The following is a 144179-nucleotide window of genomic DNA, read 5'->3' on the forward strand; positions in this document are numbered from 1 at the left end:
GGCTAGGATTTTCGAAAATTATGAGTGGAATGAATGAATTAACCCTAAACCTAATACAAATAAGAGTACATCAATATGGAGGAGGCCCAGAAACAGAAGAGGGAAACTGTGAGAAAGGAGAGAGGAGACCGGGTGTCTAAGCCCGAGGAGAGGGGACAGAATAGGGGCAATACATGGCACTTTTCTCATCACGTGCCTTTGAAAATTGCCCAGGAAAGGGAAGTGCAGGAATGCAGCAGAGATTTGGCTCCAGATCATCAGTTATCCCGGCCAGAGAAGAAATGATTTTGCTCTCTTCGCAAAGTGTGCTACCATAACACTGAAGACTGCAAAACACTGAAGGGGAATTATGTCTCACCTTCCATCCCAAGACCCAACAACAATAGCCAGAGGCTGAGAGTGCCACCTTGGACATCTCGGCAACCAGGATCTAGCGCCCGAAAAGGAAGTATGAGGAATATCCCGAGGATTGAGCCCAGTAGAAGAAGGGAGCTTGAGCCCGAGAGAAGAAAGAATTCGCCCCCTGCCACGGGATTGAATAAAATGATATTAGGAGGCTCTACTGATGGAGACTCCAACCGGGCAAGGAAGTCGAGAAGTATGAGGGAGTGTTTGGAGGTGGAGGGAGCGAGAAGGAGTGAGACCGTCATCAGTTTTGGCCCGGAAGATTTGAAAGGGGTGAATCTGCCCCACAACGATGCCTTGGTGATCCAAGCCCGAGTGGCAAATTATGATATTCTATGAGTCTTCGTGGAATCAGGCAGCTCTGTAAAAGTAATTTTTAAAGATGCCTTTATGCAGATGGATTTGCAGGCCTATCACTTGGAGGCTGTGGAAACTGCCCTCTTTGGTTTTGCTGGCCATGTGGTATACTCGGAGGGGGAGATTGTTTTGCCATTAACTCTGGGTTCCCAGGATCTTAAAAGGACGGTGATGACTTCATTTACCGTGGTGGATTCCCCATCATCATACAATATGTCCAAATTTCATGTCATGTTCGTGTTTAGGGGCTGCCATGTTTAGGGTAAGGTTAAGGAAGGTTTTTGAAACATTTTTGAGTCCCACAAACCACACATAAATCGACTAAAACAAAGAAAGAAAAAGAAATAAGAACATGCAAGAACCCGTGAACCGGCTGTCAAAGATTTGGGGCGAGCGGTTCATGGTTAAGGGGTCTAGTGTGGGGCCCTTAGCTCCTAATCGTTATTACAATGCAATCTGATTAGGGTTAATTAATCACAGCGGAAAACGAGTTTAAATTTTCTTTACAATGAGCCCAAGTCATTTTATTTGAATACTAAAAATAGTATCTCATCTCGCGTCATAATCATGCCCACACGTAATCACAATCAATCACATACAAACATCTCATATCCTCGGGACATGCCCCGGTATATAGATACATATACATATATACTGGGAACAAGACATAAACATAAACCTCAGCCCAAGCTGTGGCTCCCACCAGAAGTACCCTCTCCGGTCTCCTGATATCCTGGAGTACCTGCCATTGTCCACACACAAAGACAACAACAGCCCCCCTTGGGGGTGAGCAAAGCTCCGTATGGAACAACCAATCATATATACCACAGATATCTAAACAATGATATATGGTATGCAATGCATGTATGTCGTGGGGGTATCAGGTCAAATGCCCATCCACTGAGCACATGTCAGAATCAATCGAATCGCTATCAAATCAAATCAATGCTCGAGCTGGCACACCGGCCGATATGGGAATACAGGTATGATAGCGTCGGCAAAGCGCCATCAAATCCCACATCTCATATACAATCATATGGGGCCACAATTGTCCTTGCTTTACGGGTCATATAATTTCGGCATAGCGATTGTGTTCACAAACCCCGGAATCCAATCCAATCATATCAAGGTATCCAAGGATCATAGCTCAACGTGCATGTCATGTATCGATGTATGCATAAAATGATGTGTGTTAACAAAACATTTATTTTATACATCGATATTCAAATCATAATGTCATGTATGCCACATCAAATCAACAAATAGGCATATAGACACGTATTCCAATCCAATCAATCCAATCATATATCATAAAATACAAATACCTGTCGTATGTTACCCGGTCGCAACATACCTCAATTCTTCGTTCCAGTCGATGTAGCTTGAAGATATCAGTATAATACTTTATCTACATCAATAACATACTCATTCCAATCAATAACATTCTCCAAAATTATTAATATGAGTTTCAAATATCATTTGAAACTTCAAAAATTCATATCAAATCATAATCATATCATAATTCAATTCCGACTTCGAATACGAGTTTATTGTCGGTTATTCTACTACATATCAGAATTTTAACTTCAAATACATGCTATTCCAGCACTTTGACATTTCAAGCTGCTGGAACTAGAAGAAAATTACCTCAGTCAGAAGCCCTCAACGCGCAGATCACAAATATATAATTTATTTCGCGTTTAGACAGTGTTTCGAAGTCGATTTGGACGGAAGAAATTCGAATTTCTCGTGTCTCTCGTATTTTCTAAAACGTAAACTGAAGAAAGAAAGAGAAGAAATCTCATTCTTATCACCACCGCTCTCGCGCTCGGGCGGTAGAATTCTCGCGCCCGAGCGCGAGACATTCTGTCCCCGAGTCACAAATGCACCGCGCTCGGGCGGTCAAACATTACCGCTCGGGCGCGGCAGGTTCTGCCCCAAACATACATAATTTCTACTTGGCGTGCGGGCGGTCATTTTCTACCGCCCGGGTGGCACTTGTTCTGTACAAATTTTTAAGTTTGTACTAAATTGGCGTCCGGCCTCTCCACTCGAGCTCTGACAACGTCAATTCATATTCAATATTCATTTCTCAATTTCATTATCATAATATGCATCAAATGTATAATCACATATCAAATTCATAAATTATCGATAATCATATAAGATTTACGATAATACGATACACGGTCCTTACATTTCTCCCCCACTTAAAAGATTTCGTCCTCGAAATCTCAAACATTTCTATATACATAATATTGGTAAACATACATATGTCACCCGTTATAGTACATATAAAACTAAAATCAGTAAATGGATCATTATACATTGAATACAATGGAACAGATGACATAGAATTAAACAAATGCGGATATGAATCTCGCATTTTGCTTTCTAATTCCCACGTCGACTTTTCAACACCATGTCGTGTCCATTGCACTCGAACTAGAGGAATCGATTTATTTCGCAATATCTTTTCCTTTCGATCCATAATGCGAACAGGTTGTTCAACATAGGAAAGAGAAGGATCCAGTTCAACCTCATCAGGCGCAAGTACATGTGATGGATCTGGTTCATATTTCCTCAGCATAGAAACATGAAACACATCGTGAATGGCAGATAGAGCTGGTGGCAATGCCAATCGATATGCAAGATCACCAACTCGATCAAGAATCTCGTATGGACCAACATATCGAGGAGATAATTTCCCTCGCATGCCGAATCGAACAGTGCCTCTAAAGGGAGATATTTTCAAGAACACTCTGTCACCTTTCTGGAATTCCAAGGGTCGTCTTCGCTTGTTCGCATAACTCGTTTGACGATTCTGAGCAGCTTTCATCCACTGCCGTATCAACTGAACCTTATCATTCATTTCCTATATCATTTTAGGTCCAGTCAATTGTCTCTCGCCAATCTCATCCCAAAATAACGGTGATCTACATCGTCTCCCGTATAGAGCTTCAAACGGTGTCATACTGATACTCGCCTGAAAGCTATTATTATAAGAAAATTCAACCAATGGTAAGGCATCTTGCCATCCCATTCTGAAATCCATCACAACAGCATGCAACATATCCTCCAACGTTTGAATCGTACGCTCGGTCTGGCCATCAGTTTGAAGATGATATGCTGTACTCATAGCCAAACGCGTACCCATCGCTTCTTGAAAACTACCCAGAATTTAGAAGCAAATCTGGGATCACGATCAGATACAATTGATACTGGCACACCATGCAGTCTCACAACAATCTCAACGTATAAACGGGCTATTCTCTTATAAGGATAAGTCCGCTCATACGGAATAAAATGTGCAGATTTCAAAAGCCGATCAATAATTACCCAAATAGCATCACAGCCCTTGGGCGAACGAGGTAAATGAGTCACAAAATCCATAGCAATATGCTCCCAATTCCATTTCGGGATTTCAAGACTATGGAGCAATCCCCCTGGTTTCATTCTCTCGGCTTTCACTTGCTGGCAAACAAGACATTTAGAAATAAACTCAGCAATGTCCTTTTTCATACGTCTCCACCAGAATTGAGGTCTCAGTGTCAAATACATCTTTCGACCTCCAGGGTGAATACTGTATTTGCTACAATGTGCTTCTCGAAGAAGGGCAGATTTCAAATCAGAGTCGTTAGGAACTACCAGCCGACCATTAAGTCGTAAAGAACCATCAGAAGAAATCTGGAATCCAGACTGATGTCCAGCAGATACAAGTGCTTTCGACTTTTGGATCTGAGCATCGCTTCGTTGGGCCTTTCTTATTTTCGATATCAAATTCGGCTCAATTTTCAATGCTGAGACAGTGACAGAATTCCAATTCGAGTGAAAAGTCCACCCAGAAGTACATATATCCTCGTGTACTTTGGCGACATTGACAGAAGCTAGAACAGAATCATGAAATTTACGGCTCAGGGCATCCGCAGTAATATTCACCGATCCAGGGTGATATTGAATCTCACAATCAAAATCTTTCAAGAGATCCATCCACCTGCGTTGCCTCATATTCAGATCAGATTGAGAAAAGAGATATTTCATGACTCTTATGGTCCGAATAGATAACAAACTTTTCTCCGTACAAGTAATGGCGCCAAATCTTCAAAGAAAATACAATGGCGGCCAATTCAAGATCATGAACAGGATAACGTGTTTCATGAGATTTCAATTGACGAGACGCATAAGCAACCATTTTTCCATGTTGCATCAGAACACAGCCCAAACCTTTACCCGACGCATCTGTACACACCACAAATCCTCCGGTACCTGAGGGAATAGTAAGCACAGGTGCTGTGGTTAATCTCGTCTTCAATTCAAGAAAACTAGCTTCACATTCATGTGACCAAATGAATCTCTAATTCTTCTGTGTCAGTTGAGTAATAGGTTTAGCTATCTTCGAAAATCCTTCAATAAAACGACGATAATATCCAGCTAAACCCATGAAGCTACGGATCTCAGGAACATTCGTAGGTCTCGGCCAATTCAATACAGCTTCGACCTTCGCAGGATCAACAGATATGTCATGTCTCGAAATGACGTGGCCCAGAAATACCACTTTGTCCATCCAGAATTCGCATTTGGACAATTTGGCATACAAATGACTAGTACGAAGAGTTTGAAGTACCAGTCTCAAATGTCCAGCATGCTCTTTTTTCGATTTCGAATAAACAAGAATATCATCAATAAACACAATAACGAATCGGTCCAGATAATCTCGAAAGACACGATTCATTAAGTCCATAAAAATAGCAGGAGCATTCGTGAGACCAAAAGGCATAACCAAGAATTTATAGTGGCCATACCTCGTAGGAAAAGCAGTTTTGGGCACATCTTCGTTTCGAACTCGTACTTGATGATACCCAGAACGAAGATCAATCTTCGAATATACAGAAGTACCCTGAAGCTGATCAAATAAGTCATCAATACGAGGAAGTGGGTACTTATTTTTCACATTAGCTCGATTCAATTGCCTATAATCGATACACATTCGCATAGTACCATCTTTCTTTCGAACAAATAAAACTGGAGCTCCCCAAGGTGATACACTCGGTCGAATATATCCCTTATCAAGAACATCCTGTAATTTTTCTTTCAATTCTTTCAATTCCATGGGTGCCATGCGATAAGGAGCTTTAGAAATAGGCGCAGTCCCCGGCACAAGATCAATACTAAACTCAACTTCTCGATGAGGAGGAAAATCAGGAATCTCATCGGGAAATACATCCGGGAATTCTTTCGCAACTGGAATCTCAGATAAAGAAGACTCCTTCTTCGAAATATCAATAGCGTAGATAAGATAACCCTCATCTCCGCTAGTCAACAATCGAGACATTTCCAAGGAAGATACCAATGGAATTTTGGCTTGGGAACCCTTGCCATAAAAATTCCACTTGGGTCCATCAATCGGTCGAAATCGAACCACTCCATGACAACAATCAACAGTAGCTCGATTTGTCGTCAAGATATCCATGCCAACAATACAATCAAAGTCGTGCATAGGGAGGACAATCAAATTCAGAAATACCACATTATCCTCGTAGATCAGTACACAATTATGCACAACTTTCTCAGACAAAATAATCTTCCCTGCTAGCGTGGCTATCGACAAAGTATCATACAACGGGGTACACTCAATATCGTGAGATGCAACAAATGCATGAGATATGAATGAATGATATGCTCATGTATCAAATAAAACACGTGCAGGATAATCGCAAAGCGTGCAAATACTTGCAATCACACCACCAGGAGCTTCTCTCGCCTGATCCTCAGTCATGACGTACACTATCACTTGAGGAGGAACTTGGGCACTCTGACCACCCGGTCCTCGATATCGTGGCACACTTGACTGCTGAAAAGATGGAACAGGAACAGCAGGTCTCATCATACTAGGGCCACCTCTAAATCTTGGCTGGGGTTGAGCAGAAGTCGTACCCCTGTTCAGACATACTCGAGAGAAATGGCCTTCCTGCCCACACTGATAACAAGTACCAAACATACCTCGACATTGCTCGATAGTATGTTTACCCCCACAATGGATACAGTAAGGAGCAATCACAGAACCAGTCTTCTTAAACTCGAAGAAGACGAAGAAACAGAACCAGTCTTCTTAGTGATCCACTCGAACTCGAAGAAGACGAAGAAACAGAACCAGTCTTCTTAAACTTCTTACCCCTCGGCCGCAAAGTAGGCTGCTGAGCTGACACCGGAGGTGGAGGAGTATACTGTGGACCTCCCCGCCTGAGTCCAGCCTCGGCGGCCTTGGCTCGTTCAACTGCCTCTGCGTAGCTGGTAGGCAATCCAGAAACAACATATGTATACAAAGCAGGATGTAAACCATTTACAAACCTGTTATATTTTGGCCTCGCATTTCCAGCTACGTGAGGTGCATACTTCAGTAACATAGCAAATTTCGAAGCATACTCTGCAACAGACATCCCATGTGACTTCAGTCCCGGCCTCTTTCAATTCAATCTCAGCGGCTTCCCACCAAGATTTATCTCGGTCTTTCAGCTGATACAAATCAAGTTTCAGTCTCCGAGCCTTAGAATACTCAACAATATTAAACAAGTGCTCGATATCCTTCAGCCAGGCCTCAGCTCTTTCAGCACTCTCAGTGCCAAAGAACCTCGGTGGTTTCAGATCCTGGAATCGAGCCATCACAATATTCATGGACAACCCTTCAAATTGCCCAACAATCCTCTCAGTACTGCTACTCGCAGTTTTATTCGTGTGATCCATCTACAAATCAAAAGATGAATATCACAATTCCATATCAATTTCATAATCTCATCATCTCATATCATCAATCTAATCAGATACTTACTCAAATCAAATCACATAAGAGCAAGTAATACAAATAAGTCAAACACATACGCACAATTCGTTTGTGCCTATTCAAGTGTACACAAGACTCAATAGAGCATTCTCAGTTATGCTATGATACCATCTAGTGTGGGGCCCTTAGCTCCTAATCGTTATTACAATGCAATCTGATTAGAGTTAATTAATCACAGCGGAAAACGAGTTTAAATTTTCTTTACAATGAGCCCAAGTCATTTTATTTGAATACTAAAAATAGTATCTCATCTCACGTCATAATCATGCCCACACGTAATCACAATCAATCACATACAAACATCTCATATCCTCGGGACATGCCCCGGTATATAGATACATATACATATATACTGGGAACAAGACATAAACATAAACCTCAGCCCAAGCTGTGGCTCCCACCAGAAGTACCCTCTCCGGTCTCCTGATATCCTGGAGTACCTGCCATTGTCCACACACAAAGACAACAACAGCCCCCCTTGGGGGTGAGCAAAGCTCCGTATGGAACAACCAATCATATATACCACAGATATCTAAACAATGATATATGGTATGCAATGCATGTATGTCGTGGAGGTATCAGGTCAAATGCCCATCCACTGAGCACATGTCAGAATCAATCGAATCGCTATCAAATCAAATCAATGCTCAAGCTGGCACACCGGCCGATATGGGAATACAGGTATGATAGCGTCGGCAAAGCGCCATCAAATCCCACATCTCATATACAATCATATGGGGCCACAATTGTCTATGCTTTAGGGGTTATATAATACCGGCATAGCGATTGTGTTCACAAACCCCGGAATCCAATCCAATCATATCAAGGTATCCAAGGATCATAGCGCAACGTGCATGTCATGTATCGATGTATGCATAAAATGATGTGTGTTAACAAAACATTTATTTTATACATCGATATTCAAATCATAATGTCATGTATGCCACATCAAATCAAAAAATAGGCATATAGACACGTATTCCAATCCAATCATATATCGTATAATACATATACATGTCGTATGTTACCCGGTCGCAACATACCTCAATTCTTCGTTCCAGTCGATGTAGCTTGAAGATATCAGTATAATACTTTATCTACATCAATAACATACTCATTCCAATCAATAACATTCTCCAAAATTATTAATATGAGTTTCAAATATCATTTGAAACTTCAAAAATTCATATCAAATCATAATCATATCATAATTCAATTCCGACTTCGAATACGAGTTTATTGTCGGTTATTCTACTACATATCAGAATTTTAACTTCAAATACATGATATTCCAGCACTTTGACATTTCAAGTTGCTGGAACTAGAAGAAAATTACCTCAGTCAGAAGCCCTCAACGCGCAGATCACAAATATATAATTTGTTTCGCGTTTAGACAGTGTTTCGAAGTCAATTTGGACGGAAGAAATTCGAATTTCTCGTGTCTCTCGTATTTTCTAAAACGTAAACTGAAGAAAGAAAGAGAAGAAATCTCATTCTTATCACCACCGCTGTCGCGCTCGGGCGGTAGAATTCTCGCGCCCGAGCGCGAGACATTCTGTCCCAGAGTCACAAATGCACCGCGCTCGGGCGGTCAAACATTACCGCTCGGGCGCGGCAGGTTCTGCCCCAAACATACATAATTTATACGTTTGCGCTCTGGCGGTCATTTTCTACCACCCGGGCGCCACTTGTTCTGTACAAATTTTTATGTTTGTACTAAATTGGCGTCCGGCCTCTCCACTCGAGCTCTTACAACGTCAATTCATATTCGATATTCATTTCTCAATTTCATTATCATAATATACATCAAATGTATAATCACATATCAAATTCATAAATTATCGAAAATCATATAAGATTTACGATAATACGATACACGGTCCTTACAGTTTGGTTCGGCCTTGGCTTGGGCTAGGGCTCGACCAGGGTCTATCTTGGGTCAGGGGAGAGTCCTATCCATGCTAGGACTCGGTCTGGAAGTGCAGGGAAGAGTCCTTGCAAGCAAGGACTCTCACCTGAGAACGCGCAGCACATGTGCAGGGTGTGGTATGCTTCCAGGGGCTCGGGGCGCGGTCTGTGGTTCAAAGGCCGGGCTAGGGTACTTCTTTAGGGTCTTACGCAAGTGCAATGGGGGTTGGTTCAGGTGCTAGGGCGTCGGCTAGGTCCTTAGGTGCATGAATCGAGAGTCCATGCAATCTGCAACTCTCGGCCAGAGTATGATGTTGTGTAGGGGTCCTCGTTTTTGCGGTCGGGTTCTTAGTGGTCTAAGGGTCCAGGGGGTTAGTTTAGGATGTTGGGCAAGTTTTGGTCCAACATGGCTCGGAAGTAACCCGTGAAAATCGGAAGTTGGCTCGGGGTCGAAGTTTAGGTGTCAAATAGGGTTTTAAAAATAAATAAAAATTGGAAAAAATGGCTCACGGGGGTCGAGTCATGGCCCATAAGGGCTAAAATAATATAAAAAGACTAAATTTAGAATTTAGAAATTTTATATTGAATTTTGGGATTTTTCGGGATTTAAAACACCGTTAACACAATTAATTGAAGATAAATGAAAAAGTATAATATTTAAGCAAAATAAAAATACGAGAAAATTTATATAGGCTTAAATAATTATATGGGACATGTTGTTGTCAATTAGATTAAGAAAAAAGTCAAATTCGAGGAATTTTATGTCTAGGGGTAAAACGGTCTTTTTACACCTTTAAATTAGTAAAGGTCATGGCAGTGCCCTAAATACTGTTTTTATGGTATTATGATTATTTTAAATTTTTATGAAATGTTTCTGATTAAATTATGATTTTTAACTGTCTAAGGGATTTTTATGATTTAAGGTTGACATTTAAAAGACGTGTTGCATGTTTGGTTTCAAAATGAAAAATGGAAATATTATTCATGATTTTTCTAAAGTGATGTAAATGAAAAATGTTGAAGGAAGTGAAGTGATTGTGACTAATTCGTTAATGATGGTGATGTCGTGAGGGTGATGGTCCCAGCGGAAGCCCGACGATCGTGTTCCCTTTATTGCGAATATGAGGTTATGAGGATATGAGGTTTGAGGTAAGAATGGGAATATCGTGAGGGGAGAAGGCCCCAGAGGGAGCCTATTTATGGGAGAAGGCCCCAGAGGGAGCCCCGACGATCGTATTTCTATTCGATCATGATAGGTCAGGGCCCAGTTGACCGGTGAGAGTGTCGCTGGTGTCCCCCGCCGTCCAGTACTGTGGTTACATGTAGATGGATCCATCGACTTTTGAGGTTTGAGGAAAGACACAATTAACGATCTGAATTCAACAAAGGAAAAAGGAAAAATGTTTATGATCATGAAAAATGTTTTATGTCATGTCAAATTGAGGAAAAAGGAAAAAGGTTAAGGTTTATGAAATGCATGTCATGAAAATGTTTATGTTTAAGTTTATGCATCATGAAAATATTTATGAAAATGGTCATGTTTGAGGTTTATGCATCTTCATGAAAACGATATTTTAAGTACAAATATTTTTCACTGTTATATGTTGACTGTATTACTTATTATTTGTTATAAAGATTATGGTGTGTTGAGTCTTTAGACTCATTAAGTGTGATGGATGCAGGTGGGTATGAGGGAGGTCTTGACGGGTGATTCTACTGGATTGTCTGTGCACACAACCCGAGGACCAGCGCTACTCTTTCTGCATTATGTTTTATGATTACTGATTTTAGATAAAGATTTTTAAGACTATTTATTTATGCTTTTGAGAGATTTTTGAGATGTTTAGTATGAGCTTCACTTTTCAAACTTATTGCTTTTTAGGTTTGGTAACAGTAGACGATTTCAGTTTTATGACTATTGCACTTGATTTTAAAATGCTAGTTGGTTGGTATTTTATTTTAAAGGAGAAAATATTTTATAAAAATATTTTTATGTGATTATAAAAAAAAAAGCAAAAAATTTTCTAGTACTTTTAAAGCAATAAAAAGGGGCAGGACGTATCAGAGGCCTCGACATCTTATTGGAAAGCCCGGGAGGTTTTAGGCCACGGCATTTATTAAAGCCCGGGAGGTTTTAGGCCCCGACATTTATTAACGCCCGGGAGGTTTCAGGCTCTGGTATCTTATTTAAAAAACCCGGGGGATTGGAGGTCCCAGTATTTGATTTTGAGCTCGGGGAACATTAAATCATGGCATTTCGGTTGATTAATCATCGGTTATTCATCTTCAAATGATTTCATTGGGTCATTTATCAAGAAATAAAATACAGAAATAAACCAAAGTAACTTTTCATTCATTTGAGGGAATTTTTGCGGATTACATTGAAATACTCTTCCTCTACAGAAGCCATCCACTTGATCATCAAGCTCTTTACAGAGCTGCCAGTGAACGCCTTGAGAAAGCTAGCAGAATCGGCAATGTTCTGCAGCGTCTTCCTCTCCTTATAAAGCATTAGCTGGAGGACATAGTCGTCCTCAAAATGATTTACCGTATCGGAAATGTGCAAGCATTCCCGATATTTCTCAAGCCTTGCCACCAGCTGAGGAGTGGTAGCTTCTCCACAATCATAGAGAAATTGAAGTCCTTGCAACTCTTCCCAGTAGCGAAGGACCATCTGGAAGGCTTCATCTTCCAGTTCAGATTTCCGTTGCTCAAAAGTTGCTTTCATGAACTCTTCTGCCATATCGGGAGCCTTCGAACTACTTGAACCTGCCATAGTACTTCTTAGATTATAATTTGCTGGTATGATGGAAAAATAGGTGGCCTACTATATATAGGAGGAGAGAGCTAATCACAGCCGTTGATCTGTGAACACATGAACGTCTAGGATGAACTTTGGAAATTGTATTGGGCAGTTGAGAAGACGTGCACGGCTACCAATATGTCAGTCTTATCCATCTCGGAAAGTCTTTCGGCGGGAATTAATGCTAAGGCATACGTCATTATAACACTGTTTTAATTGCCCGAGGATGCTAAGCATCATCTTGCTCTAAGCCCAGGAAGAATGAGGTCCTGGAATCTCATCCTATTTGTGGGATGTTTGAAATCCCAATGTTCTTATTCACTCTAAAGATATGCTTCAACCAAGTTACAAATACAATTGATCGGGACAGCGAGTTAAACTCTAGCCCGACTATTTTAGGGATGGGTGGTGATACCCTTGTCAGTGTCCGGGTCAATGATGACCTGGGTTGTCAATTGGATAGCCCCTATCCAAGGCCAGCTTCCCGGGCAGTCGTCGTAGCACGGGCTCTCATGTAAAAGACCCGGGTAACTTACCACTCGGGCTACCTCGAGAATCGCACCACACTCGAGTATGATTGATACAGGTAGTCCAATCTGTGAGAACAAATTGGGCTTGTAGTGTCCTAGAAGTCATCAGAAGCTCTAGTATTGGCAGCCGACTTACCATACCTAGTAGGTGGCATGAAAATCGAGGTAACTACCCATTCCTCTACTATAAATAGCAGATATTAATGCCATTAAATGATTCTGAAATCTTTGAACTCTAAGCATTATAAATATTTTCTCTCAAATATTGCTTGTGTTCATCCTCAACCTGCTGACTTTAGCATCGGAGTGGCCACGCCGGACATCCCTCCGGCGCCCATTCACGAGTTCTTTGCATTATTTGCAGGTGTTATTCAAGCCATTACCGTTACTCAAATTCCCAAACATTATAAATTGTTGATCCGATCCGTTGGAGCTCTTTACCCGGCTCACCCGTTTCAGCGAGATCGCATCAATGGATTTTCTATAGAATTTAAAATTTCACCATCATTTATTTTTGGGTGCAAATAATCACTAGTGCCTTTTCACCAGTTTCGGTTCCAATCACAAAGATTCACGTGCCATTCATGTGCAATTAAGAAAATGGGGGGCTTCTTCGACCCTACATACACGGGCACTGCCTGGATCCATTCAGGCAGTGCCACGTGTATTTTAAAATAATTTTTTTAAAACAAATTTTAAAGTAAAAAGACGGACAAAATCCCAAATCTCAACCATTTCCCCCAAAATTTTCGAAAATCAAAGCTTCCGCCTAATCGCCTAATCTCCTTTTCCAGTGCTCCAAATTTCCCACTCCGACTCTGACTCCGACTCTGTAGTAACCCGATTCCTAATTTGAGTTAATTATTGGATTAATTATATTTTCGGTAGGATCGGAAGGACCGAACAAGTTCGGATCGTCCGATGAGTTCGGATCGTCCGATGAGTTCGGATCGTCCGAGCCAGGTGTCGGACCGTCCGAGACAGGTGGCTGGACACGTGGAAGGGTTCTGGACACGTGGTAAGGTTCGGATCATCCGATTGGGGTTCGGATCGTCCGAGACAGGTGGCTGTACTCGTGGAAGTCATGCAAGGATCGGATCGTCCGATCAGGATTCGGACCCTCCGAAGGGTGCTGGATCGGAGCTTCCGAAATGGTTCGGATCGTCCGAACATTGGCTATAAATAGAGGCGCGAGGCTTCATTTGTGACTCGCCAATTCAAAGAGTTCCATAGCATTTCAGACGTTTCTGTGAGATTCTAGTCTTTTTCCGAGTTTCGGGCACTAGCGGGGAGCTGCTGGTCTTGTAGCGGAGCTGTGCTCTAGTTGGGAGCTAGCGGCATCAGTGGGCTAGCGACGGACGAAGGTTTGGAATTGTATCAGTATTATCTCAGGATTATCTAGTTAAGTCTGGTAGATAAGTTTTAGTGATGGTTTTCACTTGATGAATAGGCTTGGACTAGACCGGTTGTCTGGTTATTCCAGTGGATTAGGATTGCTGTGATAGAGGTACGAAAGTACTATCCGAGATATCCTGGTTGAGTATACATTCATATATGTGTTGCATGATTATGTGGTGCATTGATATATGTCATATGATGCATGCTATTATGTCACGTTTATTATTGCACGTTGCATTTCATGTTGAGCCGTATCTCCTTCGAGATAGCCTTTACTGTTGAGCTGTATCTCTTTCGAGATAAGCTATATCTTGTGGGGCCGCTCATCCCTGTCGTGTCTTGTGGACGCATGGACACCGAGAGTACACAGTGGCCGACGGGTCGGGAGGGCTTCGGTGATCCGGGACATTTTAGGTCCACGTCTGTTCTTGTAGTGGATGCAGTGACCCAGAGGTAGGACCGCGCGGCACTATCCACTTGGCGCCTCTAGACTGAGCATTTTGAGTTCCTTTGTGACTCCTGTTTCTTGACTACCCTGGTATCATATCATAGCATGTGCATTTCATATAGGTTTGTATACTCATGCTTTTGTACTGGGCGTTCTTATCGCTCACGTCCTCGGTTTTGTTTATCTTGGACACCCCATTCCCACGGGGCAGGCCTCAGGTTGGATGGCTCAGGAGGAGCAGGAGGAGGACATTGAGTAGCTGGTTGGTTTAGTTTTCAGTGTTTTCCATTTGATTTGATATGATTGTAGCAGATACTTTCAGTTAGTTGAGTATTCTGGATTTCGATTGGGTTGTATAACTATTGTTGTTAACCATATTTTCCGCTGTTATCTCTGATTTTTATTAATTAGGTTAATTGCATGCTTAGTTCTTGCTTAGTAGGTGATTCTGGAACGGGTCACTACATTTATGGTATCAGAGCATGCTTACGATTTTGGGATATAGATTTCTGTTTTGGGATTTTTCATTGACCATTTTACCATTTTTCCCCATTCTATCTTGTAGCGATGGCTGACCACTTTGATGACGAGAGTAGTCAGGGGAGTGTAGGTCGTTGGGGCGACCAGGATAATCATAGGCGTCATCGTGAGCATCGTCATCGTCGGGATGGTCCTAGGCGTTTTGAGTTGCATCGTTTTATTCAGATGGGGCCTAAGCCTCTAGTCGGTGGAGAGACTCCCGATGATGCTGAGGACTGGTTAGAGCGCATGGAGAGTTGTTTCCGTGCATTTCAGTGCACCGAGGAGCAGAAGATAGAGACCCTTAGTTTTCTTCTCGAGGGCCGTGCGCGCAAGTGGTGGCGATCGACTTCTGCGCCGATAGCCCAGTCCCAGGGTAGGGTGACTTGGGCCGATTTCCGTGCAGCTTTCATGCAGCTGTATTTTCCTCCAGCCCTTCGCCAGGCGAAGACGATTGAGCTCCTGAACCTTAAGCAGGGGAGTATGTCTGTTGATGAGTATCAGCAGAAATTCTTCGAGTTGTTACCCTTTGCTCCTCATATCAGTGGCAGTTCTGAAGCCAAGTATGATCATTTCCTCCAGGGTCTTAACCAGGAGATCTTTGACCGAGTCACTGTCTGTGATAATCCTACTTCTTATGATGGGTTAGTGAACCGGTGTCGCCAGGCAGAGATCAGTCTCCAGCGTGGTAGGGCTATTCTTTCTTCTAGACCTCCGAGTACTTTGAGTCCTCGATCTCAGTCGTTCAAGAAATCTGGTTCTTCTTCTTCTTCTGGATCTAGATCACGGTCTAGCGGTGTTTTTCGCTTTGGTGAGAAGAAGGATGCTTGTGTGCATTGCGGGAAGAACCATCCATCGGAGCAGTGCCGATCAGTCGCGGGAGCTTGTTTTCAGTGCGGAGAGATGGGGCATATCAAGAAGAATTGTCCTCAGTTGCGAGGTGGAGCAGGATCTGGTTCCGGATCTCAGGCGACTGTTCAGCAGAGGAGGCAGGGTCAGGCAGTGGGTAGTTCGAATCTTCGACCTCGTGCCCAAGGTCAGGTTTTTGCGCTGAACCAGGATCAGGCTGCAGATGAGACCGGGAGAGTCATAGCAGGTACTTTTTGTTTATGCGGTATTCCTGCTTTTGTTCTTATAGATACCGGAGCATCTCATTCATTCATTTCTGCACGATTCGTTAAGCGTCATAAGTTACCGTATGTTTCTCTAGACGTCATTCTTTCTGTTTCTACCCCGATGGGTCATTCGGTTTTAGCCAAGCGTCAGGTGATGGGTTGTCCTTTAGATTTTGAGGGTAACGAGTTGACTGCGAATCTTATGATTCTGGGGATGGAAGATTTTGATTGTATTTTAGGTATAGACATTTTGACTACCTACCGAGCTACTGTGGATTGTTACCAGAAGCTTGTTCAGTTCCGTACGACTGAGAGCTCTAGTTGGTTTTTCTATGGTGAGGGAGCGCGACCTCCGATGCCAGTGGTATCTGCTCTGAAAGCCTGTCGTGCTTTAGAGGCGGGCGGGGAAGGCTACCTCATCTATGCAATTGATACGTCCACAGGTAGTGTTGGTATAGAGGATATTCCAGTGGTTTGTGAATTTTCTGATGTTTTCCCAGATGAGATTCCTGGTTTTCCTCCGGTTAGAGAGGTGGAGTTTGGCATTGAGTTAATGCCAGGGACTGCACCGATTTCTCGTGCCCCCTATCGTCTTGCGCCGTCAGAGATGAGGGAACTGAAGCAGCAATTGCAGGATCTTCTTGATAAAGGTTATATTCGCCCGAGTGTTTCACCTTGGGGAGCCCCAGTCTTGTTTGTCAAGAAGAAGGATGGATCGATGCGATTGTGTATTGACTATCGCCAGCTGAATCGTGTGACGATCAAAAACAAGTATCCATTACCTCGTATCGATGACTTGTTCGATCAGCTTCAGGGTACCTCTGTTTACTCCAAGATTGACTTGCGATCGGGTTATCATCAGATGAGAGTCAGAGATGATGATATTTCCAAGACTGCATTTCGTACTCGTTACGGGCATTACGAGTTTCTAGTTATGCCATTCGGATTGACGAATGCGCCAGCAGTGTTCATGGATCTGATGAACCGAGTCTTTCGTGATTTTCTAGATCAGTTCGTTGTGGTTTTCATCGACGATATTTTGATTTATTCTCACAGTGTAGAGGAGCATGTCCAGCACTTGAGGATTGTGTTGCAGATTCTTCGCGAGAAGCAATTGTATGCTAAGCTGAGTAAGTGCGAGTTCTGGATTGATCGTGTAGTATTCCTTGGTCATGTGATTTCCAAGGAAGGAATTTCTGTGGATCCCAGCAAGATTGAAGCAGTGCTAAATTGGTCACGTCCTACGACGGTGGCCGAGATCCGTAGTTTTCTAGGTCTGGCAGGGTATTATCGTCGCTTCATCGTGAATTTCTCCCAGGTAGCTAGACCTTTGACGCAACTTACTCGGAAGGATGTTCCATTTGAGTGGTCATCTGAGTGCGAAGATAGTTTCAGAGAGATTCGTCGACTTCTGACTTCTGCACCTGTTTTGGCGTTACCGTCAGGATCTGATGGTTTCAGTGTTTACACCGATGCCTCTTTTCAAGGCTTAGGGTGTGTGTTGACGCAGAATGGTCATGTGATCGCTTACGCTTCCAGGCAGCTGAAATCTCACGAGGAGAAGTACCCTATTCATGATCTAGAGTTGGCAGCTATTGTATTCGCACTGAAGATCTGGCGTCATTACCTGTACGGGGTTAAGTTTGAAATCTTTACTGATCACAAGAGTCTGAAGTATCTGTTCACTCAGGCTGAGTTGAACATGAGACAACGTCGTTGGATGGATCTACTGAAAGATTATGACTGCGAGATCAAGTACCATCCAGGCTCTGCAAATCTCACAGCCGATGCTCTTAGTCGTAAGGTGAGAGCCTCTGCACTTCAGACCAGTGCTATGATTAATACTATTCAGGATTGTTGTTCGTTGGGATTTAACTTCAAACATCGGAAAGGTATGGAGAGCATTCGTGTTGCTACCATTTTATCTGAGCCAACTTTGTTCGCTCGGATTCGAGATGCTCAGATGTCTGATCTGAAGACTCAGAGATTAGCTCGGTTAGCGGGTGGAGATAGCGGTTTCCATTATCAGTCTAATGGTCTTCTGTGTTTGTCTAATCGGGTTGTAGTACCAGAGGATGATAATTTAAGGGAAGAGATCTTGTCTCAGGCTCATCGAAGCAAGCTGAGTGTCCATCCAGGAAGCAATAAGATGTATAAAGACTTGAGGACACGATTTTGGTGGAAAGGGATGAAGCGCAGTGTTTATCAGTTTGTTTCCAAGTGTCTTGTTTGTCAGCAGGTTAAGGCAGAGCACCGTCGACCTGGAGGATTATTGTTGAATCTACCTATTCCTGAGTGGAAGTGGGAGCATATCACGATGGATTTCATTACTCACTTGCCATTATCGTCGAGGAATAGTGATGCTATTTGGGTAGTGGTGGATCGACTCACCAAGTCTGAGCATATGCTCGATTGTACATTCAAGAGATTGTACGTTTGCATGGAGTGCCAGTCAGTATTGTCAGTGACAGAGATCCTCGTTTTACCTCACGGTTTTGGGGTAGTTTCCAGTCAGCTTTGGGTACTACACTGAGTCTGAGTACTGCTTATCATCCGGAGACTGACGGTCAGTCAGAGAGGACTATCCGTACGCTTGAGGATATGTTGCGAGCCTGTGTTATGGACTTCGGACCCGCCTGGAAAGATCATTTGCCTTTGATTGAGTTCGCGTACAACAACAGCTACCATCGTAGTATTGGTATAGCACCATTTGAGGCGTTGTATGGGCGACGTTGTCGTACTCCATTATTCTGGGATGAAGTTGGGGAACGACATGTTGAGGGACCGGAGTTAGTCCAGCAGGCTATTGATAAAGTTGCAGTAATCAAGAAGCGGATTAAGATTGCCCAGGATCGACAGTCTAGTTATGCGAACACCAAGCGGCGACCTCTTTATTTTCAGCCAGGTGAGAAAGTGTTTCTCCGAGTTTCGCCTTTTCGCAGGATTTTGAGATTTGGTCTCAAGGGTAAGCTATCTCCGAGATTTATTGGTCCTTTTGAGATTCTGGAATGTGTGGGAGATTTGGCTTACAGGTTAGCATTACCTCCGTATCTGTCTGGAATTCATGACGTGTTTCACGTATCCCTTTTGCGACGATATGTGGCAGATGAATCACACATTTTACATCCATCTGAAGTTCAACTTGAATCGGATTTGTCTTACGTGGAGCGACCAGTTCAGATTCTCGATCGCAAAAATAAGGTGTTGCGGAATAAGATCATTCCTCTTGTATTAGTTCAGTGGCAGCGTAGAGGCACTGAAGAAGCCACTTGGGAACTAGAAAGTCGTATGCGTTCGGAGCATCCAGAGCTCTTTTGAGTTGTACTGTAGTTGTACTATGGATGTATGTATGTTTTCCGTTGTAATCCAAATATCAGTTGTGTTTGGCAACAATTGAGATGTAATAACAATGTTGTTATTTCAGTTTTGTTCATCCTATAAACTTGATTTCGAGGACGAAATCTTTTAAGGGGGGGAGAATGTAGTAACCCGATTCCTAATTTGAGTTAATTATTGGATTAATTATATTTTCGGTAGGATCGGAAGGACCGAACAAGTTCGGATCGTCCGATGAGTTCGGATCGTCCGATGAGTTCGGATCGTCCGAGCCAGGTGTCGGACCGTCCGAGACAGGTGGCTGGACACGTGGAAGGGTTCTGGACACGTGGTAAGGTTCGGATCATCCGATTGGGGTTCGGATCGTCCGAGACAGGTGGCTGTACTCGTGGAAGTCATGCAAGGATCGGATCGTCCGATCAGGGTTCGGACCCTCCGAAGGGTGCTGGATCGGAGCTTCCGAAATGGTTCGGATCGTCCGAACATTGGCTATAAATAGAGGCGCGAGGCTTCATTTGTGACTCGCCAATTCAAAGAGTTCCATAGCATTTCAGACGTTTCTGTGAGATTCTAGTCTTTTTCCGAGGTTCGGGCACTAGCGGGGAGCTGCTGGTCTTGTAGCGGAGCTGTGCTCTAGTTGGGAGCTAGCGGCATCAGTGGGCTAGCGACGGACGAAGGTTTGGAATTGTATCAGTATTATCTCAGGATTATCTAGTTAAGTCTGGTAGATAAGTTTTAGTGATGGTTTTCACTTGATGAATAGGCTTGGACTAGACCGGTTGTCTGGTTATTCCAGTGGATTAGGATTGCTGTGATAGAGGTACGAAAGTACTATCCGAGATATCCTGGTTGAGTATACATTCATATATGTGTTGCATGATTATGTGGTACATTGATATATGTCATATGATGCATGCTATTATGTCACGTTTATTATTGCACGTTGCATTTCATGTTGAGCCGTATCTCCTTCGAGATAGCCTTTACTGTTGAGCTGTATCTCTTTCGAGATAAGCTATATCTTGTGGGGCCGCTCAGCCCTGTCGTGTCTTGTGGACGCATGGACACCGAGAGTACACAGTGGCCGACGGGTCGGGAAGGGCTTCGGTGATCCGGGACATTTTAGGTCCACGTCTGTTCTTGTAGTGGATGCAGTGACCCAGAGGTAGGACCGCGCGGCACTATCCACTTGGCGCCTCTAGACTGAGCATTTTGAGTTCCTTTGTGACTCCTGTTTCTTGACTACCCTGGTATCATATCATAGCATGTGCATTTCATATAGGTTTGTATACTCATGCTTTTGTACTGGGCGTTCTTATCGCTCACGTCCTCGGTTTTGTTTATCTTGGACACCCCATTCCCACGGGGCAGGCCTCAGGTTGGATGGCTCAGGAGGAGCAGGAGGAGGACATTGAGTAGCTGGTTGGTTTAGTTTTCAGTGTTTTCCATTTGATTTGATATGATTGTAGCAGATACTTTCAGTTAGTTGAGTATTCTGGATTTCGATTGGGTTGTATAACTATTGTTGTTAACCATATTTTCCGCTGTTATCTCTGATTTTTATTAATTAGGTTAATTGCATGCTTAGTTCTTGCTTAGTAGGTGATTCTGGAACGGGTCACTACAGACTCCGACTCCGACTCCGACTCCGACTCCGTCTCTGTTCCAGTCCGACTCCGTCTGTATCTACTCCGTCGACCACTGTATTGCTGGAGGTTTATATGCATATACGATCACAATACTCACCTGAGGCGCCAATCTTACCATTGTGTCCGTCTAATCTCCAAGCAAGTAAGAGCTTCAGTGAGTCAAGCTTTTGTAGATGCTACAAATTAATTTTTTACACCAATTGCTGCATCTTTATCTAATTTTTCAATTTTATTTTGCATCTCTGATACACTCCATCGGTTGCAGATCTCTGGCCACCACCGAATCTCGTGAAGATCTCTGCCTCCAACTACGACTTCGAGTTAAATGGTTTGAGTTCTCTAGTGATTCTTGCGTATTTTCATGTTTGTGTCTTGCTTCACATGCCCAAGTAGAGTTCGTACATATATCACATGTGCTTGCTTCAGCAATGTATTTTTATAAACATTTGTAGGGTATTTCAGCAACTACCAGCTTCTGAATAATTATGGTTTACTTGAGCTCAAACTAATTGTAATGTATACATATTGTTGAAATATAAACTATCAATTGTGTGCTTTCTTGAGCTTGAGATTTTGATACAATATCAGAGCTATGTTTTGTTTAGTTGGTCGTGTTGGTATTCCTAATATCACTTGTATGTTTTGTTTAGTTGGTCGTGGTGGTATTCCTAATATTCGACCAACTTACACTTGTAACTCGCCCCACCCTATATAAGTTGAAAGCAAGCCGATCAAATTACTGTCTGATTTTTTATAAACCGAGCATGCATGTGTTATAGCCTATATACCCATTCTATTATGATTTTAGGAAGTAGCCTGCCTGTGTTTGTTTGAGTTTTGAAAGTTTTTTATGTTTATTCCCTCGACTTCGATAATTTTCTAATGCAGAGCAAAATATATGTCGTGTTTGTTGGACGGAAACCTGGCGTTTACGATAGTTGGACTGAAGCACATGCCCAAGTTAATAAATTTAGTGGCGCTTCTCACAAATCATATCATAACAGGTGAGAGGCTGTGGAAGCTTTTGATGCATTTATGCATAAAGAAGGTGCAGCTGCCGCCTCTTCTACCGCTACTAAAGAGAATTGTTCAAGCTCAACATCAAGAGAAGATGAAAAAGTAGTTCAACTAAGAAATGTTCAACTGGAATTAGACGTTGAGAATCAGAGACATACTTCGAGAATTTTAGAGATATCTGAAAAAATGCGTAATATATTGAAATCATTGTAGTTCATTTATAATGATTTAAGTATTTGTATTTAGTTTTAGTCGCATGTAGTTATTTTCAGTTGGAATCTATCTACATATATATTATTTCATTCTGATTTTTGCCTTTTGGAAGAGCTAAAACATATTTTATCTATGTAGATATTTTTATTACAATCTGATTCTACATCTATATTATTACAAATGATATCTACATCTTTATTTTATGTTTTATGGTTATCATTCTACCGAGGAGCTATTTGTGAAGACTTATCTGTATCCTAACATCAGATTTGTGCTTTTAGGCTGGCTTAGATACTGCTTATCACTATTATTTATAGGAAAAGTGCATTTGGTTTTTAAAAATTAATGAGTTTGGTATGAGGGGGCTGGGTTTATAGCTCAATGGAGGGATGAAGACCGAGGAATCTACAGATTGTCTCCCAATTCCAAATATGGCAATTTATCTTTCTCATGGAAATATTAATTTATCTTAATTTCTTAAGTACATATTCAATATATGTACGCCATTAGTTCTTGTATCAGTTATCAAATGTTTGGGGGGGGGGGGGGTTACCAATGCAAAAATGAACAACGCAATAGCTGCTTTACCCGTTACTGTGGTAATGACTTATACGTTGGTAAAACTTACCTTACATGCTCAACAATTGTTTAAAAAGATAAACACACAACATGAACAATCCAACACAGCAACACTTTGTTTGTCTAAACATTTCAGTTGTCCAAAATATTGATAATACATCAAATAAAGTCGAATATTAGAATAATAAAGAACACAAAGTATAGTTTCCTTGGATCATCTTGGATAAATGAGAGAGACCATAATCTGGTGGAATTGGAACAGCCAAATGCAATTAATCTTTCTCTGCAGAAATAACCTCCAAACCTGTAGTTATATATCAGTATAAGCTGCTACAGAAAATTAAACGGTGTGCAACAATAGTACTGTCTAACCTTTAAAAAATATAAACTTACCTTCTTCTTATATTTCTATTCTCAGAATCACATGTCATATGCAAGAGAATGGATGGTTAGTAGAATAATTTGTTTAACTTTAAGTTAAAAACAGAACACTTACTGAGAAAACGTCAAGCATAAATCTTGAGAAATTACCTTTTTATTTATCTTGATCATGTCCCTAAATAAGATAAAGTTTATATAGAAAGTGACAAATTAAGTTGGGGAAAAACTAAAAAAATGTAATGAAAAAACTGGCAAAAATTTCTTACTTGTGATGATTGAGAAGTCCCATATGGATACGGTAATACATTCATCTGCCCACTTAAATATAAGTTTGTATTTCCTTCCTGCATGATAACAAACTTATAATTAAATATAAGATGTAATACATATTTTGTTGTTTTTGACTTAGTACATTATATACAAGTCACTTACCATTGCAAATTGAGGTGGAACTTGAGGATAAGCAAATGTATATCGCGATGGGACACGAGGATATGCAAAAGAATATTGCATTGGAACTTGAGGATATGTAAATGGATATTGCGATGGTGTGACATTTTGTTGTTCTTGTGAACTTTGCCCTTTTAATTTGGATCCTTTTGTACCTACCAAGCACGATAAAATTACAAATATGTGAAATATATAACAATTACCTAAACTTTCAGTTTTTTAGCTTTAGAATGAATGAAAACTTACTTGATCTTTCAGTTTTTCGCTTTCCTTTTTCCTTTTTGCTCTTAGTATCCCAGTGTCGTGTAATATTTGTATTTGTTACTCCTTTGGCTTTAGCAGTAAGTGGATCACGTACGCGTGTTTCATCTATGTGACCATCATTTGTCATAGCATCACAAGGTGTATCATCATCTACACTCAGATTCTGTAGAAGGTTGGAGATCTCCTCTTTTGCAATGTCAACAATTGTATTATAATATTTTTCTCGCATCCTCATGTGGTTTGCTTTGTTGACTTAGATCATACATCAATCTCATTATTTGATTGACAAACACCATCTCAGAAACATGACCACCATTGCCATTTTCTTCAAAATCGGAGCTAACTCTGTTTCTTACATTTTTCATCCATCTATTCAAAATGTAACATTTGGGCAAAACAGTGACATCCATACAATTAAATACCAGCAAAGCATGCTTACACAAAATCCCCATTGTCTCGAACTTGTGACAATTGCATCCTATTTCATGATTCTGCTTATTGAACACCACATGTCTAACCCTTGCATATTCATCATGAGATTTTACGTTCACCTCAATCAAATTCCAATCATTGCCAAAACAAGTCGGTGGTTCCACAAATTTGCAATTCAAGGAATTAACCAATTCAATTTCAAATAACTGATATATGGTCATCGTATAAACATCAGCAGCATGAATCAACAATGGATGATTTTTCAAAATCTGTGCAGGCTTACCATGTCGACAACGTGTATCCTCAGCTTTCTCTTTTATTCGCCAATTATTTTGAATCTTTTCGTAATTCATCACAAATTCATACAAAGAACTCATTTTGTTGCCTGATTTTTTTAAAGTCAAATTTGTGGCCTCACTCCTCGAAGTGGCCAAAAGTCCTGCACTAAACTTTGCATCACTGAAAGCAGTCACCCATTTGTCCCTAAGTTTGTACATTCCATTAAACCATCTATGACCATCCAAATGATATGTTTCAATCATATATTTCCACGTCGCCTCAAATTCATCTACAGATTCACAATAATTCATGCATTTATACCACAATTTTTTGAAAGTTGGGTCGCCATTTAAACTACCAAAGTGAGAAGGCGCGTTTTGATTTATATGCCATTGACATAAACGATGATGTGAACGTGGAAAAACAGTCCCAATGGCATTCATCATGGATTGGCATTGGTCTGAAAAAATAGTTTGAGGTTGTTTTCCATTCATCGAATAAAGAAACGTCGTGAACAACCATTCAAAAGAACTTTCTGTTTCATCTGACATAAATGCTAAGCCAAACATAACATTCTGCATATGATGATTTATACCAACAAATGGAGCACATATCAAATTGTACTTATTTGTTCGATATGTTGTATCAATGGATAGGACATCACCAAAATATTCATAATCAACAGCACATCTGTAGTCCTTGAAGAAAAAGTTCATCACCCTATTATCATCATCCAATTGCATGTTCCAATAAAAATAATTTTCCTTATTCGCCTTGTTCATAAAATATTGAATCAGTGAAGTGGCATTACCATTCTCAACTTTGGTATGTTTTCTCATCCGACTCATGTGGTCATATGCATCTTTTCTACTAAATCCTAAGTTTTCTGGTCCACATGCTTCATTTTCCATAAAAGAAACAACATTAGAGACACAGATTCCAGCATTTACCATAGCTTCTAGAGTAGATTTTTTGGCATGTGAGATATTGCGTGCAGATATTAACAAATGAGTTTGATCAGGTGCAAACATCTCATGGTTATGATCTTGAAAAAATCTAATCACTCGCCATTCACCCCCTTTCTCCCTTGAAATCTTCAATTTAGCTTTACATTGAGTTCTAATTACTGGCTTTTGATAGACAGGAATCCTTTTACTAGAAGACTTTTCATCTTTCAAACCTTCACATGAACAATTAAATTCTTTTGATTGAATTTCATTTGTACGTGCAAAACATCGTTGATCACCTTTTCTCACACTAAATCCCTTAGCATGTGCATATTGACAATACAGTAAATATGCATCTTCGATACTGTTCACAATTGTACCCACTTCAAGTTTACTTTCCAAAATGTCAACGAAAGATTTTTCAGTTTGTACCTCAATATTTTCTTGCATTGAGAAATCAGAAATTCCACATTGCGTTTTTGAACTAGGATGAATTTCGGCTTCTTGATCGTAGTCTCCCTCCAACTCTTCGAGTGCTATTGAGTTGTCATCTTCCATTGTAAGCAACAAAAGCTGGAACAAATATTACATGAATGTATTATCTTATAAAATACACTGAAAATAAAATAAAATTAAATAAAGATGCAGCAATTGGTGTAAAAAAATGATCTGTAAAATCTACAAAAGCACGATCAAAGATACAATTAGACCATCAAAGATGCAAAATAAAATTGGTGTAAAAAAATGATCTGTCATCTTCCATTTACTCATATACAATTAGACCATCAAAGATGCAAAATAAAATTGAAAAATTAGATAAAGATGCAGCAAATGGTGTAAGAAATTAATCTGTAACATCTACAAAAGCTTGACTCACTGAAGCTCTTACTTGCTTGGAGATTAGACGGACACAATGGTAAGATTGGCGCCTCAGGTGAGTATTGTGAGCGTATATGCATATAAACCTCCAGCAATACAGTGGTCGATGGAGTAGATACGGACGGAGTCGGACTGGAACAGAGACGGAGTCGGAGTCGGAGTGGGAAATTTGGAGCACGGGAAAAGGAGATTAGGCGGAAGCTTTGATTTTCGAAAATTTTGTCGATTAGACGGAGGGGAAATGGTTGAGATTTGGGATTTTGTCCATCTTTTTACTTTAAAATTAGTTTTAAAAAAAATTATTTTAAAATACACGTGGCACCGTGTATGTAGGGTCGAAGAAGCCAAAATGCGGCAATATTGTGGAGTTGATTTGGATTTTATGGCAATTTTCTCATCTCAAAAAAGCAGGCTATTAACAATCGTTTATATATATTTTTTTAATTTAATAATAAAAAGGTAATAATTTTATTTGTTTTTGTCATCCGAAGACGAAGCGGCAGTATCCAAATTCGGAGAGAAGAAGAGGGCAACAATGGAGGAGGAGGAGGAGGAGGCAATGCTCAACAAGGAGGAAGAAGAAGACGACGACGAAGAAGATTACAATATTGTCAAATTCCAGAATTCGCCGCTCAGAAATCGGGCGATTATGGTGGACGAGGTTGCTTGGAGGCTCAAGAATGGAGATCTGATGATGAGAATCGAGGCCGCCAAAGAAGTCAGGAAGATGGTGAGAAAGTCCTCCAATTCCAACTCCAAGTCCGCTGTGCGCTGTCGCTTCGCCGCTTCTGGGGCGATTGAGCCGCTCGTCTCTATGCTCAACAATTGGTTCCCTCTATCCGCTCGCGAGGCTGCTCTGCTCGCGCTTCTCAATCTCGCCGCTCGTAATTTGAGGTTTCTGCTCCCTCCCTTTTCGTGCTTTGAATTTGATATATTTCTTGCTTGAGAAGGGTTTCTGCAGCTTAGATTGAAAATATCTGAAATTGAATAATTGCTTCGAGATGTGATGTGCAGAGGTTCTTTCTTGTGGAATTAATTTTCCTTTTGCTTTTATAAATCGGACGGAGACTTCAATATTTGATTGTGCATGATTAGAGAGCGAGTACATATGCTATCCAGTTTCCTGATGTTGATGTTTTGAAATGTTTTAGCTGAGAAAAAATCAAAGATGTCATTGGTGATAATTCCTTTGATGTTCTGTGGTATCTTTAATGGACGAGTGCAAGAGTTAGTTTGTCATTTTAGTGTGATTAATTAAGCCAGAAAGATTAGAATGCCTCTGATTTTCTTTTGGATGAGATTGTCTTTGTTGATTTCGAGTGTGTGAATGCAAACAAACAGTTTTAAAAACGAAAGAACTTTTTCTTGGTATGCTGAAGATATTGAGTTGTGTAGACGAGAGTTTACGGATTATTTTGAGTAGAGGACTAGTCAAAGGTTTTAATTTCATCCGTAGGTGCTAAATATATAACTTCTTACCACTTCATAGGTTTCAAAGACTTCTCATATTGTGGAGATTGAGGACTTTGTAATTATGAACGCATCTCAGTTGTCAAAATACTGGCTACGCTGGCCTTGGTTGTTTTATTGCATTAGGTCAACCTACCGATGCAACAAGCCATGTTCATTTGCAGTTTAGGCTTTCCAAGTTTACAGGATTTTTTTATCTGTTACTATGTCGTGGGATTCTTCTTGACAAGTTTGGCAGTTAAACTTGCTACTTGAAATTTCCTTTGTTTTTCAGAAAATTTTCATTTATATTGTAGTGTCAGCTGCTACAGAGCAATGATGAGATTTATTATGGAACTGTTCGGAGAACTCCTTCGGATTGTTGAACCTGATTTTCTTATTCTGGATCACTTCATTGAGAAGAGAGTTATTCCCGCTTTTTTACTTTAATTAAACCTTTTGTGAGGCATAAAATGCCCCTTGAGTAATGTATGGTGAAGTGAACTTTGCAGATCATTCTCGATTCCAGAAACCAAATAGGATGGACTTGATGTAGCACAAACTGCATATGGTATTTCAACTGAGAAAAGCATACATCAACTGACAAAATAGAGCTGCTATTTTGCATTTAGCTGAATCAGCTAGTGGGGTAAAATAATTATTTATCACTACACTAGGTTGCCTAGAGAACCCACAGCGCTCTCTACTCCAACTATTATTTTAAAATCTATTAATCACTGAGTAGGAAAACTTGGCTTTTTCTATTTCATCTTTCTTGATTTCCTCATCCTCGGCTTTTCCTGAAAGTAAATTAGGACAAATACAACAAATAACTGAGAAAGAGATGACCTTAATATAGTAAAGTGCACTCAATGAATGCGAGGTTCTAGTACAAATTTGATGGATATAGATTACATGTGGTTGTATACTGAAGAGGATTCAAACTTGAATTTTTTTTTTCATGGCTCTAATATTTGAAAGAAGTTAGTTAAATGTCAGTTGAAGATAGATTGCAAAACTTTAGGAGCTGAAAGTAAATGAGTTTTTCGTTGCAATGGATGTTTGTGGTGGGCTCAATTAGTCTCATCGAGTCCAACCATGATCACATAGAGGCTAGCTTGCATTTTATTCTATTGAATTCACAAACATGTTTTGTTAAAAGAAATAATTCAGAAGGTGATGAAGGGTAATTCGTTCATTTATGTCCTGTGTTAGCATCTTTGGATGTTTAAATTAAAAAGGGAATGAATTGTTTTCCCAAGCAACAAAAACAACAGAATGAATAACGACTCGTTTCCCCCTCCTATTTTATTTTTCTCCTTCTTTCTAGACTTCCCAGACGACTTCTGGGCTTGTTTGGATCTAGGCCCAATAATAATTGGGTCCGAAAGTGGTATATGGGTACATCTAATGGAGATTTCCTTTCAATTAATTGTGCTGCTTTATGATGTGAATTTTTTGTCATATATCATGATTCGTGGGTGATTTTTCTTCTGTTTCTTCAATTTAATGTTTGCTTTTCAATCTGGCGACTTTTACCCTTTGTGCTTTACTTATATATGTTTATTTTCTGCAGAAACAAGACCAGAATAGTTTCGTTGGGTGCTGTTCCACCTCTTGTGGAGCTCCTCAAATGTCAAACTGGCAATTTGAGAGAATTAGCAGGTGCGGCTATTCTGGCGCTGTCATCTGCTGCATCAAATAAACCAACAATAGCTGCTTCTGGGGCTGCTTCTTTGCTTGTGGAAGTCCTTTGCTCTGGAAGTGTGCAAGGAAAAGTTGATGCAGTCACGGCCCTGTACAATCTTTCAATCTCCGAAGAGGGGCCAAAGCTGATTGTTGATGTTAAAGCAGTTCCCCCTCTGATACACCTACTAAAGGAGTGCAAGAAGTACTTCAAGTTCGCGGAGAAAACTACTTTCCTACTTGAGATCTTCTCTAGTTCCGAGGAGGGAAGAATGGCAATTACCAATGTAGATGGTGGGATTTTAACTTTAGTCGAAACTGTCGAAGATGGATCCTCTATTAGCATGGAACACGCAGTTGGAGTTTTACTATCCTTGTGCCGAAGCTGCCGTGATAAATATAGGGAGCTTATTCTAAATGAAGGTGCTATACCCGGTCTTCTACGTTTAACAGCAGAGGGGACTTCAGTAGCTCAAGAGAGAGCTCGAACTCTTTTGGATTTGCTTAGGTATTCACCTCCCGAAAGTAGATTGACCTCCTCTGAGTTGGAGAGGATTGTTTACGACTTCACTGTGCATGTTGATGGAACAGATAAAGCCGTCGAGACTGCCAAGAGACTATTACAAGGCATAGTTCGAAAGAGCATGGAGCTCAGCTTCAGCCGTGTAAAGATCCGCGCTTCATCTTGCACCCCATCAAAGATTCAATCTACTTGAGAAATCACGTGTTACCAAGATCCACGTGTTGTGGAAACGAAAAACAGGCAAGAGTGTTTTGATGCCCAACTTCATAATCCAAAAACGATGGTTCAAAGAGTTCATACGGATATTCATACTAAAGTTGGTGTATACTTCTACGTCTTCTAGAGGTAATTTTTAACGACCTCATCAAGCGTTGAATATCAGTGATGCATTTGTGACAGTTTATTCTGTATTACTTACGATTTTTGTTGAAAGAAATAGTATATATTGCCAATTTTGGGTATTACATTAAATCTGAGTGGAGTCGAAATACAAAAATCGACGATTCGACTGTGGATAATTTGTCAATAGCTGAACGAAAAAAGCAAATATAGTTGAAAAACTAACATTTTTCATCGGCCTTAATGTTTCGAAGGTTGGTTTTCATTGCCTTTGAGACTCATTGTTAACTAAATTATGGTGCAGTGCCTGTATGTTGATCTATCAGTGGCCGTATGAATGATTTAGGAAATGTTTGCAAAATATTTTGCGTTATTAGATTTATAGATCTTTATAGATCTATGAAAAAGTAGGAAAAAATCATAAGATAGCTGTGTGTGAAAATGAAAGTAAAAAATTTAAACAAGAAGTCTACCAAAATCATTTTTGTAGACAGGTTGCGTCTATAATGACAACCTGGTCAATTTGTGATCAACCATAAAACGCATGCCGAGTGTAATGCCCGAGATTTAATTACGGTAATAAGACGTTGATTATTGACATGATTGGGGTTATAAGAACTCAAATGACGAGGTCGAGCGTCGGTGCAAGAAAAACAAGATTTGTACAGAACTCGTGGCGCCCGAGCGCCAATACACCATAAATGGGAGAGTTTGACAGAAAGTCTGGCGCCCGAGCGGTAGAAAGTTACCGCCCGAGCGCCAGTGTTCTCCGAGATGATAATCAAACAGAAGAGGTGGAGCCCGAGCGGTAGAAAAGTACCGCTCGAGCGCCAATGGAATAAGGAGCCACGCACAGAACAGAAAGTGTCGCGCCCGAGCGGTACTTTCTTACCGCTCGAGCGCGAGACGTGGAATAGGCGGAATGAGCCACTTGCTTCAGTGCATGTTACGGATGTATATATATATATATATACACATGCAAATCTTCAGAATTTCTTAAGCAACTCATTTCTCAGAATTGAAAAAAGGGCCGAGGAAGATAGCAGAAAATCCTTACGCCTTTTGTCTCGTAGATTTGTGAGTTACGAGAAATCCGCCCGTCTGATTTTGAAACCGAACACAGTACTGAGTTCCTGTCAGAGCAGGCTTCAACTGGACGTAAGTTTTGTTACGTTTAGACATGTTTTGAATTTATGATATTGTCAGAATAGAATATGAATCAGATATGATATTTCTACTACCGTAGATATCGTATAATTGAAGTCAGATTGAAGAACAGATTGTTTATGTATTTGTTATGATTTTTGAAAGATATCGATTGAGATTCTATATCAGAATTGTGTTAATATTCAGAGTATGAATTATGTTGACACAGATTATGAGTTCTAGTATTATATTTGTGATATTCAGATTGACGGGGTTATTCAGACTGTATTGTTATGCCGTCAAAACATCAGTTGATTTAGATTGATCAGATTCAGATATGATTCAGATTGTATTGTGATATCGATGATATGAATTGAATTGTATCTTGTTCAGATATTGATCAGATTATGTACTGAGTTGAGTATTGATCAGAACAGATTGTGTATTGAGTTATTCACTGATACAGCGTATTCAATATTGTCATTTCAGATTCGAGATGGACAGATTTGAATACAGGACTTCGTCTTCGTCAGACAGGGACGACAAAGGTATAATTCATGTGATGTTCGGGAAGACATAACTCAAATCAGATCTCATTTGAGTTTCCCAATAAAATCACATACTAGATTGATGTTTATGTTTGATATGATTATGCTTTGTTTATAGATTTATATGCATTGCATTTCATATAGGAGAGTCTTGACAGACAGTCATACCTCTAGACGTTCGGTGTATCGTTACATAGGAGCAGACACCCTCCGATTGTAGATTATTCGATACAGATATGACCGAAGTCTAGGAATAAGACGTACGTTACCCCGATTGGGAGAGTAGGTAACAGACAGTGACGTCTTATTCACACCGGGATCCCTAGAGTCAGCATGGAGTCGAGTCTAGACATGATTTGACTAGAACTGCATGTGTTTATGAATGTGGTTTCATAGACTATGAAACCAATGTTTATTGCTTTCAGTTATGATATAGCATGTTATATGATTTGATTTAAATTGCATGTTATCTGAATTGAATTGCATGCTTATTTTGAATTGATTTCATAGATTATGAAATCTATTATCTTTGAATATGTTTATGATAGCATGTTTTACGATTTAGATTGTGTCTATACATGCTTACCATGTTTTATACTGGGATTTATTCTCACCGGAGTTATCCGGCTGTTGTCTTGTTTTGTATGTGTGCATGACAACAGGTGGGACAAGATCAGGGTCGAGAAGATGATAAGAGAAGAAGAGTTTAGCGTGGTGATTCCGGACTTGGATAGATTTGGTTTTATTACTTGAACTTTAGTAGTGAACCTTAGATTAGTTAAAAGATTGTTGTATCTTTATACTGGATTGTAGTTTTATACAGATATGTATAATATTGAGACTCCATTACCTTCCGCACTTTATTTTAAAAAGAAAAATTTTTAGACCCTGTTTATCAGAACTGATAATTAAATCCCAACGATGATTAGGAAGATGATTAGCGTCCGGGTCCCCACACCGAGCCTCCTCCCTATCCCTCGAAATCTTTGTTCGGTTTAGTGGGATCGTTTCTCTTGGAAAGCTGAGTGACAAGACATTTGCTAAGTACTCTCTTACGTCTAGGGGTGAGCAAGATTTCGGTTAAACCGAATTAACCGACCGAACCGAGCTATTTCGGAAATTCGGTTCGGTTATTTCGGAAATTCGGTTTTCAAATTAAAAAAAATCGGTTATATCGGTTAATTCGGTTTGGTTACGGTTTTCAAAATTTTGAAATCGGTTAACCGAATTAACCGATATAATAAATATTATTATTTAATAAAAAAAATTATTTATCAATTTTTATAAATATTTTAATTTTTATTTTAAAATCGATACAATATGTATTAATTGTATTCCAATAAAACTTATACATTTGTGATGTGTATGATTTTATGTTTTTATGCATTTGTGTAAAGTGTAGCGTTAAAAAAAATTACATATATTTTTAAAGTTAAATCACAATTTTTTTTATAAACTAATCGGTTAATTCGGTCACCGACCGAATTAACCGATTTTAATTCGGTTCGGTTTTCATCGGTTATGAAAAATAATTCGGTCGGTTCGGTTATGGCTAAATATTTCGGTTCGGTTCGGTTATGGCTAATTCGGTTCGATCGGTAACCGAATTAACTGAATGCTCACCCCTACCTACGTCATATATAACCTTACAAAAATTATTGCACGAGCCAAGTGATGTGATCTCGATGAAATGGATGAGCATGGTAAAGGGCTTCATCGGGTCAAATCAATAATTTAGTGTTTAGGAATTTGAGTGAAGATAATGGCTTCGATAACACCTGCAAACAAGAAAGTAACTCGTGAATAGGCGCCGGAGAAGTGTCCGGCATAGCCACTTCGATACTTAAGTCAGCAGGTTGAAGATGAACACAAGTGATATATGTGAAGATATATGTGAGTGCTTGAGAGTTCAAAGATTTCAGAATAATTAAATGAGAAGTATACCTGCTAATTATAGGGGAGAAGGGGGTAGGTACCTCATTTCTCGTACCACCTACTAAGTATGGCAAGTAGGCTGCCTACATTATAGCTTCTGATGACTTTTGGAACACTCTAAACCCAAGTGGTTCTGACAGATTAGACAGTATATATCAATCATACTCGAGTGTGGTGCAATTCTCGAGGTGGCCCGGGTGGTAAGGTACCTGGATGCTTGTATGAGGGCCTGGGCAATTGATCACCCGGGAAGAGCAGAAATGCCTGGTTTAATGAGGAAAGTACCCGACATATTGGCTCTGATCCGGACTATCCAATGAATAAGTCGGTTTAATAATGACCCAGATCCTTATGGGGGTATCACCACCCATCCCTAAAATATTCGTGCTAGAGTCTTACTCGCTGTCCCGATCAGTCATACTCGTAATTTCGCAGAAAAATAATTCAGAATGTGTAAGAGCGTCAGGGGCTTCAAATATCCCATAGATGGGATGAGGTGTCGGGGTCTGATACCACCCGGGCTTAAGATAATATGTCGGGGCCTCATATCTCCCGGGATTAAGATAATAAGCACGGGCCTCATATCTCCCGGGTTTTGAATAAGATGCCGGGACCTCATGTCTCCGGGCTTTGAACTCGAGCAGTCAAAAAGATGTCATTATGACGCATGCCTTGGCATTTAAACCACCGAAAAATCGTTTCGTATTCTGAGATAATAATGAGCCTGCCTCCTCGATATCTGTACGCATCTTTCACCTGCCTGCACACTTTCCTAGATCCATCTTGATCGTCCGATCTGATCTAGATCAACGGTGGGGATTAACTCCCTCCCATTATATGTAGTACTTCACTAGTTTTTCAAAAATCATTTGCAAATTCAAACTTCTAGCGAAGCTCTTGCAAATTTTTTCCTCGAAGTTCCGTCGCGCAAAATCATCCACCGACCGGCGATCTTCCACCACTTTCCTTCCCCGAAACTTGTAAGTTTTCTATTCTTTTCCCACAAAAATGTCAAATTCTACCTCATCTACTTCAGGAGCAAATGCGCGAGGCTCACCTAGTGACGAGTCTACCGTGATGCGCTCTGATTCCTCTCCATCTCCCCTTCCCTGTCGCATTACCACCCAAGTTCCCAATGAGCAGCACTTTGTGCTCGGTGCTGGACAAAGAGCTCCGAGTCTTGGGCTCTATCCCCTCCCATCTTTCCATTCCGATTCCCGGCCCCTCAGATAGGACATACAACCCTCCTCACGCCTACACCACCTTCTTCAGGGACTAACTTAGAAATGGTCTCCGATTTCCTATCCCTTCTTTCTATATCGAGGTCGCCAAGTTCTTTGGCATGCCTATTAACCAACTTCACCCCAATTCTTTTTGGATTATGGCATCGGCCTATGTCTTTTTTAAAATGAACAATCTTGCCATCACCCCGCTCATCCTCCATTACTTCTTTTCTTGCAGAATCGGGGATAACGCCTTCTCCCTGACTGCCCAGTTAAATGACTGGTTCCTTGATGACATCCCTTCCTCCCTAAAGGGTTGAAAAGGAAGATACTTCTTTATTCAACTCCCGGGTCCCCTCCCTTGTCTTACCGGGTTCATTCTCTCTTTACCTCCAAAACCTACCCTCCCAAAAACTTACAAATTCGAAGAGCCTTTCCTTATAAGCCAAACCTTGGTGGAGGGGCGTAAATATTCCTCCTCCACCCTTATATCCAACGAGAACCTGAATGCTTATAGGTTGAGTGCCCGGGTTGAGGACCCCTTGGACTGGGTAATTGATGTCGTGGTTGGCTCGGGCTCTCAACCCAATAAATCTTCTGTCTTCCCTTCTCTTTTATACTTCTAGTCTGTACATTTAACTTTCATATAACCCTGTTATTCTCTTGTGCAGAAAATCCCGAGATGCAAGCAGCATTTGCTAGGAAGCGGGCAGCTGAGAAAGCAACTCAGGAGAAGAAAATGGCAGCTCGCCGAGCACCTGTCGAAGAGAAGAAAAGGCGGGCCGATGAGGAGGTGATCCTAAGCACTGAACCCACTCTAGAAAGCACTCCGCCCGAGACCATGGAGGAGGCTGAAGATCATATTCCTCTTAGGCAGAGGAAACGAAAGGCTGCCACAGACCCGGAGTTGATCGTTCTCGAGGCATTCCCCGAGGGTGGTCAGGGTGTTAGAGTAGATGACCTGCAAGCCAACGGTTGGCTAGGGAATTTATTGACTCAAGTGAAATAAACAGTCTTTATTTTAATTTAATTTAACTTTTTATGGTCTTGTTATACTTTATCTGTATACCCTTGCAAACATCATAGATAAAGTCCTTGATTATGCTTTAATACAAATGAATCGTAATTCGATGTTGAAACTCATTTATAACACTGCATATTCTAAATTCGTTCCTAGTCGATTCAGCCGCCTAAAACAGGGATAAAGGCCGCTTGAGCTCGAGACTAGCATCTGTGACGTTGTGTACTGCGTTTCTTGGTAAGGGCATAGAGATGTCCAAACATGCAGATGGGTAGTCATATGATGATTATACCGAACAACCCTCCCTCGGACTTTCCAAGTGGTTGTCATTCATCGAGAGGATAAGTTTGTGATTATGATTGTACACCATTAGTCCTTACTACCCGGGACAACACTGAGGCTCTATATGCTAGGGCTGTGCTTTGACTCGTTTACCGGCTCCAGGAGAGTCATCAGGTGGTGAGGTTGGGTACAATTGCGACACATATATGAGCCAGTGCATTGTAGTCGGGGATTCACCGCTCACCCGCGGGTGTGGATAGCCTATGTGATCTGATATAATAATAGTGCATGGAATCTCTGGCCAGAGTACGAGATGTTCGTTGGAGAAGGAGTTCTCCATTAATACACGCGATGACACTATTATAGTTATCACATAGTTATCGAATTAATATGCAACCCTCGAAGAACCAATGGTTGCAGATTCGATCGGGATATATGAGCTGAAGGGACTGTACTGTACGCTAATCATAATCGACTGGTTCTTGCAGGCACTATCAGTGATACCTAGTGGATCATGGGCGATGCTACTAGAAGCTCTTACCATGATCCGATGTGTGAAATCAGAAATGAGTTCTGACATTCTTAATCAAGGTGTTGATAAAAAGAATGGGGCTAACTAGGGTAAGCCCGAATAAGAATAAATATTATTCTGAATCACAAAGAGTTGTGAACCCACGGCTAGCTGTATCCCTGAACTATTGATGGTCACACAAGCACTGGATCGTTTGTTCCCGTTGAGATAATAAATTCAAGGAGTTGAATTTATATTATGATATAGTAAATTCAAAGAGTTGAATTTATGATAATAAAATTTTGAGAAAATAAATTCAAGGAGTTGAATTTGTGAGATAGTAAATTCAAGAAATTGAATTTATGAAATTTGGAGAGAATGAATTCAAGGAGTTGAATTTATAAAATTTTATAATTTAATTTATTAAACTCAAAAGTTGGGTTTATTAAATATTAAATTTTGGAGGTGATAACTTCAAAAATTTGAATTTATAATTTAAATAATAAATTCAAATGTTGAAATTTATAATTAATTTAATTTATTAAGCTCAAACGTTGATTTTATTAAATATTAAATTAAATATAAAGAGAACTATGTTTAATGGGCTTGTAGGAGTACAAGTTCAACATACTAAGTGATTAAAGTTTTTAATGGACTTTAGGTCATCACTTGATTAAAATATGTAGTAGATGAGCTAAACTGTAATGCCCGAGATTTTTTTACCGTAATCTGAAATTAATCTAAAATGATTTAGTGATTAATTGATGTGTTTATAGACGAAAAGGATCAGATCGGGAAAGACGAGAAAAGATGCGAGATATGTGCGAGGGAGACGCCATTCGCGCACATGCGCGATCTGGTGCGCACACATGCGCGGATTTGGCAGAAAACCCCGATCATATGCGCGGCGTGAGGGCGCGCATATGCGCGAGGTGTCCAGTAGCCAAAGTTAATGTCCAGAGGACCTCGCGCATATGCGCCGAGCTGGGGCGCGCATATGCGCGAGTGGTAGAATGCGGAGACAGTAGGTCTCGCGCATATGCGCGGCGATGACGGCAGCTCGCGCACAGACTTTGTGTCTCGCGCATATACGCTGCTGCTGGTCGCGCATATGTGCGAGACGTGCAGAACATGCAACAAGCTACCTAGCCTTCTCATGCACCGTGTATCTGTGTCTATATATATATATATATATACACACAACTTGATTTCATTATTCAGAAAAAAAGATGGAACCGAGGGAAACTTCAGATTCTGATTTTGAAATTTGACCTGGTGACGATTCGCCCGTCTGATTTTGAATCTGAGTACAGCACCGTGTTTCTATCGACAACAGCTACAACGGGACGTAAGTTTTATTGAATTCTGATATCGTTTGAAATTATGATATTGTCAGAATTGAGTATGAATCATATATGGTGTCTCTGATATAGTAGACATTGTATAATCAAAGTCGGATCGAAGAACAAACTGTGTATGCAATTGTTATGATTTTCTGAAGTGATATGACTGAGATTGTACCGATTTGAGATTATGATCTGTTATCGCTGGGGTTATGAATTGTAGTGATACTGATTATGTCTCGTGATAGTATGTCTGTGATGTTGAGATTGACGGGGTTATCAAGACTGTATTATTATACCATCGAAGCATCAGTAGATTGGTGTTAATCAGATACACTATTGATTATGATTGTAGCGTTCTGTCGTGACATTGATCAGATTATGTTTGATTTGAGTACTGATCAGAATAAGTTCCGAATTGAGTTGTATATTGATACGATATATTCGATATGTTATTGCCAGATTGATATTGACAAGCAGTGGGTTCGAGACTTCGACAGAGTTAGAGCAACAGAACGAAAGGTATAAATTGATGTTGATGCGGGATCGCACAACTCAAGTTGGATTCGACTTGATTTTCCCAAAATCACATACTTTATGTTATTGCATTGTTATTTGCAATTGAGTGTGATTGATATCTGTGGTCTATGTGTTTATAGACAATGTATGTATTGAGTTATAGGCGGATGTGCCTAGTCGTATACATTTGATCTCGTGACACGGGTGCCTGATTGTGATGGAATCTTCACTGGCCCATTGCACATTGTCACTGAGGTTTGGCTATATCGAAGTGGATAAAATTGGAGTTTCTTCTATTACTTATGTTCGATATAGACTCCAGGGTCGATAGGCCCAGTCTGTGGCTGAGTCGCCAAGACACCGGACGTTTGGCTATATCGGAGTGGATAGAATTGGAGTTTCTTCTATTACTGGTGTTCGATATAGAAAGAGCTAAAGTCCGTGAATAATAACGTGCCACCACCCCGATCGTAAGTGTAGTTGGGTGTATGTTCTTATTCCGATCGGGATCCCTAGATTAGGATTGAGTCGAGTCAGAGTCGAAGAGTCACGGAGTGTGATTCGGAGTTTGTATTGAGTCATTTTCTGATTTGATACATATTAAGAGTATGATTTACAGTTTGATATTAATTCATGTTACTGAATTTGATACATGTTCTGAATATCTTTTTCATGCTTTATATTGTTTATATGATATTCATGTATACATGATTTATATTGGGAATGTAACTCTCACCGGAGTTATCCGGCTGTTGTCTTGTTTGTATGTGTGCTTGACAACAGGTGGGACATGATCAAGAAGAGGATGAGAGATTATAGTTAACGTGGAGATCCGGGCCCAGAAGCAGAGTAGGATTCAGCACTTGATGTATAGATGTTGAACCTAGTTGAGATAGATACATGTAGTACATGTGTTGTACTTTTATACTACATGTATATTAGATAGATGACATTACGTTTCCGCATTTATAATTATAATTTAAAAAGAAAATTTTGAGTCCCGCTTTTTCTTAATTGTTATTTGACGTGAATAATGATTAAAACATGAATTAGCGTCCGGGTCCCCACAACAGGTGGTATCAGAGCGATAGATCCATTAGAATGAGATTGAGATAGAATCTAATGAGCGGGGTAGAATGAGTTTTCTTTCCTTGCATGTGATTGCTAGCATGTGATTTATTATAATGTTGAATTACATTGTATATGCTAATATTGCGATATGTGGTTACTGTTTTGAAGATACATGTTACCTGAATATCTGAGTTGATTTGGTAATGTGTATTATTTGAGAATTAATTAGAACCCATTCCTGATCAGAGGTAAGCTGATCAGAAAGGGACTGAGACGGATTTGTCTCATATGATTGCTGGCTCTTGTAATCATCAGATATTCCTCCTCGAAGAATCCCAGAGTCAGGGAAGTATCTTAATTGATCAGATGGATGTGTCAGAAACTCCGATGGAAATACAGTTGAGTAGGTTTCAGTCATTCCAACCGTCGATTCTGAAGGGTACTGAGACGATTGTTGATTGTGAGAATTGGCTGGATGATATAGAGATACTGTTTGATTCACTTGAGTACCCAGATGACCGTAGAGTTAAATTGATTGGACATCAGTTACAGGAAGTTGCAAGGAGTTGGTGGATTGCAACCAAAGAAGCCTTAGAGCAGCGTGGTACGGTGATTACGTGGAAGATCTTCAAAATTGAGTTCTATCTAAGATTTTTCCCAAGTTCGTACCGAGAGGATAAGAAAACGGAGTTTGAAAATTTGAAACAGGGTCAGCTAAGTATTGAAGAATATGTTGCTCAATTTTCTACCTTGCTACGTTTTGCTCCTCACGTGGCTGGATATGATGAAGCTGTGACTGATTAGTTTGTGTAGGGGTTGAATCCTGAGATATTGACATTAGTAAATACATGCCGACCCTATAGTCTTGTTGATGCTCTGAGTAGGGCCAAGAGAGCCGAAGCCAGTCTGACAAGACAGAAAAGGAGATTCATTTGCGCCTCTAGCATCGAGACCACAGCAACCACCTCTCGGACCTGAGACTGGTAGTAGTAGTGGTGAAAAGAAAGACTATTTGAAAGCTCGAAAGAAGCAGTTTAAGAAGTTAGGCAGCAGTCTTTCTAGCTCCAGTAGTTCGAGTCAGAGTTATACCGGAGTGTATTGCAACGCCTGCGGAGGGATACATCTCACTGAGCAATGCCAAGTAGTATTTGGTAGTTGCCGTATCTGCCGACAGTCAGGACATTTTGCGAGAGTATGTCCACAGCGAGGTTCCCGAAGATTCCAGAGAGCAGAGGCATCTGGTGATAGTGACCGAGGAACAGATCCAGGATGCACTTGATGATGTAGTGACATGAATCTGTTCTTTTATGATTTTGTTCCATATGTATTGGAAGATTCTCGCACATCTCATACATGATTTCTGAATGAATTGCATTGATGCCTGCTTTATCTGTTGAGTCTGTATCTGCGGTAGTTGTTATCTCTTTACCTTTTTGGGAAGAGTTTTTATATCAGTGAATTCTGTGAGACATTGTATACTGCAGTAAGATAAGAATGAAATTGAATTAGCTGATGTGTACTTGTATTGTCTAATTGTGACTACATTTTGAATAATGATATGCTGACAAAGTACAGAGCTATTACAGACCGATCCCAGAAGATTGTAAGATTTGGACCTGACATGGCCCAAGGATGAACATTATACGGTAAGGATTTTGAATTCCTTTGATACCCGTATTTTATATGATTCGATGATTATCGAAGGAGCGGAGGGACTCCTTAGGTATTCAGTTGATTTACTGAAATCGAGTCTATTCTTGTCTAATTTACCAATGGCATGAGTGTTGCTATTGTTTCCAAATGATATTCTGGGTTTGCCTTCAGTCGGGAAGATTGATGTCCGCCTTGACTTGATACCAGGTAAAGTTTATTTTCTTTAGAACTTTGTACTGAATGGCATCGATATAATTGAAAGAATTGAAAAAAAATCAGTTTGAAGATTACTGGCCGAGAGTTACCTCTGATTGAGTATTTATTGTTGGTATATATCAGCTATTTTGTTAGTTGATTAACTCTGTATTCAGACATATTTTGATGATTCTATGCTTATGTTAGCTGTGATATTCTGAGATATTGGAAGAATATGACTGATTTTGTTGAATATTCTGAGAATTGAGATGTGGTATACGGAAATTGTTACGATGTGAATCTGGACTGAGGCAGATTGTATACAGAGTATGTGGTATCTGGAGATGATATATCTGTTGATCTGAGTATAATGAGGTCGTGATTAGTTGGTCGTGAGTGATATCAATGTCAATTATTTGCAGTTCTATGAGTTTAGCAGGCTATTATCTATGACTGATGTTGTGAATTTGATTTGAAATTTCAGTTGTTTTGAATGAATATTTGAAACAGATAGTGAATCGTTGAAACTTGTTATTGGGCCGGTGGAATCAGAACTGATTTTGAAAGTTAAAGTAGCTCAGGAAGTCGATCAGAATGTTCAGAATTTGATATCGATAATCAGAACAGTGTATCTGTAATGCCCGAGATTTAATATCGTATTAAATTACGATTATTGATTTTTAATCGAGACAATTATGAATGGGCTAACCGAGACACGGATGGAAAGTGTGCATGTGAGATTGTTGGTGCGAGAGCCGAAGGTCTCGCGCATACGCGCGCGAGCTGTGCGGAAACTAAGGAGCCAAGATCGAACCTTGCGCGCACATGCGCAACGTAAAGCACGCACATGAGCGATAGGTCCAGTGGGGTTGGCGCATATGCGCCGAGTGAGGCACGCATATGCGCGAGTGTAGTTGGGCACAAGATAGTAGGTCTCGCGCATATGCGCGGCTATGGTGCGCGCATATGCGCGAGCTGCCGAGAAGCCGAGTAACGAGACCAGTAGGTCTCGCGCATATGCGCCGATGATGTCGCGCATATGCGCGAGACGTGTAAAATGTGGGATGAGCCACTCGTCCTTGTGCATGCGCGTGTATGTATATATATATATATATATACACTCCTTCATTTTCCTGTTATAAATCGGAAGAAGGGTCGAAGCTTTGGGAGAGAAAATTCTTACGCCTTTTGTGAAAAATCCGTTCGTCAGATTTTGAATCCGAGTTCGGTACTGTGTTCCTATCGACGTAGGCTACAACTGAACGTAAGTTTTGCTACGTTTTGATATGTTTTGAAATTATGGTATTGTCAGAATCTGATATGATTCATATATGGTGTTCTTGTCATGTTAGACATCGTATAACTGGAACTGGATTGAGAAACAGATACCATATGAAATTGTTATGATTTTTAGAGTTGAGTTGAGTAAGAATTGATATCAAGATTGAATGATTATCTAGTATAAGACGTTAGAATTGATATCTGACTGATATGGTATTGCTGGTTATGTTCGGATTATGATGTTATGTCGTTAAAACAGATTTTGATTGAATTCTGATTATATCCAGTATTGATTGAGTGGGGTATTGATATCGTACCCTCGATATTGTTATTGTAATATTGAGTATTGACAGGCTTGGGGTTCGAGACTTCGACAGAGTCAGAATATCAGAAAGAAAGGTATAAATTAATGTTGTGTCGGGACTGCACGACTCGAGTGAGGTTTGACTCGAGTTTCCCTAAATCACATACTTAGTTTACTACATTGATATTTGTAATTGATGAGATTGATGTTTGTAGTCTATTGATTTATAGCCACTGCATGTATTGACTACTGAGTCGTGGAAGCATAGGCTGATTAACCTAGTCACCGGCTGATTCGTCTGGTTATTGGCTGATTCGTCTAGTTATTGACTGATTCGTCTAAACTATTGGCTGATTCACTTAATTACTGGCTGATTCGTCTAGTTACTGGCTGATTCGCTTAATTCTTGACTGATTCGTCAATTCTGCGGCTGTTTCGCCCAGACACTGGATATATGAATTATATCGATGTCGTGTAGGAATTGATTCATTCCTATCGACTGAGATTCAATATAATTATCAATATCCAGACATCGGGATCCCTAGGTTAGAGTTGAGTCGAGTCTGAGACGACGCGTTGTTTTAGTCGAGTCTGAGTCTGAGTGGGATTCATTGCTTGATATTGATTTATGTTTCTGATTTGATACATGATATGAATAATTCTTATATGCTTTTGTATATACTTTTATATGATTGCATGTTTACATTGTTTATACTGAGATGTAATTCTCACCGGAGTTATCCGGCTGTTGTCTTGTTTTGTATGTGTGCATGACAACAGGTGGGGCTGTATCAGGGTCAAGAAGAGGATGAGAGAAGACAGTTAGCGTGGAGATCTGGACTTAGGAGTATATCTGTATATCACCTGAGACGTAGTGAAGAAAACAGTAGTTATTATGAGTTATTGTTGTACATGACTTGTACTTAGATCTGAATAGTGATCTTGTAAATGAGATAAGATTTATTTCATAAGCTGCGTACACTCGTATTTTAAAATAAAAATAAGACCCTGTTTATTTCTATTGATTAATTATTCCAAGAAAGTGATTATGAATTGAATTAAGTTCGGGTCCCCATAGTATCGGTTAGAATATCAGGTATGTGATGCTGTATTGTATGTGAATAATCAACTTGGTTGTGCCGAATATTTGAATTTGAAATGACAGATATGGTTAGAAGTGCACAGTAGCCGATTCAGTAGTTATTCTGGTGATAGACATCATATGATAATTCGAAAAGATAGTTTTGATAGAAACAGATAAGATTAGTTGTGGCAGAGTTTGTACTGAGATGTCTATATTGGCCACCAATAGGAGAAAATGAGAGGAACCAGGAGATTGATTATATAAATTATCGATTCCTGAATAGAAATGTGAGTACATTTCTATGGATTTTGTGATGAAACTATTGCCATATTTTCAAGATTGTGATGTGATATTATTATGATTGACAGATTACTCGAATCTGCATATGTTATTTTGTACAGGAAGATGTACAAACATGATCTGATGACTGAGTTGTATGTCAGAAAAGTGGGCAACATGCACTGAATGCCAAAGTTAATTTTATCATACCACGACTTTCAGTTGATTTTGTACTTTTGGCAGAGTGTACAATAAGATCTTCCACCTATTGTTTATAGATCAACGGATAGTCGGAGCGAATTATCCTGATACTGGAGAATATCCAGAAACTGTAGTGCTGGATTTTTGCACTAGTTGACATGATTTATTGTCACTTGTAAATTATCGTATAACGATAGCTATCAGATGAGTATCTAAATAGCATCATTCGAGGAATTGTACAGTGAGAACTGGAAATTTCCTTGTATGGGGATTATATCTCGGTGATACCTGAGATTAGATTTGATGGGAACAGAGATATGAAAAAGAAATTGAAACTGATTCAGAAGGGAATAAGGACAGCTCATAATAAATAGACTGAATATGTCGACATCGGATGATGACTGTTGATATTTGAGATTGAAGATTGAATATAATCCTGATTGAAATTATCAGATCGATTGGAGATGATAGTATTGATTTGTTATGAGCTGTTAATTGGTATATACGGATGTTCTATAGCCAGGATTGTGAGATTGATTCTATTATCAGTTATTTGAGTGGTATTATGAGATTATACTTCTTAAATGATTGTTTCAGATTAAAATCAGAATCAGTAGAAGAAATATAATTCCGAACGAAAACTATTCTACTGTTGAAAATACAGTAAAGTCGGCAGGGTATCAAAGAGACTATCTGAAAGACAGAATCTGATATGAGACTGAGATTTCAGAATTATTTCATTGCAATGTGTTTTCTGATTAACCTCTATCATACATTTCTTTCTTTATCTGAATTGATTGCCTGTGATTTCGAGGACGGAATCGAATCTTAAGGGGGGAGAAATGTAATGCCCGATATTTTATTACCGTAATCTGAAATTAATCTGAGATGATTTAGTGATTAATTGATGTGTTTATAGACGAAAAGGATCAGACCGGGAAAGACGAGAAAAGATGCGAGATATGTGCGAGGGAGATGCCATTCGCGCACATGCGCGATCTGGTGCGCACACATGCGCGGATTTGGCAGAAAACCCCACGCATCTGTGCGGCGTGAGGGTGCGCATATGCGCGAGGTGTCCAGTAGCCAAAGTTAATGTCCAGAGGACCTCGCGCATATGCGCCGAGCTAGGGCGCGCATATGCGCGAGTGGTAGAATGCGGAGACAGTAGGTCTCGCGCATATGCGCGGCGATGGGGCGCGCATATGCACGAGCTGCCGTGACGAAGACGCGCCGATACTTTGTGTCTCGCGCATATGCGCCGCTGCTGGTCGCGCATATGCGCGAGACGTGCAGAACATGCAACAAGCCACCTAGCCTTCTCATGCAACGTGTATGTGTATATATATATACAACTTGATTTCATTATTCAGAAAAAAAGATGGAACCGAGGGAAACTTCAGATTCTGATTTTGAAATTTGACCTGGTGACGATTCGCCCGTCTGATTTTGAATCTGAGTACAGCATCGTGTTTCTATCGACGACAGCTACAACGGGACGTAAGTTTTATTGAATTCTGATATCGTTTGAAATTATGATATTGTCAGAATTAAGTATGAATCATATATGATGTCTCTGATATAGTAGACATTGTATAATCAAAGTTGGATCGAAGAACAAACTGCGTATGCAATTGTTATGATTTTCTGAAGTGATATGACTGAGATTGTACCGATTTGAGATTATGATCTGTTATTGCTGGAGTTATGAATTGTATTGATATTGATTATGTCTTGTTATAGTATGTCTGTGATGTTGAGATTGACAGGGTTATCAAGACTATATTATTATACCGTTGAAGCTTCAGTAGATTGGTGTTAATCAGATACAATATTGATTATGATTGTATCGTTCTGTCGTGACATTGATCAGATTATGTTTGATTTGAGTACTGATCAGAATAAGTTTCGAATTGAGTTGTATATTGATACGATATATTCGATATGTTATTTCCAGATTGATATTGACAAGCAGTGGGTTCGAGACTTCGACAGAGTTAGGGCAACATAACGAAAGGTATAAATTGATGTTGATGCGGGATTGCACAACTCAAGTTGGATTCGACTTGAGTTTCCCAAAATCACATACTTTATGTTATTGCATTGTTATTTGCAATTGAGTGTGATTGATATCTTTGGTTTATGGATTTATAGACAATGTATGTATTGAGTTATAGGCGGATGTGCCTAGTCGTATACATTTGATCTCGTGAAAGGAGTGCCTGATTGTGATGGAATCGTCACTGGCCCATTTCACATTGTCAACGAGGTTTGGCTATATCGAATTGTATAGAGTTGGAGTTTCTTCTATTACTTATGTTCGATATAGGCCCAGTTTGTGGCTGAGTCGCCAAGACACCGGGCGTTTGGCTATATCGGAGTGGATAGAATTGGAGTTTTTTCTATTACTGGTGTTCGGTATGGAAAGAGCCAAAGTCCGTGAATAAGAACGTGCCACCATTCCGATCGAGAGTGTAGGTGGGTGTATGTTCTTATTCCGATCGGGATCCCTAGATTAGGATTGAGTCGAGTCAGAGTCGAAGAGTCACGGTGTGTGATTCGGAGTTTGTATTGAGTCATGTTTCTGATTTGATACATATTCAGAGTATGATTTAAAGTTTGATATTAATTCATGTTACTGAATTTGATACATGTTTTGAATATCTATTTCATGCTTTATATTGTTTATATGATATCCATGTATACATGATTTATACTGGGAATGTAATTCTCACCGGAGTTATCCGGCTGTTGTCTTTTTTGTATGTGTGCTTGACAACAGGTGGGACAGGATCAGGAAGAGGATGAGAGATTATAGTTAGCGTGGAGATCCGGGCCCAGAAGCAGAGTAGGATTCAGCACTTGATGTATAAATGTTGAACCTAGTTGAGATAGATACATGTAGTACATGTGTTGTACTTTTATACTGACATGTATATTAGATAGATGACATTACGTTTCCGCATTTATAATTATAATTTAAAAAAAAAATTTTAGTCACACTTTTTCTTAATTGTTATTTGACATTAATAATGACTAAAACATGAATTAGCGTCCGGGTCCCCACATAAACCCTAGCATCCATGAGAGCACAAGTTTTCGAAACATTTTTTTGGTGATTTGGAGAAGATAAAGATTTGGTATGCAATAAGAATATTTCATTGACTTAATTAATTCAATTAATTAAGTAAATGAATTATTAGTAATAAAATAAGGATTTTCTTATCCTTAAAATATGGCATGCAATCGTGGGTTTTGGTTTTTCAAATCAACAATAAAAAGGTCTTTCGGCTATTCCCAAACTCTCCCAAGTGCTGCTCTCGATTTCACTCTCATTTTGCAAGAAAAATTTGGTTTAAATTTTTGAGTCGAATTTTTCGTGTTATATCTCTACGCAAAAGTTCTTCTAAATTACTAGTGCAATTTAGAAAAGGGACAAATATTCCAGTCGTGGAACGGATTAGGAGATCGAAGAATGTTCGTAGGGATTTACAAAAAGAGCTACATCCGCTAATACCGGAGTAGTTGGAGCCAAGTGAAAATTTCACCGAAGGTATAACGATTCTAACATCCTATGTATGTTTGATTCCATAAATCATACGAGTGTCCAAAATAATTTTGAATGTCAAGATCTAAAAATTTTAAAACTTCCGCTGCTTTTGGGCTCGTAGAAAACCGAGATGCAACAGTGGTATCAGAGCCAGTTTTTTCTAAATCGTATGGTTTGATATTGAATAATTTATTTCTAGCCACACAAGAAATTTTTTTCAGAAAATTATAGCACCATTAAAATTTTTATTTTTCCAGAAATAAAAAAAAATTTGTTTGCGCGCATGCTGCGGCTGGCCGTGGTTCAATTTTTATTTTGGAAATTATTTTTTGGAAAATTTATAATTTTCTTGTAAAATAAATAATTAGAATATGATTTTAATTATTTATGGTAAAAATGAGTTTTTACAAGAAATCAATTATTATTGATTTAATTGGTAATTAAATAAAAGAGTTTATTTAATTTATTAAATCTTTTAATAATTGTGGTGGTTAGTGACAAATTATTAGATATATAATTTATCAATTAATTAAATTGTTTAATTATATTGATGTTAATATTTGATATTAAATGCATGAAGGATGATCGAGAGCCTTGACCAATGTGTTAGGTATATGTTAGGATATTTTACTGTTTTATTTCTTTTTAATATTTGATATTATTAAAGTGGACCTGGTTTATGACCGTTCCCACCCCATGAGTGTATACCTTATGTGCCATGGCTATTTAAATGTAATTATTAGAAATAGTGGGAGATCAAGACTGTAAGATGGTGGGCCTGATGAACGAGATGAAGACATGTAAAATATTGGAAGCTCTTGTGATGCTTGCATTTGCATCCCTGCATTCACCTAGGTTTGGACCTGGATCCATGTTTGGCTCACATGGATCTAATAGTGTTGGCAATCGATCATCCTTATTTATTGTTGAATGTCATATTATGATATATGCGATATATAGTAATATGCATGTATGTATATTATTAGATAATATAGTTGCATGTATCCGGCAAACATACAAACTCGTGGCACGCGATTTTTAAATTAAAATGATGATACAATTTTAAAATTAAAATCCCTCATTTTGAATAAGATTCAAAATTTATCAAACCGAAAAAGTAAAAATTAAAAGAGTTTAATTTTTTCCTTGCCTTCCATCAACCGTGGTTGCATGTTGATCGCTACCTGTGGACAGTGTTTGACTCATATTATTGGGGAGGCCTGTACGCCGGAAAGCTGTGACTTCCACCGGACATATGATTTGAATTGAGTGGAACTTTTATGATTTCGGCTCATATATTGGGGGAACTCATGGCGACCGTATACTACAATTCAATATTGATGGGTTGGTTTGACATGTGAAAATAAACGTCGTCATATTATTGGGTCCTTATTAAACGTGAGGCAAAACATGCGGAGGTTGCATAGGGATGCAATTGGACTTTACCTTTTAGAAATTATAATTGGCTGATATTATTCGGGATTATAATTAGCTAATTGGACTCTACGTGCCCACTAAGTAAATACGATTTCACTTTTTCATCAGAGGGTGGTGGAAATGTCAAAATAGTGGGAGGGAGATTTATAAAATAAAATCCATATTTTATATCTTAAAATTATTTTAAAATAATCAGCAACCATTATTCTATTTTCGTATCAGTATATTTTCGATTTCTTCACGTAATCCATTTTTATTATTAACAAGCTAATTGAATCTAATTTTCAAGACTGGTTGGGAAAATTGTTCTGAGTTCGGAGAACATGGCATGCACACTAATGTCATTCCTGCTGAACTGACAAATCATGCAAGATGGTAGGACCATAGTATGCAAGCTAAAGTGTAACATGCTCGCTTTTATGTCAAATGAACTGTGGGGACAGTTTGAGGAAATGTTGAATGCTGCCGACATTCGAATACACATGCAACAGTTGCATGGTACATGAAACTCGTACAGTGATGCACACCACTTTTAAAAGCTCATGACTACACGAATGCAAGATGGGGCTTTGGTCCATGAGCGTAGTTGTAATGCCCGAAATTTTGTATCATGTTAATCTGAGATTATTGATTATTAGTGGACACGATTATAACCCGGACCAAAAAATAGGAAGAGCCAAGAGGTGGGCCGAAAGTGTCTCGCCCGGGCGGAAGTTTTTGTCCGCTCGAGCGAGACGGAATACTGGAAAGGGCCGAGAGTTACTCGCTCGGGCGGAAGTTTGTGCTCGCCCGAGCGAGACTGCTTGAATTGCGAGGGCCGAGAGTTACTCGCCCGGGCGGAAACTTATGTCCGCCCGAGCGAGAGACGTGTTCGGTAAAGGAATGGGCCACGTGGTGTAATACATGCACGGATATATATATATGTATATTCAGAAACGAAATTAATCAGAGGAAAAAGAAGAAATCGAGACCCCTTTTCCAAATTGATCTTAAATTCAATCGTGCGATCAATCCGTCCGTCTGATTTTGATTCTGACTTCGGTACCGAGTTCCTAGCAACGTAGGCTACACTTTGACGTAAGTTTTGCTACGTTTTGACATGCTTTGAAATTATGCTATTGTCAGAATTAAAGGGAACTCATATATGTTGTTCTTGACATAGTCGACATCATAGAATCGAAGTCAGATTAAGAAATAGACTGATTATGGAATTGTTATGATTTTCTGATTATAATCAGTTGATACCGGACAGATTTGGATTATGGATTGATTATAGATTGTATTGGATATGGGTTATAGATTGTAACTATTATCTGGTGAATTGGTATAGACGGGGATATTGGAATTGTACCGTTATGCCGTTGATTTTGAATTAAATCAAGAATTATCAGATTGTTATTGATTCGAGTGGTATATTGACATAAGATTATTTATATTGTCATTACCAGACAGACTGTGAATTCAGGACTTTGACTGAGCGGGAAACCGAGACTGCAAAGAAAGGTATAAGTCAATGTGGTATTGGGAGATGGACTTGAGTCGGCTTGGACTTGGGTTTCCCTAAATCACATACTTTATTTATTGCATTGATATTTGCATTTATTTGATTAATATACTTGTGCTCTTGATATTTAGATGACAGGTATTAGTCGAACTGTCTTGTGACACACCGTGCCGGATAGTGGTGGTATCGCCACGGCACATTGCAAGATGTCACAAGATAGGATGCTAGCGATAGAGCTACAGTCCATGACGGATAGGTCAGGACACTGGATGTATGGTTATATCGAGTAATGGAAGTCATTACGGAATTCGATATAGGAACACCATATTTGGTTATATCGAGTAAAGGGGTTGGAATTCTTCTATTACGGAATTCGATATAGGAATACCGGGGCACTGGTTATATCGAGTAATAGATATTATGGTTCCCTCCTTTACGGAATTCGATATAGGAATACCACATCTGGAAACCGGGATCCCTAGACTAGGATAGAGTCTAGTCTTAAATGATGTAGGTACGAGTATTGTTTATGTTTCGGATTATGATACATATTCATGTTACCTGATTACATGCTTTATATTGTTTATATGATTGCATGTTTCATTGATTTATACTGGGGATTATATTCTCACCGGTATATCCGGCTGTTGTCTTGTTTGTATGTGTACTTGACAACAGGTGGGACAGGATCAGGGTCCAGGAGATGAGAGAGATCGTGATTAGCGTGGAGGCTCCGGACTTGGACTAGAGATAGGGTTGAACACTTGATAGTAGTTGTCAAACCCTAGTTTGAATAAATATTTGTGATACAGGACTTGTATTTTATATATATACTGATATGTATATATGGTTTGATTGCACTACGTTCCGCATTTTAAAAAAAAAATTTAGACCCTGTGTTTAATTGATTAATTAGTCCCATTTATGATTAAGAACTTGATTAGCGTCCGGGTCCCCACAACAGGTGGTATCAGAGCTATAGATCCTTGAGATTGAGATAGGAGCTAGTGAGCGGGGTAGAATGAGATTTTCTTTCCTTGCTTTTGATTGCTAGCATGTTTACCGCTTTAATACATGTTACCTGACTTATCTGCTATTGATATGGTATTGTGTATTAGTGGAATGGATCAGCTGTAAGATGATCCAGGGAGGCTTGAACACGGAATTATTGTTGGAACTGCTAACCCTTTTGGTTATTAGATATGCCTCCGAGAAAAATGCCAGAACAGGGGAGTACCTCGAATCCTCCCATGGATGTGACACCTACAGCAATGGAGAAATTGCTGAAACGGTTTCAGTCATTTCACCCACCGACTTTGAAAGGAACGGAGAACTCCGTGGATTGTGAAAGTTGGTTGGACGACATTGAATCACTGTTTGACTCTTTGGAGTATACGGAGGAAAAGAGAGCGAAACTGATAATACACCAGTTGCATGACGTTGCTAAACACTGGTGGATCACGACAAAAAGGGCATTGGAACAGCGAGGTACGGCCATTACCTGGAATGTGTTTAAGACTGAATTCTATCTACGGTTCTTTCCAGTTTCTTATAGGAAAGACAAGGGAGCCGAGTTTGCAAACCTGAAACAAGGCCAGTTGAACATTGAAGATTATGTGGCTAAGTTTTCGACACTGCTTCGATTTGCTCCCCACGTAGCTGAACATGATGAGGCCGTTGCGGACCAGTTTATAAATGGCCTAAATCCTGAGATTTTTACCTTGGTGAATACTGGGAGGCCCAACAACTTCACCGATGCCCTGAACAGAGCCAAGGGAGCCGAGGCAGGCTTGATGAGGCAGAGAGAGGCTTCGTCTGTGCTTCCAGCACCGGGACAGCAACCACCTCCTAGATTTGAAGGTGGCACCAGCGGTAGCGGAAAGAAGGATTTCTTGAAGGCTAGAGGGAAGCAATTCAAGAAATCGGGGACTACCTCGTCCAGTTCGAGTGGCTCTAGACAGACCGGTCAGAGCCAGAGCTATGCAGGACCGTACTGTGGTACCTGTGGAGGGAGGCATTCCACAGATCAGTGCTGAGGAGTAGTTGGCAGCTGTCGTATCTGTAGACAGCAAGGACACTTTGCTCGAGTGTGTCCCCAGAGGAGTGCCCAAGGATCACAGGCTGCTGAGTCGTCTGGATCAGTGGCTCAGGCAGGTAGACGACCGTCTGCCGTTCATACTTTTCAGCCAGTACCATCTACTCTGTCGCAGCAGAGGCCAGGAGGGGGCCAGACCGCGAGCCAGCCTCCTAGACAGCAGGCCCGATTGTTTGCTTTGACTGAGGAGCAAGCACAAGATGCACCTGATGATGTCGTGGCAGGTAACTGTTTGATTTCTGGTTATCCTGCTTATGTATTGATTGATACTGGTGCATCACATACTTTCATGTCTGAGCGATTTGCTTTAATGCATTCATTGCCTGTTGAGTCCTTAGCTACTGTAGTATCTGTTTCTTCCCCGTTAGGAACAGGTTTGATATCAGTGAAATCTGTGAAACCTTGTATACTGCAGTACGATGGACATATGATTGAGTTAGACTGTATTGTGCTTGGTTTATCTGATTTTGATTGTATTGTCGGCATCGACATGTTGACCAAGTACCGAGCTACAGTCGATTGTTTCCACAAGATAGTTCGATTCAGACCTGAGATGGCTGAGGAGTGGAAATTTCATGGTAAGGGTTCTCGAGCCAGAATTCCTTTAATATCTGCAATGAATATGACACGATTATTGCAGAAAGGAGCGGATGGATTCCTGGTATATTCAGTTCACTTACTGAAAACGAGCCCAGCATTGGCGGATTTGCCAGTGGTGTGTGAGTTTGCTGATGTCTTTCCAGATGAGATTCCTGGATTACCTCCGATTCGAGAGGTAGACTTCAGCATAGAATTAATGCCAGGAACAGTTCCGATTTCAAGAACTCCTTACCGGATGGCTCCAATCGAATTGAAGGAGTTGAAAGAACAGTTGGAGGATTTACTGGCCAAGGGATATATCAGACCGAGTGTATCTCCTTGGGGTGCTCCAGTACTGTTCGTGAGAAAGAAAGATGGGTCGATGAGACTTTGTATCGACTACAGGCAACTGAACAAGGCAACGGTAAAGAATAAATACCCCTTGCCTCGTATTGATGATCTGTTTGATCAATTGCAAGGTTCATCTGTGTATTCCAAGATCGACTTGAGATCTGGATACCATCAACTGAGAGTCAGGGACTCTGATATCTCTAAGACTGCATTTAGAACCAGGTATGGACACTATGAATTTATTGTCATGCCATTTGGTTTGACGAATGCACCGGCGGTATTTATGGGATTGATGAACCGTGTCTTTCAGAAATACTTGGATGATTTTGTGATCATATTCATTGATGATATATTGATTTATTCAAAGAATATGATTGAGCATGCTAATCATCTGAGGACGGTGTTGAGAATTCTGAGAACTGAGAAGTTGTATGCGAAATTGTCGAAATGCGAGTTCTGGTTGAAACAGGTGATATTTCTGGGTCATATTATATCCGGAGATGGTATATCAGTGGATCCCAGTAAGGTTGAGGCAGTGATTTCTTGGCCAAGACCGACATCTGTACCCGAGATTCGCAGTTTTATGGGTTTGGCAGGATATTATCGCCGATTTATTCAAGATTTCTCGAGTATTGCCAAACCGATTACACAGTTGACTCAGAAGAATGCTCCGTTTAATTGGTCTGAGGAATGTGAGACCAGTTTTCTTGAATTAAAGAAAAGATTAACCAGTGCGCCTGTGTTGACGATTCCTTCAGGTACTGGTGACTTTGTGGTTTATTGTGATGCATCTCACAGAGGGTTGGGATGTATACTGATGCAGCGAGGGCATGTCATTGCCTATGCCTCTAGACAATTGAAACCACATGAGACTCGTTACCCAATTCATGATCTTGAATTGGCAGCCATAGTCTTTGCATTGAAGATATGGCGACATTATCTATATGGTGAGAAATTTGAGATATATTCTGATCATAAAAGCTTGAAATATCTGTTTTCGCAATCAGAGTTGAATATGAGACAGCGGAGATGGCTAGATTTATTGAAAGACTTCGATTGTGAAATCAAGTATTATCCAGGGAAGTCCAATGCAGCAGCAGATGCACTGAGTCGAAAGGTATGTGCACTATCCTTATCGACGATTGGGGTATCAAATTTGATTGAAGACTGTTGTTTGTCTGGATTAGCTTTTGAAACAGATCGTCAGCCTCTGAGAATGTGTGCTGTTCGAGCTGAACCAGAGCTGCTTTTGAAAATTAAAGAAGCTCAGAAAGTTGATCAGAATGTACAGAATTCGATTGCTATGGTCAGAGCTGGACATCGATCTGAATACCAGGTTCAAAATGGTATCTTGTATGTTAATAATCGTATTGTTGTACCGAATGTTTTGGAGTTGAGACAGCGGATACTGACAGAAGCACACAACAGTCGATTTAGCATTCATCCTGGTGGCAGGAAAATGTATAATGATTTGAAGACACAATATTGGTGGAAACAAATGAAAGCAGACATTGCTACATTTGTATCAAAGTGTCTGAATTGCCAACAGGTGAAGGCTGAACGAAAGAAACCAGGAGGATTGTTACAGAGTTTGTCAATTCCTGAATGGAAATGGGATCACATTTCCATGGATTTTGTGACACAGTTGCCGAGATCCTCTCGAGGTTGTGATGCGATTTGGGTAGTGATTGATCGATTGACCAAATCCGCATGTTTTATTCCATACAAGATGACGTACCGATATGATCAGATGGCTGATATCTATGTCCGGGAAGTAGTAAGATTGCATGGAGTGCCAAAGTCGATTGTTTCAGACCGAGATCCTCGGTTTACTTCGCACTTTTGGCAGAGTCTGCAGCAAGCTCTTGGTACGAAGTTACATCTGAGTACCGCATATCATCCACAGACTGACGGACAGTCAGAGCGGACGATCCAGACATTGGAAGATATGCTGAGAGCTGTAGTACTTGATTTTAGTACTAATTGGCAAGATGCATTGCCACTTTGTGAATTTTCGTACAACAACAGCTATCAGACGAGTATTGAGATGGCACCATTTGAAGCGTTGTATGGAAAGAAATGTCGATCCCCTCTTTACTGGGATGATATCTCTGAAGTTCCTGAGACTGGACCTGACATGATCAGAGAAATGAATGAGAAAGTAAAGTTGATTCAGAAGAAAATGAAGGCAGCTCAGGACAGACAAGCCAAATATGCCAACCTTCGACGACGACCGTTGGTATTTGAGGCTGGAGACCGAGTATTCCTGAAAATTTCTCCTTTCAGAGGTGTTGTCAGATTTGGCAAGAAAGGAAAATTGTCTCCACGATATGTTGGTCCTTATGAGATTCTCGAAAAGATAGGAGATCGTGCCTATCGACTTGCATTACCGCCTTCATTATCTGGAATACATGATGTTTTTCATGTATCAATGCTGCGGAAATATCTCCCTGATGATTCTCACGTTATTCAGCTAGACGAGACCGAGCTGGATGAGACATTGAGTTATGTCGAGAAACCGATTCGGATTATCGATCGTAAAGATAAACAGCTCAGAACAAAGATGATTCCTCTGGTGAAAGTTCAATGGACTCGTCATGGTGTTGAAGAAGCCACGTGGGAGACGGAGTCTGATATGAGACAGGAATTCCCAGCATTATTTCACTGATGTAATTTCGTATACAGTTTTGTATATACTCCTTGTTGATACGAATAAAATGCCTGTGATTTCGAGGACGAAATCGTATCTTAGGGGGGGAGAAATGTAATGCCCGAAATTTTGTATCATGTTAATCTGAGATTATTGATTATTAGTGGACACGATTATAACCCGGACCAAAAAATAGGAAGAGCCAAGAGGTGGGCCGAAAGTGTCTCGCCCGGGCGGAAGTTTTTGTCCGCTCGAGCGAGACGGAATACTGGAAAGGGCCGAGAGTTACTCGCTCGGGCGGAAGTTTGTGCTCGCCCGAGCGAGACTGCTTGAATTGCGAGGGCCGAGAGTTACTCGCCCGGGCGGAAACTTATGTCCGCCCGAGCGAGAGACGTGTTCGGTAAAGGAATGGGCCACGTCGTGTAATACATGCACGGATATATATATATGTATATTCAGAAACGAAATTAATCAGAGGAAAAAGAAGAAATCGAGACCCCTTTTCCAAATTGATCTTAAATTCAATCGTGCGATCAATCCGTCCGTCTGATTTTGATTCTGACTTCGGTACCGAGTTCCTAGCAACGTAGGCTACACTTTGACGTAAGTTTTGCTACGTTTTGACATGCTTTGAAATTATGCTATTGTCAGAATTAAAGGGAACTCATATATGTTGTTCTTGACATAGTCGACATCATAGAATCGAAGTCAGATTAAGAAATAGACTGATTATGGAATTGTTATGATTTTCTGATTATAATCAGTTGATACCGGACAGATTTGGATTATGGATTGATTATAGATTGTATTGGATATGGGTTATAGATTGTAACTATTATCTGGTGAATTGGTATAGACGGGGATATTGGAATTGTACCGTTATGCCGTTGATTTTGAATTAAATCAAGAATTATCAGATTGTTATTGATTCGAGTGGTATATTGACATAAGATTATTTATATTGTCATTACCAGACAGACTGTGAATTCAGGACTTTGACTGAGCGGGAAACCGAGACTGCAAAGAAAGGTATAAGTCAATGTGGTATTGGGAGATGGACTTGAGTCGGCTTGGACTTGGGTTTCCCTAAATCACATACTTTATTTATTGCATTGATATTTGCATTTATTTGATTAATATACTTGTGCTCTTGATATTTAGATGACAGGTATTAGTCGAACTGTCTTGTGACACACCGTGCCGGATAGTGGTGGTATCGCCACGGCACATTGCAAGATGTCACAAGATAGGATGCTAGCGATAGAGCTACAGTCCATGACGGATAGGTCAGGACACTGGATGTATGGTTATATCGAGTAATGGAAGTCATTACGGAATTCGATATAGGAACACCATATTTGGTTATATCGAGTAAAGGGGTTGGAATTCTTCTATTACGGAATTCGATATAGGAATACCGGGGCACTGGTTATATCGAGTAATAGATATTATGGTTCCCTCCTTTACGGAATTCGATATAGGAATACCACATCTGGAAACCGGGATCCCTAGACTAGGATAGAGTCTAGTCTTAAATGATGTAGGTACGAGTATTGTTTATGTTTCGGATTATGATACATATTCATGTTACCTGATTACATGCTTTATATTGTTTATATGATTGCATGTTTCATTGATTTATACTGGGGATTATATTCTCACCGGTATATCCGGCTGTTGTCTTGTTTGTATGTGTACTTGACAACAGGTGGGACAGGATCAGGGTCCAGGAGATGAGAGAGATCGTGATTAGCGTGGAGGCTCCGGACTTGGACTAGAGATATGGTTGAACACTTGATAGTAGTTGTCAAACCCTAGTTTGAATAAATATTTGTGATACAGGACTTGTATTTTATATATATACTGATATGTATATATGGTTTGATTGCACTACGTTCCGCATTTTAAAAAAAAAATTTAGACCCTGTGTTTAATTGATTAATTAGTCCCATTTATGATTAAGAACTTGATTAGCGTCCGGGTCCCCACAGTAGTGTACGTATGACTGGGCTTATTGAGGATGTGGTGGACCTTGAATATGTGATTCCTAACGAGTTACCAGGTAACATGAATTTGTTGTCTTTCTCTACCTCATTTGACAGGGTTATGGTGAACTTCAATTTGAATAAGATAGATGATAGCCTTGAAGAGCTAGTCAATACGCTTATAACTTATGAGATCACCATAAAACAAGGAATTGTTGTTTTTCTAATGGGCCTCTCGTCAGACGAAAAAAAATAGCCCACAAGGTAAGGAAAGAAATGTTCCGCCCCTCACAAGAAAAACAATCCCAATAAGAGACAAACTCTGAAAGACACTTAAAAGGCCTACAAAGCCCGATAAGTTAGAACATATTTATTTCACTGCAAGAAGTCCGGACATAAGAAATTATATGCGCTAGAAATGTTCTGGAAATTATAAGTGAATGTCCAAGTAAACATGATTTCAACAAAAACCAAAAGAAAGTTAGATGATCCAAATCTCACACAAATATGGCACGCTAGACTAGGTCATATTTCCCAAAGAAGAATGCACAAACTAGTGGGATAAATCATGTTTAACTTGTCAGACATAAATTCTCTACCTACTTGTAAGTCCTGTCTAAAAGGAAAATTGACCAAGACTCCATTCAATGGAAACGTGGAACGTGAACATGGTCTACTGGATTTGATTCACACAGACGTTTGTGGCCCGCTAAGTGTTAGCACAAAATATGGGCAATCTTACATCATTACCTTTACTAATGATCATTCGAGGTATTGGTATGTTTATATGATGAAACACGAATCTGAAGCATTTGAAAGGTTCAAAAATTCAGATCTGAAGTAGAAAACCAGCTAGAAAGAAGTATTAAGGCATTTCGATCTGATCGAAGTGGAGAATACTTGAGTGCTGAAATTTTTGGGTTATCTAAAAAAATGTGATTCTCACAGTGGACTCCACCAGCAACACCACAATTTAATGGTGTTTCTGAACGTCAAAATCGAACCTTGATGGACATGGTTCGATCCATGATGGGATTCACTAGATTGCCTACATCGTTTTGGGGCATTGCGCTTGAAACTGCGGCAATGTTGTTAAATAATGTCTATACTAGAGCAGTGGATAAAACATCATATGAGATATGGATGGGGAAAAACTCCAAAATATTCTTACATGAGAATATGGAGATGTCTTGCTTACGTGAAGCAGACAGTGGGAGACAAATTGGATAGTAGATCCACTTTGTGCTACTTTGTAGGATATCCAAAGAATTCTGTTGGATATTATTTCTATCGTCCCAATGAAGCAAAAATGTTTGTTTCAAGAAATGCCACCTTTTTGGAAAAGGAATTTTTATTAGATAGAAAAAGGCAAGATGATAGAACTTGAAAAAATTCAAGATACTCCCTCAACTATAGTAGTTGAACCTAATCTCCAACAACCAGTAGTTGAAGTACAAGCTCCTTGGAGGTCTGTAGTGTTATTAGACCACCTGCTAGATATATGCTTCTTCATGAACAAGACCATGATGAGTCTTGTGTTGGATATGATCCAATGAACTTTAAGGAAGTAATATCCGATACTGATCCAACCAAATGGCTTGAAGCCATGCAGTCAAAAATGGACTCTATGTATTCAAACCAAGTCTGGACATTGGTGGATCAACATGAGGGAATAGTTCCCATAGGGTGCAAATAGATCTACAAAAGAAAGCTTGGAGCGAATGGGAAGGTAGTGACCTTCAAAGAAAAGCTGGTTCAAAAGATTATACTCAAAGGCAAGGAGTTGACTATGAGGAAACTTTTTTACCAGTTGCTATGTTTAAGTCCATTAGAATACTACTAGCCATAGCATCATAATATGACTATGAGATATGGAAAACGGATGTAAGGACTGCATTCCTCAATGGAGACATCAAAGAAGAAATTTATATGTTTCAAACTGAGGGATACACATCAGTAGGAAGTGAGCATAAGGTATGCAAACTTCAGAGATCAATATATGGTCTCAAGCAGGAGTCAAGGAGTTGGAACCTCAGATTTGATAGCACTATCAAAGAGTTTTGTTTTTCTAAGAATCCTGAGGAACCATGTGTGTACAAGAAAGTTAGTGGGAGTGCAGTGACATTCCTAGTACTTTACGTTGACGATATCATGCTCATTGGTAATGATGTAGGATTACTGCAATTGACTAAAGTATGGTTAGCAAGTAAATTTCTATGAAAGACACGGGTGAAGCATCATACGTATTGGGAATACAAATCTATAGAGATAGATCAAAGAGGATGCTAGGACTCACCCAAGTCACTTATATCGATACCATTCTGAAGCGAGTCTCTATGGAAGAGTCCAAGAGAGGATACTTACCAATGTGTCATGGTGTTACTCTATCCAAAACTAATGAAGAGATAGAGATGATGACACGTATTCCATATGCGTCGGCTATTGGTAGTATCATGTATGGTATGATATCGACACGTCCTGATGTTGCTTACGCTCTGAGTGTTACAAGCAGATATCAGGCGAACCCTGGTCCAATGCATTGGAAGGCCGTGAAAGATATTCTTAAGTACTTGAGAAGGACTAAGAATTTGTACATGGTCTATGGCGGTGGAGAATTGAAATTAGAAGGCTACACTGATTCTAGCTTCCAATGTGATGTAGATGATTCGAAATTGACCTCTGATTTTGTATTCATGCTATATGGTGCGGTTGTCTCTTGGAAAGGTTCCAAGCAAGACATCGACGCGGATTCCACCACTGAAGCTGAATACATTGTTGCATCTGATGCAGCCAAAGAGGTAGTTTGGATGAGGAATTTTGTCCAAGATTTGGGCGTTATTCCTAATGGAGTTGATCCAGTCCCGTTGTACCGGGACAACACTGGTGCCATTGCTCAAGCAAAGGAACCAATGTCTCATCAGCGATCCAAACATGTACTGAGGAAGTTCCACATCATACGGGAGATAGTGGGAAGAGGAGACATATCAGTTGAAAGAGTCCACTCTGCAGATAATATTGCCGATCCACTTACAAAGCCCTTGCCAGGACCATTGTTGGAAAAGCATCGCGAAGCAATGGGATTAAGGGTAGTTGGCTCTAGGGCAAGTGGGAGATTGTTAGAGTAGATGCCCTGCAAGCCAACGGTTGGCTAGGGAATTTATTGACTCAAGTGAAATAAACAATCTTTATTTTAATATAATTTTACTTTTATGGTCTTGTTATACTTTATCTGTATACCCATGCAAACAGCATAGATAAAGTCCTTGATTATGATTTAATACAAATGAATCGTAATTCGATGTTGAAACTCATTTGTAAACACTGCATATTATAAATTCGTTCCTAGTTGATTCAGCCGCCTAAAACAGGGATAAAGGCAGCTTGAGCTCGAGACTAGTATCTGTGATGTTGTGTACTGCGTTTCTTGGTAAGGGCATAGAGATGTCCAAACATGCAGATGGGTAGTCATATGATGATTATACCGAACAACCCTCCCTCGAACTTTCCAAGTGGTTATCATTCATCGAGAGGATAAGTCCGTGGTTATGATTGTACACCATTAGTCCTTACGACCCGGGACAACACTGAGGCTCTATATGCTAGGGCTGTACTTTGACTCGTTTACCGGCTCCAAGAGAGTCATCAGGTGGCGAGGTTGGGTACAGTTGCGACACATATAGGAGCCAGTGCATTGTAGTCGGGGATTCACCGCTCACCCGCGGGTGTGGATATCCTATATGATCTGATGTAATAATAGTGCATGGAATCTCTGGCCAGAGTACGAGATGTACGTTGGAGAAGAAGTTCTCCATTATTACACGCGATGCCACTATTATAGTTATCACATAGTTATCGAATTAATATGCAACCCTCGATGAACCAATGGTTGCAGATTCGATCGGGATATATGAGCTGAAGGGACTGTACTGTACGCTAATCATAATCGATTGGTTCTTGCAGACACTATCAGTGATACCTAGGGGATCATGGGGCGATGCTACTAGACGCTCTTACCATGATCCGATGGGCGCAATCAGAAATGAGTTTTGACATTCTTAATCAAGGTGTTGATGAAAAAAATGGGGCTAACTAGGGTAAGCCCGAATAAGAATAAATATTATTCTGAATCACAAAGAGTTGTGAACCCACGGCTAGCTGTATCCCTGAACTGTTGAGGGTCACACAAGCACTGGATAGTTTGTTCCCGTTGAGATAATAAATTCAAGGAGTTGAATTTATATTATGATATAGTAAATTCAAGGAGTTGAATTTATGATAATGAAATTTTGAGAAAATAAATTCAAGGAGTTGAATTTATGAGATAGTAAATTCAAGAAGTTGAATTTATGAAATTTGGAGAGAATGAATTCAAGGAGTTGAATTTATAAAATTTTATAATTTTATTTATTAAACTCAAAAGTTGGGTTTATTAAATATTAAATTTTGGAGGTGATAAATTCAAAGAGTTGAATTTATAATTTAAATAATAAATTCAAATGTTGAAATTTATAATTAATTTAATTTATTAAGCTCAAACGTTGAGTTTATTAAATATTAAATTAAATATAATGGGAATTATGTTTAATGAGCTTGTAGGAGTACAAGTCCAACATACTAAATGATTAAAGTTTTTAATGGACTTTGATTAATTAATTAAACTAGTTGGACTAGCCCAATTAATTAATCAAGCTCATTAATGTTAATTATGTGTATTAGGTCATCACTTGATTAAAATATGTAGTAGATGAGCTAAACCCTAGCCTCCATGAGAGCACAAGTTTTCGAAACATTTTTTTGGTGATTTGGAAAAGAAAAAGATTTGGTATGCAATAAGAATATTTCATTGACTTAATTAATTCAATTAATTAAGTAAATGAATTATTAGTATTAAAATAAAAATTTTCTTATCCTTAAAATATGGCATGCAATCGTAGGTTTTGGTTTTTCAAATCAACAATAAAAAGGTCTTTCGGCTATTCCCAAACTCTCCGAAGTGCTGCTCTCGATTTCACTCTCATTTTGCAAGAAAAATTTGGCTTAATTTTTTGAGTCGAATTTTTCGTGTTATATCTCCATGCAAAAGTTCTTCTAAATTACTAGTGCAATTTAGAAGAGGGACAAATATTCCAGTCGTGGACCGGATTAGGAGATCGAAGAATGTTCGTAGGGATTTACAACAAGAGCTACATCCGCTAATACTGGAGTAGTTGGATCCAAGTGAAAGTTTCACCGAAGGTATAACGATTCTAACATCCTATGTATGTTTGATTCCATAAATCATACGAGTGTCCAAAATAATCTTGAATGTCAAGATCTAAAAATTTTAAAACTTCTGCTGCTTTTGGGCACGTAGAAAACTGAGATCCAACATAGGGCACCTCCCGGGTCATCCCATCACCTCCCCCCTGCCAACAACCCACTGCTGGAGGGCCCCTTCAAACTGATGAGCCTACCCGGGCTAATATCTTTTTTGAGGGGGCTATTTCAACCTGCAATACACGGTTGTTCGTACAAATGATAATAATGCATTTATGTCGTTTATTATGTAGTTATTTAGCTCATTAGATTTCACGTGATGATTGAGGTATCCATATTGGGATTGAAAATGATTTTTATATTGTCTATGGTGTATTGAGAAACAATATGTGTCTAAATAATGATAGTAAGATGTGTAGATAAAGTAGTGTAATGAAAGTTGGTATGGGACTGCAGTAAATGAGATGAAAATATGGTAGTTCTTACGGGTTTTAGCATATTGATTTGAATATTGATCCAAATTATGTGAGGCCATAACTATTAGAAAGCTAAGATGTAATGCTACAACTTTCATGTTTTGTGTTTTGTCCAAATCATTGTGGAAGACAAGCCAAAAGTGCCCCAAAAGTGTGCCGCGTGTACCATCATTCTCTCACTGACACATGTTAGGAGAATAAGCATAACTCTTTCCTCAGACCTCCAAATGACATTAAATTAGTTGGAGATTCAAGCCGAGACATAGGGCTACAACTTTCATGTTTACCACTTTCTCAAATTATGAAGGGAAGAGACGTTTTTGGAGCAATCTTTGAGGAACCAGTGCGCAGAGGCAGAATGGATGGCGCCCGAGCGGTAGGATTTTACCGCCACAGCGCCCCTGCACGAAAAATTTTGGTTTTGGACAGAATGTTCCGCGCTCGAGCGGTAGAAAATGACCACCCGAGCGCCGCCTTGCATAGAAAAAGATAAGTATCGACTTCCTTGAGCCATTTTCACCATTCCTTCATTCCTTTCTCAGCAAAACTCGAGAGAAACCAAGGAAACTTCTTCAAAACGCTCCCTTCTTCATTTCCTTTGATTAGCTTGAAGTAAGAACTTAGTTCTCCATCACAAGAACTTCATAAGGGTGTAAGTTTTCATCTATTTTGGTTATTATAAATGTAGAAGAGCAAACTTCACCTAGAATAGATATAATGATTGGATTTTTGATATATTTGACAGTATAGGAGCGAGATACATCGTCTCAAACCAGTGTTCTTACCCTTGGACGGTAAGTTGGCATGTTCTTGAAGTAATAAATGAGTAATATTATGATTTCAAATACTTTCGATTGATTATTTATATATGTACATTGTTAGTATCTTATTGATGAAAACATAGCACCATATTCCATTGTTATGTATTAAATACGTAAGAAACTCATGAATATTGAAGATGGGTGCTACGTTATGAACATGAACATGAAAGGAAAAAGGACTGATTTTTACATGATATAGAGCTTGTTGACATCATGGGTGGTTTTAAGTCCACCAAACCTATTGGCCAATATATGTTAATGGGGCGTGGGGTTGTCAAATGTTGCTCCTTGATGTTCAACACAGTAGTAGCTATATAATAAAGTAAGCACGGTAGTACAGGTCAACTAATGAGGCTCAAGTACAAAAATGAACATGAATACATGCTATGGTATGACATGGTTTAAAGTTTCATTGTTGTCACGACTTGATATGTATGTTCCTTCGACGCATATTGATACATACAAGTGCCAACTTATTGAGTTTTATAAACTCACGTAGCTCATGTATTACAGGATCAGGTAGTGAAGATGCATAGGATGCCGGTTCGTCAATGGAAGCTTGTGACGTGCCTCACCTCAACAAGAACCGGGACTTATTATTGTATAGCTTCCGCATATGTATTATAAGGAGTGTAATGTTAGGGTTTGAATCAAGTTCCATATTATGTTTATGATTGTAACGCCCCAGATTCGATAACTGTCCTCACTGTATCAAGACGGGTCTTTCCAGCGTGCTTATGTCCTCACTCACACGCACCCTGGGAAATTTCTCAGGAGGTCACCCATCCCAAAATTACCCTAAGTCAAGCACGCTTAACTTTAGAGTTCTTATGTGATGAGCTACCGAAAAGAAGATGCACCTTCGTGATATGAGTAGTATCAATCAAATCTTTTAAGCCCTCTTCAACTGTACAGTCCATTACATTGAACAGTCTCGGAATCCCTCTCCTTCCGGTGTAAGAACGGTTCATTCATGTTCCCTCCACCTAGAAGCCTGCCAGGAGCCGCTCATTGTCCGTTCCACCTCATGGCACCGGCGATCACCCCCCGCCCTCTTCGGCCCCGGGACTCACAGAAACGCTGATAAAACTCAGTTTTAAAAACTTTCCAAGTAATGGTTGTACCTCTCTGTTCCAACGCTCTCTTGGTTGTAATCCACCAATTCTTTGCAACTTCTTGTAATTGATGCCCAATCTGTTTAACTCTTCGTCCATCTGTGTAGTCAAGGAAATCAAACAACATCTCAATATCATCTAACCAGCTGTCACAGTCAATGGAATTTTCGGTGCCTTTCAGTGTCAGTGGTCTGAATGACTGAAACCTTTTCAGCAATGTTTCCATCGGTGTAGCTGTCACATCCATAGGATCATTGGATGTACTGCCCTGTTCTGGCGCCCTGACTGCTACTCTTCAAGGAGGCATATCAGATTATCAAAAGGATTAGTTTTCCAATACATAAAATCTGTCTCAGTCCTCCTCTGATCATCTTATCTCTGATCTAGAATCGGTTCTGATTCATTATTTACCAGTACACATTTCAATCAACTAAATAAATCAAGAAAACATGTACTTTCAAAGCAATAAAACATACTTTCATGCTAGCATAGAACATAAGTATAATAACAATACAATATTCCCATGCTAGTATTAATAAGTAAGTAAGGAAAAAGACTCAATCTACCCCGCTCACTCGCTTCTATCTCTCTCTGATACCACCTGTTGTGGGGACCCGGGTGCTAACTCATCTTCTTAATCGTTCTTTGGGACTCATTGGATCAATTATGTATGCTACTTTGATAAAAAAAAAATTATAATATCAAAGCATTACTAATCACAATGTATAATAGCATACAACAAGTTAAGTTCCTTTATTATATAAGATCAATTGTAAGGTCTACAACACATGATCAACGTACAATTTATTCCAATTACAAACCACATAACTAGTGTTTGTTTTCTATCACTATAAGTCTAGGAAAAAACAACAGTTTCATATCTAGGCCCGGAACACCACGCTAATCATCACTCGTTCAAGCTCTTCTAGGTACTGATCATGTCCCACCTGTTGCCATGCACACATACAAACACAACAACAGCCGGAAACTCCGGTAAAAATAAATCCCAATATAAAACATGTATACATGCAATACCTAAAATCATATACAAAAGCATAAACCATGTATCAAAGAACATGAATCATAATCTATGACACATTAGTAAATACAGATAAAACTCTTTGACTCGACTCACATCTAAGTCTAGGGATCCCGGTATGAATAAGACGTAACAAATCTCCCACATACTCTCCCAATCAGGGTGGCGGTACGTCTTATTCCTAGACTTCGGTCCTCTCTGTATCGAATATCTACAATAGGAGTAGATCTCCTCCTACGTACATCGATATCACCGAACATCCAGTAACTTGGAAACACTGCCAATGACTCATCTATCTCAAGTGCATTTCTATAACTCAATACACAAAGTACAAACATATCAAAGCATAAACAATCTAGTATGTAGTTTTGGGAAACTCGAATTGTATCTAATTCGAGTTCTTATTCCCGGTTCAACATTGGTTTATACCATTCTTTTCTCGGTGTTTGGTTGGATGAAATCAATCTCAATCTTCGAAACCTTCAATACAAATCTGAAATAATATGTTTAAGGTGCACAATATCAACCTCCAACTCAACGTAAGAATACCAATATGAAATCTCGATACATTTCCACGGCATAACAGCGTAATTTCAATATACCTAGCAATACAATATCAGTCAGATATCAATCCGAACATCTCATAATCAATAACAACACAAATATGATATCACATCTCAATCAAATCAACTCCGAAAATCAAAACAATTTCATACGATATATGTTCTTTAATACAGTTTTGATTATACGGTGTCTAACATGTCAAGAACATCATATATGAATCATATTCGATTTTGATGATACCATAATTTCAAATCATATCAAAACTTAAGAAAACTTACGTCCGTATAAAGCCTGCGACGATAGGAACACAGTACTGAAGTCGGATTGAAATTCTGACGGGTGGATCTTGCACAATCACAAATCTAACATATGAAAAGGCGTAAGGCAGAAAATCCTGGGAGCTTTGGTCCTTTCTTCTGATTTTCGTACAATGGAAATGAAATGAAGGAATATATATATATATATCTTGCATGTTATGGGGCAAATGGCTTCATCTTTCCCTACACGTCTCGCGCATATGCGCGACTTCTCTCGGCGCATATGCGCGAGACCTACTGGTCTCAGCCCTTCTCTTCTCGACAGCTGGCGCATATGCGCGCACCATCGCCGTGCATATGCGCGAGGTTCTCTGGACTTCGCATTGGATAACACACCTTCTCGCGCATATGCGCGCCCTATCTCGCGCATATGCGCGAGGTCCTCTGCCTGCCTCGTGCATATGCGTGCATCAGTGCCACGCATATGTGCGCATCAGTGACACACATATGCGCGAGGGGTACTGTCCTCGCACATACAATCTCATATCCAATCTCATTTCGTGTCTCGGAACGATCCTTCCGAATCATATTGATTCATAAATCAATAATCGTAGATTAACATGATATAAAATCTCGGGCATTACACCTCTTAAAAAAAGACATTGCATTTGAGTGGACTCAAGAATGTCAAATTTTTTTTGATAAAATCATTCGACATTTAACATCAGCTTCTATCATGCAACCTCTTGATTGGTCTTTACCATTTGAAATCATGTGTGACGCGAATGATTATGCAGTCGGTGCAGTATTGGGTCAAAGAATAAACGGTAAGCCTTATGTCATATATTATGCAAGTAGAACTTTAAACAATGCACAAATGAATTACTCCACAACTGAAAAAGAACTACTTGCTGTAATATTTGCATTAGATAAATTTCCTTCTTATTTGATTGGATCAACAACTATTGTGTTTACTGATCATTCTGCTATTAGATATTTGTTGGTCAAACAGGATACAAAACAACGATTGATACGATGGATTTTTTTGCTCCAAGAATTTGACATTGTGATCGAAGATAAAAAAAGGAACAGAGAATGTCGTAGTCGATCATTTATCGACACTAGTAACATGATCATCTTGAGAAATGATACCAATTAACGATAATTTTCCTGATGAACATTTATTTTCAGTTACTACACCACCTTGGTTTGCTAACATAGTAAATTTTCTTGTGATAGGAAAAATGCCACCGCAATGGAGTTCTCAAAATAAAAGAAATTTTTTGAATGAGGTAAAAAACTTTTATTGGGATGATCCGTACTTGTTCAAGTATTTTCCGGATCAAATTTTTCGACGTTGCATAACCGACAATGAGGTAAGTAGTGTCATTAAATTTTGTCATTCAGAAGCATGCGGATGAAATTTTTCTTCAAAGAAACGGCTGCAAAAATCTTGCACTGTGGATTTTATTGGCCCACTTTGTTTAAAGACACGCACAAAATCTGCAAGATCTGTGAAAATTGTCAAAAATTGGGTGCGATTAAAAAAGAAACATGATGTCTTTTAATGCTATAATTGAAATCGAAATCTTTGACTGTTGGGGAATTGATTTTATGGGACTTTTTCCATCGTCGTTTGGATAATTGTATATTTTAGTTGCAGTTGATTATGTTTCCAAATGGATAAAGGCAATTCCATGTCGAACAAATGATCATAAAATCGTCATCAAATTTTTTTAAAAAATATTTTTAGTAGATTTGAAATTCCTCGAGCCATGATAAGTGATGGGGGAACTCACTTGTTAATAAACCATTTGCTTCATTAATGAAAAAATATGGTATTATTCACAAATTAACTACTCTTTATCATCCTCAAACAAATGGGCAAGTTGAATTAGCTAATAGGGAGATAAAACAAATTTTGGAAAAAACTCTTAACCCAAACAAAAAATATTTTCCTCTACTACTTAATGATGGACTTTGGGTATATCGAACAGTTTTTAAAACATCATTGAATATGTCTCCCTATAGGTTGGTTTACGGAAAACATTGTTATGTGCCTGTGGAATTGGAGCATAAAGCTTATTGGGTGATCAAAACTTTTAATTCAAGCATGGATGATGCCAAAAAATTGCGCAAATTACAACTCAAAGAACTAGATGAACTCAGAAATGACACATATGAGAATTTAAGGATTTATAAAGCAAAACCAAATCATTTCATGATAAAACAATTTTTTGAAAATCTTTTGAGATTGGTAAAAAAGTTTTGCTTTATAATTCGCAACTTCACATATCCAGGAAAATTACGATCAAGATAGACAGACCCATATGTTGTAAAGCATGTGTATCTTTATGGAACTGTGGACATTGAAAATCCTAAAAATGGTGATGTTTTTAAAGTAAATGGACAATGGCTTAAACCATTTTTAGGAAAATGAAATCTTTGAAGAAGAGTTTATTTCCCTTTCCGATCCTTGATTTATTTTTTTTTTTGTGTTGTATTTAATTTTGTTTGTTTTTATTTCAGGTTTCCTTAATTTTTTATTTTCTCTGCTAAATGGCGGATAATGGTACTCCGTGACTCTCATAGTCGGTTAAATCAGTTTTTCACAATTGCTGATACAAAAATAAAAAAAAAATCATTTTTTTTTCTTTTCAAAATGGATGAACTTCTCTCAAATTTTTTTAAATATTTTCCCTCTGTTTTTGAAAATGTTCTAAGAAAAATTTATGCAGGTAGGTGTGAAAGATTGAGATTGCTAATGCAAAAAAGAATTCCAGTATTCGTCCTGTAATAGAAGATAAGGTCCGATTTGGAGGAGAAGTTCCACAATTATTGCTCATCCGGTATTTTCTTGGATTAGAAAAAAACACTTATGCGAAAAAAACGAAGGGCCAAAAGGTTAGGGGTTTGTCATAAGTGTGCAAGATAGACTTGTGACAAACGATACAGATATTTGAGATGTGTTTCCAATAACAGAGAAGATATTATTGGTTTCATTAAGAATGTGCTGAGTAAGGAGTCTTTAGATAACATCTTATTGACTCTTGAGACGCATTCTAGTGAACACGTACATATTGAAATTCTCCGTTTATGGAAACAATTCCTAGATGAGCTTCATAGTCTTGGGAATCCAACTAAAAAAGATCATGTTTGCCAATTTATAAGAAAATTGGATGGGAAGCATATCCTCGACTCATTAGAAGGCGTTGAAGCCGTTTCTGGACGTAAAACCAGAGGAAAATTGTGAGCCACAATCACACTACTGTTTATATGCATATGTGTCATTATTGTTTTTACAGTTTATTCTGCTTACAACTGTGACTCATAGTTTTGTCATGATAACATATTACCTCTATAAAATCTCTCATCTTTCTCTCTATTTTCGCAGACCAAAAAGAAAGTAAAAACATGGCTGGATTCTCTGCACAAACATTGAAAAATATTTGTGTATTTTGTCGGTCGAGTCCTGAAAAATGAAGTATTTGTAGGAGTCGCGAATAATCATGGAAATATATTGGTTGAGAAAAAAATTCACTTGGTATATGGGGGAGGTAATATTATGTTAATGGGATCTGTTTCAACATCTGCTCATCTTGGAGATAGTCAGGTTTTGGGTATTATTCCTATAGTTTTAGCTGAAGGAAATATTACATGTGTTACGATTGAGGAGGAATTAAAAGTTTCTTCTATGTATGAAAGAATCACCAAAATGATTGAAAATTCTGATACTTTTATCGCACTACCAGGTGGTTTTGGTACATTAGAAGAAATTTTTGACACTGTTTCTCGGGCACAACTTAATGTCCATAATAAACTTGTGGGTTTGTTGAATATCAATAATTATTCTGACAGTTTGTTGACATTTCTTGATAAAGCTGTGGAACATAATTTCATTTCAGAAAATTCACGACGGATGCTCATATGTGCTTCGACTGCCGACCAATTAATTGATGATTTGGAAGCTTTTGTTCATAAGCCTGATCCAATGATAACAAAGATCAATTGGTCGCAATCAAGCAGTAAGAAAAGAAAGTTGGATCATTGATTCAAAAGTCGTGGATTGGTTTGCATTTGTTTCAGTTTTTTATCTTCAATTAAATTCCTGGTGATATCTCTTTCATTATGTACTCTTTATTAATAGTTATTTTGACATTAGGGACAATGTCATATTCTAATTGGGGAGATAACAAACTTATAAAAAAAAACTTTTAAAAAATTAAAAATATATTATTTTTAAATAAAACCATGTTTATTGTTTGTATCTTAGTAATTTTTGCAAAAATATCATTACATTACATGTTTGAAAGGTTTAAATTAGAAAATGTATTAATCTATCTAAGGATGTTTAAATTTTTATTTGAAAAAAGTCTATTTTAATATTCTGATCACTATAAAAATATGATTTATGAAATCTTTTTGAATGATTAACCATTGTGATAAAATCAGTTATTAAAGTATATGACCCAAGATATAACTGATAAGAGTGCCTAAATTTTTAAACTCACACATATTTTGTGAGTAAGTGGAGATGATTGAGAAAACAGCTTGCGAGCCTTTATTGATCATGATAAAGGCTATCTATTGTTTAGATCTTGAGTTTTTATTTTGAAAAAAAAATTATGATATTTCCTGAAGAAAAAAGAAAAATAAAAAAGAAAGATGTTGAATATCTATATAATTTTTAAATTATATACTACGACCCATTTATCTCTCATAAAAAAAGAGAAAAAAAAGAAAGAGAAATATATTGTACAGATTAATAAATATGTGGTAAAAAAGCATAAACTTAGTTTAATGCCCGAGATTTTAATCTATTAATCTGAGATTATTGAATTTGAATTGATGTGATTATAATCGGGCTAGCACGGGACCAGATTGGCTAAAGCATATGAAGGGTGCAATTTTTAGACAGAACTATTGGCGCCCGAGCGGTAGAAAATAACCGCCCGAGCGCCAATGTTCAACAAGAACATGTTCGGGCAGAAGATGTGGCGCCCGGGCGGTAGGTTGTGACCACCCGAGCGGTAGGTTGAGCGCCAAGGGGCAATTGAAAGTGCTTGGACAGAGAATGCCGCGCTCGACCAGTAATTAAGCACAGCCCGAGCGCCGACCAAAATTCATGAAAAGTAAACACGTAGCTTTGGCATGCAAAGTAGGAATATATATATGAATTCATCCCTCAGAATTCAGGATAACGAAGAAAGGAAATCATGAATTCTTTAGAAAATCCTTATATTTCGATCCGTCCGTCTGATTTTGAATCTGACTTCAGTACTGTGTTCCTATCGACGCAGGCTACAACTGGACGTAAGTTTTGTTACATTTTTTCATGTCTTGAAATTATGATGTTGTGGGGGCCCGGGCTCTAACTCGATTCTTATCGAGATTAATTGGATCTTTAATCAAAAATGTGGGTCAAATTTTCGCTTTTTAACATTAGTTCAAATGTATATGAATAAGCATAAAGTCTTTACTTAATTTATAAACATACACATATTTCATGTTCTAATACAAACATATCACTAGTGTTTAATACAAACCATAAACTACAAGTAGTACAAATCTAGTACAACATCACTAGTGCTCCTCTGCGCCCGTAGTCACCAGGCTATCTCGATCTCATCTCTGTTGTGACCCAGATCCTGCCCCACCTGTTGTTATGCACACATACAGACATAACAACAGCCGGAAACTCCGGTGAGAACAAATCCCAGTATAAAACATGTATGCATGCTAATAAAAAATCATGAATCATGCATAAAAGCAATAATAATGGGTTCCATAGTCTATGAAACCAATACATATAAGCATGCAATGCAATCAAATCATATCTTGACTCAACTCGACTCTACTCTAGGGATCCCGGTGTGAATAAGACGTAACTGTCTGTTACCTACCCTCCCAATCGGGGTAACTGTACGTCTTATTCCTAGACTTCGGTCGTGTCTGTATCGAATGTCTACACTCGGAGGAAGTCTGCTCCTATGCGTCGATACCACCGAACGTCTAGTGTGACAAATCTGTCAATGACTCTCCTATCTCAATGCTTGGATATACATCTATAGGCAAAGCATAATCATATCAAAAGATTTGAATACAAATCTATAGACAAATCAAAATCATATCAATGGATTTGAATATAATTCTATAAACACATCCAATTCATATCAAATGAATAAACAATAAATCTAGTATGTGATTTTATTGGGAAACTCAAATTGAATCGCATTTGAGTTGTGTCTTCCCCAAACAAAACATGAATTATACCTTTCTTGCACAATCTGTGTCGTAGTCGAAGTTTCGAAGACGAATCTTACCAATATCAATCTGAAATGGCAATGTTGATACATATTTTATCAATTTCTAATCTTAATCAACACATTATACTCAACAATCAATCTCAGTACAATTCAACGGCATATTAGCGTAGTTTCTCGATACCGTTCAACTCATATAACAATAATCAATAACATCAACTCATATTCATCACAATCTATACATCATAAGCTCATATCATTTCTGAAATCTCTATCTTTCCAATTTATGACATGCTGAAAATCATAACAATCACGTAGGGTATCATTTTCTCGATCCGTTTACAAATATACGTGGCTTATAATCATAAGAACATATATCTACAAGCATATCAAGATTTTCCCAACATCAGTATCTCAAATCATGTTGAAAAATGAACAATACTTACATCCCCTTAAAGTCTTTGACGAGAGAAAAAAAATCTCAACTCGGAATACAAATCGGATGGCTAAATCTTTCTTCAAAGCCTTGAATAACTTAGAGTATTTTTTCAGAGCTCTCTCTCGGTCCTTAGCTGTCTGAGGAGAGAAATGAAGACATACTATATATATCTTGCATGTCTAAGAACACATGGCTCATCCTTTGAAGTGCACGTTTCGTTCATATGCGCGACATCACCCGCACATATGCGCGAGACCTACGGGTCTCGGCAATGTCAATCACAACACTTCGCGCATATGCGTGCTTCAACTCGCGCATGTACGCCAAAGTCACTGGAAGTGTCGTGCATATGCGCGCCTTATCTCGCGCATGTGCGCCGATGTTTCTGGACGTGTCGCGCAGATGCGCGCCTTATCTCGCGCATGTGCGCCGATGCTACTGTAATTCTCGCGCATATGCGCGCATATCTTCGCGCATGTGCGCCATATGTTCTGTCCTATTTTGAGTATTTTCTCATCTTTTCTATTTCTTTCTTACTCCCATCTCACTTAGTGCTTCTCATTTTATATCATGCATACTCATATCTTCCGAGTCTCACATCAATGAAGACTAATAAATCTCAAGCCTTATAGATGTTTTCATAATTGAATGGGATTCATATATGATGTTCTTGAAATGTTAAACATCATAGAATCGAAGTCAGATTAAGAAACGGATATAATATGGAATTGTTATAATTTTCAGAATGGAATTGATTAAGATTGATATCAGATTTGTACGGTGGTTGATTATAAGTTATTAGAATTTGTATATACTGATATGGTATTACCGGTATCGCAAGATTGTACTGTTGTACCGTCAGAATTTGATAAGACAGAGATGTCTTGATTTGAATAGAATATTGATACATTATATTGATATTGTCATTTCCAGATTGAACATTGACAGACTTTGAGTTGAGACTTCGATTGTATCAGAGCGACAAAACGAAAGGTATAAATTAATGTTGAGTTGGGATTGCACAACTCGAGTGAGGTTTAGCTCGAGTTTCCCTAAATCACATACTTTATTTCATTGCATAGATAATTACAAATTATCAGATTGATATGTTTAGTCTATTGAATTATAGCAGAGCAAGAATTCGAGTCTAGGGCAGATCAGCCTAGCTAGGGCAGAACCGCCAGGTCTTTGACAGAACTGCTAAGATCCTAGACTTATGGTGTATCGATGAGCTTAGATGTAGATAGACTTCTATTGTAGACATTTTATACAACATGCCAAAGTCTAAATTAGATCGGGATCCCTAGATTAGAAATGAGTCCTTGATTTAGGTACAGATTTGTATTGATTCATGTGGTCAGATTAGATACATGTTTTGATGTTTATTATGCTCTTATATATGTTTTATATGATTGCATTGATACGTTGTTTATACTGGGGTTTTATTCTCACCGGAGTTATCCGGCTGATGTCGTGTTTGTATGTGTGCATAGCAACAGATAGGACAGGTTCAGGGTCACAGAGGTGAAGAAAGATCGAGATTAGAGTGGAGACTACGGACTTGGACTAGATATAGGGTTTAAACACTTGCAATATAGTGGTTAAACCTTAGTTGAGATTGATTGTATATAGTGCAAGACTTGTACTTTTAATACTGACATATATATTAAGATGTATGCCATTACATTCCGCCTTTGATAATGTACTTTAAAAAAAAAAATTTAGACCCTGTTTATTCTAATTAATTAAATTAGTCCCAATGACGATTAAGAAGATGAGTAGCGTTCGGGGCCTTTGATAATGTACTTTTAAAAAAAAGTTAGACCATGTTTATTCTAATTGATTAAATTAGTCCCAATGATGATTAAGAAGATGATTAGCGTCCGGGTCCCCACACTTAGTCTGATTCCATGATGTTATGAAAAAAGAAAAGATCAGGAAAAAATATATAATAAGAACAACTAGATTTTGAATCAATGGATTTCCTATCTTTTGATTAGTTGGGCTCGTTTTTCTGTCTGCATTCTATAAACCATTTTCCTAGAATTTATCTGTATTCCAACTCAATGAGAGAAATCGTTCCCATAATTGAAAAATTTATTAACCTGTGACGATATGGAGTTGAGACTCTTATTAGGAATTTCTGAAGACCATTTACATTTAACTACCTGAAAATAAGCTTTGAATTGACCAGTTCAGATTATTTCATAAATTATATAATTATAATGATCTTGATATAACTTTGACCGTTTTCAAATTTAATTTAAACACTTGGATAGTTTCGATTACATTTCTATTTAAATTAATCAATATGTTTTGTATTATTATTAACGCTTAAATTACTAGAGACTAGCAATAAGTTGGTTGGGGGATCTGATAAACATAAAAATTGTACATTAATTAAATGTATATAATTTATATTTATATTTTTTGTTTTAATAAATATTTAAATATTATATGTTTTATAATAAATTGTACAAAAAATAAGTTATTATGTATTATAAGCTTTTACTATTTTTACATGTTCAATAAAACAAGAATATTGGCATTGCAAATGGAATTAATATGATTTTTGGACCTGTAGAAAGTTGATGATAATATCTACAATATTGGTGACCAGCATGAGATAAAAATCCTCTCACAATTGAGATCAAATTAAGCAACAAATAAAGTTATCAGAGGAGTGACAGTTTTACCATGCTCTAGTATTTTGACCATATCTCTCAAATTAATTAGTCAAATGGTAAAAAAAAAACACAATTCAAACAACTCAGATGTAGAACCTGAAAATCAGATTACGTATAAGTCATGCATAATTGCTAATATTTAAATTAAAATGAATTTTTATAAATATATGAAGTGTTTAATTCATTTTATAATTGTTAAATCATGATTATTTATTTTAAGAGTAGATGATTAGTTTTATCTTTTCAGGATAAATACGCGAGGTCGGGCCGGAGTTTGGAGATTAGAAATAAGATTAATAATAAGAAAATATTCCTAAATTTAATTAAGTCAAAGAATAATTTAATTTAAAGAAAAAGAATGTTTTAGGATTTATTAAATTAATGGGAGCTAAGTTATTAAATAAATTCTTTTAGGTTCCATATTTAATTAAAGCTTAAATTAAAATGTGCAAATAAATGAGGATGAATTAATCTAGAAATAATATATTCAAGAAATTAAACATAAAATTTAAAAACTTAAATTATAAACCGTGCCATGTCATGCAAGAACTTATTCTAAATTAATGTGGTAATTCATTAAAATGTATAATGAGTATTTAAAACCTTAAGAGTTTAAAATACAAGAATTTAACAATATTTTACCATGCACAAATTAGTAACCTTCGGTCAAGCCATTTCAAAGGGTAGTAACTTTTCTTTTCAAAGCACCTCTAATGGAGCTACATGGTATATTCATTTCTTTAATCTTCTAATTCACTAATTAGGATAATTCTAACACCATAATTCACCTTAATTCTTCTTCAACCCATTAGCCTAACAAATTAATGTGTACATGCAACAAGAATAAGAACAAGAACCTCGGCCAGCTAGGGAATGAAGCATTTCAAATTCACATTAAAAGCTTTCACTTGTAACTCTCAATTCAAATCATCTCTAATTGCACTTCATGGTGTATTAATTTCCTATTTTTAATTCACTAAGTTGTAGTAAATTCAAATACTAAAATCCACATAATTTCTCTCAAGCCATTTCCTAAACAAATTAACGTGCACATGCAGTAAGAATAAGAAGCAAAAACCAACGGCAACTAGGGAAGGAATCATTTCAAAATTCATTCCATTTCTTGACTTATAACCTCCACCTTAATGCACTTCAATACCCATTTAACACCCCTTGAATCTTCACCTTCAGAACTTACAACCATAAGCTTCAAAAATAGAAGAGAACCAGCAGCATAGAATCGAGAGAATAGCAGCAGAAATAAGAAAAGAGATCCAACTCTGTTTCGCCGCTCGTATTCGTCGTATTGATTTGTTTTTGTCAAAACAAATTCCAGGCATGTATATTTTGTTTCTTGGTTCTTCACTCAAGTCCTTTAAATGTTTTTAAACATTATATGTTCAAGAGTTAAGAGGTAAAAACGAAATTGGGACAGCAACTACCCAAGAATTTCTTACAGAATTTTATGTTTCCACTTTGTGTCTCACGGTTTTGGTTGGCTTGCTTTGTGGTTCAGGAGGTTGGCTCGTTTTCCAGGCACTCAAGGCTGCTCCTAGGAATGTTTTACCATGTGTTAGGGAGTTGTCGGTTCATTGGTTGAGTCCAAACATTTTAAACAAAGGCATGGCAACAAACGTTTTCTACCAACTACAGATTTGGTTCACGATTTTTTTGTCATTGAGTTGTTTAAGGAGTGTTCGAACCCTGGCTGTCTTAGGGGCTGTATTCATGGTTAGAACCCTACCTTAGCATGTCTAGGACGTGACCAAATCATCCTTTCAAAGATTGGTTCATGGGTCCATCAAAATTTCACCAAAACAACATAAGTGCATTTCGGTGTTCTCCATTTTCTGTGTGGGTACACTTTCGGTTTTTGGGTGTTGTTTGGATTATGGTTGGTTTATAGCCCATATCCATGGTTCATACAACACTCCACCATGTTTAGATCAAGCCATGGTCGATCAAATGAGCACTGGAACGACACAAGACATTAAAACAAATTATTACAGCACACTACGCATAAATGGGTGCTCTCGGCAGCAACTTTGAGTTGTCCTAGGTGGTTACTTTGGTTGTGGTTGACTTTTAGCCCTTAGCCATGGTTCAAACCATACCTTAGGATGTTAGTAAGGGTCTTTGGTCGGTGGTTAAAGCCCCAATGGCCAGGAGATTCATAAATTGAGCAAAACAAGCAAGCTGCTACTGCTGCACTTTTGACAGAAACTTTGAGTCACGGGTTTGGTGATTGTTTGAGTTCTTGTTTGGATTTTAGCCCATGTCCTTGGACTAGACAGTACCTCAATGAGTTAGGAAAGTCATGTTTTTGCCCGTTTGTGATGTGGTCGAGTTCAGAGGTCGTACGAGAATTTACGGTGAAAGGTGTCAAAATGACTCTCGAAAGAGTGTTTTATGTTTTTGGATTCCATTCACCTATTTTCGTGTTTTACAGTTATTATGCATATTTTTAGTATGTTTGGGGTATTTTTAATCATGGTTAAACGTCGGTTAAATGTTGGTTCGGGTTGGTACGAAGCCATGGTCAAAAATCAAGTTGTTGGTCCGAATCGTCTCGTTTTTGGTTCTATTGTTAAGTTTTTGTCAAGTTAAGATTTATTACATGTGTCACATATTAGAATTAAGTCGCAGCAAGCCTGAGAACGATCCAACTCATCCGGTAAAAAAAATAAGGTTATGATTATATTACGTGTATAAAAATATAAAATGTTTATTTTTGAGATATATGCTATATGTCTTGTGGCCACCTTACGTTTATGGGTTTGGAAGTCGGTAGGCGCAACCGAGGACCTCTTCGCCCGGTGACTTACTGATCGAGCAAAACTTGCACAGTGAATAATCCCAAAATTTATTTTATAAATGAAAGCTCGATTTAAATATCGCAAGTGCACGATAGTCAAGTTATAATAAACGTAAGTGAATACGAGTATCGTTCCACAAGGACTGCGTTACACTATTTTTATTTTCAAGTAAAATTTCTTTAGCAACGATAAAATGAGTTGATGATTAAACTAATGTAAATTAAACAACTAAAATAATTAAAATGCAAAGAAAACGTATTCAAGAAAGCAATGATTAATTTGGATTAAATCAAATGAGAAATGAATTTGTTGGGAATTAGCAGTTCACCTACCACTCGTGTTTAAATAATTACACTCGAATTTTACTCGTATATTCGATGGAATTCCCTAGACTAATTAATATACTCTGTCGAGCTATATTAATACTAATCATAAACATGCAGTACTCAAGTGTCCTCAATTACTTAACAGTTCAAGATTGCATTCCATTATATGGAATCCACTAGATTTCATCCGGGTGAATTATCACTATCGACACGTACTCAATTCCGTATATCTACTAAAATTTTAAATCCGTGGTTGATACTATTTGCTTCTATTGTTAATTATTCTATCGAAATCATCAACAACATGAAATAATCAAAGGAAGTTAGCTAGGCTTCGATTGAAACAAGAACGAACAATAGCATAAACAAATCACTAATAAAAACGTCGAGAAATAATGTTAAACACCGAGTACGGGGTAGGATCCCCTCAAATCCCAACAAATCTAGAGTTTAGCTACTGAAATTCATGATAAAAACCAACAATCAATGTAAGAAATAAAATACTGAAGAATGAAAATACTAAAGATGACGATTGATGACGGCCACGACGCGTGGAAATCTCGAGGTCTTCGAAATCTCCTTTGCTCCTCGCCTCTCCTCCCAGAAAAGTGATGAAAAAATATGTGATAGATGACAAAAAGCGGCTGATCTCGTCTCTTAGGTTTTGGTGTGAGATAGAGTCCACAAAAAGTTGGAAACAAATCTTCCCGAATCTCGTTTCTCGCTAGGGCAGTATATTTTGACCGCCCTAGCGAGAGGTCCTCGAATAAATTTTCTCGAGCATGTCCCTGGTTTCGCTGGGGCGGTCAAAAGCGAGACACTTACGCATGAAATCCGCGGCCAGACCAACATGCTCGCTGGGGCGGTCACTTTTGACCGCCCTAGCAAATCCTCTTCGATAATGTGACAAATTCTCTCCCAATTTTTGGGTCAATTCCTACAAAATAAACACAAAATACACGAGATCAGTCACATGCTTAATAATGCTAAAAAAATGCAGAATTAAACTAAAACGAACTAATATGATGCATGAATGCGACTCACAACCAACACTAAAAACACGTAAAAACGAGTCCTATCAACCCCTTCATACTAACCTTTTGCTCGCCCTCGAGCAAAATAGGTTAAAGCACGAGATTCTAAATAAACACAACAAACAAAAAATACTCAAACAAGAAATAACCAACACAAGTAAATGTCAAAGGTGAGTTAACAACTTTTATGCTCATGCCTCAGTGAACTTTCCCACATACAAATCATAATCAAGTCAAATCACAAACGGATACTCATTCTCATCTACACATAAGTCTTGACACTAATTTGAACGTGTGTGTGTGTCATGGTGGGTCTAGTCATTCGTACTTCAAATAGATCAATCATCAAATCATGCGAGTCACTCAATTAACACTTCAATACAAGTCTCACTAGCATGCACCCCCGTTTCCATTTATCACTAACCATAAATTGAACTTTATTCAATTCTTAAGTGCAGATAAGGGTGTCGAAAAGATGGAAAATAAGCTCAAGTGGCTACAAGTTGGGAGTACACCGATCATTTTCATTGTGCAATCGTCAAGACTTTTCGTCTAACTTTCCTCGTCTCCTTACATCTCCAACTTTTAGCCTAGGAATAGAATTTCATTCCTTTTATTTCGGCTCCCCCTCACCTTACATCTCCACCATTTTTTCTCTTTTTTTCTTTTTTGAATGCACAATTTTCACACATGTACTCCCTAGGCTAAGAATATATAACTTTGGATTACAGCTGGTTAGGGGTATGATATTTTTATTCAGTGCATTGAAAAGGGGGTATATGTAAAGTTCAAGGCAAATCACATGTTCTCATTCAAGGTCCCAATTAGTGACTTATTTCCACGGGTTTACATGCTAAATCAACTCATAAATGATGCCTTTCAAGTTAACCACACAAAACCTTCAGATTACACCATTATTCCTAAAAAATTCTAGTCCCCACACATATGTGATCAAAAATTTCAAACTTTGTACCAAAATTCATCATTTGACAATTACGAGTACCATTCATGAGATGACCCAATCAATACTTTTGTATACTATCAATTCAACATCATCATTGGCTCATAAACTATGTCTTCTCACCATAAACGACACCAAACAAAAGAAATGCAATACTATAACGGACTAAAAACAACCAACTCAAAACAAGCAATACTAACAACACCAAATAAACTCCAATAACTGAAAATTGACACCACCAAAGTAATATATACTCCACCAAACAAAAGAAATGCTACGAACTTAAAACCAATTAACTAAGAAAACATAACAATCTACCCCCCTCATACTAGAGTTGTGCAATGCCCTCATTGCACAAAACGAGACAAACACTAAAAACATAAAAACTCATGAATGTAAATGCAAAGACAGAATATGCAAAATAAAAAGAAAGGGGAAACAGTAAACTCCCCTGATCAGAAATCATCCTCCTCCTCATTCTCTGGCGGTGGAACTCCCTCTTCAGCTGCTGGGGGCATAGGATAATTGTACTGAAAATGGAAGGGTGGCGGGTATGCGGGTGTAGGTGGCCGTCCGGAAGTGTCGATGCCCAAATGAGTTGAGATCCCCTGCACCAGGTATTCGATGTTCTGAATATGTGCCTGATTAACGGCCTGGTACTGAGTCTGATAATAGGCCCAAGCGCCCAATTCGGCGACGCGATCTCGCATGGCATGGCGGCGTGGCTGCGGAGGTGGTGGTGCATGTCCTAAGGCCGGAGGTGGTTGAGCTGCTCTCCCATAATCGAAAAGCACCTCCTCGGGCAGCTCGGCCTGTCTTTTCTCCCTCTTGGATTTATAAAGAGCCTCATCAATGGCTCTCATCGGCGGTAACCACTCATCATCGTCTGCGAATATCACCCCCGCTCGGGCACACAGCTCAGTCACTATCGTCGGGAAGTAAAAAGCCAAATTGCTGCTATTAATACACATGTTGAGCTGTCCGAAAATGAGCCTGCCCACATCAATCACCATCCCAGTGCAGATGGAATAAAGAACAACCGTCCGCTCACGCTGCACATCTCTCGTATGACCGACCGGCATCAATCTCTTCGACAAGAATGCATACCACAATGCCTCCTCCACTTTCAAAAATTTTTCAAGAAAGATCGTATAAGTCCCCGGTTGTTTCCACGTGGTGCCCGGATAACAGAGTGTGCGAATGATCAAATCATAATCCGGGTTAAGCACCCACGCCTGAAACACCGAATCGTCCACCGACGGCAAACCCAACATATCATTGATCGTCTTGGGATCATACGGGACTAGATGTCCCCTCACAAATGCCTTAGACTCATTCTCCTCCGGAGCATTGACATAAAATTCACGCACAACCGGAACCACTGCTGCATTCGGTTGTGCTACAAAGGTATTCCACCCTCTTCTTTCTATTTGGGACTCCGAAAATTGACCGATAAGAAACGAGCTAAATCCACGCTCAGGGATTGGTTTCCTATGTAGTCTAGCATACTCAAATCTCTCCCTAGCTTTTTCATTCACAAACATAGATGGAGTGGAACAAGAACTAGAAGCACCATGAGTTACCTTAGATCTTTTGGGTGCCATTGTGGAAAATTGGAGAAGAGCACAAGTAGCCCGTAGTAGGAGGATGTTTTCCGGAACTTGGTGTCGGTCGGGAACGGAAGAGGCGGCCGAAAAAGAGGCGGCGGTGGCCGGAAATCATGGGTTCGCCGGAGAGTTGAGTTCTTGACCGGAAAAATCGCGTCTTGACACTTGGTGAAGGTTAGGGTGCACGATTTGTACCTGAAATTTTGTGAGAAGAGATGAATTGAGTGAGATTGAGAGATTGGGAGCGAAAAAAATAGGGAAGGGGGCGAGGGTTTCGAAGTGGAGAAGAAAAGAGAAGAGGAAAGTTTTTATAATCTGCGCGACTCGCTAGGGCGGTCAAAACTGACCGCCCGAGCGAGAAGTTTTCGGGAAAAAAAATTTGATTATCTGCGCGACTCGCTAGGGCGGTCAAAACTGACCGCCAGAGCGAGAAGTTTTCGGAAAAAAGTGTTTGAAAAATACGAGTTCTCGCTGGGGCGCCCTAGCGAGGAGTTCTCGACTTAAAACCTTTAAAAAAAGGGATCTCTTGCGGGGGCGGTCAAAGCGAGGAGTTTTCGGCGACTATGTATTTGAAAAATGCGAGTGCCCACTGGGGCGGTCAGTTTTGACCGCCCTAGCGAGACAGTCTCGTTTTTAAAATGAATGCAATGCCATGCAACTACCTAAATGCAAATGATGCGATTGAAAAAATAAAGAAAATATAATTAAATCAATATAAGGAGTAGAAGTAGTTCTCAATTTATAGTCTAGAGCTCGACTTTTCACCCATGTCCTCAATGACTGTCATGGAGCCGAGTGACTCCAATGTGTGGCTCAATTGTGCCACCGATATAGTGCTTCAATCTTTGAGCGTTCACAGTAAATGTCCCTTCCTTGCTATCATGCAACACCACTGCACCCGATGGGAACACCTTTGCTATAGTGAATGGTCCTGACCACCTTGACTTTAGCTTGCCCGGAAAGAGTCGTAAGCGAGAATTGTATAACAACACCGCTTCACCCACTTTGAATTCCCTTCTTATGATGTGTTTATCATGGGCTCGTTTGGTGCGTTCCTTGTAAGATAGTGCAAGATCATAAGCTTTTCCTCGAAACTCATCTAACTGATTCAACTGCAGCAATCGTTTTTCACCTGCAAGAGCAAAATCAAAGTTTAGTGCTTTGGTCGCCCAATATGCTCTATGCTCTAATTCTACTGGTAGATGACATGCTTTACCAAAAAGCAACCTATATGGTGTAGTGACTATAGGTGTTTTAAAAGCAGTACGATAAGCCCACAAAGCATCATCTAACCGAATGGACCAGTCCTTTCTATTCACATTAACCGTCTTTTCTAGAATCCTCTTAATTTCTCGATTGGATACTTCAACTTGTCCACTAGTTTGGGGATCGTATGGAGTGGAAACCTTGTGGGTGACACCATATTTGCCCAACAGTTTATCAAAAATTTGTTGCAAAAATGGGTGCCACCATCACTTATGATTGCACGTGGTGCACCAAATCGATTAAAAATATGTTTCTTCAAAAATTTTAACACCACTTGTGCATCATTAGTGGCACAAGCCTCTGCCTCCACCCATTTAGATACATACTCCACTGCCACCAAAATATATTTTTTCGTGAAAGAACTAGGAAACGGTCCCACAAAGTCTATCTCCCACACATCAAAAACCTCACACTCAATGATATTATTTAAAGGCATTTCGTGACGGTTAGAGATGTTACTTGTCCGCTGGCATTTATCACAATGTAGCACATAAGAACGAGCATCTTTAAAGAGAGTTGGCCAATAAAAGCCACTTTCAAGTACCTTGGATGCCGTCCTTATTGGTCCGAAATGACCACCTACCTCACGGTCATGGCAATGGTTGAGAATTCGATCAAACTCTTCCTCCGCAACACACCGTCTTATCATGGAATCTGCACAAATTTTAAACAAGAACGGTTCCTCCCAAAAATAGTATTATATTTCACGTCAGAAAAGAATTTCTTTCGTTGGTGAAACGATAGGTTTGGTGGAGGTGTGCCTGTGACAAGAAAGTTAGCGAAATTTGCATACCATGGACAAAGTTTCATCTCAAGCAATTGTTCATCCGGAAACCAGTCATCTATATAATCGTCACTGCCCTTAATTCTAACATGCTCAAGCCTAGACAGATGATCAGCAACTACATTTTCCACACCCTTTTTATCTCGAATCTCGATATCTAATTCTTGCAATAATAAAATCCACTTAATTAACCTAGGTTTCGCATCTTTCTTAGCAAGCAGGTATTTGAGGGCATAATGATCTATATACACAGTTACTTTAGACAGAACAAGGTATGAATGAAATTTATCGAAAGCAATACTATAGCAAGTAATTCCTTTTCAGTAGTGGCGTAATTCAATTGAGCATCATTTAAAGTCTTACTTGCATAGTAGATGGTATGAAATACCTTGTTCTTCCTTTGACCCAGCACCGCACCAACAGCTGTATCACTAGCATCGCACATCACCTCAAACGGTAACTCCCAATCAGGGACAGTCAAAACAGGTGCTGTCACCAAGCTTTCCTTGAGTATCTCGAATGCATGCAGACAAGCAGAATCAAAATTAAATTCAACATCTTTCATCAACAAAGAGGATAAAGGTTTAGCAATTTTAGAAAAATCTTTAATAAAGCGCCTATAAAAACTAGCATGCCCTAGGAAACTTCTAACTCCTTTTATTGATGAAGGTGGTGGTAAGTTTTTGATTACTTCCACCTTGGCCTTATCGACCTCAATTCCATTCTCTGATACCTTGTGTCCTAACACAATCCCCTCTTGAACCATAAAATGACACTTCTCCCAATTTAACACCAAATTGCTCTCTTCACATCTAATTAACACCAAGTTCAAATTCTCTAGACATTCATTAAATGAGGAGCCAAAAATAGAGAAATCATCCATAAAAATTTCAAGGAAATTTTCAATCATGTCATGAAAGATAGCGGTCATGCATCTTTGAAAAGTTGCAGGTGCATTGCATAAACCAAAGGGCATACGCCTAAACGCAAAAGTACCATAAGGGCAAGTGAAAGTAGTTTTCTCTTGGTCCTCAGGTGCAATTGTGATTTGATTGTATCCCGAATATCCATCTAAAAAGCAATAAAATTCATGCGTTCAATCATTTGACCGATAAATGGCAAGGGAAAGTGATCTTTACGGGTTGCATCATTCAATTTCCTATAATCTATGCACACACGCCAACCCGTAACAGTTCTAGTGGGAATCAACTCATTTTTTTCATTAGTAATAACAGTAATCCCACCCTTTTTAGGCACACATTGTCAGGACTTACCCACGCACTATCAGAGATAGTATAGATAATACATGCATCCAGAAGTTTAATTGTTTCAGCTTTTACTACCTCTTGCATCTTTGGATTGAGTCTCCTTTGTGGTTGTGCTAGAGGTGAGTATTTATCTTCCATCAGAATTTTGTGGATGCAGATCGAAGGACTTATCCCTTTTATGTCTGAAACCTTCCAAGCGAATGCTCCTTTATGCTCCTTATGGACTCCCAAGAGATTACTCTCCATATCATCTGTCAAAGAAGAGGAAATAATAACAGGCAATTTATTATTTTCTCCTAAATATACGTACTTGAGATGGGGAGGTATTGGTTTGAGCTCCACAGTAGGTGGCTCCTCTAGGCTTGACTTTTGAGGCATTAAATCTTTTTTGTCTCCCAATTCCTCTAGTCTAAACCTCACTTGCTTTCTCCAAGGTGGAATGGCATTCAAATGAGCTACCATCTCCATCTTTTCCTCGTCTAGCTCGTCCTCCTGCTTTTCAGTAGTGAGAGTGGCCTCCAATGGTTCTTTCAATCCATCCTGCATAAAATCACAAACAAGAGAACCCAAGACATCAATACGAAAGCAACTATCATTGTGCATTGTGTGCTTGAGAGTATTGAAAACATCAAAAATAATTTCTTCTTCTCCAACTCTCAGTCTCAATTTCCCCTCCTCAACATCAATCAGTGCTTTCCCTGTAGCCAGAAACGGTCTCCCTAGGATTAAAGGCATCTCTAAATCTTCCTCCATGTCAAGTACCACAAAGTCTGCAGGAAAAATAAACATATCCACTTTCACCAAAACATCTTCGATAATCCCACGTGGATACTTGACAGATCTGTCAGCCAGCTGCAACGACATCCTGTTAACTTGGGTTCACCTAATCCCAGTCTCCTAAACACAGAAAAAGGCATCAGATTAATACTCGCACCAAGATCACATAGAGCTTTATGAAAATTAATGTCACCAATAATGCAAGGTATAGAGAAACTCCCTGGATCTTTTTGCTTAGGAGGCATCTTGTTTGGAACTAAAGCGGAGCAATTTTCAGTCAAATTCACCGTCATATGGTCTTCTAGCTTCCGCTTATTTGCTAAGATATCTTTCAAGAATTTTGCATAACTTGGAATATTCAATAAAGCATCAGCAAAAGGAATGTTAATATGCAATTTTTTAAATATCTCAAGAAATTTACCAAATTGTGCATCTAATTTAGCTTTCTTCATTGCTGCAGGAAAAGGTGGAGGGATAAAAATTTTATTCTGTGCAATAGGTGTAGATGTAGAGTTAAAAGACTTACCTCCTCGATTTTCCGCCTCATCCTCACCGTGCTTGGTCTTTTCCTCATTAGACTCGAGCGCTTTTCCACTACGCAATTCCACAGCCTTTACGTGTTCCCTTGGGTTAGTTTCCGTGTTGCTTGGCAAAGCTCCTTGCTCCCTATTAGAAATCAACTTAGCCAATTGTCCAATTTGATTCTCTAACCCCTTTATGGATGCATCTTGGTTCTGAAATCTCGTCTCTGTTGCAGAAATAAATTTAGTCATCATTTGCTCTAAATTGGACTTCTCCTCCCGAGGCGGTTCTGGCTTGAATCCTTGGTGCATCCCATACGGTGGACCTATTTGTTGGCGATTTTGGTTGTTTTGACCTCCCCATGAAAAGTTTGGGTGATTCCTCCATCCCGGATTATATGTGTTCGAATAAGGGTCATTTCTAGGACGGTTCTGGAATCCCACTTGTTTTACCGGTGCTCCCTCGGGCACATAGAATGGATTGCCATCTTGGCAATCCTGCACGTCATGCTCACCCCCACACTTATCACAGAAAATTTCTTGTAGACGCATAGCCGACCCACTCATGCTCATCCCATCAATCTTTCTATTCAAAGCCTCTAACTGTGCTGAAACCGCCGACAAATCATTAACTTGATTAGCTCCAGCACCTCGTCTCTGCCTATCAGACTGAGGATGATAGCTACTAGTAGCCATCTCCTCCAATAACTCATATCCTTCCTCAGCCGTTTTTCTCAGTAAGTTACCACAAGCAGCAGCATCTATCATAGTACGGTTAGGAGTAAGCAGACCGTAGTAGAAAGTTTGAACAACTAACCCAAGAGGCAGCTCATGGTGTGGACATCTCCTCAACAAGTCCTTGTAGCGCTCCCATGCCTCGTAAAGTGACTCTTGCTCATATTGAGCAAAAGTAGTAATGTCGGCTCTAAGCTTCATAGTCTTCGACGGAGGAAAGTACTTGATCAGGAATGCCTTTGCCATATCCTCCCATGTATTAATAGACCCTACAGGAAAACAGTTTAACCACGACTTAGCTTTATCTCTCAGTGAAAATGGAAATAAACGCAAACGAACAGCATCATCAGACACGCCATTAAACTTAAAAGTATCACAAATTTCAAAAAAGTCAGCTATATGAGAATTAGGGTCGTCAAGTGCACTTCCCCCAAATTGGACAGTGTTCTGAATCATCTGAATGATAGCTGGCTTGATCTCAAATTGATTAACTCGGATGACTGGTCTTAAGATGCTTGGACGTGCTCCATCAAGAGATGGCTGTGCATAATCCAACATCGGTATACGCCTTGGCTCCTCTCTGTGTTGCTCATCTTCCATTTTTTCCTTCGCTCTTTGCTGCTGTAGTCGACGTCTAGCTGTGCGTTAAATCTCGGGGTCAAAAGGCTCAAGCTTAAACTCGAGTGATCTTCGCATGCACCACAAGAAAAATCTGCAACACAATAAGAGTATCAAATAACAATAAAATAAATAATACTAAAGAATTTAAATGAAAAATAAAAAAATTGTGAATCAACAGTCCCCGGCAACGGCGCCAAAAACTTGATCGAGCAAAACTTGTGTAGTAGCCCGAATTCTAAATTGGGTAATTAACGGATTAATGGTGATTAAGAAGGTTTAATGTGTAATTTTGACCGTGGTCATGATCGGACGGACCGAAGATGGTTCGGTAGCACCGAAGAGTTCGGAAGGTCCGAAGTGAGTTCGGTGGATCCGATCATGAGGTGTCAAGAGCCGATGGACACGTGGGAGTTCGGACGTTCCGAAGTGTATGTTCGGTGGATCCGATCATGAGGTGTCAAGAGTCGGTGGACACGTAGGAGTTCGGACGTTCCGAAGTATGTTCGGTGGATCCGAACATAGCCTATAAATAGTGCTCGGATTTCCTCATTTTGGATTGCAATTTCTCGAAGTGTGTCTCATAGTTGAGAGGTTTGGAAGGTTTCTAGGGTTAGTTGTCGGTCGAGCGTTAGCCAAGAGCTGCCAGGATTGGTAGCGTAGCGACGCCGGAATTTCGAGGCAATCGACATCAAAGGGCTGTCGACGGACGAAGGTAAACCCTAAACCTTTGGTAGTACTGGTTTTGCTAGTCGAGCATGGTAGCATTGTTCATTGGGTATGCTTTTGATGCGTAGGCTTGTTCTAGACCTGATTAGCGGTGTTGCGTAAGGCTAGGCTTGCTGTGATAGAGGTACGAAAGGACTATCCGAGATATCCTGGTCGAGTATACATTCTTATATGTGTTGCATGATTATGTGGTGCATTGATATATGTCATATGATGCATGCTATTATGTCACGTTTATTACTGCACGTTGCATTTCATGTTGAGCCGTATCTCCTTCGAGATAGCCTTTACTGTTGAGCTGTATCTCTTTCGAGATAAGCTATATCTTGTGGGGCCGCTCAGCCCTGTCTTGTCTTGTGGACGCATGGACACCGAGAGTACACAGTGGCCGACGGGTCGGGAGGGCTTCGGTGATCCGGGACATTTTAGGTCCACGTCTGTTCTTGTAGTGGATGCAGTGACCTAGAGGAGTACCGCGCGGCACTATCCACTTGGCGCCTCTAGACTGAGCATTTTGAGATCCTTTGTGACTCCTGTTTCTTGACTACCCTGGTATCATATCATAGCATGTGCATTTCATATAGGTTTGTATACTCATGCTTTTGTACTGGGCGTTCTTATCGCTCACGTCCTCGGTTTTGTTTATCTTGGACACCCCATTCCCACGGGGCAGGCCTCAGGTTGGACAGCTCAGGAGGAGCAGGAGGAGGACGTTGAGTAGCCGATTGGTTTAGTTTATCGGTATTGTTTTGTTTCGATATGATTGTACTGGATATTTTAGTTTGAGTTATTCTAGACTTCGATTGGGTTGTATAACCATTATTTGTTGACTGTTTCCGCGATTATCTCTGATTGTTGTTAATTAGGCTAATTGCATGCTTAGTTCTTGCTTAGTAGGTGATTCTGGAACGGGTCACTACATTTATGGTATCAGAGCATGCATACGATTTTGGGATATAGATTTCTGTTTTGGGATTTTCGTTGACCATTTTACCATTTTCCCCATTCTATGTTGTAGCGATGGCTGACCACTTTGGTGACGAGAGTAGTCAGGGGAGTGTAGGTCGTTGGGGTGATCAGGACAATAGTAGGCGTCATCGTGATCGTGAACATCGTCATCGTCGGGATGGTTCTAGGCGTTTTGAGCTGCATCGTTTCATTCAGATGGGGCCTAAGCCTTTAGTCGGCGGTGAGACTCCTGATGATGCTGAGGATTGGATAGAGCGCATGGAGAGTTGTTTCCGTGCATTCCAGTGCACCGAGGAGCAGAAGATAGAGACCCTTAGTTTTCTTCTCGAGGGCCGTGCGCGCAAGTGGTGGCGATCGACTTCTGCGCCGATAGTCCAGTCCCAGGGCAGGGTGACTTGGGCCGATTTCCGTGCAGCTTTCATGCAGCTGTATTTTCCTCCAGCCCTTCGCCAGGCGAAGACGATTGAGCTCCTGAACCTTAAGCAGGGGAGTATGTCTGTTGATGAGTATCAGCAGAAGTTCTTCGAGTTGTTACCCTTCGCTCCTCATATCAGTGGCAGTTCTGAGGCCAAGTATGACCATTTCCTTCAGGGTCTTAACCAGGAGATCTTTGACCGAGTCACTGTCTGTGATAATCCTACTTCGTACGATGGGTTAGTGAACCGGTGTCGCCAGGCAGAGATCAGTCTCCAGCGTGGTAGGGCTATTCTTTCTTCTAGACCTCCGAGTACTTTGGGTCCTCGATCTCAGTCGTTCAAGAAATCTGGTTCTTCTTCTTCTGGATCTGGATCACGGTCTAGCGGTGTTTTCCGCTTTGGTGAGAAGAAGGATGCTTGTGTGCATTGTGGGAAGAACCATCCATCGGAGCAATGCCGATCAGCCGCAGGAGCTTGTTTTCAGTGCGGAGAGATGGGCATATCAAGAAGAATTGTCCTCAGTTGCGAGGTGGAGCAGGATCTGGTTCCGGATCTCAGGCGACTGTTCAGCAGAGGAGGCAGGGTCAGGCAGTGGGTAGTTCGAATCTTCGACCTCGTGCCCAAGGTCAGGTTTTTGCGCTGAACCAGGATCAGGCTGCAGATGAGACTGAGAGAGTCATAGCAGGTACTTTTTGTTTATGCGGTATTCCTGCTTTTGTTCTTATTGATACCGGAGCATCTCATTCATTCATTTCTGCACGATTTGTTAAGCGTCATAAGTTACCGTATGTTTCCCTAGACGGCATTCTTTCTGTTTCTACCCCGATGGGTCATTCGGTGTTAGCTAAGCGTCTAGTGATGGGTTGTCCCTTAGATTTTGAGGGTAACGAGTTGACTGCGAATCTTATGATCCTGGAGATGGAAGATTTTGATTGTATTTTAGGTATAAACCTATTGACTACCTACCGAGCTACTGTGGATTGTTACCAGAAGCTTGTTCAGTTTCGTACGACTGAGAGCTCTAGTTGGTTTTTCTATGGTGAGAGAGCGCGACCTCCGATGCCAGTGGTTTCTGCTCTGAAAGCCTGTCGTGCTTTAGAGTCGGGCGGGGAAGGCTACCTCATGCGATTGATTCGTCCACAGGTAGTGTTGGTCTAGATGATATTTCCAAGACTGCATTTCGTACTCGATATGGGCATTACGAGTTTCTAGTTATGCCATTCGGATTGACGAATGCGCCAGCGGTGTTCATGGATTTGATGAACCGAGTATTTTGAGATTATGTTGTTGTTTCATTTTGTTCATCCTCTAAGCTTGATTTCGAGGACGAAATCTTTTAAGGGGGGGAGAATGTAGTAGCCCGAATTCTAAATTGGGTAATTAACGGATTAATGGTGATTAAGAAGGTTTAATGTGTAATTTTGACCGTGGTCATGATCGGACGGACCGAAGATGGTTCGGTAGCACCGAAGAGTTCGGAAGGTCCGAAGTGAGTTCGGTGGATCCGATCATGAGGTGTCAAGAGCCGATGGACACGTGGGAGTTCGGACGTTCCGAAGTGTATGTTCGGTGGATCCGATCATGAGGTGTCAAGAGTCGGTGGACACGTAGGAGTTCGGACGTTCCGAAGTATGTTCGGTGGATCCGAACATAGCCTATAAATAGTGCTCGGATTTCCTCATTTTGGATTGCAATTTCTCGAAGTGTGTCTCATAGTTGAGAGGTTTGGAAGGTTTCTAGGGTTAGTTGTCGGTCGAGCATTAGCCAAGAGCTGCCAGGATTGGTAGCGTAGCGACGCCGGAATTTCGAGGCAATCGACATCAAAGGGCTGTCGACGGACGAAGGTAAACCCTAAACCTTTGGTAGTACTGGTTTTGCTAGTCGAGCATGGTAGCATTGTTCATTGGGTATGCTTTTGATGCGTAGGCTTGTTCTAGACCTGATTAGCGGTGTTGCGTAAGGCTAGGCTTGCTGTGATAGAGGTACGAAAGTACTATCCGAGATATCCTGGTCGAGTATACATTCTTATATGTGTTGCATGATTATGTGGTGCATTGATATATGTCATATGATGCATGCTATTATGTCACGTTTATTACTGCACGTTGCATTTCATGTTGAGCCGTATCTCCTTCGAGATAGCCTTTACTGTTGAGCTGTATCTCTTTCGAGATAAGCTATATCTTGTGGGGCCGCTCAGCCTGTCTTGTCTTGTGGACGCATGGACACCGAGAGTACACAGTGGCCGACGGGTCGGGAGGGCTTCGGTGATCCGGGACATTTTAGGTCCACGTCTGTTCTTGTAGTGGATGCAGTGACCCAGAGGAGTACCGCGCGGCACTATCCACTTGGCGCCTCTAGACTGAGCATTTTGAGATCCTTTGTGACTCCTGTTTCTTGACTACCCTGGTATCATATCATAGCATGTGCATTTCATATAGGTTTGTATACTCATGCTTTTGTACTGGGAGTTCTTATCGCTCACGTCCTCGGTTTTGTTTATCTTGGACACCCCATTCCCACGGGGCAGGCCTCAGGTTGGACAGCTCAGGAGGAGCAGGAGGAGGACGTTGAGTAGCCGATTGGTTTAGTTTATCGGTATTGTTTTGTTTCGATATGATTGTACTGGATATTTTAGTTTGAGTTATTCTAGACTTCGATTGGGTTGTATAACCATTATTTGTTGACTGTTTCCGCGATTATCTCTGATTGTTGTTAATTAGGCTAATTGCATGCTTAGTTCTTGCTTAGTAGGTGATTCTGGAACGGGTCACTACAACTTGCACAATGAATAATCCCAAAATTTATTTTATAAATGAAAGCTCGATTTAAATATCGCAAGTGCACGATAGTCAAGTTATAATAAACGTAAGTGAATACGAGTATCGTTCCACAAGGACTGCGTTACACTATTTTTATTTTCAAGTAAAATTTCTTTAGCAACGATAAAATGAGTTGATGATTAAACTAATGTAAATTAAACAACTAAAATAATTAAAATGCAAAGAAAACGTATTCAAGAAAGCAATGATTAATTTGGATTAAATCAAATGAGAAATGAATTTGTTGGGAATTAGCAGTTCACCTACCACTCGTGTTTAAATAATTACACTCGACTTTTACTCGTGCATTCGACGGAATTCCCTAGACTAATTAATATACTCTGTCGAGCTATATTAATACTAATCATAAACATGCAGTACTCAAGTGTCCTCAATTACTTAACAGTTCAATATTGCATTACATTCTATGGAATCCACTAGCTTTCATCCGGGTGAATTATCACTATCGACACGTACTCAATTCCGTATATCTACTAAAATTGTAAATCCGTGGTTGATACTATTTGCTTCTATTGTTAATTATTCTATCGAAATCGTCAACAACATGAAATAATCAAAGGAAGTTAGCTAGGATTCGAATGAAACAAGAACAAACAATAGCATAAACAAATCACTAATAAAAACGTCGAGAAATAATGTTAAACACCGAGTACGGGGTAGGATCCCCTCAAATCCCAACAAATCTAGAGTTTAGCTACTGAAATTCATGATAAAAACTAACAATCAATGTAAGAAATAAAATACTGAATAATGAAAATACTAAAGATGACGATGGATGACGGCCACGATGCGTGGAAATCTCGAGGTCTTCGAAATCTCCTTTGCTCCTCGCCTCTCCTCCCAGAAAGTGATGAAAAAATATGTGATAGATTACAAAAAGAGGCTGATCTCGTCTCTTAGGTTTTGGTGTGAGATAGAGTCCACAAAAAGTGGGAAACAAATCTTCCCGAATCTCGCTTCTCGCTAGGGCGGTATATTTTGACCGCCCTAGCGAGAGGTCCACGAATAAATTTCCTCGAGCATGTCCCTGGTTTCGCTGGGGCGGTCACTTTTGACCGCCCTAGCGAGACACTTACGCCTGAAATCCGCGGCCAGACCAACATGCTCACTGGGGCTGTCACTTTTGACCGCCCTAGCGAATTCTCTTCGATAATGTGACAAATTCTCTCCCACTTTTTGGTTCAATTCCTACAAAATAACCACAAAATACACGAGATCAGTCACATGCTAAATAATCCTAAAAAAATGGAGAATTAAACTAAAACGAACTAATATGATGCATGAATGCGACTCACAACCAACACTAAATGTAGTAGCCCGAATTCTAAATTGGGTAATTAACGGATTAATGGTGATTAAGAAGGTTTAATGTGTAAATTTGACCGTGGTCATGATCGGACGGACCGAAGATGGTTCGGAAGCACCGAAGAGTTCGGACGATCCGAAGTGGGTTCGGTGGATCCGATCATGAGGTGTCAAGAGTTGATCGACACGTCAGTTTACATGCAAGTTCGGAAGGTCCGAAGTGTAGGTTCGGTGGATCCGATCATGAGGTGTCAAGAGCCGGTGGACACGTAGGAGTTCGGACGTTCCGAAGTGTGTTCGGTGGATCCGAACATAGCCTATAAATAGTGCTCGGATTTCCTCATTTTGGATTGCAATTTCTTGAAGTGTGCCTCCTATTTGAGAGATTTGGAAGGTTTCTAGGGTTAGTTTGTCGGTCGAGCGTTAGCCAAGAGCTGCCAGGATTGGTAGCGTAGCGACGCCTGAGTTTCGAGGCAATCGACATCAAAGGGCTGTCGACGGACGAAGGTAAACCCTAAACCTTTGGTAGTACTAGGGAGTACTGGTTTTGCTAGTCGAGCATGATAGTATTGTTCATTGGGTATGCTTTTGTTGCGTAGGCTTGTTCTAGACCTGATTAGCAGTGTTGCGTAAGGCTAGGCTTGCTGTGATAGAGGTACGAAAGTACTATCCGAGATATCCTGGTCGAGTATACATTCTTATATGTGTTGCATGATTATGTGGTGCATTGATATATGTCATATGATGCATGCTATTATGTCACGTTTATTACTGCACGTTGCATTTCATGTTGAGCCGTATCTCCTTCGAGATAGCCTTTACTGTTGAGCTGTATCTCTTTCGAGATAAGCTATATCTTGTGGGGCCGCTCAGCCCTGTCTTGTCTTGTGGACGCATGGACACCGAGAGTACACAGTGGCCGACGGGTCGGGAGGGCTTCGGTGATCCGGGACATTTTAGGTCCACGTCTGTTCTTGTAGTGGATGCAGTGACCCAGAGGAGTACCGCGCGGCACTATCCACTTGGCGCCTCTAGACTGAGCATTTTGAGATCCTTTGTGACACCTGTTTCTTGACTACCCTGGTATCATATCATAGCATGTGCATTTCATATAGGTCTGTATACTCATGCTTTTGTACTGGGCGTTCTTATCGCTCACGTCCTCGGTTTTGTTTATCTTGGACACCCCATTCCCACGAGGCAGGCCTCAGGTTGGACAGCTCAGGAGGAGGAGGAGGAGGACGTTGAGTAGCCGATTTATTTAGTTTATCGGTATTGTTTTGTTTCGATATGGTTGTACTGGATATTTTAGTTTGAGTTATTCTAGACTTCGATTGGGTTGTATAACCATTATTTGTTGACTGTTTCCGCAATTATCTCTGATTGTTGTTAATTAGGTTAATTGCATGCTTAGTTCTTGATTAGTAGGTGATTCTGGAACGGGTCACTACACTAAAAACACGTAAAAACGAGTCCTATCACTTACGACTGGTTTATGATTAGGTATGGGTACGGACATCCAGTCCAAGGGCTGTGATTGATCTCTACCGCCCAGTATATTGTGTTTTAGTCTGATCAGGCGCTTACGCTATGTTATGGGCCACTTGTTTAGAAACATTATCTCTACCAGAAAAATTATGATATGTTATGACAGAGCTCTATTGAGAAAAGCTTTTACGTATGATTTTCAGATATGCACGTAGATATAATTATTCATGATACGATTTTCACCGTACGCTTTACGATATCCTATTTTTACGTTGCATGCGATTTTATGATATATCTACTTGTTATTCACGATATATACATGTTGAGTCTTTAGACTCACTAGACTTGATTGATGTAGGTATTGATGAGTCCGAGACTGCGGGCGGAGACCAGTGAGCGATCTTGGGACAGCAGTAGTGTAAGGCCCGAGAATTCGATTACCGTAATCTGAAATGATTTGGGGGATAATTGATATGTTTATAGACGGAAAGGATCGAACCGGGAAAGACGAGAAAATGCATGAAAATGTGCGAGGAACAGTAGCCTCGCGCATATGCGCGGCACAGATGCGCGACGGAGGCAGAGAACCTCGCGCATATGCGCGACACGAATTCGCGCATGTGCGCGAGGTAACCCGAGAGTTGTGAAGAATTTTAAAGGACCTCGCGCATATGTGCCGATTGAGGGCGCGCATATTCACGAGGCATTGTGCATGCTACGCGTCGAGACATAGTGTCTCGCGCATATGCGCCAGTGATGTCGCGCATATGCGCGAGACGTGCAGCACAAAGATTTAGCCACATGGCTTTAACATGCACGAAGTATATATATATATATATATACATATATATATATATACATATATATATATATACATATGTTCCGTCTGATTTTGAATCTGACTGCAGTACTGTGTTCTTATCGACGTAGGCTACAACTGGACATAATTTTTGCTACGTTTTGATATGTTTTGAAATTAAGGTATTGTCAGAATCTGAGTTGAATCATATATGATGTTCTTGTCATGTTAGACATCGTATAATTGAAACTGGATTGAGGAACAGATACCATATGAAACAGTTTTGATTATTAGAGTTGAGTTGATTGAGAATTGATATCAGGATTGGAGTATTATCGAGTATGAGGTGTTAGGAGTGATATCTGACTGATATGGTAGTGCTGGATATATTGAAATTATGACGTTTTGTTGTTGAAACAGAATTTGATTGAATTCTGATTATATCCAGTATTGATTGAGTGGTGTATTGACACCGTACCATCGATATTGTTATTGTCAGATTGAGTATTGACAGGCTTTGAGTTCGAGACTTCGACAGAGTCAGAATATCAGAAAGAAAGGTATAAATTAATGTTGAGTTGGGATTGCACAACTCGAGTGAGGTTTGACTCGAGTTTCTCTAAATCACATACTTAGTTTATTGCATTGATATTTGTAATTGATGATATTGATGTTTGTAGTCTATTGAGTTATAGCCACTGTATGTATTGACTACTGATTCGTTTAGTAATTGGCTGATTCGCCTAGTTACCGGCTGATTCTTCTGGTTATCGGCTGGTTCGCCTAGCTACTGACTGATTCGTCTAGTCATTGGCTGATTCGCCTATTCTCTGACTGATTCGTCAATTCTGCGGTCTATTTGCCCAGACACTGGATATATGAATTATATCGATGCCGTTTAGGGATTGAGTCATTCCTATCGACTGAGATTCGGTATATTTATCATTATTCAGACACCGGGATCCCGAGATTAGAATTGAGTCGAGTCTGAGACGACGCGTCAGTTGAGTCGAGTCTGAGACGACGCGCCGGTTGAGTGGAGTCTGATACGACATGTTGATTTGCATTGTTTATATCGTTCATGTTTGTTGAATTGCTACATGTTAATGATTCCTTTATTATGCTTTTATATATGTTTTTATATGATTGCATGTATACATTGTTTATACTTGGATTTATTTTCACCGGAGTTATCCGGCTGTTGTCTTGTTTTGTATGTGTGCATGACAACAGGTGGGGCTGGATCAGGGTTAAGAATAGGATGAGAGAAGACAATTAGCGTGGAGATCCGGACTTAGGAGTATATATGTTACATCACCTGAGATATAGTGAAGAACCAGTAGATATTATGATTTACGTTTGTACAGGACTTGACTTAGATCTGGATATTGATCTTATAAATGAGATAAGACTTATTTCATATGCTGCGTACCCTTGTATTTTTTTAAAAAAATAGACCCTGTTTATGTTAATTGATTAATTGTTCCCAGAAAGTGATTAAGAATTGGATTAGCGTCCGGGTCCCCACAAGTAGTAAACCCGAGGACCTCATGATTTAATTTATGCACCTTTTATCATTCAAACTCGATTTTAACATGTTGGATTATTTTTAAATTGTTGTTTGAAATACAATGTTGACTTCCGCTGTTATTTTAAAGTTAAAATTATTTACATGTTTATTTTACAAATTGGGCAAGTTATTCAATTATCTAGAAAAATTTTAATAATTCCGCAAAATTATGAATACGAGATACGAGCCTTTACATCAGATATCTACATGTTTTGTTTTATGTGGAAAAGAAAATTCGGATGGGAAGATTTTCAAAAGTGATGTGTAATAAAATATAATTTCTTGAAATACCAATGAAGACTTATGTGTAAAAAAATAATATTTTATTTGTGGTTGTCTCTGCAAATTTGGCTATAAATAGGGGTGCATTGTAATGAATTGAGATATCCCTAATTCTATGAACCATATTTGAGTTCATAATATTTGTTTCTTTATTTTTCCTTTATTTCTTCAATTAAATATAATTAGCATGTTAATTTCATATTCAAAGTTTCACACTTTGAATAATGAATAGCTAACTTCTCAAAGTTGAGATGAAAAGGTGAAACTCTTGGCATGATAATAAAGTTATTAAAAAAAGGTAAGAATCTATATTTTATATTATTTAATCATTATTTATTATTTATGTTATTTTTATTTCTTTAAGTATTATTATACACTACTTATAAGTGGAAGTTTGGATTTATTGTTGCTATACGTTATACTAAATTCTTGTAACCATTTAAATTTTAGTTTGGTATTACCAACCATTTAACGTGGATGCCTTGAGTTATTATATATGAATATATCATAATATTAATTTCTTGGAACAATTTAAATGTTAGTTTGATATTACCAATCATTTAAAGTGGATGACTTGATTTATTATATATGAATATATCATAATATTAATTTCGTGGTACCATTTAAATGTTTGTTTGGTTTTACCAACCATTTAAAGTGGGAACCTTGATTTAGTGTTTACAAATATATATATAGCACAATAAATACTTGACAACATTTATAAGTTTTGATATATATTATATACTTATAAGATAATAATTTATAACATCATATAAATATGATTATTTAATATATTGGAACCATTTTATTAAGTGGATTTCAATAATGTTCATTAATGTTAACTTTATTAAAATACCAAGAGTGGAACCTTTAATCTCAATTATTTAAATTAAAATTTGAACAATTAAAAATTACCAATTAAAGATTCGAACAATTAAACGAAAAAAAACTAAAACAAAAAGACATTGTAGTGGATTGTAATTACCTTAGCTTTCCCGTGGATACGAAATTAGGACTCACCGAATTATACTACTTGTGGACAATCTGCTCTTGGGAGTGCAACAATCAAAGTCGCAACACTAACTGATGTTCCTAACTGGTCATTTGAACTGATCTTCAGTTGGGCTTGGTGTAAGGGCCAAGATCTTGATTCTGTTAATATAATATTTTGATTATATTAACCTGAGATTATTGAAGTTGAGCTAATGTTATTATAGCCGGGCCATTACGAGAGCAAATTGGGCCAAACATATAAATTACATAACTTTTGGGACAGAACTGTTGGCGCCCGAGCGGTAATTATTGACCGCCCAAGCGCCAATGCTCAATAAGATTACGTTGCGGGCAGAAGAGTTGGCGCCCGGGCGGTAGTTTTTGACCGCCCGAGCGCCAAGGGTGCATTCGGAAATGTTTGGACATAGAGGGCCGCACCCGAGCGGTAAATTACCACCGCCCGAGCGCCGCTTTCAAGTTGTGAAATGTAAGACACGTAGCATTGCCATGCAGGGGAAGTATATATATGATAATACTTCATAATTGACAGAATAGAAATCGAGAAAAGCTTTGGGGAAAAAGAAGTGAAAAATCCTTACGCCTTTTGTGAGAAAGCCGTCCGTTAGATTTTAAATCCGACTTCGGTACTGTGTTCATAGCAACGCAGGATACTACATGACGTAAGTTTTATTACGTTTTGACATGTTTTGAAATTATGATGTTGTTGGAATTGAATACACGTCATATATGTTGTTCTTGACATGTTAGACAACGTAGAATCGAAGTCAGATTAAGAAAAGGACTGATTATGGAATTGTTATGAATTTCAGAATGAAATTGACTAGAATTGATATCAGATTTGTACGGTGGTTGATTTTAATTTATTGGAATAAATAGATACTGGTTTGGTATCACAGATATTGCAAGATTGTACTGTTGTACCGTCAGAATTTGATAAAACAGAGATGTTATGATTTGATTAGAATATTGATACAGAATATTGGTATTGTCATTGCCAGATTGGACATGGACATACTTTGAATCAAGACTTTGATTGTATCAGATCGACAGCAAGAAAGGTATAAATAAATGTTGATTCGGGATTGCACAACTCGAGTTAAGTTTGACTTGAGTTTCCCTAAATCACATACTTTATTTTATTGCATTGATATTTGCAGATTATCAGATTGATATGTTAATCTATTGACTTAGAGCAAAGTCAGAGTTTGAGTCTAGGACAGATCAGCTGTTAGAAACTTAATTCCGGCGTTTGACAAAAGACTCAACTGAATTCAGCAACTAAAGCTACCAACTGATCAACTTAACTGAATCAAGCTCAACTGATAGTTCAGCATATAATATATCAGCAGATGTTCTCGCCAGTTCATTTTTCGCCAACTGATCGTTATCAGCTGATTCTTCAGCTGTACACGTCATCAAATGAAAACGACAACCGACAAATAGTACAGTCTAACTGCAACAGTAGTAATGGAACGCCGCATTTCAGAAAAGGTGCAGTATGTACGATCTGTCAGAGAATATCGACGTGGCAAATAACGGGTGTTATTCAAATTAATATTACCGTTGACAGAAGCCTATAAATACTCGAAGAGAGCAGCTGAAGAACACCGATTCTGAACTACTCATTTTACTTGCTGTTACTCTGCGAAAATACTCTCTCAACTTCGTCAACACAGCTCAAGCTTATAAGTTTTATCAGTAGCATTCAGGCTACGTTTTGAGCTAGAAAAAGCACTTTGTAATCTTTGATAAATTGTACAAGTTGTGCTAAGATCAGTTGTGATCTGTAAAAGAGTTGTTAACTAAGAGTTTCAGTCTTGGCAATAGACAAGTCCAAACTGAAGTGGGTCAGTACACGTTATTGTATTTGATCAAAGTCTTTTAGTGAATATCCTATCTTTGTGATAGAAGGGGTGACGTAGGAGTTATTCAAATCTCCGAACATCCAGAAACATTTCCTGTGTCATTTACTTTCAGTTATTTGTTCTATCTTTCAGTCAGTTAATTTTCCGCAACTGTTTTATTCAGTTTAACTGATTGTTATCGACCAACAAGATATTTGAGTCAGTTTGTAACAAAACTGAACCCAATCTCTCGAAGAAGTTTTTATCTAGCAAGTGTTTATTCAACCCCCCCCTTCTAAACACTTTCACGTTGAGTTAATCGATCCTATCAAGTGGTATCAGAGCGAAGTTTATCTTGTCATAGAACATATTCTCTCAACTGATTCAGTATGTCTTCTTTCAACAAAATTCCTATGTTTTCCAGGGAAGACTTTGATGACTGGAAAATCAGAATGCAGGCTCATTTAGCTGCACAAGATGATGATATGTGGTACGTCATAACTGACGGGCCAATGAAAATTCTGAAAGCAAACACAGCAGTTGCCATCACCGAAGGGGCACCTCAAAGAATCGAAAAACCCAGAGATGAGTGGACTGCTGAAGATAAAAGTAAAGCAAACCTTGACAATGTAGCCAAGGACATACTGTATAAAACACTGGACAAGATAACGTTCAGTAAGATCAAGATGTGCAAGACAGGAAAAGAGATATGGGAAAAGCTGATTCAGTTATGCGAGGGAAATGAGCAAACAAAGGAAAACAAACTTTCTGTTGCTGTACAGAAGTTTGACAACATCAAAATGAAAGCTGGAGAATCAATGCTTGAATATGATGAAAGAACCAGTGGAATCATAAATGAACTGAATGCACTTGGAAAGGTGTATACAAATAAAGAAGTGGCTCTCAAGATTATCAGAGGACTTCCCAGGGAATGGGATGTCAAGACAATGGCTATGAGGGAATCAAAAGACTTGAACAAAGTTGAAATTCATGATTTGTTTGCTGATCTGAAAGCTTATGAGTTCGAGTTACAAACTCGAGGAGAAGCAGAACCATCAACACCTTCAGCAACTACTGCTTTAACTGCTATAAGAACAGAACCAACTGGTTCAGTGGAGAAAGCTGCAGATCAATTGAGCAATAATGCTATGTCACTGTTTATCAGAAAGTTTGGTAGATTCATGAGGAAGAATCAGGGAAATTTTCAGAAGAGCTACCAAAGAAACAACTCCAGAGAAAAGTCAAACGCTTGCTATAACTGTGGAAAGCCAGGACATTTCATTGCTGACTGTCCAAAACCAAAGAAGGACAGTCAAGTCTCAACTGAACGGAAAAAGAAATCATATGAGCACAAAAGGAGACCTAAGGATGAAAGGAAAAACTATAAAAAGAAGCATGAAGTGCTAGTAGCTGAAGAAAGCAAAGCCAAATGGGCAGAGACTGACAGTGATGAGTCAGAAGCAGAAACTTCATACAGTTCTAGTGACGAAGAGGAAGAAGTCAAGTGTCTGATGGCTGATGAGACGGAAGATCAATCAGACAATCAGCAGGTATTCGACTTCAGCTCAACTGATTTCTCAAGAGATGAACTTATTTCTACTCTTCATGACATGGTAAGTGAGTATCAAAAGCTTGCTTTATCGTTTGAAAAAGCCAAGGCAAAGCAAGATGATCCCTTGGACAACAATACTAAAACTGATCAGTCAGTTGAGATGTTGAGTCTAAAAAGGGAAATTGCTGAGCTCAATGCTGAAAAGAGCAGGAATCAATTGTTGATCCAAAAATTGATGATTGAAAATGAAAAGCACAACGAGCTCATTCAGGCTTGGAATAAATCTTCTGCAACTTTAACTGATATTCAAAATTCGCAAAAATCAGTTGCTGACAAAACTGGACTAGGGTTCAGTAGTCAAAGTGAGATTACTTCCAATGATACTCAGCCACAACTGAATATGGGCAAAGGAAAATTCATTTACTTTGTCAAATCAGTCGTGGAACAAGAACAGCTTGAACCAAGTAAACTGATTGAACCGCCCATTGAGAACAAGAACAAGGCAAATAGATATGGTATTGGATATAGTCCAAAAGTTTCAACTGACTCTCGTGGTCAAACATCGAAAAGAATCTCAAAACGATTTTCAAATGAATACTCCAACTACTATAACTGTAAGCCTGTTCAGAAAAGATATCGGCCGAACAATCAGTTGGGAAAGGCAAAATCACATATTGTTTCACCGATGCATCACACACAAAGCACACACAAAACGAGAAAGACAACATGGAATACAGCAACTGGACGGCCAGTCAGACTGATCCAAGTTTGGATTCCTAAAGGACTAATCAACTTCGGACCCAAATAAACAAAGGGTACCACAATCTTATTTTGTATTTGACTGCAGGTAACAGGCACAAGTACTGGATCTATATGGTATCTGGACAGTGGATGCTTACGCCACATGACAGGAGATTCAAGGATATTATCTCAACTAGTCAAATACACTGGTCCAAAGATTAGTTTTGGAGACAACTCGAAAGGTAAAACTGTGGGTAAGGGTAAGCTTATCCATGGTAACTTCACCATTAATGATGTCTTATTAGTTGAGAATCTCAATTATAATCTGATAAGCATCAGTCAGTTATGCGATAATGGATTTTCAGTTCAATTTGACAAACTTATTTGCTCAGTCAAAAACTCAACTGATGAGGTCATTCTAACTGGCAAAAGATGTGGAAACACATACAAAGTCAGCTGGAATGATCAACCTTATGCACCAGTATGTCTTATTGCCTCTAAATCTTCGAAAAACTGGTTATGGCATAAGAGGTTAAACCACTTGAATTTCAAATCTATTGCATATTTGAGTAAACATGATCTTGTGACTGGGCTGCCCAAAATGGATTTTACAAAAGACAAAATTTGCTCAGCATGTCAGTTTGGCAAACAAATAAAATCTTCTTTTAAGAACAAGGGTCGTAAATCTTCTTCCCGATGCTTAGAACTGTTACATATGGATCTCTTTGGTCCAATACCGGTGATGAGCTTAGGGGGAATGAAATACACCTTGGTGGTTGTAGATGATTTTTCAAGATTCACATGGGTCATTTTTCTCAAGACCAAAGACCAAACTGCTGCTCAACTGATCAAGCTTTTCAAAAGATTATCAAATGAAAAATCAGTTGGAATTGACAGAATCAGATCCGATCGAGGAACTGAATTTATCAATAAAATTCTTTCAAACTATTTAGAGAATACTGGAATCAAACATGAGCTCTCAGCAGCAAGAACTCCTCAGCAAAATGGTGTAGCTGAAAGGAGAAATCGAACACTAAAGGAAGCTGCTAGAACAATGCTTGCTGATTCTAGTATCTCTCAAAGGTTTTGGGCAGAAGCAGTGAACACTGCGTGTTACACTCAAAACAGATCTATGATTAATACAAATCATTTGAAAACACCGTATGAGATCTGGCATGGAAGAAAAAGTGTGGTTTCTTACTTTAAAATATTCGGCTGCAGATGTTTTATACTCGACAATGGTAAAACTCATTTAAAAGCTTTTGATGCTAAATCTGCAGAAGGAATATTTCTTGGTTATTCATCAGTAAGTAAAGCTTACAGAGTCTTCAACAAAAACACTTTAAACGTTGAAGAATCTATTCATGTTGTGTTTGATGAAACTGTACTAACTGATAAGCCAACTGATACAGTTGAGCTAGCTGACAGATTTACAGATATCAGTTTGGAGGATGATGATGAAGAAGATATTCATATTAATCAAAGCAATCTCCAAACACCTGAACCTGAGATATTAGATCAGGCTGTTGAATTGGAAGCTAATCAGTTAGTAGAACAAACAAATGAGATTCAGTTGCCAACTGAAACAGCTCCAACTGAAATTGAGACCAATCAGTTACCTACTGAAGCAGTTACCAATTTGGAATCAACAAATGCTGAACTCAGATGGAAGAAATCACATCCTCCAGAATTGGTGATAGGTAATCCATCTGATCCGGTAAGAACGAGAAATCAAATGCTTAACTTATTCATTCATTCAGCTTTTGTATCTCAACTGGAACCAAAGAAAACTGATGAAGCTCTTGCTGATCCTAACTGGATAAATGCTATGCAAGAAGAGCTAAATCAGTTTATTCATAATAATGTCTGAAACTTAGTTCCAAGACCAATTTCCAAAACTGTTATAGGTACAAAATGGGTATACAGGAACAAACTGAACGAGGATGGTTCAGTTGTGCGCAACAAAGCAAGGCTAGTTGCACAAGGATACAGGCAGGAATAAGGGATTGATTATGATGAGACATATGCACCAGTTGCAAGACTGGAAGCAATAAGGATATTCCTGGCCTATGCATCATTCAAAAACTTCAAAGTGTATCAAATGGATGTTAAAAGCGCATTTCTTAATGGACAGTTGCAGGAAGAAGTCTTTGTTGAACAACCTCCAGGTTTTGTTAATCATCATCTTCCTGATCATGTCTATCACTTGAACAAAGCCTTATATGGACTTAAACAAGCTCCAAGAGCTTGGTACGAAACCCTTTCAAAATTTCTAACTGATCATGATTTTTCTGTTGGATCAGTTGATAAGACGTTGTTCAAATTTTCTAAGAATGATCATATCTTACTTGTTCAAATCTATGTTGATGATATCATATTTGGGTCAACTAACCCCAAATTATGTGAGAAATTTGCTAAGTTGATGCAGGAAAAATTCGAAATGAGCATGATGGGTGAACTGACTTTCTTTCTTGGATTACAAGTGAAGCAATTGGATTCAGGCACCTTCATCAGTCAAACAAAATATACAAAGGAATTGCTAAAGAAATTTGGCATGGAATCATGTTCAGCTGCAAGCACTCCCATGAGCTCATCAGTTAAACTAGACACTGATCAAGGGGGAATATCAGTTGAAACGACGCTTTACAGAGGTTTAATAGGTTCATTATTGTATCTAACTGCTAGTCGTCCTGATATTGTGTTTGCTGTATGTATGTGTGCTAGATTTCAGGAAAATCCTAAGCAATCCCACTTTGCTGCTGCCAAACGTATTTTGAAATATCTTAAAGGCACACAAAATGTTGGGTTATGGTATTCTAAAGACTCATCTTTCAATTTAGTTGGTTATTCAGATGCAGACTATGCAGGATGTAAACTTGATCGAAAAAGTACAAGTGGATCATGTCAGTTTCTAGGAGACCGACTGATTTCTTGGTTCAGCAAAAAGCAAACATCCATAGCAACTTCCACAACTGAAGCAGAATATCTTGCTGCTGAAAGCTGTTGTGCCCAACTGCTCTGGATTCAGCAACAACTGAGAGATTATGGAGTTGATGCTAAAGAATCACCTATATTTTGTGACAACACAAGCACAATTGCTATAACCTACAATCCAGTTCTTCACTCTCGAACCAAACACATAGATGTCAGACATCACTTCATCAGAGATCATGCTCTCAAGAAGGAAATCAGACTGGAATACGTATCAACTGAACAACAAGCAGCTGATATCTTCACCAAACCACTACCCGAGACTAAGTTTTCTTACTTTAGAAATATACTTGGTTTAATTGAGTTATCTTAAATCAGTTTATTGGAAGTACATCAGTTGTTCATTATTTTCTTCGATTATTAGTTTTATTTCATTCAGTTTCAGTTTCTCGTTATCAACTGCTGAGGATGTTAAAACTAATCCTTGCAAACATATATCAAAATAACAATAAGAGTTTTTCATTCATCACTGATAAAATTCTTTCTGATTACATTTTTCAGTTCCTGCTCTACAGACTCTTTCCAGTTTGTTAACCATGCTCTCAGGTCTTCATCTTGAATGGCAACAAAGCTGGGTGATGAAGCTACACCCTCCAGGAGTTTCTTCTCTTTACGGAGCATTAACTCGTAAAGATTGTCAGACCTGAAGATGTCTCCCATGTTGAACTCATGCAGTCGGGCTCGATACTTCTCGAGCTTCCTCTGCTGGCTGGGAGTGGTAGCCATTTCATTCTCCCAGAGGAAATGGAGCCCCTGGAGATCTTCTTGATACTTGAGGATATACTGGAAAACCTCATCCTCCACCTGCTTCTTCATGCACTCCATCGCTTTCTTCATAATCTCCTCTGCCTTCTTCAAAGTCTTGATAGTACCAGCTCCTGCCATTTTTTTTCTTTTCTTTTCTTACTATATCTGTTCCTTAAAGATATTTGTTACTGACCGAGTGAATCTCATTTATAGAACAGGATGAGGAAAACCAAAGGACTCTACTTTGTAGACGTCGATTTATCTTCTAAATTTCAGGATTTATTTAATCTTGTCTTAAGCGTTTTTAGTTCTTATTAATGCTCGCATTAAGGGGGAACATTAACAGGAACTCTTGAACTTCCAGCTCTTGCCATGTGTGTTTATTGCTTAATGATATGTGTTTAACTCTAACTGATTCAATTGAATTTATAGCACAGGATGACGCAAGATGAACTGATGACGTCAGCCGACGATTATTCTCCTAAGCAATAAGATTTTCTTCTATTTTAATGCTTAAATCTTCAGCTTCTGCATATTTTAAAGAGGAATAATCTGATTTAAAATGATGACTGAGAAGTCAGTTGTTAGTAAAATCTCGACTGAACTCACTCAGTTTTTATTAACTGACAGCTCAGTTGAGAATTTTTCTAATCTTCTCTCATACGTCATTCATTTAATCACACTTTATTCAGATGTATCGACGTGACTGATTTACTAGCATTAAATGCTCTCTGACAACCAATCAGAAGTTGCAACGTGCCACTTTCCAAATCATTTAATTATCCACTTGCTTAGTACACACGTACACACGTTTTTTTGGACTGACACGTGTCCAGAACTTGAAATGGTCACGTACATATGTACTATTACCCGCCTATTTTCAGTCTTATTTCTCGACTACTTCAAACACTCCTTAAAGCAAGAACTACCTCATTTCTCGAATTTTCTTTCAGGAAATTTATCAGTTATCAATGGCAACTCAAATTCCCGCTTTCATGCTCAATGCTATGGCCATCAACTTTGGATCTTTATTATCCTTCGGCGATGCTGATGTCCAGAAAGTTTTCCAGAAACTTGAAATTGCTGGTCTACAAACATTTTTGGGCCAATCCTCTCAGGAAATCTATCCCAAAGAACTTCAGGATTTCTACTCTTCTGGCGTGATTGACTCTGAGGGAAATATCAAGTCTACTATCAATCATCAGTCACTGATCATTTCTGAAGACTCTCTTGGTGATTTATTTCAGTTACCTTCTGAAGGTATTGCTCAACTCTCAGATGTCAAAGCCTCTGACATTGAAGAAATGCAAGTCTCTCTTTCTCTCGATGGACGAAAGATTAAGGTCTCAGATCCTAAGAAAGAACTGAAATATGAAGTTCAACTGCTGGCTGATGTTGTTGCTAAAGGTATTTTGGCAAAGGCAGGATCATTCGCAGCCTTAACTTTAGAGAAATTTCAGGCCATTACCGTCATTATGGCTGGTCACAAGTTCAACTGGAAGCATCTCATTTTTAATGTCCTGAAGAATATGTTTATGTCTTCTAAACAATCCAAGGGTTTCGCGGTTCAAATCAGTTATTTACTGAAAGCTAAAGGCTTAGTGGCTGAGGACTCTGAGAGAACCTCGAAATTCAAGGTGTTCAATGCAAAGAACACAATGCCAATCAAATCCAAAATGGACTTGACCACTACTCAGTTTGTGCAAATCAAACAGGAAATTGGGACTCAGTTAGCCGCTACCAAATCAGTCAGGAAAATCAAAGCGTTGGCTCAACGGGAGGTTACCAAAAGAAAATTGGTTTTGAGCTCATCAGAATCAGAAAGGACTCCATCTCCTCACATTGTGAAGAAGCCAAGAACTCAAAGGATTAAAACAACTTCTGAGGTAAACACTCCAACTGACAAAATGATTTCCTCCACTGTTCAGCAACCTATAGAGGCAGTTCCTCTACAAATTATTCCACAAGATGATTCAGCAAGTATCATTAAGAAATCGGTTAAGACGCAAGCTCCTGTTACTCAAATATCTCGACCAATTGGTGTGGCACCTGCCAGACCTAAAGGGATAAAGCTTGTCGAGCCGATCGAATCAACTCGAACAGGACTGGAAATCCCTCATCTCTTAAGTGGTGATAAAGGGAAAGGAAAATTAATTGTGGAACCCAGACCAACAAATCCGATTCAGACTCATATTGATCTCGTATGGGCAAAAGTGAACAGTTTTGCTGCTGCAAAGACTAAGTCTTATGACGCCTGGGTAGTCTTCCGTACTGAAGTTTTTGCCAAGCAACTGAAAGAGCAGTCCAAACTCAAAAGATTTATCAAGCTAGAGGCCCTTGTTCTCCGCACGGTCAAAGCTGCCTCTATTGCTCAAGCCTTGGAGAGAAAAAGCTATTTCTTTGATCAACTGAGAGCAAAGAAGTTGGCTCAGATTGTCGCTAAACTTAAACACAACTACATGCCAACTGCCCCTACTGCGTATGCTGATCAAGCTGTAATCACTCAGCTTGACACTGATCTTATGGGAATACTATCTCGTATCAAATTTTGGGAGTCGGATCAAGAACTCGTGGTATACCAAGGAGATTCAGATGATGACAATGCGGAACAAGATGAAACAGCGTCCTCTGACAAAACAGCACCATCATCCGCCTTGGTTCTGGTTCCTACTGAAGAACCAGTTTCTGATAAGCTTCCCTCACCATCTATTGAACAACCACTCTATACTGAAGCTGAGCTATCTCTTGCTCATATTGATGAAGTGATTCAAGCAGTAGTAGAGGAGTCTCACCTTATTGCACCAGTTAATGATCCAGTTGATCACTCTACTGATCAAACCAATCCAGAGGTCTCTATTACCTCAGTCGAAATTGTTCCACCAGACCAATCTGATGATCAGGTCTTACACATTGATATGCAAGTTGAACCAATCGATCATTCACCAGTGGCAACAGTTCAGGATGTGTTACCATCATCTGTCCAACATCCTCCCTCCTCATCCAAAGATCAAGAAGAAAAGACTGCTGATGAGACTTTGGTTCAAGGAACAATAACTGGAACTGATACTTCAGTTCAGCCAAATGCTGATAACAAGTCAACTGACCAAGCTTTGGTCATTTCTCAGCAACCACAATTTGAAGCAGGCACTTCTCAACAATCCAATCCTCCAACTTCAGCAGATTTTGATCTCATTTTTGAGGAAGTCCAACATATGCAGAACAGGATGAATCAAATACTCTCTGCTATTTCCAAAATTCAGACTACGCAGGTTTTGCACAGTGCGAAGTTAGAAAACAATGAGGAATCACTCAAAAGACTGAAGAAAATCGAATCTGCTGTTTCCGCTCTCTCTTTTGCAGTTGGTGACATTCCGAAAAACCAAAATCTCATATCCAGTCTGACTGCTACTCAACACACTCTCAATCAACACGTCAACAATGTGGAATCACTTTTATCTCGGAAAATTGATCTACTGCAAGTCACTTTGTCTACCACTGTTGAAAATTTGTCAGGCACTATCACAGTTCTCTCTTCTCACGTTCGCAAGCTATCTGACAAGATAGAGAGGTTTGACAAAAAGGGGGAAGAGCAGAAGAACTCTTAGTAGAGCTTTATTTACTGTATCAGATCTCTATTACTTCAGTTATTGATCTTATTTTATCTACTATGAGGAATTCAGTTATTTATTTCAAAGTTTTGTCAAAACACCATAAAGGGGGAAATTGTTAGAAACTTAATTCCGGCGTTTGACAAAAGACTCAACTGAATTCAGCAACTAAAGCTACCAACTGATCAACTTAACTGAATCAAGCTCAACTGATAGTTCAGCATATAATATATCAGCAGATGTTCTCGCCAGTTCATTTTTCGCCAACTGATCGTTATCAGCTGATTCTTCAGCTGTACACGTCATCAAATGAAAACGACAACCGACAAATAGTACAGTCTAACTGCAACAGTAGTAATGGAACGCCGCATTTCAGAAAAGGTGCAGTATGTACGATCTGTCAGAGAATATCGACGTGGCAAATAACGGGTGTTATTCAAATTAATATTACCGTTGACAGAAGCCTATAAATACTCGAAGAGAGCAGCTGAAGAACACCGATTCTGAACTACTCATTTTACTTGCTGTTACTCTGCGAAAATACTCTCTCAACTTCGTCAACACAGCTCAAGCTTATAAGTTTTATCAGTAGCATTCAGGCTACGTTTTGAGCTAGAAAAAGCACTTTGTAATCTTTGATAAATTGTACAAGTTGTGCTAAGATCAGTTGTGATCTGTAAAAGAGTTGTTAACTAAGAGTTTCAGTCTTGGCAATAGATAAGTCCAAACTGAAGTGGGTCAGTACACGTTATTGTATTTGATCAAAGTCTTTTAGTGAATATCCTATCTTTGTGATAGAAGGGGTGACGTAGGAGTTATTCAAATCTCCGAACATCCAGAAACATTTCCTGTGTCATTTACTTTCAGTTATTTGTTCTATCTTTCAGTCAGTTAATTTTCCGCAACTGTTTTATTCAGTTTAACTGATTGTTATCGACCAACAAGATATTTGAGTCAGTTTGTAACAAAACTGAACCCAATCTCTCGAAGAAGTTTTTATCTAGCAAGTGTTTATTCAACCCCCCCCTTCTAAACACTTTCACGTTGAGTTAATCGATCCTATCATCAGCCTAGCTAGGGCAGAACCGCCGAGTCTTTGTCAGAACTGCGAAGACTCTAGACTTACGGTGTATCGATGAGCTTAGATGTAGATCGACCTCTATTGTAGACATTCGATACAGCATACCAAAGTCTAAATTAGATTGGGATCCCTAGGTTAGAGATAAGATAAGAAGTCATTGATTTAAATACAGATTCGTATTTGTTCATGTAATCAGATTGGATACATGTTTTAATGATTGTTTATGCTTTTATATATGTTTTATATGATTGCATTAATACATTGTTTATACTGGGATATTGTTATCTCACCGGAGTTATCCGGCTGTTGTCTTGTCTGTATGTGTGCATGACAACAGGTGGGACAGGTACAGGGTCACAAAGGTGAAGAAAGATCGAGTTAGAGTAGAGACTACGGACTTGGACTAGAGATAGGGTTTAAACACTTGATAGTTAGTTGTTGAACCTGAGATATGTATGATTGTATATTTTATCAGATTTATACTTTTATACTGATATGTATAGGAATTTGATTCCATTACCTTCCGCATTTAAAAAAAAAAAAATAGACCCTGTTTATTATAATTGATTAATTAGTCCCAATCACGATTAAAAAGATGATTAGCGTCCCGATCCCCACAACAGGTGGTATCAGAGCGATAGATCCTTTAGATTGAGATAGAAGAGGCTAGTGAGCTGGGTAGATTGAGGTTTTCTTTCCTGCTTTTGAATGCTAGCATGTATTACTGCTTTATTACATGTTACTTCTTTATCTGATTTGATATAGTGATATGTTTTATTGAGATTGGATCAGTATTGATTCTAGATCAGCAGTAAGATGATCAGAGGAGAATTGAAACAGAATTGTTGTATTTGTTACTAATCTATTTGATTATTAGATATGCCTCCGAGACGAGTACCAGAACAGGGAAGTACATCAAATCCTCCAATGGATGTCACCCCGACTCCAATGGAAACGTTACTGAAACTATTTCAGTCATTTCATCCGCCGACTTTGAAAGGAACAGAGAACGCTGTAGAATGCGAGAGTTGGCTTGATGATATTGAAATGCTGTTTGAGTCATTGGAGTATACAGATGAGAGGAGAGTGAAATTGATTGGACACCAGTTACACGATGTTGCCAAGGACTGGTGGATTACAAGAAAGAGAGCCATGGAGCATAGAGGTACGATTATTACCTAGAATATATTTAGAACTAAATTTTATCAAAGATTATTTCCAGTGTCGTACCGGAAGGACAAGGGGGCGGAGTTTGCCAATCTAAGACAGGGACAGATGAACATAGAAGAGTACGTGTCAAAGTTCTCCACCTTGCTGAAATTTGCTCCACATGTGGCCGACAGCGAAGAAGCTACTGCTGACCAGTTCATCAATGGCTTGAACCCCGACATTTTCACATTGGTGAACACAGGGCGACCGAATAATTTTACTGACGCCCTGAACAGAGCTAAGGGAGCAGAAGCCGGTATGATGAGACAGAAAGGGGCTTCATTTGTGCCTCCAGCACCGAGACCACATCAACCACCTCCCAGATTTGAGGGTGGCAGCAGCAGTGGAGGAAAGAAAGAATTTTTGAAAGCCAGGGGAAAGCAATTCAAGAAATCTGGCAGTAGTTCTTCCAGCTCCGGTGGTTCCAGACAGAGCCAGAGTTACACTGGGTTTATTGTAAGACTTGCGGAGGAAGACATGCAACCGAGCAATGCCAGGGAGTGACTGATAGTTGCAACATTTGTAAACAGCCGGGACACTTTGCTAAAGTGTGTCCCCAAAGAGGTTCCCAAAGATCTCAGGGGGTCGAGTCATCAGGATCAGCAGCACAGACTGAGAGACGATCAGCTGCTGTTCACATGTTCCAACCAGCGCCAGCTCAGTCACAGCAGAGGCCAGGAGGTAGCCAGACTGTGAGCCAGCCTCCGAGACAGCAGGCCAGAGTATTCTCTTTGACAGAGGAGCAGGCCCAGGAAGCACCAGATGACGTTGTGGCAGGTAACTGTTCTTTATGTGGTTACTCTGCTTATGTACTAATTGATACCGGTGCTTCACACAAATTTATCTCTGAACGATTTGAACTGAGTCATGCATTGCCTGTAGAGTCTTTAGCTACTGTAGTGTCTGTCTCTTCGCCTTTGGGGACGGGTTTGATATCTGTAAATTCTGTTAAGCATTGTGTACTACAGTATGACGGGCATGAAATTGAGTTAGATTGCATCGTACTTGGGTTGTCTGACTTTGACTGTATTATCGGTATTGATATGCTGACCAAGTACAGAGCGACAGTTGATTGTTTCCACAAGATAGTGAGATTCAGACCAGATATAGCTGAAGAGTGGAAATTTTACGGTAAGGGTTCTAGATCGAGAATTCCTTTAATATCCGTATTATCTATGAATCGATTGTTACAGAAAGGAGCAGAGGGATTCCTTGTATATTCATTAGACTTACTGAAGTCGAGTCCAGCATTGGCAGATCTGCCAGTGGTACGTGAGTTTGCTGACGTCTTCCCAGATGAGATCCCGGGATTACCTCCAATCCGAGAGATAGACTTCAGCATAGAATTGATGCCAGGTACAGTGCCGATTTCTAGAGCTCCGTACAGAATGGCACCAGTTGAATTGAAAGAATTGAAGAATCAGCTGGAAGACTTACTGGCCCAGGGGTACATCAGACCGAGTGTTTCTCCTTGGGGTGCTCAAGTATTATTTGTAAGAATGAAAGACAGTTCGATGAGACTCTGCATCGACTATAGGAAACTGAACAAGGCAACGATAAAGAATAAATATCCTTTGCCTCGTATTGATGATTTATTCGATCAGTTGCAGGGTTCTTCAGTATATTCCAAGATTGATTTAAGATCGGGATATCATCAGCTGAGCATTTAAGAACTGTGTTGCGAATTTTAAGGGCTGAGAAATTATATGCTAAACTGTCCAAGTGTGAGTTTTGGTTAAGACAGGTAGTATTTCTGGGTCATATTATATCCGGAGATGGGATATCAGTTGATCCCAGTAAAGTGGAAGCCGTGATTTCTTGGCCAAGACCGACGTCAGTGCCTGAAATTCGCAGTTTTATGGGTTTAGCGGGATATTACCGTCGATTCATTAAAGATTTTTCAAGTATAGCTAAACCAATTACTCAGCTGACTCAAAAGAATGCTCCATTTGTTTGGTCGGAAGAATGTGAGACCAGTTTTCTGGAGTTGAAGAAGAGGTTGACCAGTGCCCCGGTGTTGACTATCCCATCCGGTACTGGTGATTTTGTGGTTTATTGCGACGCTTCTCACAGAGGGTTGGGATGTGTGCTGATGCAACGAGGGCATGTGATTGCTTACGCCTCAAGATAGCTTAAACCACATGAGACCCGTTATCCAATTCATGACCTTGAATTGGCAGCCATTGTATTTCCATTAAAGATATGGCGACATTATCTTTACGTGGAAAAGTTTGAGATATATTCTGATCATAAGAGTTTGAAATATCTGTTTTCACAATCTGAATTGAATATGAGACATGGAAGATGGCTTGATTTGCTTAAAGATTTTGATTGTGAAATCAAATACTATCCGGGAAAGTCTAATGCAGCCGCTGATGCACTAAGTCGAAAGGTATGTTCTTTATCCTTGTCGACGATCGGTGTTTCATATTTGATAGAAGACTGCTGTTTGTCTGGATTAGTATTTGAAACAGATTATAGACCGTTGAGACTCTATACGGTGAAAGTAGAACCAGAGCTGATTATAAGAATCAAAACAGCTCAGAAAGTTGATCAGAATGTACAGAAATCAGTATGGATGGTTAGAGCAGGACATCGATCGGAATATCAGGTACGTGATTGTGGGGACCCGGGCTCTAACTCAATTCTTTTGGGATTTAATTGGATCTTTATTCGAAAATGTGGGTCAAAAATTTGCTTTTAACATTAAGTCAAATGCATAGATAAAGCATAACATGTCGTCAACTGAATAAACAACATAATGTACATACATGTCTGTCTAGTACAACCATACACTATTATTCGAATCTCAAATACAAGTAGTTCAAATCTAAACAGAAACTACTGGTAATCTGCTGCTACACCCGGCATCACCACGCTATCAACTCTCTCATCCTCGTCGTGACCCTGATCCTGCCCCACCTGTTGCTATGCACACATACAGACACGACAACAGCCGGATAACTCCGGTGAGAACATATCCCAGTATAAAACATGGATGCATGCAATGTAATAATCATGTACAAAAGCATAGCATATATCGAATAACATGAATGTAAAGTCTACAACATGTAGAAGAATACAAATCTGTATTCAACATTTAAATCTTGACTCGACTCGTTTCTAATCTAGGGATCCCGGTGTGAATAAGACGGTCTGTCACCTACCCAACCACTCGGGGCAACGGTACGTCTTATTCCTAGACTTCGGTCAACTCTGTATCGAGGGTCTACACATATAGCAAATCTGCTCCTATGCGACGATACACCGAAACGTCTAGTTTTGGCAAGTCTGCCAATATCTCCTATCTCAGGACTCGAATATAAATCAATAAACAAGACATTACATAATCAACGTAATAACAATCTAGTATGTGATTTAGGGAAACTCGTATCAAATCTGAATCGAGTTGTGCAATCCCAAGACCACATGAATTATACCTTTCTTGTCGAATCGTCGGTCGAAGTCGGAATGTCACTTTGTCAAAACTAATCTGAAATGACAATATAACAATGTGCACTTCAGTCATATATATCTCAATCAACTCAATGTTCAAAGCTGAAGTCGATTTCAAATCAATTCGACAGCGTAACGACGTAGTTCTTCGATACCGGTAACTCCACCATAACATGCTCAATCATAATCAACTCATAAACTCATCAACCTCACTACATAAGCTGAAATCTGTACCATTTTAACGTAATACATGCTGGAAACTAACAATCGTAGCAAATAAGATCCGTTTCTTGATGCGGTTACGAATATACCATGCTCAATACCTCAAGAACACAATATAATTAACATAATACAATTTCTCCAACATCTATATTTCGAAATAGGCTGGAATTGAACAATACTTACATCCTTTGATAGCCCTTGACGAGGTGAGTTCAAAACCGAAGTCGGAACTAAATTCGGATGGCTAAATCTTGAAAAGAATAACTTCAAAGTTGAAGAAAGGTTGAAGCTATTCTCCCTGGACTCTCTCGGTTATCAGCTAAAGTGGAAGAGGGAATGAAGACACCTCTTACATATTGCATGAAAAGGGACGAGTGTTCATGTTGTTCAAATGCCACGCACTACCGCGGGTGCGGTAGCTTAAGAGCGCGGGTGCGCTGAGTTCTCGGCAGCAATAATATTTTCTGGAATTCTTAGACCGCGGGTGCGGTCCTTACATGACCGCGGGTGCGGTCTCTCTAGCACCGCGGGTGCGGTGTCTGTTCGCACCAATTCACCAATTTCTGTCACCTACACCGCGGGTGCGGTAGTCTTAGCACCGCGGGGGCGGTGTGGCTTCGGCCATGCTTCAAAAAATTCCATTCTAAATGTCATGCATTCTCCTCGTCAAGTCAACATCAATGGCACCGATAATTCTTGAGCCTTACATTTCTCCCCCTCTTAGACAAGAGTTCGTCCTCGAACTCATAAGCAAATAATAATGCAAGTATATACAAAACTGTAAAGTCACAACGGGAAGAAAGACTCACATTATAAAAATAGCTCGGGATGCCTCTGTCTCATCTCAGACTCCGTCTCCCAAGTTGCTTCCTCGATACCATGACGACTCCACTGAACCTTCACAAGCGTAATGGTCTTGGTTCTCAGCTTCTTTTCCTTCCGATCCAGAATCTGTATCGGCTGTTCAACGTAGCTCAAATTCTGGTCTAACTCGGCTTCGTCAGGCTGAATAACATGAGAATCATCCGGCATATATCTGCGAAGCATCGATACATGAAAAACGTCATGTATACCAGATAATGAAGGAGGAAGAGCAAGTCTGTAAGCTCGATCGCCAATCTTCTCAAGGATCTCATACGGACCGACGTATCTAGGAGACAACTTCCCACGCTTGCCAAATCTGACAACGCCTCTGAAAGGTGAAATCTTCAAAAATACTTTGTCTCCTTGATCAAACACTAACGGTCTGCGTCTGATATTGGCGTATTTCGCTTGCCTATCTTGTGCCGTCTTCATTCGCTTCAGAATGATCTTCACTTTCTCGGTCATCTCACGAATCATATCAGGCCCTAACTCTAGTACCTCAGAGATATCATCCCAGTACAACGGAGATCTGCAATTCTTTCCGTATAAAGCTTCGAACGGTGTCATCTCTATGCTCGTTTGATAGCTGTTGTTGTATGAAAACTCACACAACGGCAATGAATCTTGCCAACTAGTACCAAAATCTAGTACTACCGCTCTCAGCATGTCCTCTAAAGTCTGAATAGTCCGCTCTGACTGTCCGTCTGTCTGAGGATGATAAGCAGTGCTCAGGTGTAAAGTCGTACCCAAAGCCTGCTGCAAGCTGTGCCAAAAATGAGAAGTGAATCGTGGATCACGGTCTGATACGATCGACTTCGGCACACCATGCAATCTGACGACCTCTCTGACATACAACTCTGCCATCTGATCGTGTCGATAGGTCATCCTGTACGGAATGAAGCACGCTGATTTGGTCAGTCTGTCAATGATGACCCAAATCGAATCACAGCCCCGGGAGGATCGAGGTAACTTCGTCACGAAATCCATAGAAATGTGGTCCCATTTCCATTCAGGAACAGACAAACTCTGAAGTAAACCTCCGGGCTTCTTCCTCTCGGCTTTCACCTGTTGGCAATTCAGACATCTAGACACAAATTATGCTACATCTGTCTTCATCTGTTTCCACCAGAATTGCGTCTTCAAGTCGTTATACATCTTTCTGCCACCAGGATGAATGCTAAACCGACTACAATGTGCCTCTGACATAATCTGTTGTCTCAAATCTGACACATCTGGCACTACTAGACGGTTATTCACATACAGAACAGAATCTCTAACCTTATATTCTGAGATATGACCAGCTCTGACCATATCAATCGATCTCTGAACGTTCGGATCAGTTCTCTGTGCTTCTTTGATCCTCAAAATCAGATCCGGCTCAATCTGAATCGCAGCAAGTCGCAACGGTCTACTATCTGTATCAAATGTCAATCCGGACAAGCAACAATCCTCTACTAAACTCGATACACCTACAGTCGACAAGGACAAAGAACATACCTTTCGACTTAAGGCGTCTGCCGCTGCATTCGATTTCCCTGGATGGTATTTGATCTCGCAATCAAAATCTTTAAGCAGATCAAGCCATCGTCGCTGCCTCATGTTCAAATCTGACTGAGAAAAGAGATATTTCAGGCTCTTATGATCGGAATAAATCTCAAACTTCTCGCCATACAGATAATGACGCCAGATCTTGAGTGCAAAAATAATCGCCGCCAATTCAAGATCATGAATCGGATAACGAGTCTCGTGCGGCTTTAGCTGTCTAGAGGCGTACGCTATCACGTGTCCACGCTGCATAAGAACACATCCCAACCCTCTGTGAGATGCGTCACAATATACAACGAACTCACCTGTACCTGAAGGAATCGTCAAGACAGGCGCACTAGTCAGCCTCTTCTTCAACTCTACAAAACTGGCTTCACAATCCTCGGACCACACAAATGGCATATTCTTCTGTGTCAACTGGGTGATAGGCTTCGCTATACTGGAGAAATCTCGGATAAAACGACGATAATACCCGGCTAGACCCATGAAACTGCGTATCTCAGGCACTGAAGTCGGTCTCGGCCAACTGATAACCGCTTCAACTTTACTCGGATCTACCGCAATACCATCTCCAGATATAATGTGCCCCAAAAAGACAACCTGTCGCAGCCAGAATTCACACTTGGACAGTTTGGCATACAACTGCTCCTGTCGCAAAGTCTTCAGCACGATTCTCAGATGATCTGCATGCTCAGTCAAACTCTTTGAATATACCAAAATGTCGTCAATAAACACAATCACAAAATCATCTAAATATCTCTGAAAAATGCGGTTCATCAAACTCATAAACACCGCTGGTGCATTCGTCAAACCAAAAGGCATAACAACAAACTCATAATGTCCATACCTGGTTCGGAATGCAGTCTTCGGTATATCAACATCTCTAACTCGGAGCTGATGATACCCCGATCTCAAATCGATCTTCGAATATATAGAAGATCCCTGTAGCTGATCAAACAAATCATCGATGCGCGGCAAAGGATACTTGTTCTTCACTGTTGCCTTATTCAACTGTCTGTAATCAATGCACAATCGCATCGAGCCATCTTTCTTTCTGACAAAAAGCACCGGAGCACCCCAAGGAGATACACTGGGTCTGATATATCCCTTGGACAGAAGATCTTCTAGCTGTGCTTTCAACTCTTTCAGCTCTATCGGCGCCATCCTATACGGAGCTCTTGAAATAGGAACAGAACCAGGCATAAGGTCTATGCTGAAATCAACCTCTCGAACCGGAGGCAACCCTGGAATCTCATCAGGAAAAACATCTGCAAACTCGCAAACCACTGGCAAATCTGCCAATGCTGGGCTCGACTTCAGTAGATCTACTGAATATACGAGAAATCCCTCTGCTCCTCTCTGAAGCAATCTACTCATAGTCAGAGCAGATACTAAGGGAATCCGAGATCTGGAACCCTTGCCGTAGAATTTCCACTCATCTGTCATTTCGGGTCTGAATCTGATGATCTTGTGGAAACAATCTACAGTAGCCCTGTACTTGGTCAACATGTCTATGCCAACTATACAATCAAAAGCAGCCAAACCAAGTACTACACAATCAAGATCGATCTCATGCCCTTCAAACTGAAGCATACAATGTCTAACAGTAGTCACAGATATCAAGCCACTTCCCAACGGAGAAGCTATAGACACTACCGTAGACATCGACTCAACATGCAATGCATGTCTCAATGCAAATGTTCAGAGATGAATGTATGTGATGCCCCTGTGTCTATCAACACATATGCAGGATAACCACAAAGGAAACAATTACCTGCAATGACGTCATCTGGCGCCTCCTGCGCCTGCTCCTCTGTCAGGGCAAAAACACGTGCCTGCTGTCTGGGAGGCTGACTCACCGTCTGACTACCTCCTGGCCTCTGCTGGGTCTGTGTAGAGGGTGGCTGAAAGGAGTATACAGAAGATGCCTGTCTCTCCATCTGTGGCGCTGGTGCTGATGATCCTGTGCTCTGGAATCGTTGTGCACCTCTCTGGGGACAAACTCTGGCGAAGTGTCCCTGTTGCCTACAGAGGTTACAGCGTCCCATAACTCCTTGACACTGCTCTGTGGCATGTCGCCCTCCGCACGAACCACAGTATACGCCACTGTAATCTGACCCCTGACCTCTCTGTCGAGATCCACTCGAACTCGATGAACTGCTCCCGGATTTCTTAAACTGTTTGCCCTTAGCCTTCAGAAATTCCTTCTTACCACTACCACTAGCTCCACTGTCAAAACGAGGAGGAGGTGGTGGAAACTTTACGGTCGTGGACTGTGGCGGTCTCTGCCCCTGAACACCGTAGGAAGCTCCTCGCTGCCTGATCAAGCCAGCCTCTGCTCCCTTTGCTCGGTTCAGTGCCTCTGAAAAAGTGTTAGGCCGTCCCGTGTTCACCAAAGTAAATACATCTGGGTTCAATCCGTTGATGAACTGATCGGCCACTGCCTCGTCGTTCCCGGCCACATGAGGTGCAAATCGTAACAATGCAGAAAATTTAGCAACATACTCCTCAATGTTCCACTGTCCCTGTCTCAGATTCGCAAATTCAGCTCCCTTATCTTTCCGGTAGGAAACGGGGAAGAAACGCTGATAGAACTCATCCTTAAAGACTTTCCAGGTAATGTCAATGCCTCGGTGCTCCAAGGCTCTCTTCGTAGTCAACCACCAGCTCTTTGCAACCTCTTGCATCTGATGGCCTATCAGTTTCACACGTCGCTCATCGGTATAGGCCAACGACTCAAACAACATCTCGATATCATCAAGCCAGCTCTCGCACTCTACTGCACTCTCTGTGCCCTTCAGGGTAGGCGGATGGAAAGACTGAAATCTCTTCAGCAAGGTCTCCATCGGAGTAGCGGTAACATCCATCTGTGCACCGGACGTGCTACCCTGCTCTGGCTGTGGCACTCGTCTAGGCGGCATAAATCTAATTATCAAACTGATTAGTACACAATCAATATCATCTGTCTCAGCCCTCCTCTGATCATATACCTCTGATCGAGAATCGGTTCTGATTCAGGCTTGGAATGCTGTAAATCAATTCAGATAATACAACAACATATAATAGGAAAAGCAATAAAGCATGCTAGCATCTCAAAAAGCAAGGAAGATGACTCGATCTACCCCGCTCATTCTATTCTATTTCAGTCTACAGAACCTACAGCTCTGATACCACCTGTTGTGGGGACCCGGGCTCTAACTCAATTCTTTTGGGATTTAATTGGATCTTTATTCGAAAATGTGGGTCAAAAATTTGCTTTTAACATTAAGTCAAATGCATAGATAAAGCATAACATGTCGTCAACTGAATAAACAACATAATGTACATACATGTCTGTCTAGTACAACCATACACTATTATTCGAATCTCAAATACAAGTAGTTCAAATCTAAACAGAAACTACTGGTAATCTGCTGTTACACCCGGCATCACCACGCTATCAACTCTCTCATCCTCGTCGTGACCCTGATCCTGCCCCACCTGTTGCCATGCACACATACAGACACGACAACAGCCGGATAACTCCGGTGAGAACATATCCCAGTATAAAACATGGATGCATGCAATGTAATAATCATGTACAAAAGCATAGCATATATCGAATAACATGAATGTAAAGTCTACAACATGTAGAAGAATACAAATCTGTATTCAACATTTAAATCTTGACTCGACTCGTTTCTAATCTATGGATCCCGGTGTGAATAAGACGGTCTGTCACCTACCCAACCACTCGGGGCAACGGTACGTCTTATTCCTAGACTTCGGTCAACTCTGTATCGAGGGTCTACACATATAGCAAATCTGCTCCTATGCGACGATACACCGAAACGTCTAGTTTTGGCAAGTCTGCCAATATCTCCTATCTCAGGACTCGAATATAAATCAATAAACAAGACATTACATAATCAACGTAATAACAATCTAGTATGTGATTTAGGGAAACTCGTATCAAATCTGAATCGAGTTGTGCAATCCCAAGACCACATGAATTATACCTTTCTTGTCGAATCGTCGGTCGAAGTCTCGAAGTCGGAATGTCACTTTGTCAAAACTAATCTGAAATGACAATATAACAATGTGCACTTCAGTCATATATATCTCAATCAACTCAATGTTCAAAGCTGAAGTCGATTTCAAATCAATTCGACAGCGTAACAACGTAGTTCTTCGATACCGGTAACTCCACCATAACATGCTCAATCATAATCAACTCATAAACTCATCAACCTCACTACATAAGCTGAAATCTGTACCATTTTAACGTAATACATGCTGGAAACTAACAATCGTAGCAAATAACATCCGTTTCTTGATGCGGTTACGAATATACCATGCTCAATACCTCAAGAACACAATATAATTAACATAATACAATTTCTCCAACATCTATATTTCGAAATAGGCTGGAATTGAACAATACTTACATCCTTTGATAGCCCTTGACGAGGTGAGTTCAAAACCGAAGTCGGAACTAAATTCGGATGGCTAAATCTTGAAAAGAATAACTTCAAAGTTGAAGAAAGGTTGAAGCTATTCTCCCTGGACTCTCTCGGTTATCAGCTAAAGTGGAAGAGGGAATGAAGACACCTCTTACATATTGCATGAAAAGGGACGAGTGTTCATGTTGTTCAAATGCCACGCACTACCGCGGGTGCGGTAGCTTAAGAGCGCGGGTGCGCTGAGTTCTCGGCAGCAATAATATTTTCTGGAATTCTTAGACTGCGGGTGCGGTCCTTACATGACCGCGGGTGCGGTCTCACACCGCGGGTGCGGTCTCTCTAGCACCGCGGGCGCGGTGTCTGTTCGCACCAATTCACCAATTTCTGTCACCTACACCGCGGGTGCGGTAGTCTTAGCACCGCGGGGGCGGTGTGGCTTCGGCCATGCTTCAAAAAATTCCATTCTAAATGTCATGCATTCTCCTCGTCAAGTCAACATCAATGGCAACCGATAATTCTTGAGCCTTACAGTGATAGCGTCTTGTATGTGAATAATCGTCTGGTTGTGCCGAATGTTTCAGATTTAAGACGACAGATATTGTCAGAAGCGCACAATAGTCGATTCAGCATTCATCCTGGTGGCAGAAAGATGTACAACGATTTGAAAAGACAGTTTTGGTGGAAACAAATGAAGACTAACATTGCCAAATTTGTTTCCAAATGTCTGAATTGCCAGCAGGTGAAGGCAGAAAGAAAAAAACCAGGAGGTTTATTACAGAGCTTGTCCATTCCTGAATGGAAATGGGATCATATTTCCATGGACTTTGTGACGCAGTTGCCGCGTTCCTCCCGAGGTTATGATGCGATTTGGATCGTGATTGACAGATTGACCAAATCCGCATGTTTTATTCCGTACAAGATGACGTACAGATTTGAACAGATGGCAGAGATCTATATCAGAGAAGTGGTCAGATTGCATGGAGTGCCGAAGTCAATTGTATCAGATCGTGATCCTCGATTTACTTCGCACTTCTGGCAGAGTTTGCAGCAGGCTCTCGGCACGAAGTTACATCTGAGTACCGCGTATCATTCACAGACCGACGGACAGTCAGAGCAGACTATCCAGACACTGGAGGATATGCTGAGAGCAGTAGTGCTAGATTTTAGCACTAATTGGCAAGATGCATTGCCGCTTTGTGAGTTTTCGTACAACAACAGCTATCAGACGAGTATTGAGATGGCACCATTCGAAGCGTTGTACGGAAAAAAGTGTCGATCCCCTCTATATTGGGATGATATCTCTGAAGTGCCTGAAATTTGACCTGACATGATCAGAGATATGACAGAAAAAGTGAAGCTAATTCGAAAGAAAATGAAGGCAGCACAAGACAGACAGGCCAAATATGCCAATGTTCGACGCAGACCGTTGGTATTTGAAGTAGGAGACCGAGTATTCTTAAAGATTTCACCTTTCAGAGGAGTTGTCAGATTTTGCAAGAAAGGGAAATTGTCTCCACGATATATTGGGCCTTATGAGATTCTTGAGAAGATAGGAGATCGTGCCTATCGACTTGCTTTACCGCCTTCATTATCTGGGATACATGATGTCTTTCATGTATCGTTATTAAGGAAATATATTCCTGATGCTTCACATGCTATTCAACCAGACGAGGCCGAACTGGATGAGACATTGAGCTATGTTGAAAAACCGATTCAGAATATTGATCGTAAAGAAAAACAGCTCAGAACGAAGACCATTCCACTTGTAAAAGTTCAATGGACTCGTCATGGTACTGAAGAAGCCACCTGGGAAACTGAATCAGATATGAGACAAGAGTTCCCAGAGTTATTTCGATAATGTAAATTTCTTATGCAGTTTTGTATATATACTCCTTATTGATACGATTAATGAGTTGTGATTTCGAGGACGAAATTGTATCTTAGGGGGGGAGAAATGTAAGGGCCAAGATCTTGATTCTTTTAATATAATATTTTGATTATATTAACCTGAGATTATTGAAGTTGAGCTAATGTTATTAAAGTCGGGCCATTACGAGAGCAAATTGGGCCAAACATATAAATTACATAACTTTTGGGACATAATTGTTGGCGCCCGAGCGTTAATTATTGACCACCCGAGCGCCAATGCTCAATAAGATTACGTTGCGGGCAGAAGAGTTGGCTCCCGGGCGGTAGTTTTTGACCGCCCGAGCGCCAAGGGTGAATTCGGAAATGTTTGGACAGAGAGGGCCGCGCCCGAGCGGTAAATTACCACCGCCCGAGCGCCGCTTTCAAGTTGTGAAATGTAAGATACGTAGCATTGCCATGCAGGGGAAGTATATATATGATAATACTTCATAATTGACAGAATAGAAATCGAGAAAAGCTTTGGGGAAAAGAAGTGAAAAATCCTTACGTCTTTTGTGAGAAAGCCGTCCGTTAGATTTTAAATTCGACTTCGGTACTGTGTTCATAGCAATGCAGGATACTACAGGACGTAAGTTTTATTACGTTTTGACATGTTTTGAAATTTTGATGTTGTTGGAATTGAATACACGTCATATATGTTGTTCTTGACATATTAGACAGCGTAGAATCGAAGTCAGATTAAGAAACGGACTGATTATGGAATTGTTATGAATTTCAGAATGAAATTGACTAAAATTGATATCAGATTTGTACGGTGGTTGATTGTAAATTATTGGAATAAATAGATACTGGTTTGGTATCACAGATATTGCAAGATTGTACTGTTGTACCGTCAGAATTTGATAAAACAGAGATGTTATGATTTGATTAGAATATTGATACAGAATATTGGTATTGTCATTGCCAGATTGGACAGTGACATACTTTGAATCAAGACTTTGATTGTATCAGATCGACAGCAAGAAAGGTATAAATAAATGTTGATTCGGGATTGCACAACTCGAGTTAAGTTTGACTTGAGTTTCCCTAAATCACATACTTTATTTTATTGCATTGATATTTGCAGATTATCAGATTGATATGTTAATCTATTGACTTAGAGCAGAGTCAGAGTTTGAGTCTAGGACAGATCAGCCTAGCTAGGGCAGAACCGCCGAGTCTTTGTCAGAACTGCGAAGACTCTAGACTTACGGTGTATCGATGAGCTTAGATGTAGATCGACCTCTATTGTAGACATTCGATACAGCATACCAAAGTCTAAATTAGATTGGGATCCCTAGGTTAGAGATAAGATAAGAAGTCATTGATTTAAATACAGATTCGTATTTGTTCATGTAATCAGATTGGATACATGTTTAATGATTGTTTATGCTTTTATATATGTTTTATATGATTGCATTAATACATTGTTTATACTGGGATATTGTTATCTCACCGGAGTTATCCGGCTGTTGTCTTGTCTGTATGTGTGCATGACAACAGGTGGGAAAGGTACTTGGTCACAAAGGTGAAGAAAGATCGAGTTAGAGTGGAGACTACGGACTTGGACTAGAGATAGGGTTTAAACACTTGATAGTTAGTTGTTGAACCTGAGATATGTATGATTGTATATTTTATCAGATTTATACTTTTATACTGATATGTATAGGAATTTGATTCCATTACCTTCCGCATTTTAAAAAAAAAAATTAGACCCTGTTTATTATAATTGATTAATTAGTCCCAATCACGATTAAAAAGATGATTAGCGTCCCGGTCCCCACACTTGGTGAAATCAATTGACTCGTCAGTGGAACTGATTTCACTCTTTCAGTTGGACTGGTCAGATGGGTTCTTCATCAGTCGAACTCTTCATCAGCTGGCCGGGCTTCTGAAGGTTTTCTGCTGAATCATCTATCAGCTGAAAAATCAGTTGAATTGTTCTTTGATATGTCAGTCGAACTGATTCAGTTTGGTCAATCAGTTGGTGTTTTCAGTTAACGTCTCGATAGCTTCAGTTTTACCTCGCTTAATTGATCAGTTCGAAGCCTGATCAGTTCCAGCTACCAGCGGACTAAGCTAAATCATTAGAAACAAAATAACAAGTTTTGTTAACATCAAAATCAAGATTGCGAACATGAAATGTTCTAACAATAGGAAAAATCGCACTCTCAAAGAAATGATCGCAATGTTATTAAGTTCAGGATTATCCAAAATCTCGTGTGGGGAAGCAATCCTTTCAGCCAACTACATTGTTAATAAAATACCACACAAAGTTAAGCAATCCTTAGGAATTATGGAAAGGCCACAAGCATTCTACAAATATTTAAAAGTGTGTGGGTGTTTGGAAAAATTTGAAGTGCCAAAACCATTTATTATTGGATATGCAATAATAGTAGTGCATATCGATTTTTGATACATAAATTGAAATAAGCGATGTGCACGAAGGAACAATTATTGAATCAAAGAATGTTATCTTCTTTCAAACAACATTTCCTTATAAAGAAATAAGTTCTTGGAAAAGAACTTATGAAACTACGAGCGTTAGAATTCAAGAAGAACAACAAGAACCACGACGTAGTAAGAGGGCTAAAACAGCAAAGACCTTTGGCCCAGATTTTCTAACTTATATGTTGGAAAATGAACCAAGGACGGTTAATGAAGCACTATGAAGTCCTGAAGCCCCTTTTTGGAAGGAGGCAATGAATAATGAGATAGAATCTATCTTACAAAATTATACATGGGAATTGGTTGACCTCCCTCCGGGAAATAAACCATTAGGATTCAAGTGGATTCTTAAAAAAAAAAATACAAGACCGATGGATCTATCGAAAAATATAAGGCTAGATTAGTAGCCAAATGATATAAACAAATGGAAGGTCTTGAATATTTTGATATATACTCTCCAGTGACGAGAATAACATCTACTCGAGTACTGATAGCAATTGCAGCATTACATAATCTAGAAATACACCAAATTTATGTGAAAACGACATTCCTCAATGGGGAACTTGAGGAAGACATATATGAAACAACCCAAGGGATATATAGTTCTTGGAAAAGAGAAAAAAGTGTGTAGACTCGTTAAGTCATTAAGCATGAAAAATTCAACAAAACTATGTAGTCGAATGACTTCAAAATTAACGAGTGTTATAAATGTATTTACATAAAAGGCACACCTGAAGAATATGTGATAGTATGCTTGTACGTCGATGATATCTTAATTGTGGGAGCAATATGAAACGTCCACTACTCGTTTTCTTTCAAAGTACTAGAAATTTTTTTTATCCTTCTACTAATCTGCCGAAATACATATATACATTTATAAATATTTTGTACAATTTTAAAAATAAAACAACAAACCAATATTTGAAAATCAAAGGAAATAGTTTAAGAACATAAAATCGTCAAACGTTTGCATATCCTAACTTATCAAAATTGCTAAAACTAACAACCTCTCAAAAACCACTCAAAATCATAATCAAATTCTTAAACATATCTTTAACATAATCTTAAACATCATAATTCATAATCATAAGTCTAGTGCGGAAAACTAGCGCCGGTCCTCGGGTAATTATGTGCACCTTCAGTCCAGCAAAGTCAACCATCTTGGCCTCCATTATCATTATTTTCATAATCACATGCATCAATCACACCTAGTGAGTCTAAAGACTCAACACACCATAATCTTGATAACAAGTAATACGTATACAGTCATATGCAACAGTGAAAATACTTTTACTTGACATATACATTTCTTAATGATGCATAAACTTAAACATAAACATTTTCATATTATCATAAATTTATTCATATTCATTATAAACATATTTGTATTCATCATATTCATATACGTATTCATTTTCGTTTCGTTTAATTTAGATCGTTAATTGTGACTTTCGTATTCGTATTCGTATTGGAGCAATGGATCCATCTACATGTAACCACAGTACTAGGCGGCGGGGACATCAATGACACTCTCACCCGTCAACTGAGCCTTGGCCTACGTATTAACATATCATCGCATCAACGTATTAGTCACAATTACTTCACTTCCTTCAACATTTCATATATATTATCATCACTTTATAAAATTCATGCGTATAAATATATATATTTTTTTAAACCAAGCATGCAACATATCTTTGAACGTTAAAGTATCATCATAAAATTCCATAAACATTTAAAATAATCATATTAATATATAAAACATGATTTAGAGCACTGCCATGACATTTACTAATTTTCGGGTGTAAAATTATCGTTTTACCTCTAGACGTAAAATTTCACATTTTGACATTTTCTTAATTCCGTTGACTCTAAACCATCCCAAATAATTATTTAAGCTTACATTAATTTTCTTCTATTTTTATTTAACTTAAATCGATGGCTTTTAATTTAATCTTTAATTATAATATATTATTGTGTTTTAATCCCGGACTAAATCAATCTTTAATATAAAATTCCAAAATTCAAAACTTACACTTTCAATAACTATTTAGCCCTCATGAACCACGACTCGACCCCCTTCGAGCCATGTTTCAACTTCTAAACCAAAGGAAACCCTAATTCTTGAACCCTTCAAGCCTTGTTCGATTTTCACCGAGCCAAGCCCGAACCACCCTGAGCCGATGCCTAACCATCCATTCTAAGAACCCTCCTGGACTCTTAGAACCCTTAGGACTTGACTCTAGCCCCAAAACCGAAGCCACAACTCAGAACATGCCATCGGCCGAGAACCCTTCATAGACTATGACTCTTTGTTTGCGATGCTAGGACCCTAACCACTGGACCAGCCCCTGAACCATACCCTTGTGCACCCTCTTAGGACCCTAATGAACTAACCTAGCCCAGCCCAACCCAGCCCGAAGCCCCCTCGCCGAGCCCTTTCTTCCTTGCGCAGCTGCACCCTTCCGCGCACGTGTGATGCTTCGCGGGTGGAGTTTTCACAGCCACTTGTCTTGAGTCATAGCATGGATAGGACTCCTACCCTGACCCTAGCACATCCCTAGCCCAGCCTTGGTTTCAACCGAGCCAAGCCATGGACCAAGTTTCGCTTAAACCCGAGCCCCATGACACAACACACAAGTTTGGTTCTAGCTTTTGTTCTTCATCATGTTCAGCGATTTGTGTGTGTTCTAGGACTCTTAAGATCGTGTAAAACAACCCTTGATTGTACCCTAATAATGGCAGCCCCTTAAGAACATATTAAACATGTTTTTGGATCAAATAACAAGCTTTAAAAAATTCATGAAGATGAATAAACGAAAATAATTAAAAGCATCACTTGTTTTTTCATGCAAAACATATTCAGATACATAATATGGTGTGATGATGAGTAAAGGGAATAATATGGCATGCCTTTGCGTGTATAACACACGAATTTAGGTTGAGAAATCGAAGAACGACGACGATAAGCCTTGGGCAAATTTCATTGACAAAGAGCCGATGATTTTCTCTTGCTTTTCCTTGTATGTTCCATGTGATTGATGAGAGAAAATAATTGTTATGCTTTGGGGTAGGGGAGGCGTGTGATAATGGGGTTATGGGGTACGGTTTTGCACGTAAATAATTAATTAAAACACTAATGGTATTCTTAAGCCCATTAACAAGGTTAGCTAGGCCCCATAAGCCCATTAGTACTTAAATAAAATATTTTGTGTAGAAAAATTTGGGAAATTATTAGCCGGGTTGTCAAAACGTTCGTATTTTTATTGAAATCCAACACGGATAAAAATTACTTGCGGGCGTATAAAATAACCTCAAAACTCATTATTTTCAGAAATAAGAAAAAGTATCAACCATATTTTAAATAATTAAAAAAAATTATCTAGTAAAATAATTATCCAATTTTTTTCTGCCATCGGTCTCCGTTCCTTGATCGCAACTCGAATAACCCTTAAAATACATTTTAATGCATTTAAGTAGAAAAACTACTAAAACATCATATAAACATAACACATAATCAATTTAGCTATTAAAATCAATTAATTAACTATTTTTCATATTCCCTAGATTTGCATGCAGTTGGATTACGTAATCTTAATTTTGGACCTTACACAATATTACTATCATGAAGACTATTAAGAAGATGTTAACAAAAAACTTCGATATGAAATATATGGGAGAAGTAGATGACATTTTGGAAATAAAAGTTATAAAAACATCGGAAGGACGTGTTTTGTCGCAATCTCACTATGTTCAGAAAATATTGGAAAAATATAATGCGAATGATATGTCCTTGATCAAAACACCCGTAGATCCAAGTTTGCATCTTTCAAAAAATAAAGGTGAACCCATATCTCAATTAGAGTATTCGAAGATCATAGGCAGTCTTATGTATCTCGTGAGTTGCACTCGTCCAGATATTGCTTATGATGTCAACAAACTCAGCAGATTTACACGTAATACAGGTAATATCACACCCCAAGTCCGAAGCGTCGATGACATCCGGCATTGTTTAACAATTATATTGCAAACAATAAATCCTCGTATCAAATCAAACCAGTATTTTTTATAAATAAAGTATTGTCTTACAATGACAATGAAATAAAATACATCAGATTTGCGAAATGCGGAAAACTTAAACAAAAGGGATAACTTGATTCTTGCTCTTGATCATCGATCACCAACCCCAGAAAGCTTCCTACTCCTTCTCATTTATTTGTTCTTCATTTTTATCTGAAATTTGTAAGGGGGTGAGTGTTTTTGGGAAAACACTCAGCAAGTGGGGGTCGGTCGATTCCAAATATACATAAAGAACTTAATTCTTTAAAACAGTTCTTTAACACTCTTTCAAATCTTATTACCTTTAACTTATCATATTGAAATGAATAAATATGAGACAGATAACTCAGAATGAATCAGATTTTTAGAATGGTTCAGAAACAGAGCAGATTATAACAAACGAAACATTGTTACTCATCTCATTTCCATGGTCAAATTGTCCCCAATATGTTACTCCTCTAAGGGGTGAGGCCAGAACTCGGTTTTATACACACCATTGGGGGCCAAACAGAAATGGTTTTATACCCACCATTGAGGACCAGACAGAATCACAATTCTCATCCCATTTCAAATTGAATCGTAACAGTGTAACAAAGAGTTCAGAGGTAACAGACAGAACTTATCAGATTTCTCAGAGTTCAGACTTTTAGATATATACAGCGGAATAAAAAGAATTCGAAGATCAAACAGAACATATCATCGATCGAAATTTTAAACATAGTACACAGTAATTTTTGAAAATAATGACATACATTAGCATGTCATGATATTTTTATGCAATGAGCAAAATACAATGAAATACTTAACAAAAGCCCACTTATTGATTTCTTGTACGAAGCTTCCTCTTGAAATTTCGACAGCACTTCGGCGCAACTTTAACAAACACTGTCTTCGGTCGGGCAGCACTTCGACACAGAAAAGCAACTCTGGACTACACAAAATTCTTTCCTCCTTCTTCTTTGACTTCGGCCGAGACTTGTGAGGGGTGAGGGGAACCGAAATTTTAGTGTCTTTCTTGGAGCACTTTTTCCTTCCCTTTGATGTGGTATTTATAGGCCAAAGATAGCCCCTTCACCTAGCCCCTTGGCCGAAATCTTGGGGTCCAAGATTAGCCATGAATGTAGTCCAAACTCCCATGCATTCTTCAAGTCCAAGGTTAGCCTTAATTGTGGTTCAAAATCTCATGCACTCTTCAAGAGTCACCTTGATCTTCTATAGGGTCATTTCTTGCATCTTTAATGTGTCTTAGTCCTTTAGCTCCTCCCTTAGCTCCTTCATGGTTTTACTCAAAGGTTATTTCTTGCATACTTAATTTTTCCAAACCTTAGCTCAACTTACAGCTCCCTTTTTGGTCTTGTTAGGACATTCCTGGTCAAGCTTCTTCGAGCTGAGGGATCGAGTCCTTGAGATGGGGTTTTCCTCCTTCAGTGACAATAGTTCAATGGATGTGGTTATTTGCAGCTCGGCCTCCCATTGAGCTAGTCCCCGAGCTTTGAAGACATTTTCTCGAGTTAAATTTAATGAAAATCTAAGTTAATATTCAAGTTATTTAGTTGGAACAAACATTTTTGAGCTTAGTTTGAGTTAAATTTCATGTTCGTATTACTTACTTGATTTGCTTTGGATCGTAAAATTTTGGGTTCTCACATCCCTCCCTCATTATTAAAAGTTTCGTCCTCGAAACTTGCATTAGATTGATCATTCGAATAGGTGAGGGTATTGTGATCGCATTTTCTCCTCGAGTTCCCAAGTTGCCTCTCTTTCAGCATGATTTGACCACTGTACCTTGACATAAGGTATTGTCCGGTGTCTCAACACTTGGTCTTTTGTGTCCACTATTCGGATAGGGACTTCTTCGTATTTAAGTTCTTCGTTGAGTTTTCCTTCAATCATCACTGGTGTAACCTTGAGTACATGACTCGGGTCTGGGACATACTTCCTCAGCTGTGAGATGTGGAAAACGTTATGTATTCTGGACATATCTGGTAGTAATGCTAATCGGTAGGATAAGGTTCCTACCTTCTCCAGTATCTCAAACGGTCCCACATATCTCGGATTTAACTTTCCGGATCTACCGAACCCAACTACTCCTTTCATGGGAGAGACCTTAACGTAGGCTTTCTCACCGATTTCCAACTGTAAGGGTCTTCTCTTCAGATCGGACCATCTCTTCTTCCTATATTGGGCTGCCTTGAGTCTCTCCTTGATTATTACTATTTTATCAACGGTGAACTGAATAAGTTCTGGTCCGGTAACAGCTTTTTCTCCGACTTCTTCCCAATATAAGAGCGACCTACACTTCCGACCATACAAAGCCTCATATGGGGCCATCTCGATACGACTTTGGTAGTTGTTGTTATAGGCGAACTCTATTAATGGTAACTATTCGCTCCAATTTATCGAAAAATCCAGCGCACATTCCCTCAACATATCCTCGATTGTCTGAATTGTCCTTTCGGTTTGGCCATCAGTCTGGGGATGATAGGCCGTGCTGAGAGTAATCTTGGTTCCCATAGCCTTTTGGAAACTTTTCCATAATTTTGATACAAATCGTGGATCTCTGTCAGACAGGATACTTGCTGGCACTCCATGTATCCTCACTATGTTGTCCATATACAAGGTGGCTAATTTATCCAAATTATAATTGATCCGTACTGGCAAGAAATGGACAGACTTGGTCAGTCTGTCAATGATCGCCCAAATTCCATCGTGACCCTGCCTTGATCTGGGTAGCCCTACAACGAAATCCATGGAGATATTATATAACGTCCCGAAAATTCATGTTTGAAAATTTGCGGAAAAATTAAAAAATTTCTCTTTAAAATAATCAAATTTGCCTCATTCACAAAATCATCTGATAAATCAAGTTTAAATGTTCAAAATAGCAGGGGAAGAAATTATTACTCGTCAAAATAACAAGTTAAAGTATCCAACAACTGATAAAATATTTGAGCATAAAAAAAATGGCAAGTGCTGTAAATGAGGTCCTCGGGTTCCAGTACTACTGACTCGAGCTGGCTTACTGGTCCCCGCCCTCGGTCCTGACATCATCAGTACTTACAACAATCAAGTCTAGTGAGCCTAAAGACTCAGCATGCATATATCGTAAATAACGAGTAAATAATATAGTAAAATTTGCATGGGATAAAAATATCATGTCATGAGGCATAATGTGAAAATAACTTGTCATGAGCAATTATAATACGTGCATAACTGAACTGAAAATCATAGTGAAAAAGTTTTCTCCTTGGAGCCCTGTAATAAAGTAGCATGTCATCAATTTTCTGTTGAGATTATGGTCTACGCAAGTGGCCCCTGAACTGAATTGACCGGTAACTGGCGACCAGACCGTTAACTGGCGACCAGGTTTAATAATGGACGTCTGATCAAACTACTGCCACAGTATACTGGGTGAAACAACTGAACTGACCGGTAACAAGCGACCGGATTTAATCATGATAGTAAAGTGACCACAAGCAATATCGCGTAAATCTCAAAATGAATATTTTTGCACGTAATATAATTAGATAACATCATTAAATATGAACAATTTCGAACTTCTTGCATTAAAATCATGTACTTGCGATATTTAAAAATATCTATATGGCTTTGATTGAAGAGTGAAAGAAGATATAAACATGCCTTGGTTTGTTTTTACAGAAAACAAACGAAATAACAACGCGGCGCGGCGGAGACGGTGTGCTCTTCACTTTCTCATTTTTTTCTCTCTTAATTCCTTTAAACCAAGCATGCACCATAATTATTATAATAGAGTAAAAATTGTAAATGTGATGCATGAACATTTAAAAAAAATATCATGATTTGTGCTCAGGGCGCTGCCATGACCAAATTCTCACCCCGGGTGCAAAATGACCATTTTGCCCCTGGAAACCCAAAATTACCATTTTACCCCTGGACCTCTAAAATTGACCCGAAGCTTACCAAACTTCTTAAAATGTCCCATAACATTTTTAAAAGTACCCCTAGACGTAAACTCAAGCCAAATTCAAAACTTAACTCATTCGTTTTAAAGCTTGGACCGGGGTCCCGGTTTTAACCCGAATCAACCCGAAACTTAACCGATTTTTCCCAAATTTTACCACGCCTAATAAACACTTAAAAGGGCCTAAAACCACGCATACCAGATTCACTAAGGTCCCCGAAATACCCCAAAAATCTGCTGGACATAACCGAAGAAATTCAAGAGCACTTTGCACCCTAAGTTGATACTTAGCCAACGCAATTTCAGCCCCCTTTAGACTAAACCTGTTCTGTACCAGCCCCATGCTGGACCGTGCAACACTCGAGGACTCACCCCTGGACTTGCCAAAGCACACCCTAAGCTTCCCAATCTCTCGGACATGACCATCTCCCCAACAAAGACCCTTCCCCGTCCCACTCGAGAGCACCTAGCCAAAACCCTTCGAACCATTTAGCGGCCATGACCAGCTACCCTCAGCCTTCTCCTAGTTCCATCACAGACCCCCGGGAGTTGGTTCCTTGGATAGGATTAAGCCATGCACAGCCCTCCATGCACGCACCCGAGATCCAGCCCCTACACACATCACCCGATGTTCCCCTTCATCCTACAACCGAACCACGAGACCCAGCCGTGACTCCAGTACCTAAATTCTTTCCACCTGCTCGTGTACAGTCCCCTGATAGTGCAAGACAACAGCCCCTTGGCAAAACCCAGCAATAAAACATGAGTTAAATATAAAGGATGCTAGAACTTGAACCAAAAATCGAAAACTGTCTTGTATCACGCGGGATCGAGAAAATTCAGAACCAATAAAGCACATAAAAGTATACATATAATGAGTATGATGCAAAATTAAAGTACATAGCGTGCCTTGGAGATGATTGGAGAACAAGGATGATGAGAGGAACCCGTATGAAGTTTTCTTGCAAGAACAAGTGGAACGCCGAGGCTTGCTTGATGGAGTTTTTTTTCTAAAACCGAGAGGAAAAGTGCGGCTGAGGGAGGTGTCGGCTAGTGTGCTCTTAGGTTTAGGTTAATTAGTGATGTAGGAGCTTAATAAATAAAAAAAATGGTTAATGGGCTCTCCATTATAATTGAAAGTTTTAAAAAAAGATTTAAGCCCCATAAGTCCAAAAGTGGGCCCATTAAATCCAAACCTGATAAACATAAAAATTGTACATTAATTAAATGTTTTATAATATAAATATATAGTTTTTGTTTTATTAAATGTTTAAATATTATATGTTTTATAATAAATTGTATAAAATATAAGTTGTTGTGTAATTATAAGTTTTTACTATTTTTTACAGGTTCGATAAAACAAGAATAACCTTGGCGTTGCAAATGGGATTAAGATGATTCTTGGACCTGTAGAAAGTTGATTATAAGATCTACAATATTGTTGTCAAGCATGAGATAAAAATCCTCTCACAAGTGGGATCAAATTAAGCAACAATTAAAGTTACCAAAGGAGTGGCAGTTTTACCATGCTCTAGTATTTTGACCATATCTCTCAAATTACTTGGTCAAATATTCTGAAAAAAATACCACAACTAGACAACTCAATTATCCACATGTTTCATTTTATGTGAAGAAGCAAATTCGGAGAATAAGATTTTCAAAAGTGGTGTGTAATATAATATAATATCTTGGAACACCAATGAAGACTTTTGTGTAAAAAAATAATATTTTATTTGTGGTTGTCTCCCCAAATTTGGCTATAAATAGGGGTGCATTGTAATGTATTGAGATATCCCTCATTCTATGAACAAATATTTGAGTTCATAATATTTCTCTCTATATTTTTCTTTTATTTCTTCATTTAAATATAATTAGCATGTTAATTTCATATTCAAAGTTTTACACTTTGAATAATGAATAGCTAACTTCCTAAAGTTGAGATGATAAGGTGAAACTATTGGCATGATAATAAGGTTATTATAAGGTAAGAATCTATGTTTTATATTATTTAATCATTATTTATTGTTTATGTTATATTTATTTCTTTAAGTATTTTTATACCCTACTTATAAGTGGGAGTTTTGATTTATTGTTGATATATGTTACACTAAATTCTTGGAACCATTTAAATGTTAGTTTGGTATTACCAACCATTTAAAGTGGATGCCTTGATTTATTATATATAAATATATTATAATATTAAATTCTTGGAACCATTTAAATGTTAGTTTGGTTTAACTAACCATTTAACTTGGATTCCTTGATTTACTATATATAAATATATCATAATAATATTTTCTTGGTACCATTTAAATGTTAGTTTGGTTTTACCAACCATTTAAAGTGGGAACCTTGATTTAGTGTTTACAAATATATATATAGCACAATAAATACTTGACCACATTTATAAGTTTTGGTATATATTATATATTTATGAGATAATAATTTATAACATAATATAAATATGATTATTTAATATATTGGAACCATTTTATTAAGTGGATTTCAATATTGTTCGTTAATGTTAACTTTATTAAAATACCAAGAGTGGATCCTTTAATCTCAACTACTTAAATTAAATTTGAACAATTAAAATTTACCCATTAAAGATTCAACCAATTAAAATTAAAAAAAGAAACAAAAACAAAAACAATAACAAAAAGACATTGTAGTGGACTTGTAATTACCTTAGCTTCCCTGTGGATACGATATTCGGACTCACCGAATTATACTACTTGTGGACAACCTGCTCTTGGGAGTGCAACAATCAAAGTCGCAGCAAGTTTTTGGCACCGTTGCCGGGGAAATATAATTTAATTTCAAGTCTATTTAATTTTGTTTATAGTTTATCTTTATTTATTTGAATATTTATTGCTTTTGTGTGTTTTTATTCTTTTGCATTTGCATTTGCATTTGCATTTGCATGAGCATTTGGTCACGTACACTTAGTGGTCGACTCATTCGAAATAACCCTTTATTTTTACAAAACATGGCGGAAGAACCTATCCAAGAAAATCAAGATGAAATTCAATCTCAACATGATCATGATAGACGAAGAACACTTAGAGATCACATGAATCCTACACGTACTAGTGCACCTTCATGTCTAGTTTTTCCCCCTGATGCATCTCATTTCAATTTTAAGCCTGGTATTATCCAACTTTTACCCAACTTTCATGGCTTAGATTCTGAAAATCCATACATGCATTTACGAGAGTTTGAAGAAGTGTGCAACACATATAATGATCTATGATAAGCCCAAATGTTATAGAGATTTAGGGATTTTATTTGTGCTTATCTAGACTTTTTATCCCTAATTATGTGCTTAATCTAATTAATAATTGTAGATTTTAATAAAATGTGAAAAGTGTTTAAATTGAGAGATAATATAAATTTACTTGATTTCAAAGGGAACAAAATATCAGAAAAAGGAAATTAAATACTCTTATATTCTATTCCTTGATTATATTGAAATCTTGGAAAAATCTATGTAAATCTGTATAAATATCTTATCTACACTTTCTTTTACAGAGATGGGCTTAAAAAGGAAAGGAAGGAAGAGGCCCATTAAGAAGAATAAAAGGGCAGAAACGTAGAGAAGAAAAGGAGGCGCACAAAAGAGAAAATATCAGCGCGGAAGAGAGGCAGAGGAGAGAAACGTACAGAAAAGGAGGCAGCGGAGAGAGAAAGAAAGAGAACAGAATACCACACGGAAGAAGAACACCAGGGAGAAGGAAGAGAGAGGAGAGAAGCGTGCAGAAGAGAGAGACAGAGAAGGAAGGAGAGGGAACGGAAGTGCAGAACAAAGGAATAGCAGAACAACGCGGAAGAAGGAAAAGAAGGGCGGAAGAAGGAAGGCAAAACCAGCGAGGAATTCCTCACACACACTACAAATCACTGAGAATTCCTTCCACTCATTCTTTATTTTGTTTTCTTCTATGAACTTAAATATGTGTTCTCACTTTTCTTTTGAATTCATGGATTAATTTTCTTTAGGCTAAGACCACAATAGGACCAAACAATACTTTATTTGATATTTGTTTTATTTTCATTATATTATTTTTCTTGATTTTAATTATTGATTGATGTTAGTTTAATATTTCTTGTTAATAGTCTGATCAACTATTTACATGTATGTTGATTAATCACGACTCGGAAGATGATTGATTAAATATAGCAACAAAGACGTCATCAACACATGGTTAAACTGACTAGAAATAGTATTCGGTTTCAGTGTGCGGTTTTAGGTGAAAACTGAAATTCCACGAAGATTTAATGCATTTAAATCTAATTAAATTCAATTAGAAATAATTGGACTGTTAGACTTAAATAGGTTTATTAACTCGAGGAATCGTTTAATAAATAAAATTGGGGATTTCACCGTGATTGTCAAGAATTAAATAATTAATTGGATTTTAACACATGTCAATATAGTAGAGTTTGGTACCGTTGTGTGTCTTAGTTATTTATTTGAATTTGAATCCCTCCTTGATATTTGAATCCCTCGTTTTTAATTGCAATTATTTTATTTAAAGTTTAGATTAATAATCCACGTATCATCTTTTTATTTATTTTGTCTAGCTTAAGTTAAGTGATAAAAATTCTAGTAATTAAATATTAGTCTCTGTGGGATCGATACTTGGACTCATCGTCCATTTACTATAACTTGACCTAGTCCGCTTGCTAGATTTGTTCCCAACCGAAATACTCGGTCAAGTTTTTGGCGCCGTTGCCGGGGACTAATTTATTTAATATTAGAATAATTTACTTATTTGAGACTAGACATTTTTTCGAATTTTTTTCTATTTTATTTGATTTATTTTTATTTTATTGCGAGGTACTTCGAGATGGATCATCGGGGAGTGTTCACGAATTTTGCCCAACAATACTCGGAACCATTCTATGCTGTTTGGGGGAGATTCAATGATCTGGCAAACAACTTTCGGTTTCATGATTTTTCAAACTACACTCTTACTCGAATTT

The 144179-nt window shown here is 39.2% G+C and overlaps 2 protein-coding genes, 1 long non-coding RNA gene and 1 other non-coding gene across 4 annotated transcripts; 3 read left to right on the forward strand and 1 right to left on the reverse strand.

Moving 5' to 3' along the window:
• Positions 1-15095: 15095 nt before the first annotated feature.
• On the forward strand, positions 15096-94104 carry LOC140820234 (uncharacterized). The gene is made up of 2 exons (XM_073180570.1): positions 15096-15248; positions 92869-94104. Exons 1-2 carry the CDS (start codon positions 15170-15172, stop codon positions 93876-93878), a joined length of 1089 nt encoding a protein of 362 aa, XP_073036671.1. The 5' UTR covers positions 15096-15169; the 3' UTR covers positions 93879-94104.
• On the reverse strand, positions 23323-23838 carry LOC140820116 (uncharacterized). The gene is made up of 3 exons (XR_012115350.1): positions 23763-23838; positions 23509-23671; positions 23323-23419 (listed from the first exon to the last, which is right to left on the reverse strand). It is a non-coding gene; the product is annotated as an uncharacterized lncRNA (long non-coding RNA).
• LOC140819691 (U-box domain-containing protein 45) lies at positions 27218-30916 on the forward strand. Its single transcript, XM_073179868.1, has 2 exons — positions 27218-27641; positions 29773-30916. The coding sequence occupies exons 1-2, from the start codon at positions 27283-27285 to the stop codon at positions 30596-30598; spliced, it is 1185 nt and encodes a 394-aa protein (XP_073035969.1). The 5' UTR covers positions 27218-27282; the 3' UTR covers positions 30599-30916.
• Positions 90595-90701, forward strand: LOC140820361 (small nucleolar RNA R71). The gene has a single exon (XR_012115438.1). It is a non-coding gene; the product is annotated as a small nucleolar RNA R71 (small nucleolar RNA).
• Positions 94105-144179: the final 50075 nt, after the last annotated feature.

The sequence above is a fragment of the Primulina eburnea genome, chromosome 18 (assembly GCF_022965805.1).
Source record: "Primulina eburnea isolate SZY01 chromosome 18, ASM2296580v1, whole genome shotgun sequence".
NCBI classification, from domain to species: Eukaryota; Viridiplantae; Streptophyta; class Magnoliopsida; order Lamiales; family Gesneriaceae; genus Primulina; species Primulina eburnea.

What these genes read in the sequence shown, in the direction of transcription:
- LOC140819691 (XM_073179868.1), top strand. Translation starts at nt 27,283, where the DNA reads ATGGAGGAGGAGGAGGAGGAGGCAATGCTCAACAAGGAGGAAGAAGAA. An exon ending in CTCGCCGCTCGTAATTTGAG is followed by an intron (nt 27,642 to 29,772) that starts GTTTCTGCTCCC and finishes TATTTTCTGCAG; the next exon opens with AAACAAGACCAGAATAGTTT.
- LOC140820234 (XM_073180570.1), top strand. Translation starts at nt 15,170, where the DNA reads ATGCTTACGATTTTGGGATATAGATTTCTGTTTTGGGATTTTTCATTG. An exon ending in ATTTTTCCCCATTCTATCTT is followed by an intron (nt 15,249 to 92,868) that starts GTAGCGATGGCT and finishes TCTATGTTGTAG; the next exon opens with CGATGGCTGACCACTTTGGT.